Source organism: Helicoverpa armigera, chromosome 13 (genome assembly GCF_030705265.1).
Source record: "Helicoverpa armigera isolate CAAS_96S chromosome 13, ASM3070526v1, whole genome shotgun sequence".
Taxonomy (NCBI): domain Eukaryota; kingdom Metazoa; phylum Arthropoda; class Insecta; order Lepidoptera; family Noctuidae; genus Helicoverpa; species Helicoverpa armigera.
In genome coordinates, this window is record NC_087132.1 from 8,236,906 (window position 1) to 8,381,084 (window position 144,179).

A 144,179-nucleotide genomic window follows, 5' to 3' on the forward strand; every position below is an offset into this window, starting at 1 on the left:
CAACACACCCGGGTGAAGCGGCGGGCGGAAGCTTATGTTATCTATTTATAAGTCATATTTATTATCAACTACTCAGCTATTCCTTGCAATTTCACCCAATTCCTCAACTGAGTAAAAAGTGGCCTATATTTAATTTTAAACATTCATTTTGAAACGGTTTTATTTAGTTCGACCAGTACGGTGTTTATTTGTTATAGGTCTGTAATTGCGAAAAACACGTCCATATAGGTAAGTATATGTGAGAAGTCTTCAAAGATACACACACATATTCCGGTTCAGTTCGTACAAGGATTAACTGTTATGGATGCCTTTTAAGGAAAAGGTTATCAAGGTTATTACGCCTTGGGCTTTATTTCCTCTTAATGATATATAGTGTGACAGTTCACCTATGAGGTTTTTATGGTTAGTATTATTAAACATTGTATCTACACACATAAGTACAAAAAAATCAGCCAAAGACATTTAAGCAGTAAATATTGTAACTGGATAATCTAGCAAGTCTATCATCAGGTCTCAAGACATGATCCCTATTTCAGAAATCCTGATAGTGTTTGAACCAAATTCCCTTCGGGACACTTACCGTTGGCCTAGGCGTTGGTTGCACATTCTCATCAGGTGGTAATGGGCCACAGCAGACCCTGGGCACATAGCCCTCGAAGCCACATTGTGATCTCCTCAGAAAGCTGACGACACTGTTCGGCAGTGGTCGCTGCTCAAAGGCAGTCAGGAGTGCAGAGCAGTCATATAGGGATACGCAATTACTGGTCTTGCCCAGAGGTGTGACGCAGCTGCTTTGGCTGTCTGCAAAAGAAGAGAAATCACGTTAATTATAAAAGCGGAACACCTTGTTTTTAGGAAATTATTAAATGGGTCTCCTAGTTGTAGGTGGCGCGAGAGAATCAAATTCTTGCTGACCAAACCATGTTTCTTCTGGACCCCTTAACAATCTAGAAGCATAGGTATATGTTGGATTACTGCCTAACTGCACTTTAGCGATAACTCTTTCGAACAATCCCGCAACCTCGGAAGAGGCAGATCTTCATTATGCATATTGAAATAACATAAATTTATATAAAAACTTTGAACTTTAATTGTTTTGTTATTCTGAGAAAAAAATCCCACCGTATGTCGTAAGAAGTCATTCACCTTTTTTCCCTAAAACATTTTTGATTAGCGCATCACCAGACACAAAAAGAGTTTCGGCTTTTTCGGTATTTTATGTAAAGAATAAACGCGTGTAGGTATAGATTTAGCATATTGCTACGTTTTTCCATAATGTCTACTTTTTCCAGTGAAATTGCAGAGTTTTATACGTTCTCTTTTATAGAAGGAGCGGTGTACTCTTGTTTGGTGCGCTTTTTTTGAACCGTTTGACGGGACACTGCCGCCGGAAAAATCAAACGCAGGAGCAGTTAGATAGAAAATTGAAGAAAAAATATTGCTGCTTTTGGTACTGCGTGGTATGAAACGTGTATTTTAATTAATTTAGGTGATTCTGCCCAATTTTCCGTTTGTATTATTTTTCAAAATGTCACGAATTAGATCGCAAGAAAGAATGATCCGTAAACATTTAAAAACAACGTGTTTTTAGTAACGTATTTTCCTTAAATCAAAACAATTCAATTAATTTACCATATTTAAGTGGTATACGTTAAATATTATTTTACAAAATAATAAAGACTGCTTTGTATTAATTTCAAATGATCTGTTGACTTGTTTTAACGCGATAACCCCAGTGTAGTATCTAGTATCATAATAAGGAAATGTTAACACTATTATCTAAGCAATACCCACAATACACTAGACGTTTGCTTATTTATGAAATAAATTATACAGCAACTTCTTCAAAAATGGTTTCCAATTTAATTGGGGGTTTCCAAATGACAGTGGCTACTGAAATCATTCGTTTACAATGATTCTGTTATAAAGTCGTAGATAGTAGTATACATATTTACATTATACTGCCCATTCTTAAATTACATACTATTTTCGTTATCATTATATTTTTATTTGTATGACCGATTTGATGTTTTTTTTTTACTTTTATGATACTTATCTCAAAAATATTTACGCGTAGAGATGTATTTTGGATGTCGCAATTTATATATATATTTTTTTTATATTAATTTGCTTCATCATAAGTTATACGCAATATACGAAATAATAAGAAGTAAGTAGCCTATCAGACCAATTAAATTATGTAAACGAATATATAAACAAACATGGATGTCACACATCTATTCATTTCAGTGAACTAAGTGCACTTAGGTCATTATTGATATTACACGTGGTGGATCTTGGAATTTCCAAGTAACCATCATTCTTGGTTATCCTTAGGAATATTTCTTCTTTGTAAAAAAACAGTTATTTATTTAAAAATGCATAATTTATAACCAACTTATCTCGTTTATTGATGTTTACCTAAGAAAACATTTTTTTAAATTAATGAGACCATATTGATTTACATACAAACTAAAGTATACTTAATTCGAATCTAATCTGCAATTCTGTGCGAAAAAACAACTGAAAGTTAATTAAGCATAGGACACAATAAACTTAATAAACTACAGGACCAATTGAAACTAGTAAGCACCAGTTTTGTAATTGCATTACGAACTGAAAACCAGTTCACAGTACAGTAGGTAAATGTAAAAAATAGCAAAAATAACTTGTGTCCAAGTATACACTATTGACGCATTAAATAAACAAGTTTTGAATAGGCGTAAAGACTTGAAACTAAATTTTATTTGTTTATTTCTGACGCACGCTTTATATTGAAAGGTCTATAGACTTCGATCCTTGGAAAGCCTTACCGAGGTATAATTTAGTTTCATGAGCTTATAAAGAGTAGGAATGTTGTCATCTATTTTTATATTTAATAACTAAAACTATAAAGATGTACGTACTTCCCAAAATTGTTTTGATGGAGCACTGAATGACACCTACATATGTACATGGTTCGTCTAATTATGAGTTCGACAAATATGGTGCCTGGGAAACCCCTAGTACACAACTAGTTAGTTCCTTAACCAAACAGACAGTTCTTGTATTTTGTGTCTATCACGAAGAGTGAATAGACTTAAATCTTTGCCTATAAAAATATATTTGCTTCAGTACACTCTGATGGAGTCAACATACCATTACACTTTAAGAATTGCAGTCTATCCAGTAAGTTTTAGATCAGGATTCAGCTTCCCACCAGTATGCAAAATTGCATTGTGGTCGTGAGAAACATTTCCTATAAGTACTTTCATTTGTATTCATAGTATGAACTCAATCAAACCACTATCTTAACATTGCAACAAGGATGTCTGGTATTGACTTTAGTTTCAAACGTTAGACGGGCTAGGGTTTTCAAATACTTAAATAGTAATGATATAATATCATCAGAAGTTGCTTACGTATGTGTTTATTTTTACACATTCATTTATATTTTCATTATATAAACAATCAATTGACAACAACAACCACTAATTAATCAAGAAAAAAACAGAAAACTTAAAACAAAGATTTGATGTGTGAAATTATAGACAGGAACACTAACAAAATACTTAAAGATAAACAACTTTGTTTTGAAGTAAATAAAAATAATATTGAAGTACGCTAATATAACGAGCTGTTTTTTACATTCTCACTATCTATAATTAGTTCCTTGTTACGGCTTTATTAAATGTAATCAATCTATATTATTACCATAGTCTTTCGATCTTAACTATCTTTATCTTCTCTCAAATCACGTTATGTGATTTTATAACAACGTGACTTGATCTGTTCATCTAATTTTTGTTGCATACACTACGTTTGTTCAAAATATTTTGTTCAGAACACCAAAAATTAGTTATTCGAATATAACCTTTAGGTGTGATGACTAAAGTCTAAATTCGTTTGTGATTATGTGTCATTTACGTTCAGATACTTACGAACATTACTCCAAATTAGTGTAGAAACAAAAAACACTGAACTGAACCACATTTTTTTATAACTATTTGGCACTTTTTTGTATCAAAAAAACACTGTCATCACTTGTATATCCTATGTGTAACTAAGTTTCGTTTGACTATAATTGTTTGATAAAATAAATAAATAATAGTGATGCGACCACAGCTGGTTGGTCGACTTCGTATACTGGTTGCTGGAGGTCAAGTCCGTACATTAAATACTAACGAATACGTAGTTTTGTTGTTCCTAGTACCGTCCGCACGGTAAAATATTAATCATTTAATACAATTATACATGTTTACGTCAACAAAATTGTTAATTATGACGCGATTTTTGGCTGGTCCTGACGTGAGTATCAATAAATCTTTCGGGTATTTTTCTATGGCTGGAATTTACTATATGATCTTTGTTGAATTGTGGAAACCCCTAAACAAATTAGATACACCTAATTCCGTTAACAAAAAAAATATTATTAAATGAGAAAAGTCGTTAACACAAAAAGGCATGGATAGATTAACTTTAATTAATGTACTTAATCTTATACACGAGTAACATTTACGACATTTACGACCTTATAACTGAGTCTAATGTCACAGACGATAAGGATATTTAACAAAAAATTCTAAGCTGATATAAAATGACCTTTTTAATTTATACCAAACAATTTTTGACATATCACTGTAAATTATTAGTGTTATTATTTTTCTCAGATTTTAGCACTAACTATAGATAATTTACGATGCTGTCTCTACACACATAACTGGATATACTTGTTCGCGAGCATACACCTCACATAGATATGAACATTTCCCAAGATCCGACCGGCAAAATGACTCACGGATTTACCCGTGTGGCTAAAATAATTGTAGGTACAAAAGCAAGCTTATAAAAATATACACAAAAAATCTGTTGAAGTCAGGTTCTTTTCTGTACAGTTTTTATGTGACTTATCATTAAATATTGTGAACTGTAAGCCGCTGTGTTGATAGGTTTCGATCTTTTTGTTCATACCGTTCATCATTCTTTGCATTGGAATCGTTTGATTCGATACGGTTTAAAACTTGGGAAACGGGTGGGCAATTACAAGCTAAATACTGGGTGTCCCATAAGTCCTTTGAAATCTAAATTTCGAATAAAATTTAAATGGCGCGCGGAAATAGCATGCGGGGTGCGGGGATAGCATCAACGGTCTTTGGGAATTCATTCACCATGGAAAGTTTTACCGGAGCGGACCGTGGTTTTTGTGTGCGGGAGTTTTATCACAACAATGATTCGGCCACCATTGCGCGGCGTATCTTTTAATTCCTGTATTAACTGAATTTTATATGGATGGTAATTTCTTATCTTTCTTTAAAATGAACTGTAACGTCGATCTGGGTGTATTAAATGCATTGGAACGCTTACGAATGGATTGAGTGGGATTTTCACGAACTGACTCTTGCACTACGTCGATGTTGTCTTCCGTCCGTGATGTCCTTAGGCAGCCCGATCGTTGTTTATTCAACAAATTAAAATTGTAGATCCAGTCACCTCGAACTGCTGAACCCAATTTTTATCCGTTTGAACACTGGGACAGTCATTAAACGTGCGCAAATTGCAATACTCTCTAAATTTACGCCGCGCAATGGTGGCCGAATCATTGTTGTGATAAAACTCAAGCACACAAAAACCACGGTCTGCTCCGATAAAACTTTCCATGGTGAATGAATTCCGAAAGACCGTTGATGCTATCCCCGCACCCCGCATGCCATTTCCGCGCGCCATTTAAATTTTATTCGAAATTTAGATTTCAAAGGACTTATGGGACACCCAGTATAAAAAAAATCTTACAATGAAAATAGGAACTAAGTAACAGGTTTACATTTGAGCTGAGTAACTAATTGTCATTGTTAAAAATAAATCGTTTCTTTACAAATTAGGAATTAATCTGAGGAAAAAATATAGGTAGGTAGGTAGGTCTGACATATTTTCTATTCAAAAGCTGTCAAAACGTCAAACATATTCTTCAGACAAGAGTTATCTGGTGATTGATTAATCGTCCCTTAGAATCTGATATTATCAAAAAAGAAATTACAAGCTGACAGTTAGCATATATTTTTATTGATATTTAATCGTTTTAATTCGACTTTTCCTTTTATTTTATCGATAGGTTTATCGTACAGAGTTCCGCTCTAAATATGTCACCGTGATGGAGGTTCGAGGAAATTGGCTGCAATCGATTATGATATCGAATTCATGTGATGTCAAAACATATGCTTGTTATTTTTATTTAATATTTAACATACCTAATACGAAAAGTATTTTTAGGCTGTTTATACCAACGACACCGTTTAAATGAGGCAGGCATACATAACATACGAAATTTTCCTTAATTCTCAAAACTAACATTTATTCTGGACTTTCCATAGCCATATCTTTATCTACCTACACGTATATTCTCAAAAACATCTTACCTTCTCAATTGGGTCATTCATCTCAAAGAAATACATGGTTACGAAAACCTGTAACCCAGTGCCCAATCAACCAAATTTTATCCCAAGTGGAACGCAATTTCCTTCAAGCAATTCGCTTAGGCATTAACGACATTAACTTTCTGGTCTCGTCTGCTAATCTCATCGGGTCCCCAGTTCCGCCTTACAGCATTTGATTATAGTCCCGAAGTCGGCGAAATAGTTCATTATATTTGCTAAATACACGGTGGACGAATGTACTCAATGGGAAAATTAAATAGGATTTTAATGATGATTGCTTATGAAACTGGTAATTTTAGGGGAAATCATTTAAAAACAAAAAAGGTCGTTTTTATATTCAAAACCGTCACTGCTCAAGTGAGCCCAAAGGATATACACCTTGAAGAATCGTCGCACGTAGGGCCCTTAAATATCTACTAGTAAAACCAGTTTTCAGCTGCATCCAGTTGGACTAGACACTGCGCTAAGCAGAAATAAGTCCAGGCAGATAACAATGTACTTAAATACATAACACATGTATATGTACATTATGTATAGTGGACAACAAATCGTAGAATAGTAAGTGAGGCACGTATTCAATCGAACGTTTGAAGTTTCGGACCGAGCGCATTCGACCGGGGTGTATCTTCGAATCACGGACCGCATTTATTTTGCTCTCTCATTTATATTTATAGCTTCATTTATTTATGTATTTCAGGACATTTGTCTTCATCAATTTAAGAAAATTGGTTTAATTTTTGGTAAGTTTAATTCGGAAAATCTGCACGAAAAATATTTTCTTAGACGACAAAACTATTAAGTATGAAATCATCGTATTAAATTATCATTAAGATTTAATTAATATTTTGCAGAATTCAGGAAGATTACACTAAAAGATCCCAAGCACCCAGGCCGTAATACCGCTTAAATGCAGTTCAAAGTGCATTATGCTTGTGCAGGGGAATACCTTTAGGTACATAGTGTTTCCTACCTTTAATTATGGGGAATATGTGTCATAATTCACATGAAGAAAAATATCAATACAGTATCAAAAACAAGAACAAAAACCCCTACACCCGTTTTTTGTTCACATTAAAAGAACACGGAATAACACTCAAAGGTACAAACAAAATTCTCGCTGAATAAGAAATCGCTATATTTTTAAGAATATCCCCTCCAGCTGAGATGCCATGATAAATTGGCGATCGCGGCTCCAGAGATTGTGGCCTGTTCCACTGTCTCAAAAGCTTAGGTAAATAATTCCGAAGACTAGACTGCTAGTCTTAGCGATATCGCGGTTTCTAGTAGTTTCGGTAAGCTGGGATATTTGCTGTTTGTTCAAAAATTGTGCTCGATATTTTTGGATGGTGGTGCAAATAAATATCAGCAGTGTTTTTTATGTGTGAGATTTTAGATTGTAGTTTTGTTGAGTTATGTAAAAGGATTTGACTGTGCGTTTGGAGCATTATAAATAGCATGTTGATGATGCCTCTTGCGACATCGAATATTGTTTTCAAGTAGTCACCACAACCTGAAGTAACAGGCTATTACTTCATTGTATATTATTGTATAACCCTAGCGAGGACGGTCTCTTGATGTACAATATTCAACCAAGTCGAATAAGGCAAGCAGCTAACTTCAATTGCCCCAACAGAAGTAGTCCAAACAGATGTGAACAAAATACATAAAATAAATAATCAGCTAAATACGTTGAAAACGAGTTGATTCACAAGGCATTGCTCTTCTCAGTTTCTCTCACCTTTACTTATCTCATGCGTATCTCCGCATTATGTCAATACAATTAACTTTCAATACAAAGTCATACCTTGTGATGTACCTCTATGTACTTAGTCGATGACATCACAATTCAAGTAATTGACCTCATACACCGCAAAAAGTACGCAAAAATAACCACCTTCTGAAGCGAAGTTGCTGATTCATGATTTCGAAAACATTAAATTACTCCAAACTATTCTTTACGTCATCATGAAAACACGCACACACTGATAATAAGATTGGAACATGAAACATTTTCTATGACGTCACAACTACGTAGGTATGTCCCCTTTAATGAGATTATTATTTTTTGTACTTATTTATTAAAATCAGGAAGCAAATGTACCATTAATGTAATTATTACAGTTATTTCCCGTATTCTGTTAAATACAATTATTCATCCTGTTATAGATTGGGCGTTTAACGATTGGGTGATTTTCCTCCCATTTTATTTCGTGATTAATCAATAAATACGAAACATTGGAATTTTATGACAATTAAATAACTGAAAAAGATTGTTTTATGCTTGGGGAAAGTGTGGTTCTGTGGCTGTACAATACGCTATTACAATATGACGCTCGCAATATGTTTCCATGAACATGATCAACTATTACCGACATAGTCACCATTTGTACTTTATAATGAACATAAGTTGCATCTGCAAGTAGCACTTAACATGCGTAATGTCACGTAGACAATTCATAACTACTTAGGCACAATAAGTAAATCAAAATGATAACAGAAAAAACCAGCTTCACATTAAAATAAACACAGCATTTTCCTCTGTTCTCAATACAAATACTGCACGTCAAAAAACACCAGGAGATAAGGCTCTTTACTGGGATATATTGAAATATCGAAAGAGATAGAGGCATGGAGTACAAAATAACTAGCGGAGGTGCCATAACGAAAAGTCCTCTAAGAAAATATCGCGCCAAAATGCGGGTGTGCGGGGGAAGGGGAACGTTACTGTCTTCGCCCTTATCCACCTGCATTGGAACCGACCATGTCTCAAAAAACCAAAAGCCTCGTTAGTTCATTCGTACCTGATCGTTTTGGTCATGCACACCGTACGAATTTGGCCTAGATGAAGGCCTGACCTACCTGCATTATAGCATCTCCGCTATTTCCTTACTCCGTGGATAGAGGCCATTGCTCAGAATCATCGGCCACTGTCAGACACGTTATCGATGGCTCCTAAATATTATTTATGGCCGTCTCAGCCTCAGCCGGGCAGCACCAGCTCCTTCTATTTGCGCAAACACTTTCGGATACACTTGATTTATGGTGCCTGGTAGTTTTTGCCAGCTTCCTTTGCATTTGTTTCATAAAGTTTATATTTGAGGATTTAACAACACTTTTTAGTTTAAAAATTTTTGAAGATTTTAAGAGATTTTGAATAGCTTAGCTGAAGGAACAATTATTAATTAACAGGATATTGGGTGACTCAAAAACTTTGAATCTGACATTGATAAACGAGATTTCTTTCTCGGAGAAAATCACTTAAACCATACAAACATATCTGGAAAATATTTAAAAATATATATTAACCATTAATACTGAAACGAATATCGAAAGCACTTTCATCGTATTCCAACTAAAAAAGACCACAAAACGAAGCACAACCAACTTTTAAAATCACGACAAACTCACAACTGTCATTAGAACTTTTGCATCGGAACATTAATTATGACTGCGTTTACTTTGAATAACATTTACGTTAAAAGCTTTTTTTCTACACATTGTTATTAATGAGAGTCGTCTGCGCATAGAGAGGTGGATATAAATCAGGGGGCGGGATGGGATGGGATGCATCGTTTGTTCCGTGTCCAGTCTAATAAACGATGGATCGTTGAGTATCGGTCAACTGTATTCGGATATTTTGATCAACTATAGATACAGGTTATTTAGGGGAGCTAATGTTGTTAAAAGAGTTTTATTGACAGTGTGCTATGTAATCTTTAGTTCGTTTTTTTTTAAAGGAAGAAGAAAGCTCCAAATAAATCCTACGTGTATTTGTATGGATGAGTAAGTATATTACCTTATTTGTATAACAAATGTATATTTTATGTGTAAATCAAGCATCAAATATTATAAAAAGTAAAAGGCAAAATTGATGGAACATAATATTTTACGTATTTCTCAGCAAACAACCAAGTTATCCTTAATTAAAGATCTTCAGAACAAGAATGCCGTTATTATCCATGAGACATGCTTAAGGCCAACTGCAGGAAAATACAACAAATTCCATATTAAATCAACGTTCATTGACCGTGATAATAATCATTCACAATAGAATGAAACGGCCATGAATGTTTATTCTCAGAAAATTATCCAAGTACGTAATTCTTGATTACGTTAATTTAATATGAGTTTTTGGATATTCCTGTAACTGACGTCAGATGATTTCGTAAGGGTACGTCAATATCAACATTCACCTCTCGCTGTAGTAGGTAGGTGCACAAGCCAATTGTGTACATATGTCTGCGTAAGACTGCGTAGTTGGAAAAAGTTGTGATATGAATCTTTCCTTATGTATGGCATAATGTTTTCATGACAGGTTGCCGTAAGCATGATCCATATTATTGCAGAGTTTTCAATACATGAAATTCCGCTGTAAAAATTTAAAAAATGCGGTACATTATACCTTGGAATAATTTTATTTATATGTAATGAAATCTTTCATGTATAAAAAAATGAATTGTGTAATAAGTAAGATCAACCGTGGCATAGCAACAGATAAAAATATACAACAAAATAAAAATCCTTGAACAATAAATAAAATATTTACATCTAAAAAGTTTCGTCTCAAATCACTTAGCTTCGCATCTCGAAGCGACGGAACCAACGGAAATAGGAATCATTATTTAACGTCAATGTTTAACTAGATTGCCGGCCGCAAATGGCCCGGTAATGATTCTTGCCGATTGCAACCAGCAATGTAAAGCTAACAACTAAATTAACTTTGAGAGCTATTCGATTTTATCGGCGAAACTTGTTTTATTGCGATTTTTTTATATTTATTAGATTTGTTGGTGAAGAACTCGCAAAGTTTTGCGTTTGGCTAATTTGATTTGCTTTTGCTTTGAAGTTTTTTTTACAGTGATGTAAATAAACATAAATAGCTACGTAATAGTTCAGTGAAGTTGTGCGTCATATGTGTTTACTAGAATTACTAGAAATAGGCTTATTGAAGGGATTTCAGACCAAGACAAAGAACTAATTTATATCTGCATTTCATTAGAATGTTTGGGGAAATTACTTGCATTAGAAATACCCTACGGGGTATATTACATACAATATGGCTGACTTTTTTAAAATCTAAAAGTCACGTCATACTTTCAGTTCATAATCTACATACACAATCCCTTTATGGTCACTCAGTAACCAAAACAAACCGGACTAAACAGATCAAAGCAAATCAAAAGCAGTTACAAATTGGACTGCAATCTCCATCATGAAATTCATACTGAACGGTAATGAACTAGGTGCGTTCCCTTCCCTCCACTGACTGATGACGTCACAAAGCATTCCAGCATATCCCGTGACGTACCGACTGCTGCATTTGCAGAATAACCCTCCCAGTAATCAAAATGTTCGTAATTAATCCGAATAGCATCCCTAAGGGCGGGTAATGAAGTATTGGGTTGCTATCGTTGATCAATTTCAATCGATTTGAATTTGGGTGTAATTTGTTGATGTAAAATCAGTCTGCAGTCTGTAAAAATGCTTTAGGTATATGTCTGAACTTTTATGACCTCACATTACATACCTATATATTATATGATAAGTAAGCTTATGAAGCATATGAAAAATAGTGTCGAATTATAGGGTACGATAAAGTATTTTTGACCCGCAAACGAAAGGTTCTGTATTATCACCATAAAACGTGCCAAAAATACCATGTTTGTTGTATGACAGTTTTCATAAATATTAATTGTATTTAGTAAGTATTTGTTGTTTGATTAATTGATCTGAATAATTATCACGGTCCATGAGATACAGTCTGGTGCTCAATCCAAAGACAGACACCAAAGCTCAACCCGTTTTTCTCTTTGGGTACGAAACCCTAAAAATTACAAAGTTCTTTTGAATCAGATATCTATCGATTCATTTTAACAAGATATTGAAATCGGATCCTTCTAAGTTACCATTATAAATAATACTCTGAATAAATGAGAATCAATTAATCTTTAGCCAGTCCTATGCAAAGCAATCAATACATTGAAATCAAATATCTTCATCCTACGGTTGTCTGCGGTTCAATAACAGTTTCCATTGATTTATCTGAAGTTAATTCAAGAATATTATTCTAATCTATTATCTTGTAATTTATTGGAAGTCGTTTGTCCAGTGTTTGGTAATGAAGTTAGTGCACTTTGGAACAAGTTTTGAAGGAGATGAAGTTGATAATCTCGGGAATTATACTCTATATATTGTTTGCAATATATTGTATGCTCTGTATGCTATATTAATTAAAGCTATATTAAGTTATACTCTGCAGATTCCTAATTGTTACATGACAAGGCTAACTACACTGTAAGTCAATTTTAAGTATCAATCAAGCTAATTATCTGGTAAGTTATGGAATCGGACTTGGCGTTGCTTTGCGGAAATCCCTGACACAAAAATGTTAGGAAAAATATGTAAGTAGCCGGAGCATTCGACGAGTCAATATATTTACCTAATTCCCAGATAAATAAATAAACAGATAATTAAAAATAGCCAAAATCAGAATTTTATTTCAAATAACAAATAAAGTACTCAATAATGTTGTACAATTATAAATTATCACAGTATATTATAAGTAGTTATTATGAAACTGGCTGACAGACTGATACCTACACGCGGATACAACTGATAAACATGAATTTCTCTTTTCGTAGGGCTTAAGGTTATCTGTTAAAGGTCGTTATTGACTAAGATCTCGCTTTATTTAATTATTTATGTACTGATATATGACGCTTATTGCAGTTTACAATTACATGTGTATTATAATAATTAATGTATTTTAAACCTTGATATTATCTACACGATTTTTCTGAAAGAAAACATCGAGCAAAGATCAGCGCTAGCATTTTTCTTTACCAGTATAGTACCTACGCATTGGTAAATGCCCAATAGAGAAATCTGACTAAACAGACTGGCTTCACCATAGAAATCGAATATCATGTCTATGGGTATGGTTAACAGTCACTTCGTAACACGGATGTAATCAAACAAACTCAAATAAAATTAAGTATAAGAAGTTAACTTATTATGCAACTTTAACTAAAACACCCTTTAATTCTTTATTCTAACACATATCGTACCTAATCTCTTCACAAACATACAATTTATATTATACTAAAAAGGTTCCAATTACTGATGGGCACAGGTGGCAAGTTGTGTGCAATTAAAACAAAATATCACATCCAAGGGTTGCTTTTAGCACCTCCATCTTCTTAACTTTATTACTGCATAAAGAAAGCCAGGGCACCTTATACTGCAACGTAAATCGCTTATACGGTCTCATGTGCTTGTAACACGGAGGAAGGAAAGATGGAGATGCTATAAGGCAGGTAGGTCAAGGGCCTTCTTATAGGTCATATACGGTAAGTGTGACCAACAACGATGAGTTACGAGTGAGGCGTTCGGGTGCCTCGAGAGATCTCTCAAAGATTTATGATTCAGGAAATGGGTGGGTTCCAAAGAAGGCGTATATGGGTGGAGACAGTTAGGTTCCTCGTCCTGCGAACACCCGAATGATAGCGACGCTACTTTCTTAGGTTCTGTTATGACATCTCCGCTGGTCATTTTGTTCTCCATGGCTTACACACATAAAAGGGAATTAATAATGCTATTTCGGAGAGCGATTCAGCAGACAGATAACCCTAGTCGCATAAGAATAAAGCTCCCCAGATATATAAGAAGATATTGAAAGTTATCGATTTTAAAACTACCATTTCGATGTAGTTATCCGTTTAAGTTTTATTGAAAATCGTATTGAATAGAGCGTCTATTTTTCTGAGTCGTGTAAATTGGTATTTATTTTGAATTGTTGTGTGATTTTGGTTCTTTTGTTTTACCTAGGATGGCTTCATATCCTCTGCAAGGGCTAGTAAAACCATTATCATTACCTACCGAATAGTTTTTTAACTAACTTTTACTTTAGATACATCTGTTTACTAAAAACAGTAGGCAATGAAAGTTAAAACTAGGTATTTCTTATAAGTCACTTAAGTATATGCTTACATTTTCTTTTAAAATAGACAACAAGAAAGTTTTCCTTTATAGAACTTAGTTCAACATAATCCCCGACTAAAGGTTAATAATCTAAAAGGTTGTCTACACTTGGAAATCTGCTATAACACTTATTAGGATCAAATATTAATAAACGTAGCACTTGCAAAACCAATTTAGTTGCTGTAAACCGAAGTCTGATTGCTCAAGTAATATTGTAAGGCGTTATCTCCGATATAAGGTGAAAATGTTCTTACTAAGGAGAAATTCAAATACGCTGTTTTATTGGTACTAACTATAAAAAGAATGTAAAATCCCACCCTCTTGGATCTGAGTAAATACGGACACTTAGATTTGGCCATCAAAGTTTGGGGTAGGTACTCAAAAATCCATTTGAAAAATACTCGTTTTATAACGCACTACGCAGGGCTTAAGTTTACCTTTGGTCGTAACGCAACCCGTTTGGGTAGTAATTTTCCTTTTAATGGGAAATAAAGTTTAGTTATCGAAGAGACTCCAAGTACCTATGTCTATTATGTAGACAAATGCAAATCTATCAAACACAAGCACATAATAGGTTTCACTCTCCCACACGAATAATAAAATGCTATAGAGTATATAAAACTAGGGAAGCAGATGTAAACATTAGGAGAGAAAATCATGGCCCTAATATTGACTGTAGATCTACAGTCACAGTACAGCGGTAAACGAATGTAATATCTCATTAAGATTACTAATGAAACAATGTTCACAGAGTCACCACAACACAAAGCACTAATCCTATATCAAATATGTGTATGAAATGTACGCAACTTTGCTTGTAACGGACAGACATACACACATACATGCATACATAGGTACCGGCTCAACACAGTAACCAGACGAAATTGCATTACGTGGGACGTGCACTCAACTGCGCTTTGTCGCACAATATGTCCGCATCTATATAGTTAGTAGTAGGTATATAGGAGTATGTTAGAAAATTGGCTATTCAGTTGTTTTTTAATTCCAAAAATTATGAGTGGCTAACATGCCATGTAGTGTGTATAATTTAAAGATAGCATACATGTACGACTATTTATTTACTCACTGCACATTATATGGCCACTGCTTTCAGGTTTTTATTTAGGTTTTTTTTTTTTGCAATAGGTATTATTTACATTTACTAAAAACTAAACTATTAACTTTAATAATAAAAGCACTGGTACTCAACTTCATCCGATTAGTCGGGGGGAAGCCTAGGCAGATGATGGATGATTTACATTGAATTATTTTTTAAGAGAATATGGTCACTTCTGCTAAATGTACTATTAATGTAAATAAAGTGTGTGAACAAATGTTTTTAAGCCACCTATGTATGGCTTTAGCAATTATGAAATAAAACCCAGTGTGCTTTACTAAATGATAATACAAACACATTACAAAGATACCTTTCTACCCCTACCATTTCCCTACAAAGAAGATAACAATTAAAATCTAAGGTAACATTACAATTTACGACAGTGTTCAAAACGATTTAACTCAGAATATTACCAAGACATAAAGCTATATCAGCATTATATAATTCTGTCATATCCCTCATACGACTGTTTTGTGGTTAGTTTATAATGTTAGTCGTAACCGTTTACAGATGCAATAATAATTTCATTTCGGTTATATTCACGATGGGGATCAAAACATCCACTAAGTACCCAAGCACACTGCAAACTTTTAGTCGGCCGATAGTTTGTTTGGGCCTATAAATCGGTGTGAAGATAAATGGTAGCTCGAACACTACAAAGAACTGGTACATAACCAGTATCAGACTGACTAAAAATTTGATTGGAATCAAGATATTCTTAAAAAAAAAATACAACCATCAAAGAAAGAAAGAAAAATTATTTATTGACACAAGCCATACATACATAGAAATAAAAAAATATAAAAGTAACAAAAGGTTGCGCCAAATAGGTCCAGTTCAGCATTATGCCAGACAGCTAGTGTCTGACGCTGGTTTTCAACTGGACCTATGAGGCGTTGCGGGTGTCGTCAACACGTCAACCGTTTGCCGACTGTTTAGTCTTCAGTGTGCTTCTCTTAATGGCTTGTGTAAAATCTTGTTTGCATTTACGTTATACGTTTACTAAGACTATAATGCTGTTCGTCTAACAATCTACTAAATTCTAAGCGATTTTAGTCAAAACATCGAGCAAATTGTTTTGACTGCAGAACTTTGCAGTTTGCAGTAAACTAACTTGTTTTGATTTTTATTCAGATAATATTTACATAATATTTACATTAATTTTTAAAATTAAAAATAAACTTATATTTACAACTTAAAACTAATACATAGCATCAAAAAATTGCTCCTCATCGCTGTCACCGGGTAATGTACCCAGAAGGCTGGCAGCATTGCCACGTTGGATGGCAATGCTCAACCTCTGTGCGAAATAAAAGCCAGCCCTTGGGTCACGAGAAGTGTCAACAAGGCGCTTAGAAATTTCCTTCGCAAGCGCGTGAGCACTCGGACCCCACGGCCCGAGAGTTTCAACCCCAAACGCCTCAAACATGTAATTCCCGATAAGGCTACTATATTTGCGCCGTTTGAGGTCCTCTGCTTGTGAAGCGGCGGAGCCGACACAACACGCAGTTCTAGGAAGATGGGATGGCGCAAGAGTGTCGACGCAGGTCGCGTCCCACACTAAAGTCCTACCCATCTTCCACGGAAATAGCGACATGCCGTCTGGTCTCTTGCCATCGTCGCGTGCCAAACCATTTGGTTCAAGTACGGCTGGCACGCCGACGGCAACAAGAGCCCGACGGATCACGTCGTTGATATTCGCATGTCGTGGTATGCGGCCCGCACTCCGACTGCACGACAGGCCGTGGTGACCGAGGCTGTTGACAGCTTCCCCGCAGTGGCAGCGGTGAGGAGTGCAGCACGAAGCACCCAGACGCAGGCAGACAGCGAGTCTGAAAGTGGTGTCGTCAAACATGGTGCCTATGTTTGCCGACGGAAATGCGTGAAGCCAAAGACCTGACTCCCATTCACCCACAGCCAGTAGGCGTGCTCGCTCCGCAGAAGTAATTGACGTATCAATGAGATTTTTCCGTATTACTCTGCAGAGCGGCTCATCCCACTGTCTCTGGGAGGATGGGTTGGCGGGTAGATCGGTATTCGGGCATGTGACTTTCCAGGCATTAATAGCCTCCGCCAGGCATGGCACCTCAAAATTGATCAGTGTAATAGGTAGGATTTTCCTGATCAATTTGTCAGTGCCATGGACGGAGGAAATAAATGCCGGTAAACTAATACTGGAAATTTTGCGGACGCCAAGCCCTCGGCATACGGATGGGAAGTGTAGCTTGAGACCAAGCTTTGTCATCCAAGGCCACATTTAAAATTGATGAAAGTGTGTGTCGAATTATTTTATCAATTTGATCCAAAAGGTTGTTGTGCTTCCATAAATGAGAAGCACGCAAGATGTAGGTTAATTTGGGGCCAAAGCAGCAGTATCGTAGGATGGTGATGGCTGAATGTATATTAATTTTGAATAACCTTTCCGAAATATCATTGAAATTTTGAATTTTGTTCTCAATAAAATCCGAAAATGACTCTTATAGTACTGGTGACCCCAGGAGGCAAAGAGAACTTTTGTCTATTATTTTTATGCCATCGGCTACTGCGTTAAAATTTTGGAGTGTCGTCTGTCTGTCGGTTGTGTCAGATTTGTTTTGATTTTAAGTTTGTGATGGGAATTGATTGAGTTTGTCGACGTGAATTTTGCAGTCTCCTGCATAAACTGTTAGGAAACAGTCTACACTCTTAATACACCGCATATCAATAGCATATAGGCATATAGGCTATAGGCGATATTTCTTATTCAAATGTGGTAGTGCCTCGGTAAAGGCAATGAATAACAACATTTTATTATTCTGAATAAAATAATTATATCGATGCAAATACCTAAATACCAGTCGCGATGGGTATATCATGCCTACTGAAAGGTATAATGCCTACAGCACATCGAAGATACTTATTCAGAACAATATATTGCTATGACTAATTTGTGGTTTAGGCACAATAAAAAACTTGGTAACACCTACACGGAAAGATACAAAACAAAACTATTTCACGACATCAACCACAAACCTTGAAAACTCAACAATGAATCAAAAGTTATAAACTTATAATACAAACAGTAATTCAATACGGAAAATTGTATTTGTCATACAAAATTGTGAGTAATTCGATTGCGCCTGCCAGTTATTGCGTAGCACGGAGTAGCATTGCGTCGTATGATGTCATACTGCAGGGGCAGTTGTGACGTCATCTTCATCCCCTTTTGAGAGGGTAGTAAGGGTAGTGAGCTACCGGGTCACGCCCTAGTTATAATTAAAAAAATTCGTTGTTATATTGTTATGTAAGTTTGTAATGTTTTATTGGGGTCTGATGAATTTTTAATTTTGTTTTTGTTATTTAATATTTGTAAAATAATTTAAATGCTTGTATAATTGCTTAAACCAGTAACAAGCCAGTTACAAGGATAAAAGAAACATTTAGGCAGAATCCAGCAAAGAAATAATAAAATTAGTTAGCCACCTAATACCTACTAAACCAAAAGGATCAGTTTCGCTTGCACATTGATTAGTCCACACAAAATATTTAAAAACGAAAAAGAATCTATCCACAAGCCAATCAAATATCAAAAGAAAAAAAACCTTTTAAACATCCATTCAATAGATTACAAAAAATAAAAATAAAAGTTGCCAGTTGTAAATATAAGACTGTGCTATGAATAAAACCTCAGGCGTTGGCGACTTGTACAAAAAGTACGTTCTCGCTGTGGGAGCTCAATCAGACAGATTAAAGGGTCTTTGAGACCATCTGATAAGGTCCCCATTACCGTTAGACAACTATTATACTTGTAAATATGTGCACTGATCTGCTCTTTATTTATTAGAAATGTATTGAATGGCTTTGCGACAGAAATGTTTATGGTTAATCTTTTATTTGCAGTTGTTAGTTACCTATCCATATAACGATCCACTTTGTTTTTTTACGTTAAATAGATAAATAAGGTTTAGGTAATACCTTAAGAAAAATAAGTTCATTTTCTTTTACCTATTTTGATATAACACTCAAGTGCAAAGATGGTTGACCCACCAATTTATCGTCCTTTGCGAAACACGAAGTGGTATTTGAAATAAAATGTACAAGTTATAGTCCACCTATAGGTGCATGTAATATTATGTTATGTAACAGACCCTATGGAAATTATTGCAACCATTATAAGAATGGCTGTATGTAGAGAAAATTCCTCCAATCTACGGCGAAGTCACATTTTCAAACAGTTGAGCTGTGTCTGTCCGAATGAGCGCTTGCTTTTATTGCAACAATTGATCATTAACTTAACCACCAGGTCCATTCTGTTATACCTTATACTTTTATATGTATTGCCAAGGTGCCCTTAGCCAGGAAAATATCAAACAATACATCGGGTGTGTCGTTCTTAATCACATTAAATGAAATCGTTAATATACTGGTTAATATATGTCGATTAACACCAAGAAAAAAGAAAAATACGTGAAAATAAAAAAATGCATTTTTCAAACAAAGTAAATAAATAAAATAAATTTAATAAAATAAAAATGTGCGAAAATTAGAACACCATATAGAAGTCAGTCATTACAAACAGCTGAAATTCTCCCTTGAAAACTGACAGCTGTCAACTGATCAAAACATTCGATACTCCTAACTTTATCTCTGCTTTACACATGATGTTGTAAATTATGAAAACGAAAATTGAGTCCTGTGGCTAAACCACTGAATGGATTATGTTATTTTTTTTACAATTCGCTCTAGAATATCATGAAGTACATGTGATAGAATTTAATGTTATTATGAACGACACACCCGATATATTGCAAATAAAATTAAAAAGCTCCGTGCTAAATCAAAGCCGTGAGGATCGAACGATTATAAGGTTAAGCAACGGTTGGCGAGGTCGTTTCGTAGATGGGTTACCATTTTGTCATCACGTGATCTTCCGTTATTCAGAAGGCATGATAAATTGGTGGGTCCCGGCAGTAATTTGAACATCTTTGGCAGTCGTTACGGATAGTCAGTAGACTATCTAGCTTGCCTTTAAATCTGTTTAGTAGTTTTGGCATGAAAGTGCTTACCAATTTACTCTCGCATTTGAAATATTACAAAGGATTCTATGCTACAAATAAGCTATAACAATCCTTTCTGATCGTTGATAAATAGACTTGTCCAGTAATTGAAATAGGCAAAGATCATTGTGACTATTCGTTCACGGACTGTTAAATAAATCTAGTCAAATGGTTTTCATCAGAACTGTGTCCATAGCAATAAAATTGCTAAGAATGAACACTTAAAATCTTCCAGAACATTTTACTATACGTGCGGTAGGTGATGGTCATATCAGCTACAAATACTTAAATTGTCAAGTGTCTACTAAGAATAGATTTTTTATTAACAAAAGAACATCAACTCACGAAACAAATGAACACTTACAATATTCCAGAAAATCCTAAAACCATTGCGGTAGGTTATGGTTTAAAGTACATAAGCATGAAGTAAATAGACCATAAAAAATACTTATTATGTACTAGTGTAAGTACCAATTTTATGAACACCGAGAGAAAAGAGTGTAAAAAATTGATTCGTACTTTGATATTGCGCAGTGGCATTGAAGTTATGTAATACCTAAGTACTTATATCGTCATGCCATCGAGTCTAGGTAAACATGTATACCTAACCGACCATTGTATAGCCAGAGCGATAACACTCACTGGGTTGAGGTAGGTAAGTGATGAACTACGCCGTTACGTAAAAATAGATGGACGTAAACGTAGTAAGTACGACCGTGTCGGTAGGTACTACGCCGTGGGTATAAATAGAATGATGTTGTGCCGATCATGAAATAAAATAACTGCAGTATGGTAAATGTTTATTCTAGAATTTTCTTTGAAAGGTATAATATACAAGTAAGGTATATCTTTCTTCTTCCGAGTCGGTATCGTCCCACTGCTGGGCAAAGGATTCCCCATTTGGCTTCCAAACCTCTCGATCCTTCGAATGATTCTACTAAGCTCTAGTAAGCCTATGCTGTCATGATTGAAAAATGACCCCCTGACAACACCTCAACACAAAATTAATTAGATCATTTTCTTTCGAGTAATGCAGCTTAGTGAGTGTAATACAGTTGCAATTTCAGTGCACTTGCACTACTGGTATGCTAATTACGGAAAATGGTCGCCTGCCAATTGTTGAGGAAGGTCGGGGTTGGGGGGCGATGACTGCACAGCCACAAGCTGTTTAAGGATTGTCGTTGCGGCGACTGTTCCAATCATAGCGTGTATTGTTGGCATAAGTGCGTTTGATAATATTATAGTCATCACGCTTGGTATAGGGTTTGGCGTTTGCAGAGTGCCAGGTTTAACACTATAGAAGTTATTTCTGACAACATTTTGAAGTCCGATGTTTTAGAAAATGGTGTTTTGGATATGGTTAGGTAATGTAGGTATATCAATGATGTATTCTGCTATTCTTGTGATGTAAATTTTGCTCGATAGGTAGGTAGATAGTAAAAATAAATAAATAAGAAATATATTATTCGTACTCAATTCTTTCACGGAGGTAAAATAAATAAAATAATAATACGTCCTTGTCCTGAAAAATCAAAATCAATTTCTTTATGTGCTCAAGCATAAAACCAACCTTTACTTACGCTGATAAAGACTTTTAACCGAATTAAATATGTTAAACGTTACGGTGAAAGAACTTTGTAATATTTTCCTAGCTTTCAGTAAAATCGTAGAATTTCCTGCAAGGTACAGCTGTGTAATTTCAGTAAGATCTCTCTGGAATACTTACCTATTTGCTTTTCAATCTAGTCTTGCTTTTCAAACTGTTATTCCGGCTAATAGGAAAGTTAGTTGGATTTAGACATAAAGTAAATAACCACTAGAGAGCGCACTCGCCAATTTCTTCTAAGAACACGACTCACCGCTGCGGGCGGGGGGACGCGACATAATCCGCGGCTACTATTGGTCAGTTCAAGGTCGCTACTAAAGGATCGTACTGATCGTAGCCTTATAGTACGCGCAAAATCACTAACTTTTGGCGAGCGTCGGGGCACTGTATGCGCAGTCAAGTGGTTTTATAGTCTTTGGATTTAGAGGTAGCTTCGCATTTTCTATACCTTGTAGCTTGCTAGTATATGTATATAAAATGAGGTATTATATAATATATAAAAAAAACTGAAAATAAGTACCAATTTAAATCCTTTCTTTTTCTTTCAACTGGGGGTTGTCATCATAGTTATTCAAATTAAAAAATTAATAATATTTAATTAGAAATAACAACCTAGTCACATGGCATATTGCATTGCACTGCATTGCATTGCACTGGAATAATCAGTACCTACGAAAAATCCAGATCTCTTTCATAAAAATTTCATCAATTCAACATTTTCATGTTATATTCATTGGTTTTTATACAAAAATGTGATTCTAGGTAATTATATTTTTAGAAGTTTATCTACGGGGCGGGGGTGCAACCGTGTTTGTTCTTTTATTACGACTTTTGTGTGCAAATAAAACAAAACTGTAATAAAAGACAAAACAATGTTGCTACTATCAACGGTGGACGTCGACGCCTGTAATTCATCGTAGAAGATAAACTGTTAATACTGTAATTACTTGAATAATTAAATGTATTTATTTGATACTATTTTGTGTATAAAATGTGTAAAAATTAATCTGTAAAATGTCATAAAATCTATTTATTTATTACAGGAGTATTTTTTATTATTCACACTACTTCAATAATAAAATTAATCAGCAATAATGCCGACTCTTTATTACCACTTTTGTCTGTTAAGTTCAACAAAAATGGTAATACAGCTGTCGGCAATATTGCTACGAACAACGCCTCGTCGACAACTGCGCCGAACCATCACTATTCGCCTTATGGAACTATTTGCTACTATATTATATATTTGCTGATAATAACATTTTCATAATATTGTATTGTAGAATAGTGTAATTGTGTTTCAGCAACCACTTTTCTCAGCAAGCACGGCCACTACAGAAAAAAGCATTAATGCCGACTCTTTATTACCACTTTTGTCTGTTAATTTCAACAAAAATGGTAATACAGCTGTCGGCAATATTGCTATAGACAACGTCAATCGTCATTCAACAAAAAAAAACGCTGCATTGACTGTTGGTCGATATCGGAATGTCCTACGTGAGTGCCGAGTATGATGCGACGCGACGCTTTGAATGCAAAAAACATGGTAAGCGACAGGCATTGACGAATAGGCTTGTCGCTTACGATGTTCACGGCGTCCTTGCTGAAAATTCAACAACTCTTCACCATTTAGAAGAAAGACTATGATACTCTACTGTAATGTGTAATGCTACTGAGTTTTGTAATATTGCTTATTTGTCATAAATGGTGAAGCCACTTTATGTAACAGATACGTACTCTTCATCAAAAAGTAACACTGGTGTATCAATTGATATATTATAAACTCTTTGGCGTCCGAACTTTAACAACAATGTTAATCAGCTGATGTCAATAGGTATTCAAAGGAGAACGACTCATTTTCATCAATATAACTGTATAAGTCTCTCATTCCAATAAAAATTGTTATTTTTCCATTTTTAATTATTTATTTTCCATAATTTATTATTTTCAGGTTTATACAGGTATTCCGACCCGCACAGAAAATAATAGCGATAATGTGTAAGTTTTATTACCAATTTTGTTTCGAAATTATAACAAAAATGGTAACAAAAGACAACACCCTATTGCAATCATCAACGATCGTATCTACGAACAAGAGCTAGAACATGATGCCAATGCAGACCATTATTTTTATTGACACTAAAAAATAAACCAATATGATGATGTCCTCCTAGCCGATTATCGGCTAAAGCTGTTCTCATGTAAGGATATTAGCCAACTGCGTAATAGTAAGCATAGATATCTCAATATCGCAATTATCAACGTGGCTCCTCGCTAGACCTTTTCTAATGTTTGTAATAATTTCTTATTCTGTATACCTACAGAACTTGGTACCCCAAGTGCCTATTCAAAACTTAAATCAGAATGTTTCTCTTGTCGTTTGTCTCTAATCATTGTATTAAATATTTATGTTTGTCGCAGGCTTGTTCCGACACGAGCCGGTCAACTGCCAGCGCTTGCCCCGTTGGGACCAATTCCATTTTGTAGATCCACACATTGGGCGAGTACCGTTGAAGTCTATATTGATGGCCCTCAACGCATTGGCCTTAATATAGGCCCCAACGTTGTTCATCCATCGTGTGGGTCTAAAGAATGGCATTGGTCTCAACCATGGAGCCAGCTTTGAAAGTAGGCCGGCTTCTGTCGGTTAAACTTCAACAAAAATGGCAATACACCCATCGACAATGTTGCTGCGAACAAATCTTCATTGATATCAAGAAATGTTGCATGCCTCTGCTACACTGCCAGCCATTGTCTGCGCTTCCAATGATAGCAATACTGTGTATTCTTTACTTACCACTTTTGTGTGCCAACATTCACAAAAATGGGGCAAGAAAAGAATAGATCAATATTGCAAGGATCTACACTACACTCGTCGGCTCGTCAGCTAGACGCATCATTTGTAATTATTTATTCTATGTATTACCTATGCATTAGCAATTCTGATGACTTCAAAAAGTAAACTTTTTATTTATACATAAATGCATCTTATCTTTTATTTTAGCAGTAATAGGTAAAGCTTCATTGCCATGGGCGTAGCCAGCTTTGGGCTCAGGGTGGGGCAGCAGTCAACCTATCCCCCGGGGAAGGGCGATTTTTTTTATCTTGAGCCGTTAATCTCAAACTTGTTAATCTCTTAACTTGAGAGGTTTATATTTTCAGGTACAGAAAATAAACAATCACACACAGGAAAGCCAAAAGCAAGGGCATGTAGTGTCTGAATGCGCGAGCGAAGCGAGCGCGAAATGTTTATCGGACTTAAACCAAATATTACGTAAAATGTAGCCCAAATGTACTAAACTTTTTGTTGGTTGACAAATCCAAAAATAAGGGCATATAGTTTCTGAATATTGTAATAATGTAATAATGTTATTACAGTATAAAAGAGTTTTTCGAGGACAGAACTAAACAGTAAGATAGTGTGCAATATAAAACAATTTAAATATAATATGTTAGAGTAAATAGAGGTAGTATAAATATAATGATAGTATAATAATAAAGGTATATATGAATATAATAATATATATAAGTAAATATATAAGTTGTGCCTAAATATATAAGATTAACTAAATAGTTTGTAAGTAATTGTATATTAAAATTGCTGCGCCCTAACAGGGTATCATGTATGTACCTCTACATTTTATAACACCTTGTAACACTCATGATTGCAATAAATATTTGAAGTTTGAAGTTTGAATACGCGAGCGAAGCGAGCGCGAAATTTTTTTCCGACTTAAACCAAATATTACGTAAAATTTTGCCCAAACGTACTTAACTTTTTGTTTGTTGACAAATGCAAAAATGAGGCCATATAGTTTCTGAATACGCGAGCGAAGCGAGCGCGAAATTTTAATAATTTTTTAAGACTTAAAACCAAAAGACTAGGTACGACACACCCGATTTACGTCCATACGAAAACCCCCTCGCTCGCATATATTCTTAAGTCGATAAAAATAAAGTTAGATACCTAACGTATAGCAACGTCGCGCAGCTAAGCTTCGCGGACAACTGCATTTCCGAAATTTTGATTACATCTACCAGTTCCATCTCCTTCAATGCATTATTTTTTGGATTAGATGGACGGCTCGGCTCGCTACACCACATAGCAACTATTCTTTTAGGGAATACTATTTGTTTTGATCGCGCTCTTTTCAAAGTCGACAATTTTTTTTGTGCAATAACTTACGGATAGTGCATATGATTGTTGATGTTGTTAGTTAGAGTTAGTAAAAAAAACATTGTTTAATTAGACACCTTATAGGTCAGAGCCAGGGCCCAGGGTGGGGCAAGTGCCCCAGCTTGCCCCAGTGTGGCTACGCCCATGTTCATTGCAATGGACGGCAATCGTGCCGACTCTTTATTACCACTTTTGTCTGTTAACTTCAACAAAAATGGTAATACAGCTGTCGGCAATATTGCTGCAGACAACACCACATCAACATCAGTGCTGCTCTCTCATCGCCAACGCCTTCAAAAGAATACTAGATGCAACAACTGCTTCTTGGCTTAGATTGTAATTTTAATCAAGTTATCCCTAAAACTTTAAAAAATAATGTGTTTGGTGTAAATTATTGCATTTATTGTCAATATGTACTTTATTACTCAAGCCAATAGCTGAAATTTCCCTGCAACGGATGGCAGTAATGCCGACTCTTTATTACCACTTTTGTTTGTTAACTTCAACAAAAGTGGTAGTAGAGCCGTCGACATTATTGAACAACGTCTCGACATCTTGCCATCAACAACAACGTTACATTAAAACGGCATTATATTGACATCATACGACTCTTAGATGCTAGTGCGATATTTTGCATTTGCTTCTTTAATTTCAATTATAAATTGATACAATTTAGAACATCACACTTTAAATTGGTTTGTAATTTCAAGTACCTTACACGTGTATCTTTAAGATTAAAAAGAAAATTCTTATGTAGACAGTATATTATACAAATGTACATATATGTTGTTAATATGTATAACCGAGTATTAGCTGAAGCTTTCCTGCAAGGGATGGCAATAGTGCCGACTCTTTATTACCACTTTTGTCTGTTAAGTTCAACAAAAATGGTAATAATGCTGTCGACAATGTTGCTGCAGACAACACCACATCATCATCATCAGCAGCAGCGCTATACAACACAAGACTTAGCTGACTTAGACTTAGAGCTTAGCTTTTATTTTTAATTATTTTATAAAATTTATAACATTATTATTTAGTTTAGGTTGTATTTTCAAGCAATACAAGTATGCTTAAGACTTGTGTAAATGTATTAGTTCTAAATGTACAAGTATTAGCCGAAACTTTACTGCAACGGAAGGCAATAATGCCGACTCTTTATTACCACTTTTTAACCCCCGACGCAAAAACGACGGGGTGTTATAAGTTTGACGTGTCTGTGTGTGTGTGTGTGTGTGTGTGTGTGTGTGTGTGTGTGTGTGTGTATGTGGCATCGTAGCTCCCAAACGGATGATCCGATTGTAATGCGGTTTTTTTTGTTTAAAAGGTATGTCAGTCGGGAGTGTTCTTAGCTATGTTTGGTGGAAATCGGTTCAGGTCTTCAAGGTCATCAGCTCGTTTGCTAGATGTGATAGGAATGTTACACGCTCAGTTTACTTGCAAGTATATGTGGGATCTGAAATTTGAAACACTTATGTCTTTTGGAACCACTGAGCTGGTCTGCTGTTAGTGCACGAAGGTAGGAGACGTAACCCTGAACTGCCTTTTAGTAAACCCATCGAGTTTGGGCTCGTTGAATTTGTCTTGACGAGTTCTCTTCATGTTTCTGATTAACGAGTACCTGATGCTGGAAATGGGATGTGGCGGATGAAACCCTGGAATGCCGGAATGAAACGGATAAACCGATTTACATTTTTGCTGAAAATCTAGAATGTCCAAAGGTTAATCTTTATTGTTTCTCAATCTGTGCAATTCTCTCAGAGCCAGTTTGTCGTGAGGATTGTTACACCAGTGGCGTAGCGTGGGTATCTGCCGCCCGGGGCAGTTGTCGATTTTGCCGCCCCTTCCCGTGTATTTTTTTTTAACAAGTGTTACTGGCCGTTTGTCATTTTTAACCGACTTCAAAAAAAGGTTTTTTTTTTGTATCGACGTTAAAAATCATCAAATGACCCTTCCCGCTGTGGGTTAGCAGCGGTGAGGGAGTGTCAGACTCTTACTGACTAAAAACCGTCGTGTTCCGTCGAAGGCCATGTTCCAGAGCCGCGGTAACTCTTTCGAACAACCCGCAGCCCCGGCAGAAGGGGGAGGTTCTCAAGTAGACTTTTCTATTTCAACATTTTTATCGGACTTAAACCAAATATTACGTAAAAATTTGCCCAAACATACTTAACTTTTTGTTTGTTGACAGATTCAAAAAGAAGGGCAAATCGTTTTTGAATACGCGAGCGAAGCGAGCGCGAAATTTTTATCGGACTTAAACGTATTTAACGTTTTGTTTGTTGACAAATGCAAAAATAAGGGCCATAATAAGTTTCTGGAAACGCGAGCGAAGCGAGCGCGAAATTTTTATCGGACTTAAACCAAATATTACGTAAAATTTAGGCCAAACGTACATAAGTTTTTGTTTGTTGACAAATGCAAAATTAAGCGCATATAGTTTCTGAACACGCGGGCGAAGCGAGCGCGAAATTTTAATTATTTTTTATTTAAGACTCAAAACCAAAATTACGTAAAATGTAGTGTCACGTGTGTTTAGGGTACCAAATTTTAACAATAATTAATTTTAAGTTAAAAAAGTTTCAACTTTCTTGTTTAATGTTTTGTTATTGTTCGACAGTTTTATGTAGCGGCGCACATACTAGTTGCGAACATTTTTTTTTTTAATTGGGTAAATTTTGCCGCCCCCTCAAAGCTGCCGCCCGGGGAATTTGCCCCCCCTGCCCCCCCCACGCTACGCCACTGTGTTAAACAGCTTCCTTTGGCCGAGATCGCATATAGCGACCCCATCTTAAGATAAAATAAATTAAATTAAAGAAGGAAAAATTAAGGAGCTCCTTTAAAAAGCATGAAATAAAATTAAATTATAAATTTAAAAAAACCCCCGACTCAAAAAAAGTACGCAATAATTATGACAAAAGGTTAAAAACGCTAAACCCTATAAAAAGCAAAAAATAACTTTTAACACTACGTAAACTAAATTTTGACGTGTCGGGGGACCGCTTTTTACCTTCATAAATACTTACATAAATCAAATGATACCTACCTAATTACAACATTCGTTTTAAAAAAATCACGTATCTAAAGTAATGAATTAGAGCGGTCCCCCGACACGACAAAATTTAGTTTACGTAGTGTTAAAAGATATTTTTTGCTTTTTATAGGGTTTAGCGTTTTTAACCTTTTGTCATAATTATTGCGTACTTTTTTTGAGTCGGGGGTTTTTTTAAATTTATAATTTATGTCTGTTAAGTTCAACAAAAATGGTACTAGAGCAGTTGGCAAAATTGCTGCTGACAACATCATCTTCAACAGCGGCGCTACACAGCACATGACCTCTAGCTCAACAAAGAAGCTTTGCTTTTAATTTTAATTATTTTATATGAATCATAATATCATTCTTTAGTGTAGGTTGTAATTTTAAATGACACAAATATCCAAAAGACTTATGTAAATGTATTCGTTCTAAATGTATAAGTATTAGCCGAAACTTCACTGCAACGGATGGCAATAATGCCGACTCTTTATTACCACTTTTGTCTGTTAAGTTCAACAAAAATGGTAATCAAGTAGTGGGGCAAAATTGCTGCAGACAACACCACATCATCATCATCAACAGCAGTGCTAGACCTCATCGGCGTCACTTTCACAGCACAAGACTTTTAGCTCATCTAAATAACTTGGTTCTAAATGTTAATTATGGAATGTGTGATTTGTAATATCATACTTTAGTTTGGATTGCAATTTTAAGTAACTAACACGTGTAGGTATTCTTAAGATTAAAAAAATACTTATGAAGTCAATATATTACGAAAATGTATGTGTGTTAGTTAGTAGTATACATATCCTTAATAGGATACATATCCTTAATACGTTAAAAAAAGCTTATGTAGAGGGTGTTATTACGCAAATATTATGTGTATGTACCTAAATGTAAAAAAGTTTTAGCTGAAACTTTTCTGCAACGGAAGGCAATAATGCCGACTCTTTATTACCACTTTTGTCTGTTAATTTCAACAAAAATGGTAATACAGCTGTCGACAACATTGCTACAATCAACAGGTCGTCGACATCAACATCAACGCAGCAGACACTCCGAAGAGTTGAGAAGACAGCAATAGAATATTTTCTTTCCTTACCAATTTTGTCTCCTAATTGTAACAAAAAGGTAAGCTAAGACAATACAATATTGCATCATTCTACAGTCAACAACTCATCGAGAAGAAGGCAGAAGACATGTCGTGTGGAATTATTTTTGTATTACTGTAATAATATGGTTCATAGCTATAGGTGTAATTGATAGTTTAAAAATGGTATTTGAATTCCTGAGGTAACTTAGGTACCTATCATCTTATAAAGAGTGATCTTTATACTGTGAATCTATTTCATACTTCATACGTTTGCCGTAACGATAACAAAACTGTCATTTCTTTGTACAAGAATTTTCACTTCGAGGAATGTGTAGGCTTCTGATCTTCAACTGTTTATAGTGAAGCCAGAATTCCTTGAAGTAAAAATTAAACGTCATTTCATATTTACTAAAACTACCTTCAAATGAGTCAATCATGATTTAATAGGTTTCTGAACCATCTAACAAGGATTGGTTCATAGATCGTTGTTTCTAAAGCTCGATCAATAATTCAATTTAATTAGCTTATCGAGCTTACAATTAAGTTTCTCCTGTAAGATTAGCATTAGCTCATTATTATGCTGATTATGACCTATTAGCTATAATCGCTTCATAAAACAATGTAATTAATTTAAATATGTTTGGTTTCCTGTATGCATTTAGACTTGTATATGTTTGTATTTGATTAGTGTAAGTAATGGGTACTAATCTTAATGTGGCATGTGGTACGGGTTATGTGCAATGCACTTGCAGTATCTAAAGTTAATATAATAAATTGTAAGGACTTAAGGAGTCTCGAACACTAACTATCTTTGTCAAGCAATCGTCAATTACCGACATTAATTTCACCTTTTTTTTTTAATGTCATCTTCATCTGATTGATTAATTTTATTATCATCAGCCCCGTCTTTACTTTACTATTTTCAGGTTGGTTTCCAGACTAAAGGGATACAAGACCAGTATTTTACATGGAGCGACTGTCTAAGTATCTAACCTCCTCAACCCGATCAACTGAGCAACGCGATACCCATTGGTAAGACTTGTTGTAAGAATTTCTAGCTTCTAACTTCACGTAACGACTGCCAAAGATATACAAATGACATTCCACCAATTCAAATTGTCTTCTGAAACAGGGGCACCTAGCAGTGTTTGTTTAATTATAGTAGTACCTATTGCTAGAACAATACCCAAAATGTTTCTAACACTACATTAAAAAAACGCAGTGCAAATAACTAGCATTCCCGCTCAATATGTGAACACGTATCTAAAAGTTGGTAACTGGAGATTTCCACGTCCACTCCAAGTGACAAACGTTTGAAACTGCGAGAAACTTGTTAGAAAACTAAAAAGAACTCGTTGAGAAGATGTTAAGAGAGTACTGAGGACGGGAAAGTGGTCGCTAGTAAACCAAATCAGTTCTGCCTGTGGAAATGTATAAAAAAGTACTTAGTAAAAACTGTGACAAAATGATATTAGTAGAAGGATATCTGATATTGGGTTCTTTCGACCAGCTAAAGACAACAAAACTTTAAAATATTAATATTACCAGTTTTAATATACGGATATATAATGTAGATAAAAAAACAATAACAAAATATGTAGTTCCAAAATATTCAAGTGCAACACAAAACGTGCTGCTGATTTAAAAAGAAAACAAAAATGTAGGTAGATATGTTCAAATCTTGTTTCGTTCCCTGTGCAATTTCAATCACAATAACCCAAAAGGATGCGCAACACAAAAGACCCTTATAACAAGATCTTCCATTCTATCAAAGAATGTCTTCTAAAACATTCGTCTAACGACAGACTTACACGACTCGATAATTTTAGCACCTGTACTTCTGCGAGTCGATGCCCTATAGGGCCCAGGCTTGCGACAGACCAGCCACTCGATTTAATTTACATCTCGGCTCCGATTGTTCCCAACTCGAGAGTTCGACGAACGACCAGGCGCCGCCTCTGATTTATTTTCCCTCAACATCCCTTAAACGGATTTTAGTTCCTTAATATCAGAACTTTACAGAGTAGTTAGCGTTCAGAGGTAAAAGGAGTTATTAATTTATTATGCTGTTGGTAGTAAGTTTGACAAGTCTGATAGTATATTAAGGTAAAACCACTTAGAGGTGTTTTATAGGTAGCTTTTATGTAGCCTTTGTTATTTTATTAGTTCGTAGACGGGGACCGGTTTTAAGGAATCTTTGGCTTAGGAAATAAACAACACGTGTAAGAATAGCTTATGTATGGCTGCTTAGTATTGTACATATGTACAATACATATACTACGTATCTAAAAACTTGACTTTGACTCTTTTGGGAATGGAAAATCAAGAGTTCTAGATTTTATCAGATTTTTGCCACTACTTACCTAAATAATTTGTGTACGTCGCGGTAACTGGTCTAAAATAAAACATTCGAATAAAATCTGATAAATCCAGAATTTACTTGATATCAACTTGTCAATTACCGTCTAGACGTCACAAGTATTGAACGGTATTCATTCATTAGAAGGTATTTGTATCGGTAAGGAACAGAAAACTTCCCGCTGTGGGAAAACAAAATTAAGTAACATTGCGATTGACGTGAAAGATTTTATTTAATTCGCTAATGGTGAAATTGGTCGCAGTTTCTAAACGCCGAGTTTTTTACAAATGTTTTCATTAAATGACTTGAATAGGGTAGTTTCCTAAAAAATAATAATTAGTCCGTCTTGTAGATTGTCCAAAATTAAGCGATACGTATTTTTTCTTTTTTAAATTGGATCAGAACTTGTTAAGATATAGCGTGTTAAAGTTGAGTGTGACGTCACAAGTTGCTACAATTTTCAGGAGACTGTGACGTAAAAGGCCCCCACTCCTAATTTTTGAAGCGTATTATCTTTGTCATTTTATGTTTAATTAAAAAAAGAAAAAATACGTGTCCAATATTTTTTGATTATCTAAAAGGCGGACTAAATATTATTTCATTATTTCGACCCTGGAAACTACCCTATTGCATTGGGATCATATGCAAACGTTTTACTTACTTTGAAATCAGCAGCTAATTTTGTTGAAAACTAACAAACTGCTAAGCTTGTGATAATAAATATTCGTAAAAATTTAAGGTAGCTTTTAAAACATGATCCTTATTATTTACCCTACCTGAAACTTGTTTAATTCAATTCATCTGAATGTAGATGCGGTGTACACAAATCCCACCACTTTTCATTCTTATTCCAACCAGTCCCATACTTACAAGATCTAAAGCGACAGTAAATACCTATACTACGTATGTACTATCTCCTCTTGCAATATTTTCTTTAAGGTAAGTCTTACTTACATGAAAATATTGCGCTTTGGTTTCACGCAGAAGCTGTGTTGTTTGTTTCCTGAGTTTCCTTCTTTACCTTCCATGTTTTATTTTGTTTGGCACGAACTTAGAAAACCGCAGCTTTTAGGTATCACGAATTCCTTGCTTTAGCTTTTAAATAACCTATTAGAATATAGCTTGGTCTAGGTATCTTGTTTATCAGTAGCCCTAATTCTCAAATTAATATCGCCTCTAATACATCTCTATTTGTAATGAACTAATAACATTTTGTAAGACACTCAATCCTTCGCGCAGATAACCTCGTCATTTCCTGTCGCTGTCACACTTAAAGCGTATCATATTATTAGATCCATGAATCCATCTACGAACAATCAAGCCTATTAACACTCAACTGCATATATAAATAAACAACATACCTTGTCACTAACAGTTCAGTTTAACTTAGTCGAAAACACCCGTCACATTATGAATTATATATACATAATTTTTTAATACCCAACACACGATTTCAAAGGCTTAAAAATCATGACAAACCGTGGGACTGAGCATTTTCCTGCACGATTTTAAGATGTTCAAGATAAAGCTTGTTGCTTTTTGTCATACAATTTTGTCACAAGTTAGTTCTAAGAAAAATGTACGTTGATCAAGCCTGTTTTATTGCAAATATTGTCTAGACTTTAAACCACTGCGATAAGGCAATGTTAATTTGCGTTTTAGATTTTGCAAGTACGATTTATAAATGTTTGCAGCGATGTTCGATGATTATAGCGTGGGTGTCCTGAATGCTTTTACTTGAGAGTTTATACAAAATAACGATTTTAAAATGAACTTTAGTACAAGTGATTCCAGTTTATCAAATTTGTTGCAAATATTTAAAAACGATTTTATCATAATAGTACAGGTCCAGAAATAGTTAAGTATCAAATCTTGAGCTAGATAGTAGAATAAGATACAAAGTAGAAATAGAAAGGTGTGCTCTCTTAACGAGCCATTCCTTTGAATTGATTTCACGAACTTTACCTACTCGCAATAAATTCCCAGCAAAACAAAGAATCGGTTCTGACTTCGACTTTGGTTTGGAGCGTTCACAATAAACAACAGCCCATAAACTACGCTGGCTGACACGCATATTTCTTATTTTTCTTTGAAACATCTCGGAACGATATTACCCTAGCGGGCCGTAAAAGCCGCTCTATTAATTAGGGGCCACGGCTTAGGCGGTTCCTGAACGTATGATGTCATGCTCCCGCGATTTTCAACAAGACTTCTTTGTCTCCAAACTCGACAGATTCGGCGTAAATCACGACCGGTGACAGCCGCGACAGCACAAATTTAAGAAAATAATATTTTTTCAAGATGGTGTTACTCTTTGTCCTCAAGGAGCGGTCGTGTGCGGTTGCGTCAGAGCCCATCTCGCATGCCGCTGACGACAATGTGCTGAATGATGAAATGGTTTCACGGCTACATTTGTTTGTACAGACTAAAGATAAATATCCACTCGTGAGAGCCGCACGAAAGGCGGTTCGATTAAAAGGAACATAAATGTTGATGGCTTACATGTAATGATATTTACAGCTATTGAAATTTCGTCGTCAATCGACATAATTACAGTGAAATATGAGATTATTGTTACAACCGTGTATGGGGATCATATTTCAAACCCAGACATGAGGAGAGAAATCAAAACTGGATTGTAACAAAAAACAACACAGCAACGTACTTTGTTGGTGTCGTGTTTATATTATAAAATCCAAGCCCAAATTGTAACGCTCTAACTAATCGAGACGATGACTTTAAAGTACAAGTGGAAATAATTAGAACGCGTTGCGTTGTCTGTAACAAAGACGCGTCGTGTCCTGGGGCGGTTGTGTCAGGAACAGGAATAGAACGAGTGGAGCCCCCGACTGAGCGTGAAGCCGAGGTGTTTCCAATTTACAGACGACGACGTCTCTAATGCGCGACAAGATTTACAATCAGTATTAATTTAAAAACATCTCCGGTGACGTAAGAAGCTAAATTTGAATATCTCATTTGATCCCCTCGATACTACCACGTGAATGCAATATGTTATATGTCATGCACTTTTTGCTTGCTGAAGTGGCGAAACTTTAGCTCGGTAAGGCTCTATAAAAACGTCGTAAGAAATACATTATTCACTGCAGCCAGACGAATCACGTATCCGAACTACCATGAAGACGTTTAATTAGTACAAAACACGCGATCTTTGAGGTCTCAGAATACTGTTACTTGGTTATAAAAGAAGAGTGGCTCCCATCACCGATGCTCGTAAAGCGGTTGCAATGAAAAAACCGTAAAACAAGGGAGAGTGCTGAGGCGAAAATATGATTTTTGTGGCTTGGTTCCTCAAAAATAATGACTGTATGTAAAAAATACACCTCTGGCTTTGTGCAGCTTGGTGCTTAAAGAAAGAATGAAATCCATTAAATCTACAGTGAATAACGTCTGGCGAAAATGAAGGATCAAGATGCGAACAAAGGTGATATCGAATACTTCTAGTTGGAAATCACCGAACGACATTTCAAAGATCAAAAGCTTGTGTAAATATAATATACCTAAGTGTTAACCTAATTTCTGAGAGTTCAGAAAGTTCACTAAGTCCGATATTGGCTTCTCCTTTTAAGGACCTTTTTGAAGTGACATCAAAAGGAAAACTGATCCCTTTTCCAGTTCAATACCTGCCGTCATTGTCATCGCTTCAGATCATCGTACACTTCGACTTCCTCATTGTGATCAACCCTCATAACTTTTATGAATGAACAGATTTCTTTATTACACACGAATTATTTTTCTAATTCAATCTCGTGATCCTTCAGTCCATTTATTTATTCGTTTCAAAGTAATTCGCTTGGGAGGCAATGGGATTTTTTTCTTATTAAGATAGTCGAAGAGGGAAGCCTCAAGGGACGCTATCGTATTGTTAGTCCACCTGTATTTCCTTTAGACGAGTTCAAAATAAGTAAATCTTATTATGTTTCTCAATGGGCATCTGGTTACTTGAGGGACCGAGTTCATTTTATATTTATGACTGTTTTACAATGGTTTTTTGAGTTTCTGTTCGCTTAATTCTAGTAGCTAGTTACTTACTGTAAATCGTGCTTATAATTCTCATAACATAATTATACATTTACGAAGTAATACATTTAAACGATACTTATTATCGATATTCATAGATATATAACGACTAAGCGATCGATAAGTTTTAATAGCTCAACAATTTTATTTGATTTATAGTGCAATAGTGGTCCAACGGAAGTTACGCACAAATCCATCATTTTCTTACACATTGCACACAACGAAACCGACCGGTTTTTTGAAACGATTCAAGTTATTTTTATGGGTGCTTTTGAAAGGCCTGGTTAAATCCATAACGTATTATGTTGATATTAAAATGTGGAAACATCGTAAACGTTTGCTGTTCGCGAACTGATTACGGGTTCGAGTCCCCTCGTATACTCACATAGATTTTTAAACACAGCCGTATTGAAGGGGCCCTTTTATTCTTCCCGTTAAGTACACGTTTACGACAAACTCGTAAAACACGGATCACTGAAAATTTTTGATATGTAACTTTCCTATTCAAATGTGCGCTTTACGAGCCGGCCCATTATAATTTTACTGATGTCATATTTTTTCCTGTCGCAGTGATTATGAACGGTGGATCAAAGGGATTTTTAATAAAAAAATGTTATATCTTTTTAATCACTTCCTATTTTTATTGCTCTACTTGAGGTACCTTTAATGTTATTCACCGTGCCGCTATAAAATTCTCATTTACATTGTGTAACTGCCTATGATTTTGGCAAAGATATTTAGTAGACATTTTTATGGGAATAAGTAGCCTGAATTATTTTTACCGTTGAACATATCGTGTGACATTTTGAAGCGTTGACATTTCTGTTCTTATTTAATCAGAAAAAAACGAACATCGTAAAGTGCACTCGTTACAACAGATGACTATAATGAGTTTAAAAACAAAATAAACAAATCCAATTTTATTGCCAACAGGAGTTGATTCAAAAATTGCTCCAATTTATAGTCACATGATGTCATAAGGAGGACTGTCCAATAAGAACAAAAATATACGCGATGAAAAACATGTGGCTGTGTACCGTGAGAATATTAACTCAATCCTATAAATGAGACAAAGGAGCTTTATTTCTTTGATATTTTGTACCAATTATGATACTGCGTTGATAAACCCGTCCAATAACATGCTGGTCTAATCGTGTACGACATAAATAACAATTTGGAATATTCCGTATCTAATACTGTTTTAAGTTGTGCACTTCAAAAAATGCCTAACTACCTCTCTTGGATCTAAAAAAGGCTAGTTTCTTATATACAACAGGTTAGTTTAGTACATAGAACTTTCCTTTTTTGAAGACGGTTAATGAGATATTATGCTCGTGCGCAAAATTCCTTATTATGACTACATTGGAAAACTTTCGGCCTTCAGCTCAGAGTGTAAACATCGAGTCACTTCCAGCCCCTCTTGGCCTTCGAAATGTAATTGGGAATCATTAAGCACTGGCCAAGTGTGATTCGGACTTTTTTATCAAGGGTTCCAGATGATGGTTAATACCTATGTCTTCTATGAAAATATGAGTATTGTACGCAAAATATAAGAAACTGTGTTTCAAACTTTTATTTTTTTATTTTTCTTTACTTTCAAAAAATTTTTTGGTCCTTTTAAACTGGTCTTTTTGAACACGTAATATTTGTTCTGTATTGCTGATGCACGTGTACATTAGCAATTACGAAACATTCAATATTGGTTCGGTCCAGTTTTGGTCAAAAGACGGCCTTTACAAATATTAGCAGACTCGCATTCGTTACCAGTAACATTTAAATTCCCCTGTTTTTATTACAATTGCGTATTTATATCAAACAACTATCTCGCTTATTTCAACGATATGCCAACATAAATTTTATGAAACTTTAGTTATAAAATCAGCAACTTTAATTAAATGAAACAAATTGGCATTTCGATGCAATCGATAACGTGTTTCTGCTAACCGCTACAACAAGTGGCCCTTTATTGTCAATATAACTGGACATACGTTTGTTGTTCTCTTTTTTAAATAAAGAACATGGCGCGGACACTTGATCAGGCGCATAAACAATGCCGATTCAGTATCGATGGCTCTCGGCACGCCACTCACGTCTCACATATGGCACCTAATTTGCTCCACATATTGTCCCAAGACGCGACGCTGTTTTTACTTTTCTACTCAAGTATCCTTGGTTGATAACGTAAATATTATTAAAAATAATGACTAATAAACAGATAACCAAATAGTTCCAGCGCTACGACGAATTTTATAAAGGTCAGGTCAATATTCCTTTACAATGTGTGGCGTTGTTAGAGCCACGGTTATGCAACCACGTCGAAACTTTACCAGCGAGATTGTTCCGAGAAACGTGCTTTGTAGAAAAACATTGGAGGTTTTATTGATTCGAACACGATATGGGAACATAGCCGGGATTCGGAGCATAGCTTCTAACGTTTAGAGGATTTATTTCGCTGATTAATCTCGCTCATAATTTAGTTTTGCATTCCGAGGCACGGAGTTTATTGACATTAGTAGGGCTCGCTTTCTATTAGTTTAGCTACAATAGATGATTCATACGCATGATTAACATTTAACTTATTGTGTTAGCCGAGTTCAAGTGCTTTCGATAGTTCTATTATTTATAGACGACGAATTAATTAGGCAGGTATGTTATTGACAATGACATGACTAAAGTTTTAAATTTGCTTTGTTCAATTGATAAATAGGAACCATGTCGTAACCTACATCTATGCGATAATTTACATCGTGACACAAATGCAAAATTATTAATTTTTATTTGGTTTTAATATGAGTACTGTGCAGTTGTTCCACCAGATGCAACTATACAATTCGCAATCATTTATAAGTAATATAATAAAACAATCATACTTGAGAGTCGTATCTCCAGTTTCCTCGCAAAATGACCAACAAGAATGAAACGACGAATGTATTAAGCGAAACAAGTTATACAGGTTCAGGTATTACCGAAGTATCTTTTTTATAAGGTAGATATCCAATTTCTTTCAGTGAACAAACAACACAATAAAATAGGGGGACGGGGATGCGAGCCACCGTGATAATGGCGCGGAGCAAACGCATCGCGAACACAAAGGCAACAATAACACATCTCACCTCTGTAGGTGCATACATAGGTACATAATGCTTGCACGAGTACTGAACTGTAACAACTTTCTGGGTGACCGAAAACGCACGATTACATATTTTCGAAAACACCGCAGCTGTAGCCAATATTTCGCGGCGAACTCGAACGCCCATTATTCCGCACCATAAATAATCCACTACACAAAAACGCTAACCCTTCATTGCCTCTTCCTTTTACGATTCAAAGAAAAGAAATAAAATATGTAAGAGCCAAAACAAAGGGTATAAAACCGAAATGACAGGGCCACACGCTTTTCAAGGAGACGCTATACAAAAAGAAAAAACTATAATTTCGCATTATGTAATACTCGGAAGGAGTAGTCGGACGGGATTCGTATGCAGCCAGCGTGGTTTAAAAATAACTCAAGGTTAGCTCGCAGATCGAGGGGTCCCTTTGTAATATCAAGGTCCACCGGTTCTGCAGGATGCCTATAAGCTACACATATTTGTGTATGGATCGATGCGTCTCGCTTGTGGTCATCCGAAACATTTTCTCGCACGCATAATGTTGTAAAATAAAAATCGATACGAATGAAGGTTCGAATTTTAAAAACAATTTTTTAATTTCGATTTTGTAATTGGCCAGCTATGAATGGAATTAATAAGGTCTGTTGAAAAATAAATCGTGTTGTGGGTAGGTAATTGATTTCGAATGTCGGTTACGGTCTTTTGTTTGTGGTGTTATGCAAGTGGTAGGCTACGGTTATTAAAATACGCATGTATTTTGGTAACTTCAAGGAGAATGTTATTAATAGAATTTAAAAAGTACCCGAAAATTGTTAATTGTAGGCAATTGAGAGTGCGTATTACACTTGCTAGTACAGTAACATGTCACTTTGAAAATAAATATACTAAAAAATAAACTTAATCAGCCTAGTACCTATCTATCAATTGATACTTTCCAGCTACTGCAAGCAGAATAGGTACCTAGTTCGTTTTAGGTAGGCGAAACTATCGTGGTACCTAATGAAGGTAAAACTCAATCATCATCATCATCATCCTCCGAGCCTTTTTTCCAACTATGTTGGGGTCGGCTTCCAGTCTAACCGGAATTAGCTGAGTACCAGTGCTTTACAAGAAGCGACTGCCTATCTGACCTTCTCCACCCATTTAAAACTCAATGTCATCAAATCGTATAGTGTATATACTTTTTCTAATTTAAAGATTTCAGTGCAACTTGAGGTTAAAATTGTAAGCTTTCTTCAAACGAAGCACCAACTTACCTTTTTTATAGGTACCTACTAACTTTTATACCTATGTACGTTGGCTTTGGCATCTCTCTCAGCCCTTTGAGTCTTTTTCCTTTGTTTAGGCACGGAAATGAAACTTGCGTAAGTTGCATAAGTACACCTTTGAACACCTGAGTTTACAGTAAACAACTTGTATAACTATACAATATTTGACTTGAAGAAAACTGTTTGTTTAACTGCTGAAGTGTTATTGCCTCGTTGGTCTAGCTGTCGCAAGTGCGGCTGCTGAGCACGACGTCTCGGGTTCGATTCCCGAGTCGGGCCGAAATCGCTTTGTGGGTTTTAGAAGACTTTCACAAAGCAGCCCGGAGCCTGGAAGTTGGTGATTGATACACCCGTGCATCGGAGAGCACGTAAATGTCGGTCCTGCGCCTGATCTCTCTCCGGTCGTGTCGGATTGCCGTCCCATCGGGTTATGAGAGTGAAGGAATAGGGAGTGCACCTGCGTCTGCGCAAATGCTTGTGCACTATAATATGTCCTGCGCAATTGGCTGATCTCCTTAAATGAGAACAGCCGCCGTAGCCGAGAATCGGCTAGGAGGACATCATCATCATATCATCATTATTATCAAAATTGAAAAGTATTTTAACCGACTTCTCAAAAAGGAGGAGGTCACCCAAACACCACATACTGGGTCTAAACTAATCGTGGTTTAAAAACTGGTTTTCGTCGGTTCACTAATTAGCCTGTGCTGTCCCACTGCTGGGCAAAGGCCTCCCCCAAAGCCTTCCACTTTTCTCTATCCATTCTGCTTGAGGCTTGTCGGTTCACTTACTAAAGGAAATAACTATCAAAACTGTGGATTCTTTTCCTACAATCTAACAGGGATTGGCTAGTGGACACGCGCGTTTTTCTATGCAGTCAGTACTTAAAAAGCAACTAGGCAAAGCCTGGACAAAACCCGTTTGGTAATTTTCATGATGGCCCAGCAGGTTTCAAGGACCAGCACTGGGCTTCATTCAACATCTGAATAAACATAGCAGTCCTTTGAAAGCTTGATAGATAGACTGAGTGCTATATTAATAAATAAAGTGTACCTATACGTTTATAGATAAGGGGAGTAAGCATTTACTCGAGTGAAATTTTGCGACGCAAAAGACGAGCCTTGAAAATCCCCTTCCCATCGTGGAAGCCAAACAGTCTGCCTGTAGTATAGGTACCAACATAATAAACTAACTACAGGCATAGTACCAACTGAACTGCGTATTAACCACTGCAACAACAACACGTTTATTTAAGGAACTAAATTAATATATAAAATGTGTGTATGTGTTCGTTGAGTACTCGAGTGTCTTTAGTAAACAGGAATGTACAGTTAACATTAAAGGTCGTGGGCATGAAATAATTATTATAAGGGAATCGTAGACCGACGGTAATTTTTTTTTAGCTTCTGTTTTCCGTCACATAAGTGACCTAAGCCTAATCAGATCATGTCATCCATCCATCAAACAGGATTGTAGATTACCGAACATACGTCCCTTTTTAATTAATTTAGGCAATATTTTTTTTTTGTTTAACCCAAAGTGACATAGTGTAGAGCCAAGGTACTTACAGAAAATATAGTTATCTTTCTATTCGAGATATTTTCTTTTCTTTTAATTATATTTGAGCTTTTCTTTCATAAGTGCTCTCATAGTGCAAGAGAAATGCCTAAGCACATTATTATTGGCACGAAATAATGCGGCAGTTGCATAGTTTATCATACAAACCCTGTAACTACTGACCCTACTTTCGCGAAGTAGGTATGTAGTGCATAAGTACATATTTAAGACGCATTTTGCCAAGACCTTGAACAGCCCCTACAAAGTGCAGGTGCATCCAAGCGTGCACCTGCTAGCGTTATGCAGTGACCTATAAAAGCAATAATTAAATAATTTATTCCCTGACAATTATCCCTTAGATGTGGGTCAAATAAAAAACTCGTTTTAAGGGTCAGTGAAATAAAAAGCGTGGGTTTTCATTATCTGTCTATCCTACAAGGTAAGAAAGTACCTAGTCAAGTAAATTCGTAACAAGTTAAAGCTTCAAAAACTTGGTTTGAATGCTTCGATCATTTAAATGACAGAAAGATTAAAACATGAAAAAATATAACTATCTTCATCAAAACACGTTTGTTGCAATCTCTTTATTCATCTTAGTTACTCTTTCTAGTCATTTTAGTACTGTGATAGATTTTTATTAAATCAAAATTCGTTCAACTTTCTTTTACAATCAGTCTGTATTGAATAAGGCCGACAAAGACATCTCATATTGGGAATAAAGAATGGGAAACAAACTATTATGTGTCTGAATTTCCATATAAATATGATACATTCAATTGAAGTTCTCTTGTGAATCAAGCTTTTAAAGACTTGCTGGGCTCTGGACCTGTCGTAAAAATCCCTCATTTATTCATTGAAAACCTGCAAAGAAAGCTGCTTGAGGTGTTATATTGCCAAGGTCAGGAGTCACCCACAGTTCCGAATTTAAAACAAGTTCTAACATTAGAAAGGGGTGAGCCACCAGCTTTTGCATAAGCCAGCATCTCTGCACATTAGGGTAGGCCCAAAAAAAACCTTATTTATATAAAAGACTGTGTAAGAAAGGACTAAAATAAAGGTGTTAATACTGGTCAAGTTTCAAGTGGTTCACAGTAATAATTGTACGGAACCCTTTGCCGTCCATAGGTACTGCGTAGCAACACACTTGACCAACCTACCCACGTATTTTTTTTATGTTTCGCTGCACGTCCGCTCGGCTGCACGAAAGGAAATGGGGGCTCTATGTAAAAATTTACAACTCCTGTCGTTTTTACCTATCTACCTACCTATTAGAATATATTAAAGTATGCATCCATAACATAAACACTGTAAAATGTAAAGGTCAATATTTATTGCAACAACATTAATAATATTTATGAGTTTAATCATTTTGTACATATATAATTTGATCCAGTTTTGCTACAGGAATACATAAAGTTAATATCAAGAAATTATAATATTGCAATTACAAAATTCATTGACGATAATAATTTACCTACGCAAACTCCAATATGATTGCTTTTTGAATTTTATGACGCACGCGGCGAGACATAAAATTTTAAAATGAATACGCTGAAATGCTGCATTCAGACGTAAAAGAATTTCGTTATTGGCTTTTATTTGGCATTTTTCTGGTAAAATATGAGGTCCATAATTAGAAATGAATACGTGCATTTAGATAGCGTCCATTCAGAATATAAAGAGCCAGATGCACAGTACTTATCCTTATTTACGTATTTATTTATGAATAAATAATATTGAATGGCTATTCAGAGGTCACACAGATGGCGGTCCTTACAGACAAAAGCTTCGTAATAATATTGCCGAAACTCGTTTGTTTGCGACGCAGTTCCTTTGCAAACATATTGATTCTTATAAGACAAATTATTGCGATGACCTCTGCTCCTTATTTTGGTGAGCATAAGGTTCAATTTCCCATTGCAACATGATATTTACACGTAATTTTACCTTTGTATGAGCATAATTCGGCTGGTGTTTCGATACACGTGTTCTTGCGAGTTCCCCTCCCGATAAAATGCACCTATCACCTGGCTTGAGGAACGTCAGTTGGAATAAAATTGGGTCACACGTTACGCCACTAGTTTCTTTATTCCCTCTGAGTGAAACACTCGAGCCCTCAGCCTTGGACCGGTTCAGAACAAGACGATTTTGTTCCTTTGCTCCTTTTATATGCGACCCTTTTTAAACACGTGCGCGCTTAGAATCGTCACACCGATTCACTTGAATGACGAATTCTAATTCAATAAGAGCTTAGTTTTTTTGAATATAATAACCTGTGAATTGGGGTGATAACAATGAGTTGTTCTGCTGATCACTTCTTCAGTTCAAGGTACATGTAAATTAAGTTTTCCGAAAGTAAGTAGGTATAAGTGACTATTTAAGTTTGTTATTTGTTAAAAAATGTAAACCTGAAAACTTTTAATAATCAATACAAAATCAATAAGTACCCAGTGATATTAATTAATCAAGAAATATTCCTAAAGAACGAAAAATCGTAAAACCGATAGTCTCCTATTACTATTCGTGTAAGATTATTTTCTGTTTTATTTCGAGCCCATTTTTAGACAAAACCAATTAATTTATTCTTCAGCTTAATATTTTTCACCTGGGTTTTTCCCTTACTCAGAAGGCGTCCAGCATTCTCTCTAATCCTTTTCGTGGAACGCCTTTCATTCAAACTAGGACAAATGGTGGGGATAACCAGCCAGATGCCGGGAGAGCCGGGAACATAGCATGTGTGTCTTGCACAAATTAAAATAGTTCCAGTAAATTAGTGATAATAGGAATTACATAGGTACGAATAAAATATTTATTTTATTGTAAGTAGGTATAGACGTCTGTACACATACGAAAAACTAGGTACTTACCTATGCGATTGTCATAACCACGAGCTTTGCCCTAAAGTACATTATTACTAAAAAAATTACTAAACTACCTACCTAGGTATTTACATTGCTGCATAAGTTTCTCTTACTGAAGCCTTCAATCAAGCAATGTTTATTATTCTGTCAAAATGTGTACATGCTATAATTGCCTACCTTAATTCTAACCTTATTAATTTATCTTTCTATTTTTCCATTTCATCATTTGTTTATCTCGAGTGTTTAATTTCTACCTACACAGAAGATAAGAGCTTACAATGTTGAATTTACTAATTAAGTACCTAGGTACCTATATCCATAAAATAAAATGCGAATACCTTTAGTTTGCAAAATCACTATGAATATTCTTTAAAATAATGAACAAGAATTAAAAACTGCTGCATTTGTGGGATACTTAGGTACATCAAAATCAACAAACGCAGGTGTTGGACGTGCACATAACATTGCAACGCTATTGGCTCCCCGACTCGCTATCCTGCTGGATGGAGAGGAAGACGCGGTACCCGCTCCCGCGCCCGCTTCCCGCTTCCGCGCGAAAGTGAAAATTCGCTCGGCACTTTCTCCCCACCGCCGGCGTGTCGGCCGCATCGGCCCGCCCCTCGCTGCACTGCCGCGCGCCCCTCCGCGCGCCGCAAGGTCAGCCCCGCGTGCAGGCGGGTGGCGCGGCGGCGCGGCGACGCGCTGCGCTCTTGAAATTTCGCTTTCGTTCACTCCGCAGTTATTAGTCGGCCGCGCGCGCTCCGACAAGCATGTGTTTCGCGTGACGCGCTCCACTACTTCCGCGCGGCACGTTCGTTTTCGTTGGCAAGTCGATCGTGGCATGGCTCCGCGACGGCAAGGCGCCACCGGCGAGCATGAGGCGGAGGAGGCTCGCGGGTGCTGCGTCCCCGGCGAGTGCCTTCGCCCCCGGGAACCGGTGCGTATCGAAGATGCCGTGCGCGTGCTATGCAACAACGACACGTGCGCCGCCGGCCGGTACATGCACCGCGAATGCTTCGAGCAATGGGAAGGTGGAGTTCTCGCTTATCTCAAATCCTGCGGCCGAGCGCGCTCGTGGTCTGAACGCCAGAGGCATCAGAATTTATGGACCAAGAAAGGGTACGATCTGGCTTTTAAGGCTTGCGGCTGCCGGTGCGGCAGAGGGCACTTGAAGAAAGATCTGGACTGGGCACCTCCGGGAGCTGCGATTCGCGCTGAGGAGGAGAAGAAGCGTCGCCGGCGCACGCGGTCGGGCCGCACACCGGCCGCGGCTGACGGCCGCTCGCGCACCTTCAGCCTGTCCAGCTCAGGCTCGTGCTCGCCGCCATCAGCGCTCTCCGAACCCTCGGCCAGCCCCACTCACGCCCCGACGCACGCCGTCACTCCGGCCAAGAAGATATCCAAACCAGAAATTGTTTCCGACCGGATCAGGTAAGAAACCTTCAAAACTTTTGTCTTATTATTTTCTTATTGGATTTGTAACTTCAAGCCAATTCGATTCAAAGACCGATTAAGTACCTAACAGTGTTTGTGTACAAACATTACCGGTATTCAAAGCCGGCAAAAACAATACCTACGTACGGTACCTAGGTACCTAATTTATCACAAAACATTTTTTGCTGCTTTATTAAAATGCCAAATGTATGTGTGTAGGTACATACTCATGTTATGCATTGAGTTTAATATTATTACAACACATTAAGCTGACAGATCGCCGAGTGCATTGAATTTTATTTGTGTAGGTTGGTACTCCTACAGCGTCGTATCTGAGTGTGTTGTGTGTGTATTGAATGCATTTCTTGTCGGTTGTTTATATCGTATCGAATAGCAGCCCCACATAATTGGCGTAGAACTGGTTGGAGCAGTGTTGGAGGCGGCTGAACGCGAGGAAACCGGCCGGCGCGGCCCTACACCCCGCTATAGAATTTAGATAACATGCAAGTTGCACCGCATACACCTACCTATGTTTGGTTAACCCTAAAGCGATAAAAACTGGCTTACAAGCTAAATTCTCTATGGCACTTTAGTGCAGCTTTATAAAAACATGGAGCTATAAATTGTTTCTGCATCAGAAAATAGGTTCGAATACCTACGGCTACATATCTTAAATTTAGCTATGTTCAAAATTAAATTGACAAACTGTCTTGTGTTTAATCAAAAAGTTTGAAGTGGGTGTGTTACGAAAAATATTTATGTAATAACCTAATAGGCACTATGAATCATTTATAAAAACTCTATTAGTAAACAAACCATTAGAGTATTTTGTTAGCTTAAAACGTATAAAACAACCATTCACTTCCTGAACCAAATGATTGATATTTGTGAGCTATTGTTACCGTAAAACCTTGCGCAGTTTTTTACGCGTAGGGTAATGTACAAAAAATCTGATACCTTGTAACATTACAATAGGTGTTTAACAGTTGAAAAAAACCTGTAACAGTTAATCCCATTTAAATTAAGGCCACATGTAAATAAAACGTGTTTGAAATTAGAATGTATCAAATAAAATCCTAATCACTTGTTTATGATGTTATCTGGTACAAGTTGCCAAATAATTGATTTGTTATTGTCAAATAAAAAGGAAACTATTAAAAAAAACATGCGAGGACATGTAAAACATTTGACAGCACGCAATGCAATTAGTAATTACTTGTCACAGAAGTTTTTATGAGTAATGTCGAGTTTAATTCGCGCCCAAATTGGTGGAGCCTTAAAAATGCAATTTCGTCGGCTTAATACATTAACAGCGGTTCGCTGCACAGCTGGTTTCCGTTTCCTGGCAAAAGTGCGTTTTTCCCGAAATTACGGCAGCTGTCCTTTAGCCAAATTGTTGTTGCCATGTTGTCTTTCACCAAAAAGACTGCACCTGACGTTATTCGCCATTAAACAGCTCACCGCAGCGCATTTGAAAACGAACACTAATTTGTTATTAAAATTCGTGAGTCACATGATTTGAAATTCTTAAACTTCGGTATTTTGTTGATAATTTATTCGTCAATAATTATGTAAGCGATTAACTGATTAAAATATTATTCTGTTTGTCAAATGTCAACGGAAGTCATCTAGCATATTTAAATATTGCATTTATGGATATCTATGTCTTGCACAAAGAATATTACGATATTCGATAAAAATAAGTACAGTCGATAACAAAATTATTCCTCGAGTATTTTATACTTACATTATACAAACAAACACGATATGGAACAGACTTTATTATCCTTATTCGTTGTAAACATTGTTCTATTAATAGAAAAACATATGAATGAATAAATTAACAACTTAGCACTGACTCCATATTTTATTGATGAATGTAATTTACCTCTATTAGAACATGAAGGTAAAAAAAAAAAATGTAAAACGCTTTGATAAATAATTATGAAATACCTAATAAAAAAATATACCCAAAATTGCTGTTTTCGACGTTGACAGATTATGCATTGATAATATTTTTATATCTTAGTGTCATGGTGGTAATCTTATCTTGTTCGTATAAGTTTTATATCACTGATATGCACTCAAAATATAACGTTTCATATCACAAGATTCTTTTCTGTTTGTTTTTTTTTTAGTGAAATTGGCGCGACATTTTTAAATAACTCTGGGTTTTGCAACTGTTCTTTATTGTAGAGGATGTAAACATTTATTTTTTTCATGAAATGTGAAATAATGAAGATCTAGAAGGACTGTTGCTAAGAATTGCAATTTTTGTCATGCAAAACACAAAGAAGATTATTTTTAAGGTTTTTTCATAATGTATGTAGGTTTCACAAAAGTGTAGCGTTTTAGTTTGATCAAAAATTTAGGTAGGGTAATACAAACAGGCAGTAATTATATTAATCCGTACATTTGACGAGTCACGTCCACAACTTCTGACATTTCCAGTAGGTGACCAGTGACCTAGGGCATTCGATTCATTTAATAGAATCGTGGGCGATCTCCGGTACATCAACTCTTTATTCTCTTTTTATTTGACGTGATAAAGAATTTACGTACGTGTACGTAGTACGTACTTACTTATACGATCAATTCTTAGACCATTTTATTTAGACCTTGTATAGTTTTTTTATTGCTAAACAAACAAAAAAATTTATCACTGTCTGAATTTTGATTAAATATAAAATTAAAAAAAATTAAGTCCAATTTTAAAAATCTGATCAAAAACAAGCAAACTACCTATTTACATAAAAATTCTATCAAACGCACAAATCCTTCGTAATAAATCTTACGTCATTAGGCGAGGCACCAACTACTAATAAGTTGTTTGAAATCGATTCCAAACAGAACAAATGAAGCGGTTAGTATGCGCGGGCGCATCGTTTTGTTTTCAATTATGTTACTAACGCATAAATACCGGCTATTATGTCTAGAGTCTTTATATCAGACGTAAATTTTATAATTTTATTGATACGTTTTTTGGAACTGCCATATAATTTTATCCTCCGAACTGCCATATAGTTTTGAAGATTTAATGAGTTTTTGTAAAGAATTGAATGCTAGATCTTCGAACTTTAAAACTATTAATTCCCAAAAATAATCCTTGCAATTTTCTTTCTCAGTCTGTTTGTGACGATAAAGAAAATATGACGACTTATGACTAATTCCTGTTGCAATATACATAAAAGTAGAGGAAATTACCTGTTTACAATAAAGCCATTTGCATTCCTTGTCCGTCTGAGGTGCGTCGCATATTGTGTTATGTACACATACTTAGGACATCTTGTGTGAACTTATTGAGTAACAGCGACGACTGTTAGGGCTGATTTACATTGAGTCAGTAACTGACGTCAGTCCACTGACAAGTCAGTGCTGACCCGGCACTGCCTTCGTGTAAATTGATTTGAAGTCAGTACAGTACTACTGACGAGACACTGACACTACACTGACTTCGTGTAAATAGCACGCGTCAGTTTTCGGCGTCTACACTGACGTCAGTTACTGACTCAATGTAAATCAGCCTTTAGGCTCCATTCAAACTGACTAGCAGAAAGCGAAGTGAATACACACCTATTATTTACACTCATAAAATAACAGACTAAGGAATTGTAAGCTTTATCTCGATTATTTGTTAGCAAAAAGACGCAATTGAAGCCGTTCAATACCAGTTAGCAGTCGTGTGTCTAGTCAATACAATATGCACCGTATCAAATCGAGAACTTTAATACATGTCGAAACTTCTAAATAGAGAACTTATTGAAAGCTTTTTACTTACATAAAAGTCCAGTAGATTTATTTGAATGAACTAATCTGCACATTTTTTTTGTTTCGTTCATTTTAAGGCTGTATAACTAACTTCCTTTACGTTGCCCTTTCCTTACCCAGGTCAATGACCAGCTGGTTATGCATAATGCAACTATGATTCAATATTTTGCATTCACCGTTTGAGCCTACCTTCGTGCAATCGGCTTACGCAAGATTTATAACCAAAAAATCTGAACAAATTACTTCCTGAGCAAAAAAAGATTCTTAGGCAATAGTAATCATTTCAGAACTATTATTATAGACAGATTTTTTTTCTATCATTCAGGTGGATAAGGCTTATTAACTTAAAGGCCGTCTATATACTTAGCAAATGAGAACACATTAAAATGAGTCATAACATAAGAAATAGTGCAAAAAATTATGAAGGATAATCTTTTACAGTATTTATTCATACACTACTATTAGTGCGTTTAGCAGACACTATAATTTTAATATTAATTACCTACCACGTTAAAAAGTTTAATTAATACCTGGTAGCATTGACGGCTTGACATGTAGACAAAAAATACGCATATGTATTAAAACACCGCATTTTCAAAATAATATTATTTATGGTAATGTTTTTTTGAAAGGACAAATTGCCTATCTTTTAATGTTACAAACAAACCAACCAACCATCTTCTAGTATATCTTCTAAAATGCAATCAAAATTAATCAAGATTATTTTTATAACAAAACAGATCATAATAAACTGGTTTCTATAAATTTTAATGAGTGGGCGTGTGATGTGGTATAAAAACGGTCGCTTGTTTAGATTTTTGGCAGCGTAGCATTAAATTTTTAAATTATAATGTAGTTATTATCTCAGGATCACGTGTCACGTTATATTAAGCGTGAAATAACATTTAATAAATGTATAATTATGGAGTTATGAATGAAGGTGTAGTATTTTTTATGCTGTCAGAATATTTTTTGCGTTAACATTATACGTACTTAGCTCGCACAAACAGTTTCACAAATCATTCTGTTTTACCAAAAAAAAAACAATAAACTAAAAATAAAGTAAAGTAAAATTATATAAAAAAATATTTGGAGTAAAAAATTAGAAATAAAGTTATCAATAATATCTTAGATAGACATTAATTTTGAAAAACATCAGGATACAAATATATTACGTTTTTACGTCGGTACATAAAGGCATTAAATAGTATCACGTCGTGGCCTTGAGCCAAGCTCGACGTAAACACGACTTTAGGACCTTGTTAGTATTGCGAATCGTAAATTTTCATTCATATTTATAAATATTATTGGTATTTTACATTTCCTGACTGACAAAATAACAAAGTTAAATATTGGTTTTATGGTAGAGACTTTGGCTTAGAATTTCATTATTTTATTGATCAACAAAAAATAATAAAATAATTTTGTACATGACTGTACTTACGAAGTATTTATTCTGAAACAATTATAAAAATTAATGCTCGCGCAATGGATTTATTTATTTATTTATTACCTTTATAATTCATTGGTTAATTTAGAAGGCTGTATCGTTAATATTGCCAAAGCCGTTATTTTTTTCCTTATTTGAAATTTAAAAAATCCAGTTGCGATAACATTCCTTTTTCGGCCACTTGATTAAATTAAGCATGTATATTTAAGTAGCTGGTTAATGTTTGTCAAACTGCTTCGAAAGACTTCGTGTACGTTTTAAATAACATTTAAGTGCAATCCTTAGTAAGTCGGAGGCGCGACCAGTGACTCAGTCGTCAGTCGGGCGTGAAGCAGACTTGAGGGGGAGGCCTGCTAAGGATATCACTGCACCATATTCAATACATGCTTCTTAGTGTGCCAGCTTTTTTTTGTTTTCGGTCAAATATTTTGAATGATTTTGTCAGGGATACTGTTAGAAATGGCTATGGTATCCATTGTCTGATTTGTGCAAAATCTGAGTACCTACCTATATGTTTATTGGTAAATTAAACGGTGTCCTATTTAAGAGTTTAAATTCAACTGAAATCAAGTCAGCTTGTAGTGACTTATTTAGGTACCTACTGGAGTCTAGTATCTGGACGGTCGGCTCATTACGTTTTCATTACTTACACACACTAACCTTACTTTACATTTTATGATTTGCAGTTTTAAAATGCATTTATCTAATGAGTCAATACATTCTTAACACTTGCGGTAATTTCAATCAGTGTTCTTACATAAACGCGCATGATTACCTACGCCGACATGAATAATTAATAACTTTATTTTTATGAATTGTGAAAGCCGTTATTGTTTTATAGAGGCGACAAGAACATTATTTTCTAATGCATTACTATTCGTTAGTCACGATATGTCCATTGTGAATCTCCGCGATGTGCGAAAATATAAACACCCAAACACCACTGGACTTTCTGCGCTCCATTTTCATTTGCAATATTGTTCATTGTTCATTCCCTTTGTACGTGGTCCAATTTGTTGCCATGACAACGGTAGGTAACAACCGCGCGTTTGCCGTAATTTCCCCAGATCAAACAATGTTTTTCTGTTGGTCGTCGTCGTGGTCAATTGTCTGAAGTGTGTCTGGATTTCCCGCCAGTAAGAGGCGGCGATTTCCGTTCCCATGCCGGCGGCGCGGTGCGCCGGTAGCCGGCACGGCTCGTTAGCGCCGTTTTTAGGGCGTGATCGACGCAACGGCGCATGCCTGCATAAATTGCATCTTGCACCCAGCCAAATACACAACCCGCCCGAACCCCTTTCCCTGCATCTCTAATACTCAACTCTGTCACGCATTCATTGCGGTCGACCTTGTACCAAGTTTTTGGAACACGATACTCACCTTTGTCGACCGAAACTCGGTTTAGCCGAGACAATGCTGTGTTCTTACATTTGCAAAGCTTAAAAAGTGCCGTGTCTCGTCATTTTACTTGCAAATTTACGTGATTATGCATAGTAGAGTCGGGCGAAGATGTATTTACGTGTGCATTGTATGCATTGTGTGGTGTACGCGTGTGGGCACGCACCAACATGCCCCACTCGCTACAAGGCATTTAGTACCGCACGCCAGCAAGTTCCCCCTAGCATTCTGTTTCATGCGACTACGTCTGTCTGAGCAAATGATCGATGCAACCCTAGGATGCACTTTACCGCTCGAAAATTATTAATGGCTAAGAGTGGCGTGTTCGCCGTTTATTCCCATCCTGTTTTCTATTTCATCCCATTTAACTATGTATTTATATTGAACCGAGGCGCGACGCTTTCGTCTCCGCGTTCATTATCAATTTGTACTCTACGACTGGTTTCTGCTTCGATTTCATTGGAAAATGTTTATGAAATGTGGTATTTTATCGTCGCCCCACGTACATGGTCAGCACTGCAGTTAAGTTCATTACGCAGTCGAGCGTCGCACTCGCGACAATTCAGAGCGAACTATGCATAATTTTGCCATTAATTCTCAAAATGACTCTTGGAAGTTCTGCTCTCGCCAGACCACGATGACCATCCTCGACATAATGTAAGCGACAGTTTTGCATGAAACTTTGAAAGTTTCTTGTACCGATTCGGATTGTGACTGCAATAAAAATAATTCAAGAACAAAATGTAGCTTGGCGAAGGAAGAAGACGAGAGTAAGCTTGTCCCTTTCTCGTATTGCATCGGTGCACTTAGTGGGATAGTTGCAGGCAGTCTGAGCGTTCAAAAACAAACTAGCAAATATATTTTCACAGCGTTCGCTGTGCAGCGAGCTGGAGAAAGTTCGGGTAGGTTCAGGGACGAGTTGTAGCTATTTGCGTCTCGTGGCGGGCGATCGTCGATGCAATTAAATTTGTAAACGAAGCTTTATGTTCCCCACGCTAAATATAAGACGATCGCGCGACGTTGCCGTGCCGACCGACTGCGCAGGCGACCACTTTCGATGCATTCCCACTTCTCAGACCCTGCATCCAATTGTTCCTCCGCTTCGCAACAAGCTTTGTAAGCAGTTTCCGGCTGCAGTTTGGCTGAACACACAAAACTGCATAAATACATTTAAACGTGTATTGTTTTCTACATTTTCATTCAAATTAACGTAAAATTGTATTGAAAACCGAATGTCACAGTTTCCAATGAATTGCTGTTTTGGGAAGTCAATTTATATTTCGATGATGAATGTAAGTTGATTATGTATTATTTTGGTTAAAATTAAATGTTTTTGTTCCAATACTGCAGTACCTACATTGTAGCTACTGTTATTATACTTAGGTACTGTACCCAGATTATGAGAATGTCATTAAAGAAGGGAGCGTGAGTTGGATGGAGCAATCGGCTGTAGTAAGCAAAGTTCAGTAGTTCAATGCGCTCGAACACCTATCGCGTTCATTGTCCCTTCGCAAAGGTCAAATCTACTGTTGCAGTCGCCGCGCTTTACAAATATAACAATACGCGAGCTAGGCTTCAAACCTTTTTACAAATAAAAACAAAAGAACGAACAATCGGTCCTAGGTTTGAAGCACTGCTGAAAAGGCCATAAAAATACTGGCCGTAATGCCAATTTAGTATTGCTAAAAAAAAACTGAATAAAAAATACTAAGTTTTTAGGCCCAGAGAAGCATAAATATTTAAATGTGTAATAAGTTATTATACCTACCTAATTAATTCATAAAACCGGCATCACTTTCCTTAACACAATTATTTTCTTTATTTAATTACCAAGACCCATACTTACTGGCTACTTGGCAAATAAATACATAACATAGTTAATAAAACGCTGCCTCATTAAAATGCTAATTTTATTATTTATGATTTTCACATGTAAATCATTTAAAAATAGAATACAATTTTCTTTTTAATTTATGGAAATTAACGCTTTAATTTGAAACTCGAATTTGGAACACAAATCAGTTCCATTCTATTTGTTTTCAAACTTGTTTTGCTTTAGTACCTAGTACAGGTATTTAAATATTGTAATTAAAATGCATGAAACTGCAAAAAATAAGGTAATGTTAATACGAAATTACGGATGTTTTGTTTAATTAACATAATTTAATTGTTTTTCTTAATTACTTCCCATGTTAACTAAATAAAGTTGTGTTTTGTTCCCCTCAGACGTGATTGTAGTAATATTTTAAACTTTTGACTTTGAAACTAGCTTTGTTATACGTAATTATGATCATAGTAGATAAAATTAATTTACAATGTCTAGTTAAATTTCCCCTTGTACCTAATTGGGATATTTTTTTATTATTTTTTCTTATAACACGCTATCACTTACAATATCATAACTTATACCTTTAGTACAAAAGAAAACTGATGCTAAACATATCAGTATCGTGTAATTGCAGCAGCGTCCATTACCACAGTGCACAGAACTTTCAGTAAGCCAATGGGCGTGACAACATACATGTAATACTGAATGACAAACGCAACGTGCAATAAATTCTAAGTTTGTCCCCTGTCTCATTGCCTAGTCAGTTGGTCGTGCCATGATTGTTTGCAATATATTCGCTGCAAATTGCTCACTGCACTACGAGAATGACGTCCGCAGCAGATTTATAGTCGCGTCGACTCGTTAACTTGATATCGTATCAAAGTATTACACAGCTATTATTAACAGCCATGTCCACTGTTTGTATTAAGTGCAATCGAATAGTCTGGGTATTTGTTTCACCAGACATTTTAATATTATTATCATTGTATTCAATTCATTTGATATCAGACGAAAAATGCGCTGTGTGTTGCCAAGTCTGTGTGCATAAATTTTTGTTAGAGTATCGTGTTGAGCGAAAATCATGAAATTATTCTAGAATGAAGTCCAGACGATATACTGCAACATAAATGCATTTTAATTTTCATAAGGGGTCTGGTCAGTTTATAATTATTGCGATGTTATGTGGCACTAAGTATTAACGTGTAGCGTTTTCAAGAATATTTTTGAATACATTTCCACGCGAACCGCTAGTTGCAGTATGCAGTGCCAAGGGTACTAATTATCATAAAATATATAAAATTCCTTCAGACATCACGGACGTAAATATGCCAATAGTTGGAATAAACCACAGAGTTGTTTACAGCATGCCTGAAGTGCAATAAAATGGTATTTTATGTGTGTCAACACTAACCATACTCAACAAATACATAGTAGCGAAGGTCAATGTGTTACACATAAAAGCATTTGTTCATGCAATTGTCGCTACATTGAAGTAACAGTACACTTTTATTTCCTGCCGTAAACATGATTGTGTAGGACAGAAACATAATATGTAGTTACCGCTGACTATGAGTAATGTGAACTGAAGTATTTTTCTAGTTATTTAATACAAACATAATAAACCAGCCGTGAGTTATAAGCCGCCGATTGCTTCTAATTGTATTTTGACACCTATCACCAATACTCGACCAGTTTACATAATATACTTCATATAATTAGTTTTGACTTATAGTTATGTAATGTATATGTAAACAAAGATCGTTCGATCTTCTATAATTGTATGGATCCACGGTCAGACTTTATCTAGATTTAAATCTGCACTATCTTGATCTGGACATCTTTAAATGGCTCGTGACCATAACATTTACATATTATTTGCTCCATTTTCCGTCCCTCGTTCACTAACTGATATTCGTAAGACATTCACTAAAGTTCATCTAGATAACAAAATAAATAAAAAACATTGTAAGTAATAAAGATACGAACTTTATCATCTTGCCCAGTTATTAAATTATACCTGGGCAAATTAGTTAAGACAAAAAAGTTAATGTTCCTACCAAGACCGTGGCGCAAAAAGGACCATTTTTTGTTTGTCACAAAATTAAGTCATTTAAACCCTCTTTGCACACCCTCGTTAAACTTATCATACTTGACACATCCATATTTCAGGCGGTCTTATTTTTGTTCATATACATTCATGATTAAATTAAAACTGACAAAGTTATGTAATTCTTTACGTAGGTATACACGGACCGGTTAACTCGAAAACTAGTTAGTTCTTTTATACAATACTATTAAAGTTAACGCCGATTGCCGTTGCATGTAATCAACTGTAATTACCCGCTAATCATTTACAATTGCTAGTAAACTTAATAATATGACCATCTTTAACGACTAGCTGGGGCTACAAAGTATACAGTAAAATATTTTTGCATGAGACCTAATATACACTGATTTTAATTTGTTTTGAACGGTTAAATGTCAAATAGAAAATACTTTAACCAATTTATAGTTCCCTGCAGTTACATGAGACGTAAGATTCACATTGACGACTAACAATTGCTTCCAATTTATCATTTTCACATTCGACTGAACATTCTGAATATGGCTAATCGGACTTGATGGATACAACTTTGTAGATTCCTTCCAAGTTTCGCTACGTTGCTTCGAAATCTATTGATGTTTAGTCGAACTTCGAATACCTGAATCCGTGGAAGCATCATTGCACACCACTGACTATCAAACGCTCTATTTTTAGTGACAGAAACTCTTATAAAGCAGACACAAAATGAAGACTAAAATCCTGCATCGAAAAAGGAAAAAGTACACTGTGCAGTAAAAGGACATTTTCATCTAAAAATAACTTTTTTTACGGGTTTTACTCGCAACGAAGGGTGAAAAGTATCTTCCTGATCGTGATTAATCTCTGTGACAAATTTTACAATCATCGGACCCTTTATTAATTCTATAAATATCAAAAACGTTCACATACTGCTACCTTTTTTGTTTCTTATACTATAGTATTTTTGATACTACCAAACAATAATAGGTATCCGATGTCCAAGTCTGTGAGAAAAAGAAATGCAATGAACCTACTGCAACATTTGTGCTGTGTCGTGATAATTACGTAATGTTTCCCACAGTGCAACAGGTTTTGTGATTTAAGCGTTTACGTTCGCGCAGTCGTAATATGAAAATTATTGTTGTTGATTTGTGTTTTGCTCGCTAATAGAATAACTTAAGTGATTATTTATTTATATTATCATACCTAATAGAAATAGTTTTGAATTTCGATATATTTGAATAATCCATGTTCATTGTGAAATAAATGTTTGCTCGCAACTTTAAGGCACGGTTTCACTGGCTACCGATTAAGTGTCGGTTAGCTATGCTACAGGTAATGCTATCTTCCAGATAAAGATTTTTTCCAGATATTGCTATTCGAAACCTGCGAAACCAAAAGTTATACCTAGTTCATCTGTCAGAAACCTAAGTGCCCGAAATCAGAGAGTTTACCTATAACGTGTGAAACTGGCCATAAATAGATATGTATTCCAAACTGTCGAAGCCGAAAATCGATCTCAGTGGCGTGCACTTGGAGAGGCCTATGTTCAGCAATGGACTGCGATAGGCTGATGATGATGATGATTCCAAACTGTCACATGAATTTGACAGATACACTTCAAGAATATGGCGACCTGTCATCGTGGAATTTAAAAAAAGAAGGATAGTTCGCAACTTTTTGGTACAATCTCCAACCTTGCACGGTTTTCTTACACGAATAACTTTTATCGGATAGTGTCGGCACTGAACCTTTGGCATTTTAGGATCTACTCCGCTAACGAGCTACCCAATACCCATTTAGCGTAGGTACCTATAAACCGTTGTTGTCATGAACATTCCACATCCTTATTAATATGACATTTAAGTCGCAAACAATTATTATTTAAATAAAATAAAAGACAAAGACACCTGTATCAAATCTATATATCGAATATATAGGAGTTTATCAAAGATTTGCAATAAATATTAATATTGTTGCTTGTAATACTTACTTTTTAATAACAAAACAGTTGTTAACACAATTGTTGAATATAAATAACTTCATTTTTGTGCAAAAAGTTAATTGTATTCCTTTGTTAGCTGAGAATCGCTGTGATAAAAATGGCAATGTTTCTGGCGATTAAAATAGTAGTACTAAAAACTGTAGGATTCAAATTTTACTATCAATGTAAATAAAACATATTATTGTGTGCTTTTCTTTATCGGATGTAATGACATTTAGTATTTTTATTTAAGTACTATAGGAAATTAATTATCGAATATCAGTCCATGGCACTTAATTCTAATACATAATAAAATCACTATGAGATAATACAAAACAAATTGATACTTGTCAAAATTATTCTCTTAAATAAAATATAGTCATCCATTCATGAAGATACGACAGTTCTTAAAAGCATAACGACACTGACTAATGTACCGAGCATAATCTCCAAGTGGATATAAATAATATAATTTTGTACAGAGCAACAATAACAAAATTGATCTAAAATAATATCTTTATAAATTCGTTGCTAAATATAAAACGCGTTTGAGGCCCGAGCGGGTTAAAATTAGGAGTTGTAATGATAACTATACTACCTATAAGTTTAAAAGTTTTATATCTGTGTTATAAATTCACTAAACTACTATACATTTCTGTGTAATCGTTTGATCGTTTTGAAATAACAATATAACGATTAATCACGAGTAACCGGTTTGGCAGTATAAAACTAAATAGCAAGCGCTGTGAATAAAAAAAAAAACTAGTTCGATAAGAAAACGGGAATTCTGTAATCTGTCTTCCCGCCAAAATTTGCATTAAAATGGAAGAATTATGATTTCAAAGGAGATTGCCCGTTTTGTAAGGGAAGTTGGGTCCCAGTGAAAAATGTTTGTGCCCTGAAGATTTTTATTTTAACTAATAGGAAAAACATTGCATTTTCATAATCAGAAACCTTTTTTCATTTATTCACCCTGGTTCAAGAGATATCATTATTTTTCTGTTTTAAGAATATAGGTTATAATTAGAAATTGACATGGACTATAGATCACTATGAGCATAGAAATATGTACTGTAAATAGCAGTACCATGGAATTATGTCTCTATTTATGCATAAAGTAATGGAATTGTTATTATGTGTTTCCCGCGGTTACACCCGCGTCCCCGGGAACACCTTTCCATACCCGGATAAATTATAGCCTACCTAATCAAATCTTTCCTCTTTATAATATTAGTATAGACTCATAATTACCGTTATTGATAGTTATTATTATTTTAGTAATAGCAAGGGAAATAAAAAAAAAACAAAACATGAATAAACTATTTATTCTTCATAAAATATTTCGTCCAAAGATTGAGCTGGAGCACTCACATTGTTGAAGCGGCCCCAGCTTAAATACCACAATACTGTCATAGTATGAGCACAACACCCTACCGTACGGTTACCCACTAGATAGTTACGAATTGTGATCCACATGCAACTATCATCAGTGGAATGAAGGCAAAAATAACATTATTTATGTTCTTAATTTAACCCCTCTGCTCGACAAGATTTTGACATATGACTATACCGTTGATTCGGCGGGATATTTTGAATCGCGACATGGAAGTCAAAAATTTGTACTAACTTTCAACACATGAATTCTAAGTCCGTAATGCCTGATTAGAAGTATTTTACCTATAACTTTAGAGCTCACTTATTTGACAACAACGTGCAAAGGTCAAATGGGGTCAGTTAATTCAGAAAAATATAATAATTACGGTGTTTTTAAGTCTATCGAAAAGTTAGGCATTTCAAATTTGGTGAAAACTTACCAATAAATAATCGCATCACTTTCTCAAACACAACACAAACGTCATATTTATAACATTTTCAATCCATTGCAATACATTTCGTGCACTTATTTATGTTCAATAACTAAAAAATCAGCACATAAAATACACAATAAAAATGAACAATATTTACAAGATCAAAGTCACAGACAAGTAGAGTTTGGAATAGAGTTTTATTTTTTTTTTCAATCATCGGTGTGCATTCGATACCTAAATCGGATATTTATTATAAATAATCGAATACCAATTTTATATATATTTTTTTAATAGCAACTTATTTCAATTTTATTTATTAATTTTAAATTATAGGTTCAATTTGTTTTTGTTGTTAAGAAAAAAGATATTTAAGTTTTATGAAAGTTTTTAGCATTAAATTTTTATATGTATTATTTATTTTGGTGTTGCGTCATTCCTAATAATTTTTAACTTTAATTGAATTTTTATTACCTATTACGGAATTTTAATTTATTCTTATATTATTTCTGAACAATTCTAAGATTTTTGTTTCGGCGGAGGGTAAGCCTGCTCATAGAGGTATTTAGCCTACTTCAATCGATCTCAGTGGCATGCACTTGGAGAGGCCTATGTCCAGCAGTGGACTGCGATAGGCTGATGATGATGATGATGATGAGGGTAAGCCTGGTGTTCTGAAATATAATGCAATTTGTAACTACCAAAGTAATGTACTTATTTGATGATGATAAACAATAATAATAATTGATTGATTTGTGAAAGCTGAGAAAGAGAAACAAATAAAGTATCTCGACTTAGCGCACGAGGTTGTCGCCATGTGGAGTGTCGACACGGCTGTTGTTGTGCCGATCGTCGTTACGGCCAATGGTTTAATAGCCAAGAGCCTCGACGAACACCTCAGGAGGCTCTCGTTGGGCGGCTGGATCAAGGGACTGATTCAGAAGGCAGTACTCCTTGATACGGCACGTATTGTGAGGAGGTTTCTGTCTCTGGGACCCTAACCACCGATACCTTGGACCCTGTGCCCGATATCGGTGGCAACCTATTTTTTATATTTTTAAATGTTTTTTATTTTTATATTTAATATTTAAAAATGTAAATTGTATGTTCTAAATAAATAATTGATTGATTTGAAGACGCTCCACAACCGTGAGGTGTGCAGTCTCAGAGAATATCTTCTCAAAAGCGACGTGGGTATGCATGGTGACATGGAAGCAGTGGACAGAGGACTCACCCTGCTGTCGTTGGCAAATGAGAACTGGCGCAAACCTGTGGTACTAACTACCCATGATCGCAAGGAAGTATGGCAGAGCAAACAGCTACACGGACGCTTCTTCGGGGCTCTTCATGGCCCCGATGTAGACTTCAATGCGTCCGTATCTTGGCTACGCTTCGGTGACTTGTTTGGAGAAACCGAAGGGTTTGTATGTGCAATTATGGACGAAGTTATCCTTACGAATAACTACCGGAGATATATCGTGAAAGACGGGACGGTTGACATATGTCGGGCATGTCACCATCCGGGTGAGTCTATCAGACATATTATATCTGGTTGTTCTCGTTTGGCTAATGGTGAATATTTGCACAGACATAACCAAGTGGCCAAGATTATCCACCAGCAGCTTGCTCTGCAATACAACCTTGTAGACCTTGAGGTAACGTACTACAGGTATGCGCCCGACCCAGTTCTCGAAAAGGACCATATCACGTTGTACTGGGATCGATCTATCATCACTGACAGGACTATTGTAGCCAATAAGCCTGATATTGTGGTGATAGATCGATTAGCGCGCCGCGCGATGATAGTCGATGTCGCCGTTCCGCATGACGAGAACCTTGTGAAAGCTGAGAAAGAGAAACAAATAAAGTATCTCGACTTAGCGCACGAGGTTGTCGCCATGTGGAGTGTCGACACGGCTGTTGTTGTGCCGATCGTCGTTACGGCCAATGGTTTAATAGCCAAGAGCCTCGACGAACACCTCAGGAGGCTCTCGTTGGGCGGCTGGATCAAGGGACTGATTCAGAAGGCAGTACTCCTTGATACGGCACGTATTGTGAGGAGGTTTCTGTCTCTGGGACCCTAACCACCGGTACCTTGGACCCTGTGCCCGATATCGGTGGCAACCTATTTTTTATATTTTTAAATGTTTTTTATTTTTATATTTAATATTTAAAAATGTAAATTATATGTTAGAAAATAAATAAATGATGAAAAAAAAATTGATTGATTTTAAAGTCACCAAATATTTTTAACCGAATCCCAAAAAGGAGGTGGTTCTCAATTTGGATGTTTGTTTTTGGTCGAAAGGGTATATTCCCCATATTTGTTATTAGGTCCAGGATCTGATGATGGAAACCTTGAGAAATCGAGGGCAACTCTCGAAAATTGTAAGCATAGATAAGGTTATAACTTGACACTCAGATGTATGTCTGATAACACTATGAAACAGTAAAGGTTTGGAGCTGACCTGATGATGGAGACCAGAGAAGGTCGAGGGATCTCGACAACCGAACTTCTCTCGTCTCCATCTCCTTCACTGTTGCAGAGGCCTCGTAAATACGAATAATATAAGCACAAACACGAGAAAGTTTAAATATTCAGTTGTCGAGTTCCCTCGACCTTCTCTGGTCTCCATCATCAGGTCAGCTCAAAACCTTCACTGTTGAATAGTGCTACCAGGCAAACACCTGAGTGATAAGATTTCAACCTATGTATTTCTGCAACTTTCGAAAGTCGCCCTCGATTTCTCAAGGTTCCATCATCAGATCCTGACCTGATGATAACGGGACCACCTCGGAAGTATACGCTATCAAACAAAAAAAGAATCATTGAAATCGATAAATAAATGGCTGAGTAATCGCGTAACAAACATACAAAAAAAAACGGTCGAATTGAGAACCTCCGCTTTTTGGGAAGTCGGTTAAAAATAAGTCGGCAGCGGCCATCTTTCCATCTTGGACCAGCTTTCGATGAACAGCGAACTATTTGCCCTTTCAAACAATGAAATCGTCATAAAATTTTGCGATAACTACACCTAACTACGGCTCTCGTCAAATAGCTTTGCCGCTCAGTTAAAAAGTTGGAAGTAACGAATCGCCATTAAGTTTGGCAGGTCTACAGGAATCCTGCACATAAAACACCCGAAGAAATAAATAAGTCTTCATTTGCCCTAAAAACCGAAGATTTTTTTTATTCCGGCTACAACGTATTTTCTACCACTGATTTTCTAGCATTTTTTTCAAAATAAATTAAGTCATTTTACTTTTCCTAATTTATTTTCAGATTATGGTAAGTACCTATACAAAAGTGCAATTTAGTAATATTATAATATAAAATTATTAAATCGATTCTTTATTTTAACGAATCGGATCATTCGATGCAAAACTTCTATCACCGTAGCCATCTTGTCTATGCGTCTTCAAATTTAAAAAAACAACTAATGTAAACAAACATGGCGAGTTCGATCAGAATTCCTGGTAATTACGATTGGATTTTAAAAAGGTATATTTCTAACGGGATGCTAAATATGAAAGGTTTGAATGCGTAAAAATAATTTAAATTTATTTAGTTATTTTATTTAGTACTCACAAATGTGGTTTGATTGGAAAGAAAATAAATATGAGCGTAAATAATTAGGAAAGTGTATGACTGATTCGCAGACCCCAATTGGGGTCTAAACCGAGCTTACGGTGACATTGATGTTCAGACCCCGATTGGGGTCCGCTACGGATTTGACGGTTAAACCAGTTTATTGTATAAATTAATTCTTTAAATAACACTTCTCTGTAGAATAAAGTCTTCTAATAAAAAGTTTGTAATAGTTATCCTTCTTTGTAAAACAAACGCGTAATTACTGGCTGCCTGATAACATGGCGGACAGAAATAAGTAAACAGTTCCAATACATTTTGTTGCATGCTATCGTGTTTATTTATATTTACAATGAATCAAACCGGCCAGGAATAAAACTGTTGTTCATCGTTACAGCCGATTGAATGAGTCAGCTAACTTTTTTCCATGATGCCAGGGCTGTGTATACCACCACTTCACTGGAAATTATTTCACGTTACAGCGTACTCCGTTTACAATTGAATGAAATTGGAACGAACGTTGTTTTTATTACAGACACACAATTTGTGTGATTGCAAGTAAGATGTGAGGTGTTTATTTTTGTGATGAACTTTATGACGAGTTTTATTGAAATAATAATTTGTAGAAAAGTAGCTCGAAATTACGATTATTTTACTGTTACAGCCTTTTTTTATCGTCCCACTGCTGGGCACAGGCCTCCTCTCACATGGAAAAGGATTGAGCATTAATAAGTTAAATTTAATGTGAAAATAACTATCGACAATATAATTTAGGCAGCCCTATGCGTAATGAAGATAGTCGTAGATCGATGGCCACGCCCCCGCCTGCAATTGAGCTAATAGCCTAATTATTTTTATTACCCGTTTGTTTGGCCCAACTCTCATCCAATTTTTCAATTAAACTCTTCAACGTACGAGAAATTTATAAATGGAAAAATTATTCCTAACACAAGCTATTGACCGTTAAAACATTCTATTCGATTGTCAATTAGGGCGCGATTCTTTAGAAATACTTTGGCCACGGTATTCTTACCTTTGTTGGAGATATTTTGATTTAATTGGAATCTCTTGATTTAGTTCGAACTGTTGTGAAATTGTAGGAATCTTTGTTTGTTAACGGAATTTCTTTTGGAATTTTAATGGATTAAAAATCTACCCGGTTGAAAAGATGGTATAAATTATACCTTCTCGTACTCGTAGGTACCTACCTATTTCTCGAATAACTTACAGAACAAACAATACGTCGATCATCCGTAAAAACCGTCCATAATCATTATCTATCGACCATTTCTCATGGGTTATTTTCGCAGCCTTGATTTCAATTACATAAATCATGCTCAAATTACATAAAATTTAAAGTTGTATTTTTTGTAAACATAATCCACTTACAAGAATCGATGTACCTATATGAGTAAAATCGCGTTCGTATAATAATTATGGCGGCAAATCGCGGCGTAGTTTGCGTTTATGGCAAAAATCGTGAGCGAAATAGCCGAGACTGTTAGGTAATCGAATTTAGTGGGGCCGACGGGTCCTATTGTTCAGTCGAGGCCAAGGTCCGCGTTGTTTACATCGCACGATTCGATGATGATGCATCATTACGACCGCTAAAACTCGCACCTTAATGGTAGGTTGCGTTCAAAAAAACGAGACGTGTCAATATCCAGTGGGTGTGGCTTTTCAGCTTAGATTACTGTGTAAGCAACGCTTTAAATTGAATTGTCTATAGTCTAGTCTAGCATTTATGACGGCAAATATTTATTTAGAAAATCGAATTGCACTTAAGGGTAGGACTACACTACGTTTTGAATTATTATTTTACAATTTAATTGTAGATGATAAAAACTTTTTCAAACACTCAAAACATAAACAAGTATAAATCTAGATCTGTGTTAGGTATCGCCATTGACCTTGGCTGGCGAATTCATAATAACAATTGTTTCGGAACAGCCGTAAAACTCATTATGTTACTGTATACAGCTGTAAAGTGTGATTACGATCTCTTATTTACAACGATTTACATTTTAACACAATGTTATTGTTATGGAACTTGTTAATAAATGTTACTATAAACTAAAATTTACATGTTGTTAATTTAATTAAAGCGTTTCGGCAAATGATGTAACGTATTATGGACATAACTCCCACGTTCTATGGGCCCGAGATTAATATAGTTGTTGTTACGTAGACTCGTAAGTGATGTATTACGTTGGAGCCGCGGGGGCGAAGGCCCGCTGATATACACATAAAGCATTGTAATGTCCAATGTTCCACTACGAGATACAACCGCGATTTGGTCGGACAGTTTGTCAGTTCGTCCGCGTCTGACCGGCGTCTCGACTGGTTCCAGTAGCCGGCCCACGCTTGCGAAGATTAGAATAGTCGCAAGCGGCCATTGGTCGCTGGCGCGTAAACAGGCACTTATTGCAACTCAGTGAATCGTTAAAGCCTACCTAGAAACCGTGTAAGCGGTACGTCGCCGTGCCAGAGATGCGTTCTTAATATTTCTTTGACGTTCAATACTGGCATCTTGAGTGAGCATCTCTGCTCGCTGAGCAACACGCCGATAAATCAATAAACGTATTTGCTTGCACATTGCATGTAAACGTTGTATGGGTACCAACCAATAATTACGTAAGCGACGGCAATCGTAAGAAATTTCGAAGCACGTTCGCTTCACGCATGTTTAAATGGCGCCCAATGGCACCTTGAAATGTCTTTGTTTTTAAGCGTCAGTTTCCTTTGTCATACTATGCGTTAATTGTTCCGTCTCAAGGTCTGCTAACTGTGGGAGTCCGTTTAGGGTGAAAATATCTGGACCGTGACCAAAATAAACGTGTTTAAATGGATCGCTGGCATACACGCATGGTATAAATTGATGTTAGTAAATATTTTGTACGGTGTGAGAACACTAACATATTAAAGAATGCCACGCCATTGTTGGTGGACAGAATTAGCATATCAACATTCGGAGCCAGTACTTATAGAGGTCATCTCATGTAAATTGTAGCGTTCTACCATATAAACTATTTGATTGTATCAGATAGAGCACAATGCTCAATTTATGTCACAATTTAAAGCCCAATATGCGTTGGTATGTACTATTTATTTAATGTAGGATTTATTTAAATTAGGATCTTTGTTTATGTGTGACCAAATAAGCTAATAGCCACGGGAAGTATTTTGTGTTTAGAAAATGTTAAAAATAAACGGATTTTTTACAATGCTTGGTAGATTACCCGCTCGCTGAATTAATTGTTATGATTAAAAAAACATTCAAAGGCTCACTTGTTTCTTTTTATGATATTCAGCCAGTAGACGTTCTTTGTTACATTTTTTATGGGCCGGAATTGGCAGGGTTAATTCATTGTGTTACTTCATGCAACGTAAAAACCTCATGGTGAAGCACATCAATTTGCACCAGACAATGCTAGCTATACTTACGTGATTCTAATCTAATAATAAGGTGGGTAGGTACAAGAAAATGTTTCATTACATTTTGGTTCGTGTCAGTAAATCCGGTCGGAGTACGTGGGCCGCATGAATGAGAAAGTCTTGAACCGGTTCACAGACAGCTTCCACTGAGGTGTCTACTTTCAAATCACAATAGACATTCGACTTATCTCAGTACTAAACCCAACAAACAGCTTCTGTACCATAAAACTGGTGTTCGTGCCTCAAAATACCACCAGTTTAAATTGACTCCAATTAAATAAATGGAGTGAGGTTATGAAAACCATTTTTAATTAATTTTATCGCCGTAATCGTGACCGCACAATAAACAATTGATCATCCATCATTTATCAAACAGCTGGGGATGAGTCTGATTTTTCGCAAGTTACATGAAATACCGAATGTCTGTGTACTGGCTAGCCTTGCGATGTTTGTCAAGCACAAATGTTAATTCAAGACGTCTTAATAAATAAGCCAACGTCAACAACACTGCTCGCGCTAAAAGCGCTTGGGTAATAGTCTGAGCAGGCTAAAATTGTCTAATATCGTCAAAGCATTGCCTTTTAAGACTGGATCTTAGTCCTAAGTAAACATTGTGTAGAGGTGCGCTGGCGCAGGCAGGCGTGCCGAGTATTTTGGTCGAATGCACACACACGACTCGCTCGCCGCGTCCGCCCGCACTTCTGATATAAAATCAACTCGACAAAAACATCGTTATTTTTATTCAACAGCCAAGGCCAAACCGCCATATTGCATTCGCTGTATATCAGCACGACAGTGTTGGTCCTGTAAACAAGGTCTTTTATATGAATAACATTCGAATACCAAGATGGTGCACTTACAAACCACACTGTAGGTACTATTGTTTCTCTCTATCTAGTAAGCACTATCTTTAACATACTTGTTATAAAGAATTTTTATAAATAAACTAGCTTTCTTTTTACAACCAGATAATGCCAGTTTACACTAGTTGGATAATAGTGCTTCTTTAGTACGAATCACTGTGCAGCCGAGTTTTTGTTTTTGTCTTCCAAAACATCATTATGCGAGGCACCAAATCTAATCTGACTCACGTTCGCTTACACGTGTAAAAGAAGTAAATAGGTATACCTATACATTTCGGCTACAATAATGCAGATTTAAATTCGTTTCGTCTCCATCTGCCGAGACGTGGTCGACTTGATTTCAAGTTTGTTGATGCTTTCCGTGGGAACAGTTTTCGCAAAATAAATGTTTCCGAAAAGCATTACTGAAAGCTGATAAGTATTTCTGCAGTTTTTAAAAGTGTTTTACAATCATTATTATTAGAGGATGACGAGTATTCGCCTTAAGTTGGCTTCGTGCACTTTGATTGTTATAAAAGAAGTTGAAGACTAAATCTCAACTGATGGCAATCTAAATCCTATATCGTCAATAAGCGATAGAAAAATAAAAAGTTTTTGAGCGCATTTGGAGACTTGTTTATATTGCGCTTGCAAATATTGCAAAAATCATGTCAATAATCTGTAGGCAGATTACATTTTATTTCACCGATATCAGTTCAAATACCTTCATTTCTCCGTAGCTGTTTACAATTTTCGGAACGTTATCATTTTATGCGCTAATTTATGTTACACGTGTAAGTACTAAGGCGATCACGTTACGTAACTGGGCCAGCGTCTGTCGGCTTTTTTGTTCATGAAATTAAAGTATTAAACTAACCTATTGTACGACCAAGGTCACCCATATTAAGTCAAGCGCACTTCCGTTCAGACGCGAGTCGACGCGACTGTGAATCGAAATGACTGGCCACCAGTTCTTACAATAAAGGGCCATTTTAAATGCATCACGCATGCTCTTCGCTCTGTACCTACCTACTTACGAAAATAAAAATAAAAACTTTGAAGGCTTCAGTTAAAGGAGATTGATTACATTAGTATTCCGCTCGTCAGTCACTCAGAATAATCAATTAATCATCAGGATTTCATGAAACATGCTCTGTTAAACTGAGTATCGTTTAAATAGTCCCGTCAAAAGAATTACAAAACAACCGCGTCAACATTGTAATCGCCGGTTTTTATCTATACCCGAATGTAAACATACTTTGTATTGACACGCCCCGCCGAGATACGAAAGCCGGTATCTAAATCTGTTGGCCTTGACAATGAAAAAACAAGTTTTTTGCGCAACCTTGAGACCGCTTTTTGCTTCGCGTGGATGGCAAAAAAACTATGCATGCATATTGTGCTAGTTTACAGTTTATTAACTCAGACGCAAAATATTTTTTTCATTCTTTTTTTGCAATTATTTTATTACGTATTACGGGCCTTATCTGAAGGTGTTTATGTACTTTAAATACCGTGGTAGTGTAAAAATGTTAAGAGGCTTTTAAGCGCCAAACGAGTTTATAATTTTTTGTTTAGTTTTGTTGCTTGCGATTTCCTTTAGCGATGTTCATTTATATTATAATGATTTGCTTCAAGGACTTGCAACCTATTTAAAACACTGTCGGTAGAATGTAGCTTTATACATAATTTTGCACTTCTCGCATAAAAAGAATAAAACGTCATTTGATTAAAAATGGCGCTGCATTCCCGTCTGTATTAAATCCGCAAGTCTGCGTGTTCGCTGTAAATCCGTGTAACGCGATTAGGCATAAACCATTTCAATACTGACGGCACGAAATGTGCTCGTCGCAAAGGGCAGTACACAGAAAATTGGATTTCGATTCATCACTGCGGTGAAAGGGTTAAAAGTTGGAAGACTTCGAGATTGGAGGAACGGAAAAGATATTAGTTGCTCATACAGCAAATCGGAATGGACTAAACGTGATGTCTGGCGTTGTAATAACCGAGATTATTGTTAACCTAATGGTTTACCTCAGGCAACGGTGAAATGTTTTACAAAAAGATTCCCAGGTGCAAGTCTTTTGTATTATTTTTAATTTTATTTGTCTTTCTTGCAGAGCCGGCGCTGGCGCCAACGGAATATTTTCCCGAAGACTGGACTTTTCTACTTTCAATCTGCTACCGAAGCACAAAGTCAACTCATATCAAATCAAGGTATGTACTTCTACTTAAGGAATAAGGTAACAGAAAAAGGAAAATAACAATTTAACGACTCAGGATCGATTCCCCCGGGAGCTTTAAAGTCTAGCGTAAACACTCAAACAGTCCTCCCAAATAGGATTTTTATGTATTTTCCAACGTATAAAACCGAACATGAAAGTACTGTTAACACTGAAATGCAATTATCTAGTGTAAAAATAGCGCGATAGATTTCATTCATGACCGTGTTTTTTTTAGGAAAAGCTCTCGTAAGCCAACAATTGACGTCAAACGCAAATGAAATAAGCGATTGTTCTAATTTAAATAATAACATATAACTTTAGAGCGTAATTAATCTTTCTCGAACGAGATAGTCGTGAATTCTGGACGCAGGTCGTAGAGGTGGCCAATAAAATATTTTTATTGCACAAAAGCTTCGCGGAGGTGAAAGTTTGCTTTTGTTGTCGCCGCCATAAAAACACAGGGTGACACTTTTCGCGATAAAATGCTGTCACGGGTGGCGCCGGGGGTGGCCGGTACATTTTCTACCGAATAAACGTAACTTTTCTGTAATTTAATCGTACCACTGGGTGGTTTATGCGACGCTCCTCCAACCGCCAGACGAAAGTAAAACGATGTTTTTTAGTGTTTTAAATAAACGTTATTACAGTTTGATGTGGCTTTATTACAGGTCAGGTAATATATTCTTTACGTGCACTCAAATTAGGTAGCTCGAACAATTTCTTTTAAAAAGGAAAAGATTTTTTAATTCAAGCTGTTTTATGTTATGTCGCACGAGATTTTGGTAACAAAACTGCACACTGGTCACAAAAGTGCTGATTTTGCTATGTAATAGATAGTAATATTATAATAATCCAGGAATATTTTGTATTTGCCATTATTTTTTATAATGGAAATGGCCAACAAAAACATAAACAATCAAAAAAAAGTATTTACTTTATGGCCTTGTTCCAAACAAAGTAAACAAAACAAATGCAAGCCAGTACTTCGCTACCATATTTCGAGTTCGCATAACTTTGCACCTACTCAAGCGTCTGTTTAAAATTAATGAAATTGTTATTAGTGCTTGTGTGCTAATTCATTGCATAAACCGATATCATAACAACGTAATGTTGTTAAAATTTGTTGCTAGCTTTTAGTGCAGTATTCATAAGCACATTACAGAAACAGAACTGAATCGATTAGTAGTTGAGTTGCAAACAAAAAAAAATATAATTGATGGCTTTTCAGTTAGGTAGATAATGCGAAAAGTAGATAAGTAGCGTCGATAAAAACACCAGTAGGAATGCTGTTGATTTTGCAAACATTCCACTGAGTTTGGATTTGGACGTTGGCTGAATCACTAAGTTCGGACGGAAATATTTTTCGGATTTTGTTCAATGTTCTTTTTTTTGTCTTGTCTATGTAAATGTTTGTGCATAGTGGTATATTTAGTTATTAGTTTGATACCTAGTTGTATTCGAGTAAATTGACTCTTTGACAAGATGGTAGGATGGGTTTTGTGCTCTAGGTCACATGTCGCAGAGTTGCCTTGAGAAAAAGTAATCTATAAAAACAAAAGAAAAATTAAATTCCCTAGCCTATCTAAATTAAACAAGTCCATTATTAATTAAAATACACATGTTATCGGCCTAACAGGCTAAACAAATGAATGCATCTCATTTCTTCTCGCTATCATCATATCATCTTATTGTATGGAACGCCGTATACATTTCTAATTACCATTAACTGATGGCAATTTCTCACAATATATCTGCAACTATCAGGAGTTTTTATTTCAGAAAATTCTGATTGTAAGAAATAGATAAAAAATGCGAAGTTCCAATTGGATGTCGTGTAGCAGTTTGTAAAAGTCAAGTCAGAGAAATTGATGTTCATGTTATGCGGTATTACTACCTGAGTTGTCACTTTATACGCCGATAAATCTTGTTAGTAAGCCTAGGAAATGCACGTGGATTCACTCGTAATTAACGTAAAGTATTTATTAACCATGGGTTTTTATAATCCTCATACATCACGCGTGTGTTAACGGAAACCTATCCTGTGGATATTGTTGTGGTGTTGTCAAAAATGTTAAATTATCTGTGAAAATATACCAGACAGGCTAACTTTCATGCATAAATATTGATATTAAAATCTATGTTTATTGCTTTGGCAATTATGCTAGCTAGAGAATATATACAGCGAAAGATCTATGCTAAGTATGTAAGTATGGGCATTAGAATTATTAGAAATCTTATGCTAATTAATTCATACATTGGTAGGTCATATAGGTAGTTTCATAGCTCCATATGAATGTGTATTTTCTTTTATCATTATGACTCTCTATTTCTTTAACAGGCCTTTTACAAGTAAGAGGATTTTTCGAGGATTCATCTAGAATCTAGATGCATTTCTCTGATCAAAGTTATATAGCTACCATATAAAACATTTTGGAGCGTTAACAATATTATTGTATGTGCAGTACTGAAGTTAATTAAAATAAAATTAAGTAAACAGTTTTCAGTTTCAGTGGCACAGAACAATTGTTTATATTATTCGTAACGAGGACTTTGTGCCGTAATATTATGTAATGTAATTATGCTTCACTGCAAGCTAACCCTATTGATCTCATTACCCTTAAAGGGTAAGAACATTTCTTACATAACAATTGATTTATACGCCATTTTGTTTTATGCATTTTCATAGTTGTATACTTTAATGTGCTCAAGTTGCGAGATACAACTTCTGTTGATTATTATCATTTATTTCTTGAATATTTGCTAGTTAATACATAGGTACATATCTTATGTGGTAAAAATATTCGGTAATAATTACATTAAGATAACATCTTTTATTTTACGTACGATGTGGCTAAAATTAACTGTAAACCTTCATTTAGCAACCTGATGTCACAGTTTATAATATATTTCCTAATTGTTGGCAGCTTCATACTGCAAAAGCACCAATTTGTTAAAATCTCGAAAACGATACCCCAAAAAAAAAACTTGAAAATAAATGTTTAACACCCAAAACCTAATTTCGCCTAAACCGCGCAAATCGCAAAACTTTTGCAAAAGCAATCACAGAATTGTTCTCGCCACGGATTATTTTGCAATTGTCAGTCGTTATGTGTATTTGTTATGCGGCTCTGGTATCTAATCTCTACAGGCCTTGAGCCAGTTGTGTGTCAACCGACGGTCATTCCCCTGCCCGTCGTGCTCCAAGCTATTTTTGCTCGACGTTTGTTTGTTATTTATTACAACACTCAACACATACGCTTGACTGTTCGCAGTTACTGAGTTCAGTTTGTGAATGTATGGTTTCTGAACTAGAGTCGACGCCGTTTTCTGGCTGAGGGCGTGGTTGATCTGAAGTTTTTAAGGCATTTGATCTTCAGAATAAATAATTTTATGTCATTCACCTCATTCAGTCTGTACAATAAGGCAGGAAAATCTTAGATGCTGCTAAACAGGGACTAAGTATATAAGCAGTACTTAACTAAAAGGTTATCCATGTATGTCTCGAATTTGATAGTTCTGCAGATTAATTCAAAGATCGTCTAATTGAGCAATTGACTTGTCTAATGGAAATATACTTAAGCGCACAAATGAACATGAAATTGGTATTCAAGCAAAGAATAAATTAACTCTTAATAATAAGAACCTTGTTAGTTATCAATTAAGTTTCCATCTACGAACCGTTTTTGTTTCTAAAAAAGTCTTTGTCTTCAGTCACGATTTGCGTATCCAGTCAGACAGATATTCAACGTAATTTAGATAGTATTTTAACATAGATAATCAGTGACGGTAATTTAAATGCTATTTCGTGCTATTCTGACGCGCGAAGTGCTACTATTGTGGCTGGTAACGTCCGCTCGTGCACCGACTGAAGCACGCGAGATAATTTAAAACATTTTCTTCACTTATCTATCGCGTAAATAACGCGACCGGTATTGTCTTGTAGCCGACTCGTTTCGCGTGAGAACACCCCGTTTACCAGACAAGGGAAACTTCATAATTCTCCACACCCCCCATATTACCCCCGGTCTACCTAAAGCAACAGCGCCGTTTACATGATCATTCGCTTTATCACGGACTGGTTTACTTCGATCTGTAAAAAATAAATCCACGTCCGTTCGAGTCCGGCAATAAAATTCAATAGGCATGCTATAAAATAAATATCGGTTTCTTCCTACTGGAATCTAATAACCAAGTGAAACGATACGGAGATACTGGGACTGAGCTGTAAGCATGATTGATAACAGCGACAAGCGAGGCACGTTTTCGCGGAGCGGCATCATTAAATCCCAGTCCACTTCTTCTATTTATGGTGGCCCGCTGTCTACCAGCATATTGATTGCGGCGACCGGTTGCACTGCTCGTAAGACCCAAAGCCGGGTTTATGAATTTATCGCAGCGGTAATTTTCACGTCCACCGTGCATATACGTACTTATATCGCCACTCGTGATCAAACGTGGCCTAACGAGCTGAACGACTTCATAAAATATTTGCAGGTTTTCATTCGCCTGTGACGCCTTAAGTGGTTGACCGTTATCGCTTAGATCAAAGGGGAGCTAGTGAATTTTGGACGTATTCATAAGAAGTAATGTGTGTTATTCAAGAGCACGTAGGAAGATGTGGCGGGCGCGCGGTCGTCCATGTAACTAAAGCCGACGGAGCCGCGACCGCAACCCGACACCGCGCTCAAGGCTTCCCATGTGGATTAACACCGCGTTTTTCTTTAAATCGTCTTGTTCAGCGAGCGCAACAGTCGCTTAACCTTTTTTGCCTCTCGGTTATATGCTTTTTGCCTAAGTATTGTGAGACAAAATGCTTCATAGCCTTTTGAAAAATAAATTATACGCTAAACGATAAATGACTCAGCCCGACCGTGAGTGGGCCTAAGTTATGCTGTCATTCTGTCTCTTCATCATGCGCTGATATACTGCAAAATGCACCTCGATTTTCTCAACGGACCGTAAATGGCAAGAAATGAGAAAGTAGCCGGTTAATAGATACAATAGGGCTGGATAGGTCTCGCAGTGCAACTTTCCTTCGTTGCAAAAAGTTGTAGAATGAAGCACGACGTGCAATAAGTTCTTACTAGTTCAGATCAGATCGTTTGGTCGTTTCGTAAGAACTCGATAAACGTAATTACTCCATTACACAGATGCTAGATAAATTATTACTATTTAAGTATGACGAACGAATCTCTTTAAATCAGGAGGAATTTACGAACACGCAGTGATGGTGTGGTGCAACAGATAGTGTATCTTGCATTTTCTTCGTGTTTGGCTTTCGACACAGCTGGAATAGGCTAGCAGACCTATAAAAGGCAGCAACCGTGCGAACTTTAGCCAACCCGCGGCTTGCAAGACCGTTTCGTGTAGTTGTGATCAAGTTTTTATAAAGTTATCGCAAGTATCCACTTGCAGGACACTTGCCATATATGGAAGGGCTTTGGAGCCGGTTTTTGTTGGCATCGTACTGTTGAATTCAATCTTGATAAACATGCGCCTTGTTTGCGTACATTTAGGAGTCGGTCGGTTTAATATTTCGCACAAGCGCCCATAATTTGTGTTTTTCAGCGTTATATGAACAGGCAACTAATGGTTCAGTGTCGGTAATTGATTTATTTAGCGGTAAAGGAGTGGAAGAATTGGATGCGTGAGTAATCGGTTTCGTAGTAAATAGAATGCGTATTGCCGAGAGCTGAATACCCATGAATAATGCACCGCACGTAGCCCACGCTTGTTGCCCGCGCGCAGCTTCGCGTCGACGCTGTCGTCTCGCCGCGCCCACGCCGCGCTCGGTGCTTATTCGGCGCGTGCGCACCTACATATAATTATGACAGATGACTGATGAACTATGCGCCTCCTATAAACAAACCATCCTAATTAATTACAGCGTCTACGTATTACATATTTTTTAAGTTTGCCACGATTCCGCCTAGTTTTATTTCAAACAAATCTATATTTAAATGTATAACAAGTTCTAGCGCTACTATTAAAATAAATATTCGCGTGTTTTGTTCAGATCACCTACTTATTTTTACTAGTAAACCTAGTTTACGTAAACTGACGATAATTATGAGATCATCCAAGTTTACGTTAACATCAATCTCTTCGTAAATCAAAACACATTTAACATTTTCTCGGTATGTAATTCTACAACACATTCTTCTGAAATCCGAATTATTCTTAATTTTTCACTGAGATTTGTTTTTGAAACAAAAGGCTAGACGGTTTTAGCCGAAGAAAATTCATCAGAAAATTGACAATAATGAAATAAATAAATATCCTGACATTGTAGTTCAAAATGTGGAGGACGCCTGTGTGTCCGGAGGAAACAGCCGTAATACAACAAATGTATTATTTATTTCAAATGTACTTAGTGATATCCGCCGCATGCAATTGCTCTAAATGTGTAATATTTTTCTGCCCTGATGCGTAAAATTTCAAACATTTCAGCGCACGAAATTCATAGAAACAAAGTTGTAACACTAGTTTAACGTAACTAGAATAGAACTAGAGCGGTCAATGAACCCGTGCTGCTATTATTATCGCGATAACTACGGCAATAATGTTTGGAAAACACGAGCATGATTTCAGGCCAAAACTGCTGGTTTATTAGCGAATTAATAATATCGGAACGTATTAAGATTTTCGAAGCGCATTGATAAGTAACAAGCGTGCGGTACTAGGCGCACAGATATCGGTGACAAGTCGTTTAAGATCGCGCGGTGAGTAGGTTGACTGTGTCAGCGCTACGACCAGGACTTAATTAATTTCTGACAGTAATATTTGTACCGCCCGCTGTTCTTAACAATTTAATGTTGCTGGAGAGACATGTTAAACACATTCGAGTAAATCTTAGGTACTCAATTGACTTTCCAATCGATACAACTGCAATTATAATGTACGGTTGTTGCTGTCTCAAAAGTTATAATGAGATAAAGTATTGAAATAAAACATCATCCTAATGCGTTTTCATGTCAGTGATTCAGCTTCAGCTGCATCAGTATTCTGCCAAAATTAATGGTTATAGATTAACAATAAATTATTCTTAATCGACAACATTCATCTTCAGAAAATACCCAAATATCGCGCTGGTGATTTCTTTACAAAAGTATCTTGCAAGTAAAACCGATTTTAGACAAAGGAATTTTTATTTATCGTTTCTTTCACCTTAGTGGTTTTTATTAGCTAGCGCGGTCCAAGAGATTTATGTTTCTACGAAAATGGAAATCCGCTGTTGCCATGCAAAAATTCTTGTAATTTCTGCTGCATAATAATATAGAATTTTCACTAGTAACTGCATACTTTCTAGAGTTGTATGAACATTGACATCGGCAGGCATTAAAAAATTGGCATTAAACCTTTTAACACCTCTTTTCTTCTGTTATACATCGTGGTACGTTCTCAACCTGTCTATAAACTGCAAGATTTTCATCTCCCGCGCAGCTGGTAACAGTGGCAACCCTACTCACAAGCACTTGGCGTTAACCCTGAAGTCGGGCGTGGGGTCGACGCACGCGCACGACCTACTTACAGTGCACGTCGCTGCGCGCCGCTTGCAAATCTCTAGCGCATAGAATCGCAACGACTAATGCCGCCATATTGTGTGATTTGATTTGTTACGTATGTACGCGTACCTGTTGGCTCTGGCTCAAATGCTTTTGTTTTTGCCAACCTCCATTCGAATTATGAGGTCCTGGTAATGCGTTGATAAATTGGACGTCAATTTTCATTATGACTGACACATCATTACTTATTTGTTTAATTAACAATGACTGGCAGCGATGCCGCATCGCTGATTCATAAACCAATCTAGATTCTATAACGATAATTAGAACTTTATAAACATGAAACGGCTACTATTCACAAGTCTTCATAAACATTAGGGTACTATTCCACTACGTTAATCCTGCAGCCGGTTTCCCTGTACATTACATCTACAGAATGATTTTATCCGTTCATGACCTCTTAAGGAGATGTCTACTCGTCCATGAGACGGCAAAATACTAATAATAGAGCCACATTAAGATTCAAGATTTGTTACATAACGTGAGCTCCTAACATCAACAACGTATTTATCTCGGAGTTTCCTTATAAAGAATGTTTTATGTGTAGCTTTAATAACTCCGCTGCATAAACTATTCATATAATCAAGACCTAATTGCGAGGTGTGGTCTGGATACGTTATTGCTCTAACTAATTATTATAACTCTACGAGATAAACTTGCGTGATCGCGCCTACTGCGAACGGTCACGCTCGACCAACTACAATCTTACGATACAAGTTTTATGGATAAAGTGATTGCTAGACATACGAACTAGCGATTTATCGTGCGATAATGTTCTTAGTTTCACGAAGCTCGTGTAGAAAACTGGAGCAAGCGGCCCTTACCCGTTGGCCTTTTGAAAGTACATTTTCCGAATATTTTCGTGCTAATCCGCGCTTGACTTTATATGGAACGATTTGCGCAACAAATGCTTTTGGGATACTGTATACCAGTTTTCTTGTTACTAAATGTTCCTTTAAATTGCACGGCTATGTTGAATAATTGTGTCTATCTATCTTCGATCAACGTCTACTAAATGTTCCATAATTATAGTCGTATTTAAATTGAGAGGCGCTTGATTTAATCGTGCTGTTATTTGATTATAGCTGTCCCCGCCCACGGTAATGTAATGCTAACCTAATATAAACGTTATGCTTATTGACGCTCTAAAAAACAACATGATAATTAAAATAATAATCAATATTTTAATGTTGAACGTAGACGTCATAACTCATGATTTTATTACTACATTGTATCCTTGCGTTAACCTTAATAAACATAATAATATAGTAGTGCGTGAAGTTGTTAAATGTGGTATAGAAAACTGCTATAAAAATATATGCATAGAAACACATTGTTATCAACGACTTTGTGGCTATCTATTGCAACGGGCTGTTTATGAGTAAAACAGTATAAAATGTGTGTAAAAAAACAAGTGAACAGTGGCTTACGTGACCTAGGAACACGTCGCTCGAGTTATGACAGCTCTCCATACTTAAGTCACGATTCACTTCTACGAACTTAAGACGTAGTAGCTATCTATAATACCTAAAACAATAATTATGCACGATAATTACTATGAATAACTGCGATTACGATGATACGTTGTAACCTAACAATGCGACATAATTGATCCTGCCCCATTAAATAGCATATCAGATATAATTTATGTAAAGAATATGAAGCTATTTATACAGAACAGGACAATCGTACTATCAAAATAAGTAAGTTGCAATTGCCGGGGATTTGTTGCGAGGGAGATATTCGAGCAGAAGCGGGAATTGAGAGGATCGCGCCAGGACCATTAGCCGTATTGTTATTGCCAACATTCCCAGTAATGAACCGCTCGTTTTCGTCCTTTAATATCACCGCTTTTACTCCCCTTACTCACTGTTATAGTCCTCCAGCTTGATTTCACTTCATCTCATCGGTTTTGTATCCCTCTAATTAATACCTTTATTTTTCGAGCGCACCGTTTTTTTGCCAGATTTCAATTTACAATCCCTAATATTGAGGTTTCAGTAGTGTCTGTATGCATGCTGATGAGGTATAAAGCTCGGCGATATTGGCTTTTCGAGTGCCTTTACAGTCTAGGTAGAGAAATTCACCGCAGTTGTTTTTCCAATTCGAGCTCCCTCTGACATTTTTCCAGCGGTTTCCTCGCGCCATCGACGCCAGTAGGTACTCGGCGAAGGGCGATTTACATGGAAACTTAGTAAAATATTCACATCAGTTGCCGATTGTCACGTTATATTGAGATATTCAAACTTTCTCCGTCGGGGATTGTGCATCTCATCTGCATAATGAGATGCCCGGCATTGTGTTACAGCTGCAGCGGCTTATCAGCACCGGTATTGAGATTATTCATTTCAGACAAGGGAAGAGTGCAATTTTTGATCTAGAGGTAGGTATACAAAACAGGGCCGCCCTCGTGACGTAACGAAAGATATTTCCACACTTTCGCCCACGAATCTCGACGGCGCGGCCGAGGTGAAGTTCAAGACTATTTATAAAACGGGCCGAGCCTTACTTGGCGCCTATTGATCGTGCAGAGAGCACGCACCCCGTATTACGGTAGGTTAGTAAGCTCGCGGCTAGCGACGCTCGTAGCGCCCGGAACGCGCCGAGACCAGCCGAATTTTACATCCCCGGCTGTATTGATCGGACTTGACATTGAAATTGTAATAGACGCAAACAGCTGGGAAGTGAGGGTGCGTGCCGGGACCCCGGGCCCTCCTCACGCAAGCCCGTCTTGCCTCCCGCTTTCCGCCCAGCCGACCTTTTCCGATATAGATTTTCATCTTTTCTCAGTAAACAAAAAAACAAAGGTCCCTTGATAGAAATTCTTCGTTTACTATATTGAGTTGTCCATTAAAGTTATTCATTGGCGTTCAGATGTAGTTGAACGTTTGTCATGTCTAGTAATTATGCACGAGTGCCCTAAGACGGGCGCTGTGGCGTTCTAAAATCTCATTTATATTCAGTGCGGTCGGAGTTTGAATGTTATCTAAAATCCGTGTTTAGGTGTTGGTCGGGATTGCTCTAATCTGGAAACTAAACACATTGTTGAGTTAGCTGGAGCTTTGTTCTCGGCGACGGCTCAGCGATCCTGTAGTTATTCTTACGCAAAACAGATCCTCGAACTTGGTCGACAGTAAAGTTTTGCGAAGTTTGCTCTCGCTCAAATAAAATATTTCATATTGTTTGCGTCTCTGCAGAGGAGGAAAAATAAACAGTGCATGTTTTATTGTGACTTTATTAAATGCACGGCCATGTTTGTTCACAATTGGCTGGATAAGATTAAAAGGTACCTTTGGCGTTATCGGTAGGTATTTTGTCACGTAAGTCGTAGTTTTCCATTACAATGTATCTAAACAGCTTTATCGTTTCAAATACATCAGAATGTGTCAGACTGTCAGGTATAGCCTAGCGTGCTATGCTCGGATGTAGTCTTATCACTCACATAATATGTTGAGGCATTTCCTGGGCGACAGGCGACAAGTTCCACTTGCCTTCGCTTCCTGCAACAAGGTGCCTTGCTAAGCAACACTTAGTCAGTCGTTGACAGCGACATTAAACTTTCTTTTCTGATAACAAGCTAATTGCGAGTTTTTTTCCTAGTTTCTACACCATGACTATCGTGAACAGCCGTTTTCACTGATAGCAGTTTTTATGTAGACAATTTAACTTAAGTGTCTGTAGGAATGTTAGCTTTTTAGCAAAGAATCAGACACCATTGTTCCTCATATTCAATGGACCGTTACAAATCACTGAATCCTGTAAGTCACAGCCAATTTCTTTTATATCTATCTAAGAGCTTTCCCAAAAATGACGAACTAAAACTAGCTGATCTCGCTGTTGAAAGGAGGATGAATTTAGAAAATTAAACGAAGGATGCTTCAATGAAAGAGTTCATAGCTTTCATTCTAGTTCCTCCAATTTGTTCTAAGGGAGCGGTAATTTCAAATTCAATCTAGCTCTAATCTGTGGGACGGTCTGTAAAGCCGATCGGATGGGGGAAAGTTGTAGACACACCGAGATGTTTTTTCTGAATACCGATCAGTTTCATCGAAATTATTCCATTACCGCAGCTGTTCCACTAGAAAATTTCATAAATAAAAATGCGCGTGGTGTCTGCTCCGGTGCGATTCTATGGAATCACGGCACCTCCAAGTTAAATAAGTGATCACCGGTCGCCGACGACGTGAGCTGAACCTCGATAGCTTTGTACCTAAGTTTAGATTATATTAGTAATAGATTTGCATGAACTTTGTTATTTTTTGCTTTTTTATTTCCAGCGAAACGTACAGAATTTTTATTCTTTGTAGAAGACTTACATTATTGTTATTATTTACAGTGCAGTGCGTAAGCATAACAAATGTTGCATTGTATTTAGCTTTCAGTAAATTCCACCCACAGCCAGCCAGTATTTACAAACCAAACACATTTGGGACGGAAACAAGAGCGGCGGCAGAATAATTAATACTTATTTGATTAGCAATTATGATCGATACATTTTGGCAGTTCACAAATTTAAAAGTGAACATAAAGGTCGATAGATTGGCTGTGGCGGCGGGCGGGCGGCTCGGCCACTAATCGATCGATGTCTGTGTGCACTGCTTCTGGCTGCTGCACCCGCGGCCGATCATTTGTCTCGCTCCATTCCGCGACCACTCCCGATACACCATCCTTGTCGCTTCGTTATTCATCGTCCCTAACCACCCGGTAGTCGGCTGCCTCCCGGTGTTCTCCCGTATTTAGACACTGCACTATCTAATTTATGTTTTAAATTGTCCGCTTTTAAGTCCTTCGGGCATACTACGGTAACGACTATATCTATGGTTATCGTTATGACTTTGCGAGAGGTAATGGGCTATATCATTATAAATTTGTCTGGCTTCTAAGTTTCGTTCAGTTCAGACGGCACCTGTTATGAATGTGGCGCAATTTCGCCCTTTAACGGTTCGACCTTTAATCTTGTGTTTGTTTTGGATCGATTATTTTGTTTCTATTACTCCAATATTGTTTCGAAAGGTTAAGTATTGGACATCTACTTTCAATTGTTGCGGGGCCTTGGCACGAGCTCGCCGCTAGCCGGCCAGCATAGGAATAGCGCAGTGGCATTTGGTATCACTAGCGTGCGCCTGCGGTGCAGGCCGCTTACATAACGCACCTGCCATATCGGGCCGAGCACCGCACCTCACGTTCACTCGCTCATTCTATGAATTACTTATAGGTCATAGACCTCATCCATTATTTAATTCTGCCCTGCACACTATCGTATCGATCAATGATTTGTATTTCTGCCACCGAGTGCAACGCTTGTAATTTGTAAAGCACTCTACATTACTTGTAAATCCTTTGAACCACTCGCTCCATTCGAGAGTTTGTAAGACAAAATAAATAGTGTATGAGAGGATGTTATCTGCGTTGAAATCGTTCGGCGGAAATCTTAGCCTTTCTTTCGTAGTCTCTACTTTTAGTTCCGAGCTTTTTTGTTCGTCTGTAAATCCTTCACCATCCCCGAGGAGTTGCCGGCTGCGGATAAAACGGGAATCGACTGCTTAAACACTGCGAGAGCTCTCGTGAAAGACTATGCCAGCACCCTCTGGCGAAACTTTAAACTGGGTTAACTTAAAAACTGCTTCTATTCTTATATCTTCCTCAGTAACATTGTATTGGCTGACTATTGGAGGATTAGCTGTGTATTGATGTGTGGGGTGTTGCATGTCGACATTTACAAGCAGAGGATAATTCATGTGTTCGCGTCACATAAATTCAAGAACGTGACTGGTTTCTTACAAAGTATTACAGTAATACATCATGAGTGGTAGAAAAATACAAAACGAGGTATCAAGTTGCGAGGTACAACAGTGTTAGTTGTTAGTTGGCCCCGCCTAGTCGTGGCTGCGGACGATAAATCGTGGCGGGTCGGTGCCTCCGGTTAATACTTGGGATTAAGAGCGTCGAGCATCGCCGTAAACTGTGATATACATCATCCCGGTACACGCTTCGCCTCTCCACCGCACCTATATTATATTAATAGCATGAATTAATAACTGCGAATCCAATTCTAAAGTTAATGACAGCTTTATAGTTTTATTGCAACCGATACGCCCAGTTCAACATTTCTCTATTTCCTTTTCACTGTATAATAAAGTTATTTCCAATTGATTTGTTACAGACTGGAGTAATACGCGTACCCACGATAACTATGATCTACAGAACTTTCCACGGTCTCTAGTTTAGTAATTTATACTGTGTGTAATAGGCACTGATCATTAATTTGAAGTAACGTCAATGTTATGAATGAAGTCTCTGTTTATATGAGTTAGTCATCTGACAATTTCTGCGTTTATAATAATTGTAATATTATTAGTGGCACTGTGTTGGTGGATGCCAAATGCGGTCGCATCGTGAAATATTATATGATAAACAACGTGTGACCTTCCACTTGTTATTGCAAGTTAATATATTTTTTATTGCATTGTGTACGATAAAAGCATTGTTTGTTTATAATAACAAAAAAAACTTGCGTAGGAGTGTGAATCTATTCATATTCCATTTACGTACGTGATTCACGGTTTCATTTGAAGGTTAAACCACAGTGTATCTTGCATTTAATAAAACATATTATAAGTTTGTATGTTACCTCTTTTAAAAATTAACAATATCAAGCCTTCGGTGAACTGGATCAACTCCAGATATCTTTCTTTAACAAATGATACTTTTGATGCTTTTTTGTTGTTCAGACAACACTTACAAATCCGGGGATAGAAGCTACCGGAAAAAAATAAAGAACTAGGTACATGTCATTATTACTATTCAAGCTTATACGACGATAACTCGATTAAACTATATCCTAAATCCTTTAGGAGCACAATTTGTTGCATGTATTTGCATATCAATGTAATAATGGATTCATTATGGGAACGGAATGCTAATATTCTCTCTAATTCGAAGGCTAACTACTTGAGGATAAATGTGACTAGAATTCCTATAAATACCATCGTTTTGGCTTTTAATTATTAAGCTTGTAATATTTTTTTGTTGTTTTTAAAGATTAATTTAAGAACACACATTTGAAAATTAAGATATCCTGCAAAGCAATGCATGCTTAAAATGGTTTTTTTTTGTCCTTTACATGTATATAGGCACTAAATATACCTTTGCCGTAAAATATGTGTAATATCCCTTTAGGAAATAAAGGGTAGATGCTATCAAATATTTACAATACGACGTATCAAACAACATACGTTTTTACTGATACAATATTTACAAAAACGTTTTTGTTGGCAGATACACACAGTTATGCGGTTAATTAGTTGCTAAGTATACAACGCAGATATGTTTGGCGCCAATGTTGTTAATGAAGAAATATGTGGAATCTTTGCTAAGAGACGGGACGCGATCCTTTTCCATTTATGTCTTTCTGCTAAGCTATAATACAACAAAAAATATGTGATTTATAATTCTTGTAAATCCTAACCCGAATTCATTGCTTTTAAATATAATAACGTAGGAAGTGCAACAATGCACCAAAGACGTGCGTGGAAGCAAGATAGATTAAACTATCAGCGCGTGGGCAACGACTGATATCATTGTTCACGATTGTTCCACCTTTAAAATGTTATAGTAAATGATAAGCTCGACACTAATACTCAAATGAATAGCCATTGATGCTTTGATAACATGTAATACACTTTTTGACGAGTACTTCAACAGTTACATAAGGACCGCGGTACAATGACCGATAGACAACTTGTCTATGTATCATAGCCTTGTATTAACTAGTCTTGTAGTACTGAATTATATTATTTAGCTATTAAGGTCGCCGGATGCATGTATGCTAAGTGCAACTCGTTTGAATAGTCGGATTGAGGTGTCGGACCTTTAAATGGGTCCGCATGCTCGTTTTAGTCTTAATGTTACACATTTAAACGAAATTGGACCGTGTAGTTGACCAAATAAGGGTGCTAATTAAAGCTTAAATTGCAAAAGAGGCGTGCCAAATAAGACAATATGCGACATTTTGGTCGGCGGGTTTGTAAATGACGGTAAATATTCTTAAAATTAAGCGGTAATTGCTTAATTTCTTAATCATTATGTTGTTGGTGTAATGTGTTTGGCTTTTTACTTAGAGGTGCATAAAATGTTGCAATATTGCATTTCGAGTTAGCAATCTCATGAATAAATTCCGTACGGTGGTGGTAGATCACCTTAAAACTGCATTCCGCCATGTTGTATTCGCGTCCAATAGAAGAAGCGTAACACAAAATCGCAGTTGCCATCACTCAATCCTCAATGGTTTCGCCGTAACAATGTAGACAATTTGTAGTTGGCTAGCGTAGTACAACATTCAGTATGCTATGTAAGGGTCGGACATGTTTATTGTTGGTATACGTTCGCCTTGGCGCGGCCGTTATACTCTGCGACCGCGATAGTGGGACGCGGCTTATCGATGCAAAGAGTATGTTACACGCATCGATTAGAGCGAGCTTTGCAAATACGCGACTGAGCGGATTTGAAATTCGAATGACGTTTTTAGGGTTCCGTAGCCAAAATGGCAAAAACGGAACCCTTATAGTTTCGTCATGTCCGTCTGTCCGTCTGTCCGTCTGTCCGTCTGTCACAGCCGATTTACTCGGAAACTATAAGTACTACAGTGATGAAATTTGATGGGAATATGTGTTGTATGAACCGCTACAAAAATATGACACTAAATAGTAAAAAAAAGAATTGGGGTGGGGCCCCCATACATGTAACTGAGGGATGAAATTTTTTTTCGATGTACATACCCGTGTGGGTATCAATGGAAAGGTCTTTTAAAATGATATAAAGTTTTTTAAAAAACATTTTTCTTAAAGTGAACGGTTTTTGAGATATCAGCTCTCAAAGTCGTAAAAAGTATGTCCCCCCCCCTCTATTTTTATAACTACGGGGTATAAAATTCTAAAAAAAATAGAGGTGATGCATGCTAATTAACTCTTTCAACGATTTTTGGTTTGATCAAAGTATCTCTTATAGTTTTTGAGATAGATTGATTTAACTGTAATTTACGGAACCCTTCGTGCACGAGTCCGACTCGCACTTGGCCGGTTTTTTTAAAATAGATTTGTGATTATTAACCGCTTTTATACAAGAAAAAAAAATCTTTAGGAATGAATTAACAAAATGGCGAGAATTAATTATCTAAAGTTAGCTATCTCTGTGTATGTAAATAAATACACATAGCGTAAATATCAAAACATACTTAAATAATGAACATTTTTTTTAGGATTTCGATAAAGTTTATCTTGACACCTTTATTTATAAACATTTAATTTTTTTAATATGATTATAGGCTATCGTAAGCACACAGCCGGACGAACGCTTATCTGCCTCTATGTGCGTGCCTTTACTTCTGTTTACATAAGTGCATTTGTGTGCATTCAATAACTCGCGATAAAAAGCCTATTTCAAACGCTTGACAAGACTGTTTTATTTTTATCGCAGCTAAAAAGGGTTTCTAGAATTTTTCTAAGTAGGTAACTGTAACTATGAGAGATAAGGACAGTTTTATTTATATTTTATGTGATAGTAAGTTTGTTATAAATAGCTAATGTTTATTTAATACGTAAGAGTTTATCCTTTCTGATATGTATTTTTAATTTCGAATGGAACCGTCTGTCACGTTTCGCATTCATGGTAAAAAACCGCTGAACCATAGCGCGTTAACTGATTTCAGGTACCTATCTAGGTATGTAATTCAGTTTTAAACTGTACCTATAAAAAGGTCATTTTTGAGTGTCTGTTCTCTTCTGATATCAGTTTCTCCAGGATACCAGTATAACTGGCGTGAATTTATGCGAACATAAAATCAAAATTAATGGCCGAACAAACACAAGTGCATTATTATTGATTTGAATAACAATAATAATGTTATTATTGTACTAAATCACTACTATTATTACATAATTATTATAAACAATACCAGCTTGTACTTAATGGAAGTTAATTACACAATATAAAGGGAATCGTTAATATATTTATTAAAAGACTTTAGTGTTAATATTGAAGGCAACTATTAAACTTTTATTACTTTGTAACTATCAGATTACATTTTCCTGGTATGTGTGTATTTATAGAGAAATAATAAAGACACTGTTTTATTTTTATAATAAAAACAACTATGTTTTTACAGAGTGCTATCGCAGTGCATCCAAACATTACACTTAAAATTGCAAAATATGAGCTACCTATCTTTATCGTTTAAAAGAATTAAGAGACACAATATTTCTAAGTTGTGTAGGTACCTATAGCCATAGAATTTTATTATGATGACTTAATAAGACAATCCTCACTAACAAAACCCCTTACATAACTATATAAAATTATAAAAACATTTCCATCAGTTTTTCTTCATACAAACAAATGCAATTATTACTTTATTAACGAGCACGCCACATTTGTTCCGGTTAATTATTGTTTTTATTGAATTAATAGCAATTACCGTAACGTACATAATTAAACTTAAACGCAATTGTTCTGTAATATTTGTATGATATTAATTTTTTGAATGCGTGAGTTGGATAGTAATATTATTAAGCTTTGTTTCAAGAAGGGACAAGAGACTATTTAAATATTGCACTAAAATTGAAAATAGTGAAAGGAGAAAAAAACTATTATTTTGTATGTACTAGACTATAGAGTCCCGGAATTTCGGGAGGCGAACGTGGGGCCGAAACCAACACGCTGAAGCCTTCTTGAGACAACTAAACCGAATATTATTATTATGTGTTCCTATGCTATTATAAAATAATGGTTGTAATCCACGGTTTCACTCGCATTCCGGGAGTTTTACTTTCCATATCCCGACGATACTCTGGGATAGTCTAGCTTCCTAACAACTGAAATAAAGATAGGGTCTCAATAAACCAGCAAAGGATGTAAAGTATTAAATGTAAGTACCTACCCTGTTTATAAACAGCTTATAATAAAATGGAACCAATAATTTTCTTGTTTATCAATCTCACGGCGGAGAAATTTAATTTATCATGTGGCTGTTTTATCGAGTCGATAAAGGTTGGCGCTGACGGTTCTACTAATGCTATAAATGGATGAATATAGTTCATACGATGCGTGATATGACGGCAGTTGAATGAGTTGTATGAATGTTTGTTCTTTCTTTCTTTCAATCTACTTCGACTTTAACATACGAGTAAAGTTAGATAGGCGTAAGGCCTGATGTTTGTTTGTCATGAGTTTTTATTTTGCTGTTTTTTTTTTCTTTTTTTTTCTGGAAAGTATCGGAGATGATTTTTGAAGCTTTTTGAAGCGAAGAATGTAGGCCAATGTAAATTTTTTGTTGAGATAATTTATATGTTGTCTTTAGTTTGAAATTGGTAAAGTTCTAATTAAATTATACCACCCACCATATGTCATTAACGATGATACCAAATAACAAGACAGTAGGTCACATTAAAATATTTTATGAATGGCATCATGTATTCAATAAAAATACAAGGATAGCAGCTTTGAATACAATTATAATCGATATGTAGGTAATTTAATTCAATCTAAGGTTATCATAAATTCCATAATAAGTTACCATGACGCAGTCATGGGAATGACTAATGTCATCAGATATATTTATCTCAATTACCATAAAGATAAAGCGATTATAGTAAACTTACCATCTATAAATAATTATTTAATTGCCTATCATAATCACACCACTTAACAAATCGGAAAATAACGCAAGTAAATTCATTATTCGAGTTGAAATAATGATAATACTGTTTATTTTGAATGATAAAGTTAAATACGCATTTTCCTGTTTAAATACCAATGTCAATATTTACTATAGGACCCAAGTACTCAACATCAATCGGAAACTTGTAGACGATACAAATTATTATATCAAGCGAACCGTGTACGCGACACTAACATATCATATTTACAGCTTTCTCAGTTTCATATCAGCAGAACGGTAATTTGGTTGAGTTATTTATTAATTTTCACTTTATCTATATAATTGTCACTCTTATTCTCGTTTTGAGATAAGGTACAAGGCTGTTGTTGGCAACTTTGCAAAACAGATAACGTGCTCCGAGGTGACATAGCGCTAAGTGCAGGGTTATCAGTGCAAGCCAAATGGCTGGTTATACTCGTATCATACACTTGATAGTGTAATCGTAGTTTGTTTTTGTTCGTGCGTACATAGTACCTATATAAATATATCGGTCTCAAGAAGTATGCAAGTTGCGATCGTCGTTTGTCATAGAACAATATGCAGTGCTTGTCGTATCTGGTTTTGCAGACTGATTTCTTAGCTGATAACGGAATGTCTACTGCACAGAGAGATAAGACAGAATAAGTTTCTACGGCTTATGATCAGTAAGCCTGGATTATGCTTATAAGAGAGTCCTTTATTTTCTAGAATATTCAGAAAATGTGAAGCGACATTATGAGTGCAATTAAATAGGTGACGAAGATAAGGCAAAAAGAAATGACTTGTTTCTTACTAATTGCGACTATTAACGACCCTATATTGTTTTGACCTTCGCCTTCCTTAAGCATTTAAAGGGTTTAAGTCTGCAAATTATCTCTGTTGTTTGCATTAACAAATCCTTTGTTGTTAGCTTATCAAGCCTAGCCATAGCAAGTTTCACTTGATTCTTGTGATAATAATAGAGTAGACGTTAGTTAGACTGTGTCACTTTCAGACTGCTTTGTTCATTGTTTACTTCATTAAAACCAGTTACTTAACTTCGATTTTCAAAAACATGACCATTAAATAGGTTTTGTGACATCTAAAAGTAAGATCTATGGCTTAAGCGTAGCCATTAAAGGTCCTGAAAGAAACAGTCTATTTTGAAACGTTACCTGGTGAAAATCAAAACATTTTCCTTATAAACTAGGCAAGTAAAATTTATACCTAGGGACTGCATAACATGTATTGTGCGTCATCATTATGTCTTTCGAAGTATGTTGAGGCAGGCTTTCCACTTGTCATGCGAATCAATATCTACTACATTAATTATGTATCTAATTATAAAGTAAAACTGCGGTTTGAATTTACTGCATTTGTATAGTAGATAGTTTATTATTGAACAGTCCCACAGCTATGGCCCATAGAGAAGTTTACTTCCGAAAACCAATCGTCATATTTGGATGTCAATACCCATGTTGTTTAAGCGCACAGAGTTCAGTTTCTGCTTGAAAATAATGCAATGCACAACACTAACCAATAATATTTTACAAAAATAACGTAAAAAATTTAAGAGCCTGGTCTGAAAAACCGTTAGCCAAAGCCCCATTCAGTGGCGCTAGAGCCAGCCTATAGGAATGCCGTGTCTATTTACGACTATTTATTCATACAACAAATAGGAATACTTATCTAGATGGATTTATGTTGCTATAAACAACAGCTTCTGACAATCAATGCGAATTATTTACAAGTTTAGTTACGTGCTTATTATTTATAGCAGGGTTCATGTAATGGGTGATACAAATATTTTGAGGCCGTTTACTTGTCACTTGTCGCTGTTCTAGGAATATGGTATTACTTGGAATACACATTCGCTTAAGAATGCAAATACACATCATGACTGAAAGTGACAGTAAACATTTGAAACTTGTAAGCTGATTTAATACTTAAAAAATAAAAATCTGGAAACCATATTCCGAATAGAGACCTATCGAAATTCCGAATAATCACAAAGATAAAAAGTTGCATACATTTTACCTGTTATCACAAAACGAAATGCTGATGACTCAGCCTTTGCTCCATATATTCCTGAAGAAAAGATGAACTCCATACGCATTTCTGTAAAATTAAAGTATTAATCAGGTACTATTGTTCTCGTGTGGTCCCAACATTGCTATGAACTTGTGAGTATCTAAGCTATTGACGCGTTTGTATCCTGCATGTTATTGCAGCTAAACGCTTTGCATCCCTTTGAGAGTCGCCGTTCCTTTGAGGCTTTTCTCGTAAAAATTACCATGAATATTCCACAATTGATGATAATTAATCCTACACAGATAATATCATTCTAAAACTGCGCTTCACTGCATATCTTAATACAATTAAGTAAAAATAGAACTGCAAAATAAATCTTTTCTGTCTATTTGAACACAAAACGATTTACAAAGACATAATTACGTCTATGTATATTTAGCCTTTTGAAGCACTACTTGTTTGTATGGGTACTAAATGACTGCAGTATTTCTAGTGCACATAAAATCAAGTTTAAACGACGCAGTCAGCGCAAAACGGAGCTAGCGAAAACTAATAAATGCATCATATAAATCTCTTTATTCCCTTGGACACTTACCAAAATCTCGAACTAAGATCCTTTTTCTAAACATTAGCATGAAAATTGTTCCACAAGCGTTTATCCAGATGATTTTAATGTCTGTTATGATTTTTGATATGTAAAGTAATAACTTTGGATACTTTTAGCTGTCATTCCTCATAATATTTCATCGTAAACGTGGGATATAAAATATGTTTTTATAATATAATTAAATATGTTTTGCTGAGCTACAATTTTGTCGAATGAATAAAATTTTTGCAAATGTTTAAAGTTACACAACATTGGTCTATTTTTCTTCGTCTGATTGCTCGTACGACCGTCAAAACATGACTCAGACCCTAAAACAAGTCGTAAAAATACAATTTACGGGTAATACGATTGCAGTTGGAAATAATAAAGATGTTTACTAGTTGTACTTACGATTCATACCACAGATCGGTCGTACATCTGCACAGATAAAATTAGACAATTATCTTAGTATTTAATAGCTCAATTAATTGTTTAATGGGTTAATAAACAAATATGTCTCTTGAATATTTTATATACTGGGCGAGACAGACAGCAGTACTTACCTAGTTCCCTTTGACGGTTCCACAAATACATTTTACTGTATAAAAAAATAGTATCAACAAAGACTGTTGTGTCCATTTCAAGATAAGTGTAGATCCCACTAGACATATCAGATAGACAGACAGACATTTCTACATACACATGTATTGACTCAGCTGGGTGCGCGAGCGCACGTGGCTCACCACGTTGAGAACTATCGCGACAGCACTCATAACTAGTCTCAGAATAAATATTACCTTATGGCGAAACGATTGCGATTATCGATTTTACTTAATCGATTTGTTGTTGATGTTTGTTGTTTTATCGATAGTCAATATTTGGCAGCTGACGATATCCTTATGGAGGATTGATAGCTCTCCAATACTGAATGAGAATTCGGAATTCGAAGAGACGGAATAATCTTTTGGTTAGGGTGTCATTCGAATAGAACCTCTAATTATTTTGTATACACCCTGTAAAATAAAATATTTTCGGTTACAAAAAAAAAATCATTTTTGATGCACCACATGACGGCTTTATTTTAGTTTTTAATTCATTTCACATAGATAAATGCATATTCATGGACTATTCATGAACATTGCATGCTTATGTAGGCGTATGTACGAACAAACTAACAGAGCAAACGCTCAACTGATGTTTGCTAAGTGAATGAGTTTGGCGCTACTCGAAATAACTAATATGATGGATAGAACCGTACCAGTACTGGTGGAAATTGAAAACGTATTTTTTTCATGTTTGTATTCAAACGATTTTGGTGAATGCATGACAGATGAGGTACTTTCGCACGGCTAGTTATTTTTTTTTTTGCTGTAGGTACAGCAATATTAAATGAAATAACAGATCGTTAATTAACGTATAGCTTAGCCTCCAAACAAATATTATACCTATAGGATGCAAGAATTATGGACGGCCTTAAATTTCGTGCATTAGGCGGCAATTAGGTGCACATATCTCGGACTCTAATAACAGCTATACAATGGAAAAAGAGGTCGCGAATGACAACAGCAAACATGTTATTTTATATATTAAATAGCCGAGTATAAAACCAAGGGCACACTATCTACGTGGCACTAATGACGCGTTCTCTGAATGGCCAGTACTGACATAACAATCCTGCTAACGATAAAACCAAGTTAGGATAAGTAGTTTTCCATGTAGCGAGAACGAAACGTCTCGTCTGCGGCTCAACACAACAACGCAACATTCACTACGTTCCCATTCTTTTAGCAATATCAGTTTTTTTCACTCCAATTGCAGCATTCAAACAAGCCGGTGAATTCGGACAGGGACGCAATCAATTACCTCCAAAGAATTTACGACATCTCGTTCATCGAACATCGTTTTATTGTCAGACAACATTTTAATAAAAATGTCACCGTTCAGTCTCGGGCAGCATTCGACGGGAACCTCATCAAAATCGCATCAAAACACCCCGAACACCCACTCGGTTCGTTCGAACATTTTTAACACCCATTTGAATCTAAATTTTACTTAACTTGAGACTCGGTTCTTCAGACACTTCATATCCCCCGGAGACGGAGCAATAAAATAATAACGACTTTGTTGCATAGTTCAATTTTAAGATCTCTTAAGATATATGGACTGCACGTCAGTTTTCTCGACGCCAGTTAGCGTCGAATTAAGATGCCTTTTGTCAGTCGACAATATCTCGACATTCACATCGCGAGCATCACCGCGTAATGTGGAATGTCGGGACGCGACTAATTCACGCGAGAAAATGTCTCGCAAGACATTTGAATTTTTGCAAAATATTCACACTTAATACGCACGTGTAGACAACATTTCACAAATATCCGTACACGAGATGCCTTCAATACCGGTCCTCACGTTCCTCTTTGAGGTATTTCTCTTTGCGAAGATTAACAAATTGTTCGCTTCATGAATTCCCCGCTCGCCTCGAGTATCGACGTTTACAGAGTTGCAAGCGTAATAAATGCTCAAGATTTACATAAACCGCTGCGTCCTTTGACAGTCGAATACTGATGAGCAGACAAGTTACGCTTGAAAATAACCAGCGTGATGGAATAAAACCATAATTTCCTTTAGAAAGTTGGTAATCTGCGTTGCCCTGTGCTCCGGGCTAGGTAACTGTGATTCAGATAGCATTCACTGTGTTATTCTCATTTATCTTGCGAGATAAAACTTTCTGTACTAACTCCAACATAAATACACCTTGTTAGTGATTTGAGTGTTTATATTCTAAACAAAACTTCAACCTAAACATGCTTGAGAGAGCACGAATGTTCAAGAAAGTTGTGCAAAATCCTGCAATTGCATTACTATAGAATACGCTGATACAAAGAGCAAAGTATTAACGTGAAGCTCTCAGACAATGGCAAACACGAGGCGAACGCAACGCAGCCGTCACGATAAATGTATCGAGCACCACAAATACCATCCGCCATCCGCTCCCAGACTTATTGTTTGAGATGGCACTGCTGAAAAATTGCTTCCCCCTTTTACCATCACTCCAAATATTTTAACGTCTGAATAGCTTCTTCATTCGACATCGTAATCGCCATCTACAATGCTTAGTCAGCAATCGATCCGTTTAAAAATTCAATTAAATAATTTTGCTGCTATCAGATCCATAGTATTGGATATCTTGTTGCGGCTAGTTGGATTGCGGCGAGGTTTCACATTTTTCCTCAGCCTTTCAGCACTCTCTCGCTTCACATTGTATTTAATTTTTATCTTTACTATATTTAAGTGTTCACTGCCGACGACGGCGAAATATAATAGGAAAAGTTTCATTTGGCTAATTAAAAATAAGCCACCCCTGGGTACAATCCAGATTTATCGTCGTTATTCAACCTAAGGTCGGCTATGTCTGCTGTTTTATAATAAAAAGCTCGTTTGCGAACGTTTTACTCAGTACATAGATACTAAGAACAATGGGAAACGATGTTGACAGTGTAGCGTGAATACCTTTACAACTGTTTATTAAGAGAAAATACAAATGAAAAGCGAATCCACTTTGCTTACTACTTTTATTTTACTTTTCAGCAAATATGGAAAGCTTTTGTTGATATTTGATGGCTACAGTTAAAATTGTTCTGTTGAATTATTCGTTATAGTACAGGGGACTGTAATTTAAGTAATGTTGATCTGATACTGTTGTTTTCCATTTCCCGGGCGCAGTAAAAGCTCTGCGTGTAGGGTGGCACCCCGTGCGGCTCTTTAATTATTGCGTCACCTTCAATTCGGAAAGTTTTAATGTGTGTACATTCGTTCTGCGGGACGTGAAGTACTAACGACGCTTCGAGCACTCTCCATAGCTCTCGTCTCCTCGTCGAAACGAGCTCTTCTCGCTCTTGTTGTTTGAACATCGAAACAAACGAACAGAACCACGATTAAATTTGTGCGACAACGAATCACATCTTTGTGCGTTATTCCGGTAATGCATAATTCTTTGTTAAAGTTTAATTTTATTTTAAAACTGTTCTGTTACGGAAGTCGTTTCGAGGATACGGCGGTTGGGATCGGAACGTTTCGACACCATTGAAACCGCAAAGTTTACTGGCTGCCAAGTTTCCCCGCACTATGTAAATTCAGTAGACGTAATTAGAGGAAGCTACGATCGTCTACGCCAGTCGAATGGCTCGGGCGCTCTTGTTAACTGACTCCATGCTAGACCAAATCGCTTTCTGCTCTATTCCTATATCTGGTTTTACCTACGTAAAGGACATGCACTTTACTAAACTCGGCTGAAAGTTTTATGTGCCGGTTTAGTGCCTCGCCGAGTCATCGTAGACAACTATAAAAGGCGACGATTGCGAGACAAAGCGTGATCGGATTGAGTAAATAAATAGTCTGCGTCGGAGTGCTCATCAATCTTGCAGAACAAAAGTAAATTGTGCAAGTTTGCAGCACTCACCGCGGGTTCGACGGCCGGGACCTGCAACCTCACTAAACTGTCGTGTGCGCGACACTTAACAATTTAATTGTCACTCATTAGTCCTAAGGCGTTGAGTCTAGCGCCGTTTTAATTAACACGGTAATTCATAGACGTTTCATTAGCCAGTGGGTGCAGCGTCGCGTTTCTCTCACCCAACAAAGTGGTCTCGCGATTCAATGTTATCAATCATAAAGTAGCTACGTGTCGTGTGAGCAGCTGCTCGGTTGAATCAATCACGCGAGTCCCGCACAGGCGGCACTCGCGGCCAGTTATTTATCACGTTCAAACGACAACACCAGTCTGACGATTGCAATTTACAAATGGAGAGGAGCATTAACATTCGGTGGCGAATGTTATGATCATCGGTTAAATAACAAAATGTTCGACACGACCGGAATAGACGGCGCTCGTGTTGGAGTTGGGTAGCAAGATATCGCGGCGGTGTTTGCTATGCCGGATGGCCCGCCCCCGCCCGCTCGTCTCTTGGCAAACTGCACTGCACTATACTGCAAATCATACTGAGTTTGTTTGCGTAGGTCAACGCTCTCGCCGGGTACGTTTATGTGTTCCTGGTGTCACGACGTCACTCTAATAATAGATAGGAATGCCTAGCATCAATAAATGCATACTGGAATGTAAGAAGAGTTCCTTACTTATGCATCTCGCATTCTGTTTCATGTGTAGTCAGCGTGTAGACAATTAACTGGCCGATAATATTAATTTCAGTTGTAAATGAGTTTGGCCGACTTGCCAGACATGATCATGCCCCCAAAGGAGGAACAATGCTTGGTTAATCAATACGTCGATGGCTAGAAAATGGGTTTGGACGTATTACGCTTTGACAGCTCATAATATTATGTTTAATTAGGGCGTGCCGCTGTGCCTACGCTGCAACAGTAACTCGTTAAACTTTCATTATTATTCGCTCTCACAAATTGCTCGTACGTGAACGAATTGTGCTTCACAATCGATCTCCGTGGCTCGTGAGCCTTTGTTTGACTTCGACTCCGAATTCAGCGTAATTGCCTTTCAGCCTTTCATTATTCAACTTTATGCAGTCATTTACTTGTGTTATTACGAAGGGAGAGTTGCTGCGGTAAGTGTCGTGGGTAGATGCATTAATCGTAATATGTAAATTTGGGGATATGAAATATTGAAATTGCGGGCGTGGATTTACAATAACGTCTGCGCCCTTTGCGAATAGGGGCGTGCTTCTCTATTGTTTTTGGTAGAAAATTACTGTTATTAGCTGTATTATCACTTTGAGGGCATTATTATGCTTACAAGAAAAGCTTCTTGTCATGATTTCAATTTCTGAGGCGGATTTTGCAGATTCGGCAAACTCGAGATGTTCACTCGATGTTGGTTTATCCAAATTATTTCTTACCATGTCGCTTCTTTTGTTATAGATTGAGGACGAGGGTAACCATGGCAACGACGACACGCGGCTATTCATCCTGTCGACGCTGGCTGGACAGCACAAGCCCAGGGTGACTTGCGCGCTCTGCAAGGAGACCCTGCATGTCTTCGACCGGTATCCACTGGTCGATGGGACCTTCTTCTTGAGCCCGCGCCAACATAATAGCGGCGCTGTTGAGGTATGTACTTACATTTATAAATTATTTCTTACATATATCAATGACAAGAAGACCGAAGGACCATTTCTCCTAAAGGTCCTGAGCATTGCAGTTTTGTGAGAATTTGCACGAAGAGTCCAAGGCAATTTTTAGCTCCACCGTTTTCACCTATCTCGTCCAACAGAAAATCTAAATACAGCCCTAAGGCAACTCATTTCTGCATAATATTAACTCCATACTGAATCCGACGCCAAAACTTCTCACATTCAAATTTTAAATTGCTGACACGTAATAAAAACAGCAATAAGCCAGCCGTTTTAAGTACGAAAACTTAAATAAGATGTTGCAGTTTGTTTACGAGACAAACGTAGTCATACAGGTCTTGTGAAGTTGTTTGTTCGTCGGATTAGAGACGAGTCGCCTCTCGCTTTTGTTTGCCCTCAGAATTAGCATGGAGCCCCCGATAGTCGTGTGTTTCTACACAATTCATATTAAAGCTTTAAACTTTAACATTTTAGGTCCATATTTGAACTGTAGTGTATGATAAAGCCTGACAGAAGACCTCGTAAATATTAAACCATCCAATGCCTGTCAGATTGGTTGATTTACCTCGGGATATCCATTCCAACTCAGTTCATGTGATTGACTTATACAAGAATGTACAAAATTATTTTTATTTTTTTAATTCTCACATGCTTGATACATGTTTTTGTTTAATCAAAGAAAGTTACATAATTCGCTCATTAATGTATTTGATAACTAGCTTACGTATTCTTAACGCGAATATGAAAACAAATGATAAAGCATTTCACCTCACACCATGAGTTCACCTGTTATCATTAGGTAAATAGGAAGGTTCTAGAAAGTACTGCTATGCACGTTTCTCAGCACTGACAGATGACTGACTGACTGACATTTCCTTGATCATAGTTCGTTGGTATCGGTATTCAGTTCACCGTGACGAAGGTCCGGGCACAGGCCCAAATCCCGGACTCAGCCCAGCTGATGTTACCTAAGAACTAAAAAAGAAAAAGTTTTGTAACTTTCTTGTTTCACATGCTGCAAAAGTTTTCTTATGAGACTAAAAAAAAAATTAAGTGGCATCTTGAGGCCAGATTAGTGATTTGGTTGCTGCAAATATTTTCACCCCTCATTACCCAGACATTTAATCACAACTTTTAATTTATTAACGCTGTTGTACATACTCTTAGAAGGTTAGTCCTTTGCAGGACCAAGGTGATGTGTATACTAAATACCTCTATTGTCGTACAGGTGAAAGTGGAAGGTCGCACGCAATACCTGACGTGCGTGTGCATGGGCTGCCTGGAGCGGTGCGACCCTGAGCGCACCATCCGCTGCCGGTTCTGCGGACAGAAGTGGGACGGCTCCTCGCTGGTGCTCGGCACCATGTACTCTTATGATATCTTCATGGCTACGCCGTGCTGCGCTGAAAGATTGAAGGTGAGACTGAGAGTCACTTAATAAAGACGTAGAAAAAAGGCGTCGTACATTGGAAGCTTTTTAAGAAATTTGCATTTTTTGTTAAGATTATGTACTAAAGCTATATGTATTTCTTTTGTCTACAGTGCAACAACTGCTTCAAAGCCCTGCTCCACCCACAGCAGCGGCTAAACTATTCCGACTACTCGCACCCAGTGACGTGCCCGCACTGCCGCGTGCTCGACACCCACTTCGTCAAGCCGCTCAGCTACTGCTTCACAAAGAGGGCCTTCCCGCTGTTCCAGCAGTGGCCATAACAGTCGGCGGTGCCAGGAGGCTCTCCTGGCACCCCCCCTGCTTCCGACACGTGGGGCCTGGCGCCGTCGCCTCCGCGCCGCGCCTCCCCGCCCGCGCTGCGTCCCGTCATCAACACCAGCATGGCCTCCCGCTCACAAGACCCGCCCGCTGAAGAACCCGCTACCAAGTACCTTGCGCCTACCCTCGCGAGCCTCACCGAGTCGTTGTCCCTGCTAGGAGTCAGCCCCGAAACGCTGGCCATGAGCCTGGGCGAATCGCTGGCCGAGCGCTATTTGGCCACGCTGCGCCCCAAGCCCGTGGAGCGCACGGTGGAGCGGCCCATGGAGCGGCTGGGCGGCGGCTGCGGCATCCCGCGCCGCACGCCGCTGGCCGAGCCCTCGCTGCAGCTGTTCTCCAACGACTTCATCGACTACTTGAACCAGATTGCTTAATCCTGTGCTGTGCTGAATCTGACGCGCCGATAGACTTTTCTGTGTTGCGATGTTTGTTTCTTGAACTTTAACTGCGTCCGATGACGCTAGACATAATTTCTGTTAAATTAAGTTGGTATTATTGATAATAATTTTATGTGTCAGTTTAGATTGTACTATTGATTTTATTTTAATTTTATTTTGCACTTTGTTGATTAGGAGTTGATTTTTAACGAAAATAATAATTAGCGGTTTAGTGATGCCAGAAATTGCATTTTTTGTTTCGGATCAATCTTAAATTGGGAAGTATATTTCCATTTGAAGAAGTAAAAGGCGTGAGTTTTAAATTATTGATTACCTTGTATTTCAGTGATACTGATGACCCTATCTGATAGGGGCGTTCGCGTGGAGTGTTGTTTAGTTCAATTTAGTTTATTAGTTATGTTTTATTTTAGCAAAATTTTAAACCTAACTTAAGTGTTATACAATATTTTCGTAGGTTTATTGTGAACTTTTATTTCCTCCCACCAAATGGCACTTTGCTAGTGTAAGGGAAGTCTACTTCTACTGAAGATGCCATGTTAGGTTATCGTCTTTAATATCAGTTTCATTTACTTATTGTATTTTCACATACATACCTTATTTAAACAGTAATGGTAGAGGATTTTAAATGTAAGTACCTAATTGCTGTGTCACCAATAATATGATTAGCCTGTCTATATCTATGACTTACATTTATTGTAGGCTTATGTAATGTCGAATTGTTGTTTTACATAGGTTTCTAAATATTTATATCTCAGTGATTAACGGACTGCATGAAGAATTAAAAAAAAAAATATTCAAATATAAACTTTTTGGAATAGTGCCATATCAGTTGAAAGAAGGTGAAATACTCCTTTGGAATAAAATTAAAAAAAAAGTGAATACCGTTAATCATTGAGAGAAGTTTAATTCTTAACAAAGAATAAAAGTTTTTTTTTTAATACTATCGTCTATACGTTTGGCTATCTGAATAGTTTAGGTTTAAGGGTTTTTCTTATTATCATGAATGTCTATTTATTTGTAAGTGAATAGCGCTTCGACATTTACTAAGCGTTTAAGTGATGAACGGACTTACTCAGTAACTGTTTAATGTTAATGTTTTAGGTAAGGTTTTTATACATTTGATACTTATTACTCGCAAAGTGATTACAAGTGATAATTCTTAGTAATAGTGCGTGTTTAGCGATTAATGAAATATAATAACAACTAAAAAGTGGTGCGGATAGTTAGGCGATAGGGGAGTATACAGATAAAGTGATAAAATGAGCGGATGTCCGCAAAGTTAGGCAATAATTCTAATGAAGACTTGACACTTTTTATAGGTAAAAATTTTTCGCATTATCCTTCTTAAATCGATACTGCCATTTACATTTTACTAATCTAATCGATACATTGCCTAGTTCTGTCTAAATTCTTTGGTCTGACTGTTGGTAGTTTTTGATATATTTTTTAAACAATAGATCAACAAAAATATTTTGATAAAACATTCTTTAAAAAAACATGCCAAAAAAATAACGTACTAAATAAATAATGCTGCTCTATAATGTCGATATTTCCAACTCAGACCACAAAATCAAAACTAACTAGGTACTGTATTTGTTTTTTTTTTGGACTGACTACGACTAGTTAGTGCTGTTGTGTAGTTATAGGCTCACCTTCATAACACATCACGCCATCATCCGCATCACTGCACCTCATTACGTCATCGTCATCACGGCACGGTTTGAGTGGACGGCAGACTGGCTTCTATGTCCACACCTTAAGACTCAAAATTGAACAGCACGGGCACGCTTGTTAAGTATTTATTGAAAGCTTTAGATTTCCATTTTTTTAATTTATAATCACTGTCTAGCATTTATACAGTAGTTTTTTTAAGACTGGAAAAGTTTCAAAGATAGCTAAAATATATTGAGCTCCCGTTTAAGGAAATTTAGTAGAATCAACCTCTCATAATAAAATGAACTCGCTAATACAGTTTGGCAGTTGCTTTTACGCTTTAAATTATTCAATTATTAGTAATTAACGCAGACATTACTTTCATAAAAATTTGAGCTTTCATAAAATATTTAACGATGCAATGTTGATCGTCGCTTGCGCACATCCGTCGGACTATAGTCGCCGGTCGCCTTGTGTGGTTGTAATACCTCTTACATATTTTTATATTAGTATCCTCTGCTTAAAAGTTATTCTAAGATTTAAAATATATCTGAGACAAGACATTTATCATAGCATGGCGTAATATTTGTAAATATGCCGTTTATTCTACTACACGCAGATGCTTAACAAAAAGTATTTAATGAGATATTATTGCATATTTCTAGTTTAGCAGTAAATCGATAGTACATAATTTCAATAATATCAAAGATCCCTACTTATTTTAAAGCGTTCCGGCCGCGGCACGAACACACAACATATGTTAATCAATTTTAATTTTATCGAAGTTTGCTCGTTCGAATATAGAATTATATTTAAAAGTTTAAATATACATTTAAATAAATGTATGTATCCAATAAAGTATTTGAAAAAAAAAAAAAGATTAAGACGAGCTGTTGTTGGTATATTTAGAAAAATATTAAAAATGAACCAGATCATCTGATGGTGGCCATGTACAAAAGTAAGTGTAGTGCGTTCGTGCCGCGAGCTCGCATAGTCGACACAAATTATAAAATCATATTGTTTAATAGTCAAATACAGAGCCATCTATGTAGATGTATAATCATAGTAGGTACTACGTTTACGGTGACTCATCGAAAGTATCAAGTCATTGACTCCCCCCTCTATCCGGTACAAAAACAAAGTATTTTCAAACGCCATATTGAAAACAAATTCCAATAAGACGTTTATATCAAAGTTCTCTGAATCAATAATAAGGCTGTTTGTTTCATATTTTATAGATATTTCAATATTGATGAATCTTTGACAAACATTACCTCTTTAGATACAAAAAAAAATAGTAAATTATAGTGTCAAGCAGAGAGGTTCCAGAAATTGTGTTTAGAGAATATTTACAGTTATGAGTCGCAGTACACACAGTGACAAAGTTGTGTACTCGACTGCGAAAATATACAATCCAGAGTAAATGTTTATCGTAGCCACTGAAAAATAATATCCTGGGATTCAGCTCTGTCGGACCTCATATCGTGGAGCAGTTGAACATTTTACAGTATTTGTCCCGTTTTATTTGAAATTATATGAGTATATCTTCATTTATAGCTCCCCTACAAATTGAGCTCTTTTAGAGTATGTTTATTATTTTGAAGATTTTATTGACACTTCAAAGGTTGTATAGATAATTGAATAGTACACAGATGTACGTTCATCTGGACAATAGTTCGGTCTTTCCTAACTTTCGTACACAAACGATACATAATCTGAATATGTGTTTGATTATTCATATTTTAGACACTTAGTTACTTGTTCAGTTTTAATAATAAATGTAATTAACACAAACGTTGCCAACTTTCTTAGTTTATTTGCACATATTTGTTAAATTTTGTAATTAATGACAATTTATTTAGAAACCGACATTCGAATTTCTTCATGTTGAATTTTAATGTGGTGTAATTTAGTGAATTGCTTAAAAGTACAAAGAAACAATTTGTTACTTTTGCAAATTTTATAAAGTAAATCAAATACATACCTATTAAAAGTAACCCTCATCTTAGGTAATCTTTATGAAATAGTTGCTGTAATCCTAATATAACCGCAATTGTTTTTGTTTGACAGAATTATGTAATATTAACAGTTTTATTGGTTTTTATAATATAAAGGAATTTTGTTTTATGTTCGTTAAAATTTAGGAGCAAAATTGTTACTTATTATAAATATTATTTTATTATATTTATAATTATATTATATTATTTTGATCTTCATTACTTTATGACACGTATTTTATCGAATGCTATACTTATTAGAAATCGTACATTGTACCTCTAGCACTCAATAAGTAGGACTACATCGTCGGCATAATACGTCTCGCTTTTGAATATAGGTTTAATCAAATCTTATTTCCACTGTAGTTCTTATTTATAGTCGTAGGGTTTTCTTTCATTAATAATAATTGGTATGAATGTGGATGAATGTCTGTGGTCACACTTATAATTAAGTTTAGTCATTGTCTTGTTCTCTTCATTGTAATGATTATCGGTAATGGTAATCTCGTGCCAAGCGAGTATTGTTATTATGAATGGTGTACATTCTGGTCATAGGTGGTGCACTCGCGCCCAAGTATGTGAAATTAAATTAGAAATTTTCCCGTGATATGTAACGTATATTAAACGCACTCGGTGTTATGCCTGCCTTCGTCACTGCCGCTTTTGACATTAAATGTTTAACGGTAGACGTCGCGTGTCCAATGCATAACGTTCTGTTGTACCGACCGAATAAAATCACAATTAAATCGCAAATCTAGAGATGGCATGTTTATGTCTCTATAATTCCAATAATAAATGCTACCAGAGCATTTGTTGCTACTAAACACAAAGAATTATGACTTAAACAGTAAAATCTCTTTGCAATAAATTCAACAGAACTTTATGAGAAGGGCCGTGCAGCATTTCATTGATATTTTTATAGGATGTCGCTTTTATCTCGCGTAAGGTAAAACTGAAGGCAGACCCAGGTCCGAGGCAGGTTATCAATGTGACATTCAGCATCCAATGATACCCGGCGTCCATAAGCTCAAAATTTTCCAAAACGCATGGCTGATTCTAGTATACGGCTGTTATTGGTTAGTGAAAAAGATGCAAATCAAAAACATGTTAATTATATTTTGATACTCGATGTTTTCTACACTAATGTAGTAAGTTCGTATTAATCTTTTGTATTAACTTGTATAGGTAGGGTTAACGTCGCGCTCGTTCGCATTTAGTAGTTGAGACGGACCAGTAGGTAAGTCTGATCAATTGTAGTTCGGTCGGTTTATTTTTATATTGAAGCGGGCCAGTTCAAGTAAATTGCTCTCCAAACTATCAAATGCGATACGATTGTGAAAGGTGATATTACATTACAGTCATTAGGCTGTAGGCGGACGAGGCTGCCTCGGCGACCCCGGCGTACGCGCGTACGGTGTAAGTCAATACAAGTTAGTTAGCCGACAGAACTCTCGCGAAATCGGACTCCGACGTCCAATCCGGAGCATTTTGTACGCACATTTAAAATTGGTGATAAAGTGACGAATTGGTTAATGATAATAACTAAGTTATTGCGTAGCAATTAGACTAAACGATTATACTACGTAATGCGCGGGGTACATCAGGGTATGAGTGTCATAATTTGTAATAACTAAAACTTTTGTACTTTCGTATCGGTAACGAGTAATTTAGTAATAAACTTTTTCTATTAATATGTATAATGCATAAATTAAACATCAAGTAATATACTTTTTTTACTGGAAACGTAGATGTAGTATTTTTGTAAGACAAACGAGACTCGATCTCGTACGTGTATCACAGCGATAATAGGTATTGTGTAAGACCGATTGTCCGTCCAACGCTGAGAGGCAATCTTGTCGGAACATCTCCCATCTGTTTCATATGGATTTCACGAGAACTGTCTTCAAGATTGTATCTTAACATTTGACGAACAACTCTAAGGTCATCGTGTAATTAGGCTAGTAAGTCTTTAAATATTTGTGCATTTTCTATTTGATTGGATGCTTTGTAAAAGTCACTCTAATTGGATACATTTTCGTTTATCGGAATGCAAAAAACAGCATGATATCGATGCATTTTAATGTAACCGCAGCGTGTTCGCTTCGGTGATCCTGGTTACGGAGAAATGTAAGTGAAATATTTCAGCCGTATTGCCGTACCAGAGTAATTGCCGCAGCGATGATTCATCGCTTGTCTATCGGGTAAAAAATATAATAGCGATACTCCGCGGCCAGACTAAATGACAAATGTACTGAACATGGATGTCTTTTAAAAGCATCTCAACACTAATGAAGCATTTTTTCATAACTGTGTATATCTATAAATGTATGTTTGAATGAATGAATAACTTCGATATATTTTATAATATTTCCGTTGTCCTGTGTAGGTACAATGGATATCTTCGTAATATTTACTAATAATGAGTGTGGTCATGTGTTATGTAAGTGTTCTTTTCTATAATGATCTCTTGTTTACTTACAATTTAACTGAAATAAGGTAAGAGTCGTGGAACGATGCTGAGATGCTCAGATGGAAACGCCAATTGATTAATTTTAAGTAAAGTATAAGTGCTTGATTTATCGGTAAGGATCGTTTTAAAAAATATGCTATTAAATACGTCTATACCATTGAAAATTGATATTATTAAAACTTGGATACGTCTCAACGTATATTTTTGTATATTCGGAGTCGATGCGTAAGGAATTGGCACAAATAAAATTTTAAGAGTAAATAAGATAATTCTGACTAAAGTTAAGATGAAAAAGTTCCATTTTGTAACGATTTTAAAATATTGAGGAAAAGCTATTAATTTTTGTAACGATAGTGAGCGTTGTATTGTCTTTATTGTAAAGTTGAGGAAAGCGAGAAGTTAGCTGTAAGGTTGTTTCAGAAAATTGTAATAAAACTGGAGAGGCGAAAAAATAAAACATGTTATATTTTATACGGATCCTGATATTGTACGCCACTTGGGCGGACTTTGTGTTACTTTACGAAAATAGGTGTAAGTTTGCTCTTTAAAAGAGTTTTTGAGGTAGTAGGTTTAGTAGGCTTAGTGTTTTTTATACTGGCTTGATGTTGTGACATTTATTATTAATATATGATATCGATAAAACGCAGTACTACCGAACAAGCAGCCAACACTGATCAATAGCAGAATGTGTAGTGGGTACTGACTTGGGATGCATTATGTTGTTTTCGTTTACGTGGGCGACGAGCGGGCAGCATCCCTGCAGTTGTGATCATTACCAAAGTGTTGCTGTTCGCAAGCATATCATTTTAATACGACGCTAGATACATTTTTCGGTACAAAAATCTTAGCAAAGTTTTAATTCTATTCGATTTATGATATATTGTTAGACAATTCTGTGTTGTCGGTTCTGTAGTGGAGGGCTCGTGGATCGCGCGATCTCCTCGAAAGCCGATTCTAGTCGGTACCGTCGGCTTCACCATCCAACCCGCCCGCGGTTCATACTGTCGCGAGTCCCCGCCCAGACCGGCGATCATCCTGAATTATTTCAGTTATTTAGCAGAATTATATTATTGTCTAGTATTCCGATTATGTTACGTTTTATATTGCTTATATTATATATTATTGATACAATGTTTATTAAGTATTTAATATTCATTTTGATGAGGACCTAGTCGATTCTCTATATATCACATCTCCCAAAGTACAAATTCCTTGTTGTTTAGTCCAATTTTGTTTGACTGTTATTGAATGGAAATTATTTTAGCGAGCGTTCGTTGGCAGTGCGTTGTCGACACTCGACAGTGTCGGCACGCGGGGCGCGGCCGGCGTCTCCTCATTTTCTATTGAACCCTGCCTGCATCTTGTTCGTTCGTACCAATACTGTATTGGCAACTCAACGGCTTGTCAGACATTTAAATATAGCCGGCGGAGGGCGTAAATGTTGAGTAAACATTGAAAAAAAAAAACTAGTTGAAATAAATCCATATTACATAAAATCGTTTATTTACCTTGCCGATTTAGGCACGTTATTACAATTTATGTTTAGCAGCTTTTAACTTAAGTTAGAATAATTTTAATAATTTACCTTTTTTAGTTATTTAATGCACAATGAATAACCCAATAAGTTACTTTTTCATTTTTACTAATTGTACTGTAGACCAGTTTTCATAGACTGTTCGATTGTCAACTTCTTTTTTTATTACCATTGTTTTTAATTATACGTAATCGCCTACTACACATTATCGATTGGAAAGCTGATTTAGCTATGAAATATTCAAATGACACTATACCTACGATAAATACAATGAAACCTTTATAAAAATAAAATCTATAAAAAATATAATCGTGTGTTTTATTTGGACTGTTTTTACTATTATTTGTACCTGACCTATCAACCTAACACTACAAAACTCTTTTGATGAAAGTAAATGAGAATAACAAAATGCAAGCAAATACCTAGATTTCAAGCTAACAAATTCAAAAGGCCAAATTTGGCCTTGACCGAAAAGACCTTTGAAAATGAACAAAATCCGAGGTAGGCTAGAAACTGCTTATAGCCAAGACTCGATAAACTACTAAACTTGATCACTACGACAAAAAACAAACGACTAAACAATGTCACTTTGCACACAGTGCAAGCCATTTTGTGACGAGATATAAACAGGTAAGGCACTACATAAAACTATATTTATATCAATACATAAAAAAACAAAAACTAGTAAAAAAGCAGGATCTATTCTTTACAGTAAGATTGCAAAAAGACAATGACAGGTTACCGGATTTCCCATTTTCGAGCCTGAATCTGGAAAACACCATAACAATTTCAAGCGTCACTTCTCTAATCTCACACCGTATTAGCTCCATCTAGTTTATGTGCCCCTGGTAACTTCCAACTAAACTCGCCTTTCACCAGAGTAAATAATGTCTCGAAAACACCATAGCAATGTCTCACACACCCTCGTAAAGGATTAAAATCCGTCGTTTGGAGACTCAACGTTTCTGTAGTCCTAATCCTGAGCTCCTAATTCCGAGATAACGTTACTGAATTACTTGCGAACATGCGTCACGATACAGTTTAAAGGGTAATTTAATTTGCATCACAGTGCAAAATGTGAGGATTTTGGGTAAGCAGTAATCAAGTGATTAGGCTTAAAAGGTGTAGCTGGAGTTTGCATAAACAATGATTTTATCTATGGAGCTGGATTAGTATCGAATCCAGAAATACACAGTAATTAGGGTGTCTGTAATTCTGTAATAGGTAATAAAATAGGCTTACATATCGCAATATCAATTCTATCTTACATTTTTGTAGAACATTAGACACCCTACCTTCTGTCTCAGCTGGACAACTCATTATGTTGCCCTTCTACAATCTAACATCTTTATAATGTCCGAGTTTAAGTTATAATATAATCTTAAACAGACCCTTACTTAGGCTTGTTTTCTATCTCACTGACCCGTGCTCGAATCGAACGTGATAAATGTTATCCTACATAATCTGTTTATGGCTACTTACCATTAACAAGAAGCTTAGTTCCAACTACAGGGTTCTTCACTTTATCCCTACTAATATTTTGAATTTGCATGTACTTACGTCTATATATCTACTTATTTATTACCTAAATACTCTTTGAAATTTTGGCGAATGAAATGAACACTTTCAAAGGATGATTTTATAAGAGTGGGTACGTCAAGAGTTTTCCTCGGATCGCAAGTGAAACTACAGGATAAAGCTATATTTACCTGAACTTATTAGGTAAGTAATTGTTTCATTTAAATAGAGGCTTTTTATCTAGGCACATAATAATTCTTTCTTCACGCGGACGAAACCGTATGGAACGACTAGTGCTAAATCAAAGGGTGGTTATCTATGATTACAATTAGCAAATGGAGCTGTGCATTTGCGAATCTCGTTTGAAGCTAAAAGGAGGCAAAGGTCTTTCGTATAATGATAATTTAGTTAGATAAACTTAAATGGTGGAGATTAACAGTCTTACTTATAAACGTGAATTAAATAATAAGTTATACTTAAGGGGTGTTTAAGAAAAAATCTTACAAATAAACGTGGCTTAACTAAATCATTTTCTTAGCAATGTCTTAAATGAGCTGTCAAATTAAATAGCCTCACACCCTTGTTTAACCCGCTAATTAGCAAAATGGCTGGATTCGTACCAGCTGATTTTTCATTTCCGGTTTATTGACAGCTCAACTTTTTAATTTTATATTTTACGGATGCCATTGGTGCCATTACACAACGTTTTGATGACAAATATTTTTTTAAGCTACCAACATTCCGGTAGTGTTGAGAAATTAGTTTGTTTTTATGTCATTATCTGTTCATTATTTAAGACATGTTTAAGCAACGTTTATAGGTCAAAATAATTTAATCTCTTCTTAAGACTTTAAGTAGTAATCAGTTAAAACAATACTTAGAAGGTGGTTTGTTGATTTTTATAAGTAAGGCTGTTAAATGTTAGTAATTCGTGCAGGCTTGAAAGAGTTGGTTATACGAGCTAGGTAACTTTTGGGAGGTGGGCCGCAAAAACCACAAATTAATTAGTGGAATTACGCCACAAGCCACAGTCGTTGTTGATAAGCTTAAAATGAACTAAGTAGGCAAGTATTAAAGCGAACAGTTTTATCTCTGTGATGCTCAATTAATCAATTAAGTACCTATATCGTATTTCAGGAATATTTCAGTTTACATTTTTCGAAATCGGCCTGAATGCAATGTAGGTAAGTATTCAATTACGTCAATATATCTTCAACCATCTGTTTCCTAACCTATGTTCTTTCTTAGGCTCTGGACTATTTGTGTAGATATCAATTAAAAATAATAACAATCAGTTTAGTTGTTTTGGCAGACAGACCGACCGAGTAACTTCTACATTAATCATATCAATAGGTACGGATATAATTTTATACGCATGATTCTTTGGTAAGCAGTAGTGTAGTAGGTTTACCTATCATGACTAACTTCAAGGCACCTAATAGGTAATACCTACTTTACAATTACTCATAGTTCCTAGTTTACATTATACTGATACATATTCATAATAAGAACGACATTAACACTCATGGTTATCAACCCTTCTTGATAAAAATCTTGATACTCGCCTTCACTTAGAAGCAAGGGGGTAAACAATTTCCCCTTAAAATTTTCATGGTTGTATGACCATAGTGTGGTGGTCATTCCTTGGAGGTAAAGATATATGTTTACCATGAGTTTACAGAAATTTGATAGTCATAAAGTGGTGGGCAATAAACCGGGCAATGGGCAAGACCTCAGGGTATTTTCCGGGCTTACGTGAAACATAAAAACTTTATCGCATTCTGCGTGTTGCGTCTATGTAATACATTTTTATGTTCACTATAATCTAGTTGCATTTACTCTATGGTTTATTTATTTAGCAGTACCTGTTGGCTCTAAAGAGGTTCGTATACATTTAATATGGATTAAAAATAGGGATGTTCGCTGTCGATTAGGTATTCTTCGTATGAAGTATCGATAGACCCTATTTGTTTTTTGATAATGGTTTCCAGTTGACTGTACCTGTTTATTAATTAAATTTTCTTATCATCGCTTATCTTAGTAGTGTAAGAAAGTAGATGGATGTACCTAACGTAATTATCTAAATTACACCTACCTACATTTATTATATTTCGTATACGTCAACGATAACGCTATTTACAATTCATAAACATTAACTGTCATTGCAATAAGCATAAACAAATGATATATTACTAACCTAACTTTCAGTTTTTCCTTCAAACGTTACTCAATCAGCTTCCCGACAGAAATAAATCTAATCCTTTGTACATACAGTAACATGAACCTTCTAAAAGTTCCATCGCATATCACATAAACATTTTATATAGTTGTCCACTCTGCTCTGTTTACAAACTTGATTGGATTCGTGCCTTTTTTATTTACTTAAAGCATAGTTGTTTTAACTTAATAGAAAAGTGCAGTTCGTTCGTGCGTCGGCTATTAGCAATCTATCGTATGAAACAAAAAGTACGTATTAGTGCGATCGTGCGTGATTTCAATTGTTCTTAGCTTTTTAAAGCACGTTTAGTTTTTAAGGTGGTTTACGTCGTTTGAAACGGTTTGGTTCTAAAACGGTGTGGTGATGTTATGGTGATTGTTTTTTTTTGTGATCTGTTTAAGACTATGCTTAAAAAAGTTTCTGTGAAAAAGTTTCTTTATTTATTTCTTTCAATTTAAAATCAATCAGCTTGGCTATACATATTACCAATGCGGTTTGTCTAATCAAAATGAAACATTTTTGCATGTCACATTCAGAGACTTTCAGCACAAAATAAATAGGTACAGAAGTCAATCTACATACAAAGCGCGTTCGAGTCACGCAGACATAGGTGTCTATGTGTGCGTGTACACAGACGCGCTGTCTCAAAACAACTCAAAACAGTGCGAGCGCGGCTGCCGCTTTCTTGAGATACGCGCAAGGTACACACAAGGTAGATATGTGCACGCGTTGTGATACCTAACTGTAATTTGACTGTAATATTTTTAATTTTAATAACAAAAGAAAAAGTAATAATAGAGCAACAAAAAAAAGTCGTATTATGATTGTTCAGTGGACGGTTGTTTTAAATTTTTAATACAACAATAAACAGTGAACTGTCGTTTTTTAGCCTGCCGGTTGAATCAGAGAGGTAAGTACCTATAGTATGTAATGTACCTATAGTACCTATAGTATGTTATTTTCTCATATTTCGATGATTCGTTTAATAAACGTAGTAGGTACAATTAGGTGGGTAGGTAAGCGCCCCGATAGGCTGATGATGATGATGATGAGTGTCGACCCAGGCGAGCCTGCCTACCCTCAAAGATTATTACTAGGTAGTAGGAGTTGATAAATTTTTGTGATCATCGATCGAGAGTAGGTAGACGAAATAAAACCGGTCAAGTGCGAGTCGGACTCGCACATCAAGGTTTCTGTAGGTAGAAGCAAGCTTAGATCAGGAATTGTACCAACCCATTACATACAATTGTTTTTTTTCGCAAGTAAAGAGGTACTTTGTTTTACATAGTGTTTTATGGTATATACGTCTGAATAACAAAATTATAAATTTGTTTCTGAAAAAGTTTGGCATCTTGTTCAAACTAATTTCCGTTGAAAGTGTTTATTAACCTCATGTATGCCACATTAAATATTTTATTATTATTGGTTTATATTTCATTTTTCCTGTTTTATTTTCAACAATAAATAAATAATTAGATACGAGTACCACTACCACGTTAGTTTTATGCGCATAAAAAATTGACAACCCTAGCGCGACCGCCGAGTTTAGGCATGAAAAGTGAAGTACCTACATACATGAGATTGACTTCTGTACCTATGTATTTTGTGCTTTCAGACTATTGTTATTTGAGTGTTAATCTCAAAAAACTCATCCTCTTTACAACTTAACAGCATGTTACATTTTACATTTCAATACCATATGATACTACTATGTACTGAGCTAAAAATAAAGCTGCATACATAACATGTACTTTACATAACTTAGTGGCAACACTGCACTAAATAACACGTTAAGTTAACGACTTGTTACAACTTTACGATTTGTCTGCATAAGTCTACGAGTTACTAGCCGTCATGCGAACCGCTTACTGCTCGTAAAATGGTTTACTTTAAAAGTAAATTGCGATGTTCAGCTATGTGGGAAAGAGTAAATTGTAGTGTTTAAATTGTAGGGAAAATGCGTGTGTCTGAGCTGTCTGTTTTGTACGAAGTATGCATAGATTTAGGGTGTAGCTAGTTAGGTTTATTACTTTCCGTAACGTTAACTATCTAATAATAGGTACATAGTAGGTACTTCCTTATTATTTTTTTTAACCTATGTCGAATTGAACTATAGGTAGAGTAGTTATGCGTGCAAGAATAAATACTGAGATATCTCAGCAACAAATACTTGTATCACTTTATTGCCGACTACCGCTGAACCATGCTGATCAATTACTTCGGTTTACGTTCGTACACCGAATTCCCGACCCTTACACGAGACAAAGTAATAACGTCACCCACTATCCTATTAAACGACTTTTATGTTCAAAAGAAAAAAAACATTCAGCCTACATTATCTGTAACCGCCACCTCATGTTTATGGGCCGTAACAAGCAATAAAAATTGGGTCTTTGGGACCCTATCGTTTTGCAATCTCCCTGACGGCTGGGGCCTTGATGAACTCCCTAAGACTTTATACTTGTCTATAAAATGTTTTTATGTTGCACGCGCGTGAGGTGTTTGAGACGAAAGCGAGAGTGGCGCTATAAAGTATAGCTTGTTGTACCTAGGTGAGACGGATCCTCGCAAATTGGTGTATATTTTTTTTATACCTACTTATTTCATCATCGTTACTTAATAGACAATATTTTTGGGTTTCAGGCGTCCAGTAACGTACTTGTTTGTACACTCTTGTACTTGTAGACACTGGTTCACAAAATGTTACCTACGTAGGGATGACCATGGTGCATGATCTTATGCTGCAACGTCGTCCAAATAATAATAGATGTCATGAAAGAAGTCTTCTTATAAATCACTCATTTTTAACAACAGCCCCTTTTCGAAAAATCTTGGACACCATTTCACCTTATCACCTGACATATTATAGCATCGCCTCGCCTCGCCTCAGACAGTGTGCAGACAACAACTTTGATGTACACGTCCGCTCGGTCAGCGAAAGTAATGACTCGTAAAGCTACTGAGCGGTGTAAAATAGACGGTCACAGGTAAAGGACCTTTGTAAGCTATATAATGACGCTTGGACGCAGTATAGCTTGCGTGGGGCAGTCGGCTGTAAATACTACCCTGAGTAAATTATCGGAAAATTCGATAGTTATGTTTTTAACTTTTAAAGGCTTATATTTTTGGCCATTATATTCATTGGCATCCTTATTTGCTGTTGGACCAATTATTGTTCTATTGCTAAAAAGTATACTAAGAATTCATTGATGCAAAGGCGGATTGGTGTTTTTAGTATAATTTCCTATGTAATCAAATTGGTAATTTATTTTTAAAATCTTATGCCTGGCTCGTGTTTAATTGTCTGATTTGTCTCCAGGCTACTAAGTAATTTTAAAGCAGCTATATCTTACAAAAATCTACCCTACACTTTACCCCATTCATCTAAATAATTTATTAACTCCAACTTAAATTTACAATTTACCTTTATCAAAACAAAATTAGCCAAATGAATGAGGGATGAAATTCTTTTCTTTACGAATCTTTAAAAAATACTTTTTTCTATGACAAAGGGTCAGGCTTAGATTAGGGGGTGTGTCAAACCCCCGTTGCGCGCCAAAATTAGGCAAGTCAGGGGCAAATTAAAAAAGAAATCAGGCGAAAGTTAATTCTAAAAGTTTTAATTACGTTTATTTTAGTCATCAGGCAATTCCACGTTAATTAATTTGGGAAGGAAGTGATGTTTTTTTGCGCAGTAAGAAGTATTGTGTCTTTAACAATTATTGTTTGAATGGACAATAACGTTGAGAGTAATTTGTTCGTTGAATTATCTTTTAGAAAATAACAATGGATTTGGGTAGTATGAACAATGTACTTAGGTATCTTTTACCTACGTAAATCCTATTTATAACGACAGCTTTAGATTCTCGATATCTCTAAGTACCTAGTACCTATTCGTTATACTCTTGCGTTGTTTTTTCTTTGTAAAACCATTCAGCCTCGGCAATGTTAAAATTGTATCCCTTACATTTTGAACCTCAAGAAAAAAACTATTTCATAATAAAAAACAACTTGTACAGCAACCAATGTGTTTACTCAGAGATCTTAATTAAGGAAGCTTCAAAAACGAGGCGAGGCGCAAACAGGAGATGAGAGCCAAGATAACTCGAGTCTCTAAGTGTGGAGAGTCCTTAATTGCGCCTTTTACACCTTGTTCGCTTGTTCAAGCCTTGAGAGGTTCCGCTTTCCCGCGTGCTAGTTGAAAACGCCTTAACTTTCGCGATTATTTCGTATTTTTACGTGTTTTACTCGTAGTTAATTGTTATAAGTGGTTATGGTTTTCACGTTAAACATTTTGAGCGTAAAATTTGATAATTTACCATTATGGAGGTACATATTTAACATACATAGGTAACTCTTCAGCTTTGCATTACCAGTTCAAAATTTTGGTGAATCACAGTTTCGTAGCACCGTAGCGTAGCAGTTTTAAATACTCGTAGCACATTTAGACTTTCTTCAAATTGAAAATTGAACTGACTGTATTCTCCCAAATGTTTTGTGGTCAGGAAGCTTTTTTTTAATATCGTTGTCAAGATAAGGAAGATTGGGCGAAGATCGAGTTTTGTACAGCAAAAAGTAAAATCCGTTCGTTGGTAGGTAATTAAAGACACCTAAAATGTTTAATAAAATATAACTAAATCACTATCGCATCACATACCAATCAATAAAAATATTAGAACATTATGTGCAGTGGGCGTGTCCCCGCCATTTTAAATAAAAGACAATCATTTCCTATATGATTTAGAGCCTCATATTCTGTAGTTTGAAGCAAAGACGATTTTTTAAATTCAGTGAACGCTGTAATAATATTTCATTTTTACGAGCGAACGCGTCTGGAGATGCGTTTGCGCTCGGGAACGTTTGTAATGGTCACATTATCAGAAGCCATCTTTCCTTGTAATAGTTCTCATGCAGTCGCACACATTGTATGTCTTGGTGCTTATTAGAGATGACTTGAAAAGTGTGAAAGTAGAATCTTAAAAAAACGTAATGCCGCAAATTCAAAACAACATTAAAAGATAAAAGTGACATAAAACTAAAAATAAAAGCTGAATCTGTTTAAAAAGCTACATCATCCCGAAAATGAAAGCTTAACAGAACCATTAAAATGTCAAAAGTCTCTGCAATTAAACGCATAATTAGAATACTACCTAATAATTAAATTCATAGAACGCAATTACGGGCGAACATTTCATACTTTCTATGAATGTTGCCACTTGGGGCAGAGTCTCGGCTACATCAATTAAACTCGGCATTCCGTTCAGAGATGTTAAAAAAAGGTCGTCACATAAACTTTTTCAATTTTCACGTGGAATATGGCCGCGTAAAGTTGAAAAGAGGGCTTTTACAAGTAAATATTTCTAGAAGGTTGACGACGCCAGGCGCGCGAACGTAGCGACTTGATAACAGGCTCCGCGGTATAAAATACATGTAAACACCTCTTTTGCCGAGTGCTTGGGGACCTAACGCTCTCCTCACAAATTTAGACGTACCTACGTACCTATTGCATCGCGTTATGACGTCCCTGAATTGAAAATTGTAATTTTATTTACGTTGTGTATAAAAATGTGCTTGAAACGTTTGCTTCTCGTTTGTAGATGGAATTGCTGGCGTTTATGCAAGTCTAGTGCGATGCTACTGGTTTAGAATGTTTAAATGTCGCATTACTTTATCGTGAAATGGAATTAAACTGCTAGTGAGCTCTATCCGAATTTTAATTGAAAGTAGTGCTACTTTTACCTATTTGATTACACAAAAAATTCAAGGAAAATCGTTTGGAAACGAAAATCTGCCGTTATTAATACAAACGTTAAATCAAAAAGTAGGGAGTTAAAATTACTTTTGATCACGAAACAAAAAAAAATAGTATGAAATATTCCGACTTTGTTTTCAATTGTGCAAAAACATAGTATGACATCATAAAATTATATTATCCAGAAAAAATAATGGCGCACATATTTTCGTCAACAAGGCGTTATGATTTCAGCGGCTATAAAATTGAGCCAATAGTTCTAGACAGTCGATGGTTTGCCAAATACCTAAATACACATCATGGTTATTCCTAAACGTAAACAGAGTAATTTTAATAAAACTACTTTTACCGATTTTATCGCAAGTGAGTACATAAATTAGATAGACCCTGAGAGATACCATAAGCATCATCATCCTCCTGCCCTTGTCCCAATTTTATTTGGGGTCGGCGCAGCATGTTTTCTCCTTCCATACTCTTCTATCTGCCGTCATCTCATAAGTAACATTCTTTCTTACCATATCTACTTTCACACAATCCATCCATCGTTATATACATTTTATCTAGATGCGTGAAGAATCTCCCTCAGCATGCGGATGTAAGCTTTTCAAACAGCTAATGTTTTTATAAATCAATACAAAAAAATCACCACAGAACAATCAAATTTCCCTACACCATCCCACCACACTAATTCACAAATCACTACCCTATCATATAAACACGAACCAACTTAGTTACAACCCTGTCTATGGCTCGTATATAAAATTCAATCTGTTAAGAGCGCCTGTTATACTTCAGTTTGCATCAGTGTCCGTCTAGCTGTCCAGCAATCATTCTAATGGCTCCTGGATCAACTTGCAGTCCGAATTAGTTTCTTTTCAAACCTCCATCATTGAATTGAAAATGTCCAGACGGTTCTATATTAGTTCTATGTATCTATTAGTTGGATGTGTAGTTTTTTAGCTGTTACTGAAAAGGGTCTATGTATTGCTATTGCTAATAATATTTTTGGTTAATAAAATGCCTGTCATTTTGTGAATTGAAATCAGGCTCTTCATAAAGATTGATAAGCCATTCTACAAAGCTGTACACTCATATCTTGTTGAAATTCTTACCAATAATATTAACGCTATAAATACTAATACTACCTATAAAGATGATTTGTAGAAAACGACCAATTTGAATGATATAGGTGAGAAAGGACATACGCTACATTTTATCAGAGAGAGAGAGAGAGAGAGTGATTTTGAGGAAGGTAGTCTCCACAAATGCGAATAAAATTTTCCGCCATGCTAAAAGCAAAAAGTTCCTTAGCCGGACCTCTTCGTCTTGCCCTGGACATTTTTATAATCTCCTTTTTTTGTAACACTACCTAACACAAAAAATAAAGCATATTTAATTTTATTAATTAAAATTTCATCATAAAATACACTTTAATTCACATAAGCGACGATTAACACTAAAAACGGTATAATCAAGCCAATGAAGCGAGTGATTTGATTTCCCTAATGGTACTTTTAACTTAATATAACTTGCCTTAATCATAAGGCACACTCCTTACGTGTGGATGAACCGATAAAAACTTGCTAGACGCTCGGGGTATTCATTAAAAGGTAATAATTTACTATCAGAGCGATATATCTAATGTATGAATAGATAATAAGTAAGTTGGTTTAAATTGCGAGTAGGTCTATGAGCGGTGAGGCGTGAAATTTTGACATAACCAGGTGTGTAATATGAGAGGTACAGATAGTTTTAGTAATCGGTAGCTCATAGATATTCTTATAACGAGGTTAAGCACATAATAAGTTATGTTAGATCAATGTTATCTAGAATATCGAAATATTTAATTAATTTAGTTAGTTTACTGCTATCTAATTTAGTTCTTGAAAGTCGAGATTTCAAGATTCTGAACCGTCAAGTTGTTGGGACTGATTCTTACACGAACTAGGCATAAGTGTTAAATTAATTTTAGATAAGTGTTTATAGCTGTCATTAACACGAGTAGCGACCCTTAACTTACTAGATAAAGTTGTATATTTATCAGATTCAGAGCCTACCTACACAATAAGTAGATACTATCTCTGATTAAAAAAGTCGTGGTGGCCTAGTGGGCAAAGAACCAACCTCTCGAGTATGAGGGCGCGGATTCGAATCCAGGTCAGGCAAGTACCAATGCAACTTTTCTAAGTTTGTATGTACTTTCTAAGTATATCTTAGACACCAATGGCTGATAAAAAGGTGAAGGAAAACATCTTGAGGAAACCTGGACTATATAGTCTGAAATCACCAACCCGCATTGAGCAAGCGTGGTGATTAATGCTCAATCCTTCTCCGTGTGAGAGGAGGCCTGTGCCCAGCAGTGGGACGATAAATAGGCTGTAACTAATTCGAACTAACTAAAGAAATCAACTAATGATTCATTTTGGTTTATAGACTAAACCCAAATGAATCATTCGTTGATTTCTTTATTTTCCCCTAAAAATTAATTCGGCAATTCTTAATCTATCAAATAAATTGATTAGTACTGAATTGATTAGTAGTTTGCCAACTATTAACACTGTAACAAGAAGTTTTAAGAATACATCTTATTATTCATCGTTTTAGCTGAAACAGATATACCTACTGAAGTAATTTTCCCCATATTTTCACAGACCTTAGTTGATTTCCCACACCTTATTTTTTTTAATACATTAAACCCATTCATATTTAATAATTGAACCACTAACCTAACCTTCATTTTAGCAGGTCGATGTTAGCAATAATTGCCCTGTCGTAAACCAGTTATAGTTAATGATAGGTTCACTGCAGACTGACTAACTGACTGACTGACGGGTTCAAGGGTATAGTATTCATAGTTAATTTGTTTTTGTTACGTAATGCGATTAGTAAAGGAATGTTTTTTTTGGTGTTAATTTTAGACTAATTATGGGATGGGTAAAACAATTGTTTGTTGATTGATTGGGTAGTTTTAAAGTGTAGCAAACAAAGGATTCGTTCCTTTTATGTATACCGGCGGTATGACGTGTTTAGGCATATGGTCAGAATTGTTTAATGAGCTTTAAGATTTTTTTGTATTATACTAGAGGTATTAAACCAAAAAAAACTAAGCAGAAAGTTAATTATAATTATAGTTTAGTTTCGTTCATTATTATTTACATAAAGAGCTTTAAACTGCGTGCTTCCTAAACCGTGAAATTTTTTTAACAAGCTTTTCAGAACCTAAAACTAAAATAACATTCCGTTTTCCGCGCTAAACGTATTCAAAAACCAAATTGAATATTAAAAAAACGCTATGTTCGTGCAGTTCCGAAACTGAACATGCTATTTGGCTAAACGATGTTTAATACTACTGTATGGTGCTCGGAATTCGGATTCACTGTAATTAGATCTCAAGAATTGTTGTTATTGCAGCGATTATCTCGAAACTGCACTTTTGTAACGGAGGAGAGTGGAAATGGAGGATTGACTTTTAATTTGGTGGTTGCATCGTTTGGTTGTAGTTTGAATTTTATCAGAAAAATCCATTTTTGGACGACTGCATAGACTGGAGTGGCAAGAAGAGGAAATTTAATTAATAGGTACTTTTCGTTGATCACGCAAGCCATTTTGATCACGAGGAAGTTTGGGCTAGAGGTTGGTAAGTTCGGATAATTTTAAGTAGGTATAGAGGTTTTAATTTACAAAAGCTTTTTAGCCGCCCTTGTGTATATGTAGGTAGGTACTTATACATAAATAGCGTGTGTTAAGCTAGTAACTCGTCTAGGTATTACTAAGAGCTTCCGAACTTGCGCATACTAAGACAAAGTGCATGAACATGTCTTTACGTTCTTGTTCCAATGGATATTTTTTCAAAATCCGCTTTCTTGAGACAAAATATGAAACATCAATATGAGGTACCTAAGTCCTCCATGGTACAATCTACTCCTTGACATCCTACGTCTCGCTGCAACGGCTCCTACATGAACCGTCGTACGGCTGAGGCGACGGCGACACGATATTATTCCTTTAATTACAATTTCATTGCGACACTAAGCCAGACTGCCGAATTAGATACGAACAAAGGCTACTGATTTTACTTGAACTTACCGCGTTTATTGAGGTAGTTTTGTGTCTTTGTTTAAGCTAAAACATCTGCCTGGTTGTCGATCGGAACAAGCAATTTTTGGCTTTAAAAAGAACAAGGGAATATTTTTTGTATGGATGATCAAGTATAGGGTTATTAACTCTGATACAATGATTGACTGAACTCATAACAACAACATTACAGATATTTTTAAGCTATTCAAGGCATCATCATCCTCCGAGCCTTTTCCCAATCATGTTGGGGTCGGCTTCCAGTCTAACCGGATTCAGCTGAGTACCAGTGCTTTACAAGAAGCGACTGCCTATCTGACCTCCTCAACCCAGTTACCCGGGCAACCCAATACCCCTTGGTTAGACTGGTGTCAGACTTACTGGCTTCTGACTACCCGTAACGACTGCCAAGGATGTTCAATGACAGTCGGGACCTACAGTTTAACGTGCCATCCGAAACACAGTCAATGGTGTCTAAGCTATTCAAGGCTCTTGCAGGAATCTTCTTATTGATAGGAGTTTCATTTCCATAAGTAATACAAGAACCTAACTAATGTTTTGAAAAATATTTCTAATGTAGAGCAGTTGGAAACTTTTTAATCGTAAGGTTTTATTCATTGTATTTTTATTCCTAGCTGGTCTACTCCAATATGTTCTATGAATATGAAAAAGAATAGAATAGGTTTTGATACTGAAGTTGTCACTTCCGAATCCGAAATAAAATAAAGTTAAAGTTATTTTCAATATTTTATTTAAATATAAATATAAAAGATCCCGGTATCTAGCTGGCCACGCTCTACAGTACATAAGATTTTACAACACAATGAAGTAAAATAAACATTAACCCTCTTACTTAACAATAAAATAAAACCCAATCACTCACAAAACGTCTTTCGCCCATTTAATAACAAAAACGTGTGACAATCAGTTAGATAGTTTAACTGTCGGTTTGCGTAGTGACGGCTATTCTAATTATCGTTAAAGTTTATGTTCTACGGTGCTACGCGGCTACGACGTGACGAACTGGCGTGCTACGAGATAATGGTCAAATGATCTATACCTAACTATACATACCCCATTCAGCGACAACATTAAGCGTCAGCTTACTTAAAACAACTGTTTACTTTGAAAACTGTTTCTTAGGGACTTAGTTAAGTATCTAAACAAACCATAAAAATTCTGATAATTTTTAAAAATTGTTACGTCTTGCCCAACTCAATTTTATGAGAGGCTACCCCCTCATTAAAAATAAATAGAATAGGTAGAGGAAAATAAATGTTGCATAAGTGCAACTACTCTAACAACTAACTTATATACTCTAATATCTGGCGTCATCTATCAAGTAACACACATAAATAAAAAAATTGGTACTGCTCAGCGTTAAGATTTTATACTTCTTCATCTGTTCTCGAGCAGGTACCCGATTAACCCTAGTGTCAACGGGCGGATTTGAGAAAACTCGAATCCGTTCGGCCTTAGACTTGGACGTTTTGTAAAGTCATGGGTAACTGTATCAGTAAAGTAAACATATTACTATTCTTACATTACAATAGTTCACGGGTCCTAGTTGTTTTAAAGTTATTAGCACAGTTTACGAGTATGTTGTGTCAGTACCTAACTGTTAGTTAGCTCGCCCTTACTTAACACTTTCATTACACCTGGGATAAGGGACGATTAAAATATTTTCATATTATGCTGTAAACTTTGTGATGCTTGTTTTGCAACTTTGTAGCTCTATTTGCAGAAGATACACAAAATATATTCAGGTATAGTATGGACTTTGAAATGTGGTGAAACTGATGATAAACCAGTTTAACCTGTGACTTAAAAGTGTACGAAATAGAACAAGTATTTACAGTATTACCTTCAAAGATAACCTTTATTTAACAGACGTTTTTGTAAGAAGACATCCTACTTTAAGTGATTGTTAAAAGAAGGCAACCATTACCCAGAAATATACCACTAATAGAAATTAAATATAAGAAATATCATCCTTATTTAGTAATTCGAACTTAGCCGCCCCAATTAATGAACTGCAGTTGTATTTAACACATTAGGGATCTTATCAAAATCTTAACATGCTGTGGCAATGTTAGCTTTTTTGTTTCACGCTCCATAAACTCATTATGTATGATTCATAACTCATAACAAACCAACCACATAAAACGCGCAATGATTCAAACTTATCTCAAAGTCAGTCCAGCGAATATTGTTTATTTTTAAACACACAAGTACGACCAATATTAATAAATAAAATCAAGTGTCTGTTGCATTCTGTCCGCATTAAAAACATTATAAATAGTGCGGAGAATCTGCGCTTAGTGGTATATATCGCGTCTCGCGGGTAGTCGTAAAAATAATTTAGTGCGAGCGATGTCATTAGCGACGTGAACGCCATCTGCCGGCGACTGCGACCGTCTCTAATGCACTGCAAACATACGCCAAGTTATAACGCAGGTTTGTGATTATTAAGAGAAAATTATGTTTCATGTTTGTGCCACGGTGAACGAAATGACTAGGGATGTAAATATATTTTGAAAATCAGATGATAATAATATGGAAGTACATTTCTTTATTTGGGATGAAAGATAACAGAAGCGTTGTAATATTTTTTTTATATTTCGTGAAATCGACACTATCACGACAAAAAAGGTTTTAGGCTTTGCGGTCTTATTGAATCAATTGGTCCAGACTATCTGATTTATATCAAAGGGAGAAAGAGGCAGCAACAGTTAACGGCAAGGAGTAGTATTATTGTTAGGACCATAAGGGAACTGACCATATGAACTTTATTGCACTATGAAGTTACCAACCATAGATTTTTTAATTCAAAAAGCCAATACAAACAAGTAGGTACCCACGTGGTACCCATACACAATGGAAACTCTAAAAATAACTTTTTTACCTCCATATTCAGGTAGGGATAACAAAAAGATGTGTCTAAACCAACAATGTTTCGCGCAGTCAGAAAAAACAACATAGACTAACTGAAAATACATGTACAGTCGACTCGTATTTCTATTCAGGACATTTTTATTCTGTGGCTGTAAACGACGGATTTTGTTAGGTATCGTATTTTATGTGTTCAATTGAAGATTCCAAACTTGATTTTGAACGTAACGTACTAGTAAATACAGCAGCTCAGAGGTAAAGAAAATGTTATTTTCCTTTATTGAAATAAGCTGCTCATAGAAAGTCTTTACATTATATTACTCACTCAAATATTAATCTTAAACACAACTAACGTAGTAGAAACATTTATTTAGTTATTAGTTATTAATTTTTACTAAAATTACACTAATTAATCGAATAAAATCTTATTCCAGTCGACTACATTGCAACAAAACAAAAATTGTCTATATCTACAAAATCATAAAAAATATTTTTATTATTTTATAGATATTTTGTTTGGCTCCAAAACTCCTGAACTGATTTGAAAAAATCTTTCACTGTTGTCAAGCAACGCGCTTCGTGAGTAACATTAGTATTTTATCCAAGTAGTTTTTTTTATCCCGATACGGGCAGTTGTGCCCACGTCACGTGGGTGAAACCGCGGGAGAACTGCTGGTCAAGTATAAAAAAATAGGTGGGGCCTGAAGTTCTGAGAAACTATCTATTAACTGTCATACATTGCATAACTCAATTGTACCTATAACATCTTTTCCTCACTAACTTATACCCCTAATTGTAGGCCTTCGATTTAGATCACTGCAATATATCAACTGTCACTTGTTTTCATGTGTTCACGTCTATTCGCTGGTCACGGACGACTCATTAATATCTCCCTAAGTTGACCATTACACAACTTATGTTAGCTTACTCTTATAGTCCGGATTGAGAGTTGTATCGCATCGTCCCCCTTGGAGCCATAGTCATTGTAACCTGTTCTGAAAGTGTTATTGAGAAAGTAATGTATGTTTAGTGGATGTTATGTTCAAGATTTTAGTGACCGTTTTGTTGCTATATTTTAGGATGGTTTCATTTTATTTGATTTTAACAATGTCATTATAGAATGATAGGTATTTATTTGTTCAGTCTAAATATATAAAACTCAAAGGTGACTGACTGACATAGTGATCTATCAACGCACAGCTGAAACCACTGGACGGATCGGGCTGAAATTTGGCATGCAGGTAGATGTTATGACGTAGGCATCCGCTAAGAAAGGATTTTGATCAATTCTACCCCCAAGGGGATAAAATAGGGGATGAAAGTTTGTATGAAACTTTGTCAATTTTAAACCGATCGGACTGAGACTTTGCATGCATAAAGCTACTATGGCGTAGGCAACCCTTAAGAAAGGATTTTGATAATTTCTATCCCTAAGGGGATAAAATAGGGGATGAAAGTTTGTATACATCTTCTTAGATTTGTACACGCTAATCTTCCGAACTACTGAACGGATTTCAATGATTTTTTCTTTGTTGTATCAGTATTAAGCCTGGTCAACATATAGGCTATAATTTATCTTCGAAACTTGAAGACCTGATGCAGAACTCCTACAGACCAACAAAACTATTAGAGATACAACAATGGTGCCATGGCAAAATTGTTTCATGTGATGAGCATTTTCAGATGAGATAATAAATTTTAAGATCTGGAACACCTGATGTGGAACCCCAAGAGCCCAGCTTCTCTATACCATATACAGGTATGACGTTTTAGCAACAGTTGTTCAATTTGATAAGCACTTTCTATTGACTTACACAAATTGAAGATCTAAAACACCTGATGTGGAACTCCAGGGGCCCAGCTAGACTATAGCATATAGAGGTATGACGTTTTAGCAAAAGTTGTTCAATCTGATAAGCACTCTCTGTTGACTTATAAAAATTGAACCACACCTACACCTGATGTGGAACTCCAGGAGCCCAGCTAGACTATAGCATATGAAGATATGACGTTTTAGCAAAAGTGGTTCAATCTGATGTACTCTCTATTGACGTATAAACATCGAAAATCTGGAACACCTGATGTGGAACTTCAGGAGCAATACTACACTTGAAATGAATAGAAATGAACATTATGAAATAGGTATGGTGAATCAAAAAAGTAATTAGTCCGTCTTTTAGACACGTATTTTTCTTTTCTCTCTCACAAACAAATAATAACGAAGATACAACAACGCTTGAATTCACTGCTTAGTAAAATTTTACATACCTAGACGTGGCGTCACGAGCCCCCACTCCGACTTTGTTGCGTTATATCTCATTATTATATTGTATGTCTCTTCCAGACCTCGGGACTATAGAATGCCAAGAATGTTCAATGACAGCCGGAACCTACAGTTTAACATCCCCTCCAAATGACGGTCATTGGTATCCAAAATATACGTAGAAAGTACATATGAACTTAGAAAAGTTGCATTGGCAGGCACTTGCCAGACCTGGAATCAAAGACGTACGCTCATACTTGAGAGATTGGTTCTCTACCCACTAAACCACCATGACTTCCACTAAGTCACCACGACTTTGTCATCTATTTAATGTTTTTTTACGTAATAATACTTGTGTAATATTTTTGCCACACACAAATGCGGACTAATTAGAATCACTACTTTTATCCCTATGGTCACGTCTATTGCGGTTCAGTTCTCAGCATTTTGTTTAGTCTGCTGTGCTTTTGCTGTTAAAGTACAAAAATGAAGTATATAGAACGTTTCTCTTCGGTCCCTTAAAATTCAATATCAGACTATTTAGATCTTTGATTTTGCTGACCCCGTAGTCGCTGGCATAAGGGACAGGATCCGCGTACGAAGTCGCGGGCAGAAGCTAGTCTATAATATAAAAATGAAACCCAAAATGTGTTGGTAAGCGCATAACTCAACAACGCCTGGACCAATTTGGCTAATTCTTTTTTTGTTGTGTTTGTTATTGTCAGGAGAAGGTTCTTATGAAAAAAAAGAGAAAAAATAGGGTAAAGTAGAGAAGTCAGTTGACGGGAGCGAAGCCGCGGGCAAAAGCTAGTTTCCAATAAAACTCGTGCCAAACAATCCTGGAAACGCACCCAAAGGTTCTTATTCGCTAATAACACGCTTTACGACAGAGTGACGTACACTATTAGTTTTATGTTCCACGTTTAACGTTTATTAGTATGTGTGCTATTCACCAGGTTATTTCACACATGGCTAGTCTAGACGCCAATGTCTTTGTATTAAGAAACCTCATGTTTACTTCGTGTATTAATGTCATGTTGGCTCTGTGGTTGTAAGACGTCAATAAGAGGTATGGCTCTAGTGAAAGAATTTCTATAGTTTTCTTCTGGTATTGGGTTAAATGGGTAAGGCCCACAAAATATAACTAGCTAAAAAACGTCATTACAAATCCAATATGGCGGCCTACCCAAAATGGCGGACTGGCTATTTAACCACCCCCATGCTATGGGTATCAAATGAAAGGGTTTTGCTTTCAGGAATACAAAAAATATATAAAATTAAAATGACAGTTTAAAAATCTAAAAAAACACGCTTTTAAAAAATTACAAAATATGAAAGAAAGCGTGGAGCATTTTGCCCAAAAAGAGTAAAGATTATGTAAACGCTTTACGTTGCTATAGCTATAATTTTTAAACTCTAGTTTTTTGTATAAGAAGTCGTTTTCGACTCTTTGTATGACGTGGGTGATCATCATTAAATAGCTCAGTCAGGATCCTCAGGGTTCTCGTTGAGCCTCCGCCGATGTTGGACAGCAAAGACTGACTGCGAAGCTCATTTCGCTGTCAACTATTTTTTCCTCCAAAATATTGGTCTGGTCACCGATTATCGGAGGTGGGCGGGAAGCCTAATCACAAAAGAATCGCTTTTGTGATTATCACATCGGTCGGATCGGTATTTATCACATCAAGATTTAAGTAAAGAAGGCAAAGTAAATAAAAACAAAACAAACACGATATACGATCTACCGTACGCCATTTTGACAAGAAATTGTTTTCATAAAAACATCCTTATTACACTGTAAAGTTCCCTACCTGCTCCTTTTGCTAACAAACCATAATAAAAGAACTTTATACCGAACAATAACCAATTTGGGAAAGAAAACACCGTTCTTCGACGTTCCAAGAAACGGCCCATTGACATAAATAAATCATTATTTTACTCCCGCGCTTTCTAACGTCATATTCGAATTTCAAAACGAATTTTCATTGTAATGTGCCGCAAAAGAAAAATGCTCTATGCTTTGTTAAAAATTAATTTGATACCTTTATCTCGAATTTCTTGAGGATGTTTTTTTTAGGGATGTCGATGTTGAAGCTACTTAAGGTTTTATCCCTGCTTATTAATTAGCAATTTACTTGTTCCTTGTTATCGTTTGGGGAGAATGTAGACAATATTAACAATGGCTTGTGTTTTTTTTGGGTTGCCAGATAAGAATATCATATAATGGTATTGATGAACAAAATTGAATGACGAGGCTAACAGTGGCGTTTGAAAAGGAGTCCTTTATGTCTTTTTAAAATAAGTTCATATTTCAATCAATTCAAACAGGCATAAAATGAACCATCAAAAACTGAATCATCCACAAATAAAGTTTAAACCTTTGTCTATTACCATCAAAATTTTAATCACGAAAATAAACAAACCAATTTGGGAGTGACTAAAACAACGATCAACCAATTTCCGTTATCTTCAAAATCATGATTGCAATTACTTTCAAGCCACCATCATCCCATCACTGGTTTACCAAGGAGTTCTAAATTCCCTATCGATAGAGCGTCGCGATAAAGTCAAAACTCCCAGCTAATAATTTCTGCTCATACGGTGCAATATAATGAATTCTACGTGACTCGGAATTACGGCGAAAACTTTTGTTTTAATGTTGTTAAGTTGGCGGTTTTATCTTCCTTCGGTTGGTATGATGTAGCGTGAATTTTCGTACGTGTGTTCGATTTTTGTTGGATGAAAGTGTAACTCGATTAATCCCCTATATGGAATCAAATTGTAAGAGATACTGCTGTTTAGATATCTGAAAGAATATATTTTGAAAATCTTAGTTGCGGATGGCTTTTCGGTACAAAGTTTTCCGAGTTACTAATTAAAACCCAAAAAAAAAAAAAACGAAAAACGTGGACAGCATTTTGACTGAAACATTTCATAATAAATCTACGTATTTCATAAAAATGTTACTAGGTACGTAAATTATCTTGACCATTTTTCATGGGGCATCGCCTTTTGCCGCAGGTGCGACTGTCAGCTGTCCGGAAACCCGATGTGTTGCTAATTATTTTTTTACTACGCTTTGATAAAGGGTTCGTGTATTAAAATGGCGCGCAAAATTGGGAAAGATTTAATAGGGTAGTTTCCTAAAAAATAATAATTAGTCCGTCTTGTAGATTGTCCAAAATTAAGCGATACGTATTTTTTCTTTTTTAAATTGGATCAGAACTTGTTAAGATATAGCGTGCTAAAGTTGAGTGTGACGTCACAAGTTGCTACAATTTTCAGGAGACTGTGACGTAAAAGGCCCCCACTCCTAATTTTTAAAGCGTATTATCTTTGTCATTTTATGTTTAATTAAAAAAAGAAAAAATACGTATCCAATATTTTTTGATTATCTAAAAAGCGGACTAAATATTATTTCATTATTTCGACCCTGGAAACTACCCTATTATGCTGTCTGGAAGTTTTTTTTATCAGAAGCAGCAGGTATAGATTTACAAAATGGTGATGAGTTTTATCTAGAGTTCTTTGTCGATAGTAACTTAATGAAATAAATAATTAGGTAGGTACTCACTTTAAAGAATTTCCGATCCAAAAGGCACGTTACACTTTCGAACGAATATCCTCATTTCGCGGCACAAAAAAACGAATTTAAAACGAGCTTCAAAAGCAGACACTGTTTTTACATTTAAAATTAAATGCAAATAAAGCGTTATTCCGTTGTTTTCCATATAAACACTATCTTCACGGTTCAGCGGTACCTCGGTGCCCGCAGCCGATAAACTACAACTGTGTACGTAGGTACGTACCTACCCTCACATCGGAAAAGCTTTCCGCTCCCGGCGCGATAAGAAATTTACTTAAATTACCTACTTAGCATCCACAATGATCGCTTATTTCATACTGTAATGGGAACCTACTTACGTAAGTATTATAGTATGTTTTATCGTGGTCCATAACAGTAAAAAGAGCTGATTTATGTAATGTAAATTGATGATCGATACACATTAGAGAGCGCGTACAATATCGTTGTTTTCTTGTTGATTGAAGGAAAAACTTTCAATAAGAAACGTAATGCATTCTTCCAACGCTATCTTATGACATTTTCAATATGTAGATAATTTAAATTAAGTGCGAAGGTAGTATACGACTCTTAGAATCATTAATAAACATTTAATAAATAACTTTTAAAAATCACACAAATACCTAGGCATATAAAGCCTCTATCAACAAAAAAAAAACATTTTCCCATAAAAATATAGTTGCTGCTGTAGCCAGAAGTTTTATAAAGGGATTTCGTCAGACAATGTGGAGCGTAGTACATCGCTGGCCGTGGCTCGGTGGCGCTTAAGTGATATTAGCAGATAGTCGGCCGGCCGGACAATGGTCTGCTACCAGAGCAAACACAATATGCGATGTTTGACGACGGACATTGAGTAGGAGGAAATGGAGTATTAGGTTGAGGGTTGAAGTCGTCAATTCAGCTGAAAGACGTGTACTGCTGGACTAAGGCCTCCACTAGATGGACTTACGATTTGGATCTAGAGTAGTGAATGTGGGTTGCTGAAAGTCGAGCAAGAAAGGGCGATTCAATATGATACGATGTTTTTGAAAGCTAATAGATTTTCAGTAAATTAATTAGTCAAATGACATGTGTGTTTTACCATACCTAAACTGACAACTGACAAATGCTTAGTTTTAGTCTTTTGGATTGCAAGTAAGTAGGTAAAGTTTAATATCTATATTGGAAATGATTCATCTCCAATATACATAGATATTACACTTCATGCTTAAAAAAAAAGGGTTACGCTATAACAATATACACCAGAACACAACATCCTTAATGCACTTATTTTCTTGTGTAGCTCAATTTACTATCGAATTATGACAATGTCTTTATAATGATGATTTTACACTCATGTTACTCCATGTCCTACATGCTCCATGACAACCGATGTATGACGCCAGATTACAGCTGCTAGTTTGAAGCGATGTAATGCAATGATATTGCAACGTGGTACTGTGGATACCTACTATGGATACATTATATTTTCCGAACAATGGACGCGTCATGTAAATGTTATGATTTTATCGCGTTCGTTGATTTTATGGTTTTAATTTGGACGAGGGCAAGGGTTTAGTAATATAGTACCTAATAATAATGCGAAATTGTGGTGGTTACCTTGGATTAAACTTGAATTTTCAGTTTGTCAATATTTAAATAGCTAGAGAGAAGTAATCGTTACATTAAAATATATTGCCATTTATACTTTGAATTAATTTGGTCTTCATTTTTTGTGAATTATATTCATTTCTTTTGTCTGCGTGGAATCTCTTCTTGCGTGGATTTTTAGGAAACATACCTACCATTTACGAAGTTCACTAAATATTTTCACCGTGCTTTCAATAACATTGGGCAGCCCTATGATACGTCTAATGCTATATTTGGGCGTGAAATATCCTAACATTGGTATATCAGGCGTCATTGTTGGTGGTTCCGTGGCAGTCCAAACGTATCTGACACGTTCGGCGCCGGAGCTCGGGGCCTATTACTAAAGCGCTCGACATTCGTATAAAATAATTTTGTCCACTAGCAGTTAATAATAAATAATAAATTCTTTATTGACATAATATGAGGTTACAAGAACACATGAAGCCTCTGAAACCCAAACTTGGAAATAACCTGTATGTCAGGAATCAGCGCCTTCTTTATGTCAGGAATCAGTTAATGGTAAGTCTAGCAGAACTTAGAAAACGCATTTGTTCGGGGTATGTATGGTATCCCGAGTTTAATTCAGATTTTGTTTAGGTACTCGTGCAAATAAGAATCCGATCTAATGTATTTTGTGTAAGCTCACATGGCAGAGGTTGTACCTACCATTAGAGCATGAAATTCTTTGGAGATTCTATACTTATGAAAATCAAGAGTAATTTTTTATATGGTATCTATTGTAACGCAATATTTACTTTTAAGGCAGTGAATGAAAGTGATTAAATGCATGTATAAAGTCAATACTTTCATCAAAGTTGCAAGCAATAATTCTCAACATAAAACAAAATAAGAAATGGCTTTACTAATTTGTCCCATTCAGCTGCGTGGAGCATAAAATATTAATATCCACCTTTAAAGATAATAATTCAGTTCCTGAAACTACGGAAGATGGCGACTAATGCGCCAACTTTTAATCGTGATTAATACCGGCAAAGTTTATAGTTTTATGACATGAACACAGTCAGTTAAGGCAATTAGGTAGGAAACTAAGTTGCACATAAACTCAAATCACAATAGACTAAAAGATAGAATTATTGTATTATTAAATGGGAATCTTCTTTATAAGTAAGCGTATTATCAAGAAACGTAATTTACGGAATATCTGAAGTTTAAGCTGCGTTTATGGAGGTTAAATTATGTTAAGAACATGTTATTGATAGATGACATGTCAATTCATTTTCTTTGGTAGTTTAAGTCAGCCAATCAGATAGTCTAAAATTGAAACGAAACTAATAGTAGATTTCCTGTCAACATGACCTTATTTGTATGTATGTATTTATTTATTTATTATATTTTATGTTTTATTTATAGGTATATATTTTATGTTATGTAGTTTTATCTTTGTTTTGTTTAATGTTGTGCACTTTTAATTTTCTCTTCCCTATCGCATCTCTCTATCGCTCTAAGGTTTGCTGTTAGAGAACCCAGTTCTGGGTTAAGCTCGCCTTTGTACATATCTTCTCTGTGTTGTGTGTGTTTTTATATGTTTTTGTGTACAATAAAGAATAATAGCTATGACAAACCTAAGTACATTTCTATCCTTGTCAGTACAATCACCTCTTCAACTAAAAGCCGTTGTACTTACACTTCTAGAATTACACGCCATCTTGTCGCGACATTTTTCGCGCCATATTCTGTCACTCGAAATTTAAATTTCGAATAAACATGATACTTAATTCGAATACTAAAATAGGCACTCATGTTTCGTTTTCGACGCGGAAATTGAGCGGTGGCGGTCGAGAATTGGCTAGCCGACTCGATGCTGCTATCGAGCGACAGAATCGATACGTAATCATATCGATTCATATTGATATTCGAAGCGCTTTTAAATATTGCTGAGTGATGTGTCAATGGGATGCGATACCAAGTTGTGGTTTCAAAGTTTCTGTTTTAAATGTCGTGTTGCTGGTTATTATGTTATAACTTTTGATATTAATACCTACATATTTCAGTTTTTTTATAGATCAATACAATTAATAAAGAATCGATTTATTGCGACAATATTTTCCTTTTATTGCAATCGGTATACGTGGTAGAGCTTTTGGCATTTTTGGTATTTGATATGATCATTTACTGTCAAACGGATCGCCAGGTTATCTGTCATTCCTAAAACTATTCAAAATAAATAAATTCGAGTGTCTATTTTTCAGTACCAACAAAAATTAAACCCCACAAGTTGAGGTCGGCAACCGCTCATATAATTTTTTCTCGTCTCAAGAAAGAATTCATTTCGTATCCAACTATAAAAGTCTAATTTCGATGTCATGGTATAATGGATAGTCAGGGAGCTCGAAGTAAAATTTAATATTATGTTCGACGATATCTAAGGTAGGTAGGTACCAAAGAGGCTTCACTACAGGTACGGTTGTCGTGGGATTGCGAATTGTGAAAAAGTCACGAATCTTTGTCTAGACTTGGATGACGAGATCCGAGTAGGGTTACCAGGTTTGAAGAGGATGTGTCCCGACAGGCTTTGAGAGAAATGCTTTTGTAGCAGCTAGCGTGCCTTCGCTTGTTTTGTTTTTTTTTTTAATATCTAGTTCTTAATTGCAATTTTTGAGGATCATAATTATAATGTTATTCCTAACAATTTTGTCATATAAAGAAAATACAGAATTTTACAGCCGAAGCTGTTTTTTTTTTTGTAATAACTTGAATAATTACTTTAATGAACATATTTACCGTATGCACTTTTTACCTACATTTTTTTCGTGAACATAAAAATTACAGGAGACACTGTCGTCGCCTACAGCACACACTATAGGTAAAAAAAGGTATAGGTAGCTATAGGTAGAAATAAATATGCAAGCAATATAATTCAGGACTTTTTTGGAAAATGCTTGGTATCTGGTAACCCTACCGTGGAGTCCCATCCTCGGAGACACTAAGCCCGTGTTATTAGATTTTGATGAGTTGTTGACGACCATTTTAGAAGTTTCTATGTACGTTTTTTATTCAGGACCGCCACTTCCAAGTTTTACAATCAGTTTTACATTTTATTTGCTGGATGAGTACGTGGTAATGGCATTACTGTGTTATGTATGGTAATATTGCCTTTAGGTATAGGTTATTGCTTTTTCTCATCTGAAACTTCTACAAAAAAAATAAGTTGCCAGATTGCAGGTGGATGTTATGGAAAAGAATCTGGATATTTCCAGATTCTTTAGATGAAATGTTTATCCGTATTAGCTATAGGCACCGAAACAGAATATTTCATAAGGACGTCCCATTTAAAAACTACGATATACTTAATTACTTAAAAATGGTTTGCAAAGGAGCGCCACATCAATCAATTAATAAAAATAATTTCAGCCACTCCGCCATAACGTTCCCATTACCAAATCAACGGAAAACAACATAGCTAAACAAAACCTCGCAGGTGATTGCCCACATAATCAAAAATCGATTTTACAATAAACCCCGTTTAGAGGAGCATCTGTGCGCGGCAGACGTAAAGCTAATCCATCAGTTTCAATCAATCGCTCGTACAATATCACACACATACACGGACAAATCACATCAAAGTAAAAGCGCTTCAGCAGATTAGTAGACTTATGACAAGGATACGGGACCGCGAAACCATAAAACTTTCCTTCGTCCATGAAAAGTGAGCCCAGTCACGCAGGGGTCATTAATTCTTTGTAAACCTGGCTATTGCTGAACCAAGCTTACTTTACCTCGTTGTAATCGGACGGACGCGACTCAACTTGATCGAAAGCCACTGAAAACCAATTTCGGTGTCGTGCAACAAACCATTTTGAGTATTACGTCTTTATTGAAATCTGAAACTTAAAATTAAACCTAAGAGCACGAGTGAGCACGGAATGAGTTTCACAAGTTTTTTAGCGCTAAACGTCTACTTTGACAAGTTACACGATAAGTTGGCTTCTTCAAAAGAATGAAATACAGTTGTTTCAGATTTTCTTTTACGGACCATTGCGCTATCTCTACGACTTTGTCAAAGAATATTATCGTAACTGTACCTTTGGAAATACGAAATGGAACGGAATGTACTTTGTTTCAAGAAAGTATTTTTCAGAGTGAAAATACATTGGGATCTTTTCTTTTTTTTGTGTCGACGGTTACGTTAACTCACAGAAAAAACTCGTATGTCACCTATTTATAATAGACATGCGTTATAATATATTTTAGAATTACTTATACATTAAAGTTTTAGTTTATTCAATAAAAGCTTGATGCTCGTTCACTTTAATGAAGGTGAACGGGCACAGACTACGCTTTATAGGCTTTAAACATCACGAGTGAATGTATTAAAACTTCAAAATAACTAATACTGCTTTAAAATAACTCTGAAAACTAATAAACGAAAGCTTGCGTTAGCCTAGCTGAGCGTAAAAATAACCCTTGCAAACATATCAAACAGTTTACAAACGAAAACAAACTACTCTTGTTTCCGGAGCGGGGAAACTATTGAAATTACTAAGTATTACTACTAAGGAATTTCGGGAGACAAATTAAAAGCGTGTTACCGATTCTGAGGTACTTTTAATTGTAAAAAAACTAATCTACTGTCTGACCCATCTCGGCGCGACATCTCCGGTGGGGCGACTTATCTACCTAAGTTCTTAAAATTATAGTCAGCACATTATACATGTGTGCGTACAGACTTAATCTAGGGCCGAAGGCTGGGTGGTCACCATAGCTCCTCCGACCTTAAGAGGAAAATTATCGGGAGAATCGATTTTAGATTGGTTCCGATAATTTTTCTTGAAACACGTGTATTTCAGCAATTTGAGCCGAACAACATAAACGGAAAATACAAAAATACTTAAAATAACTAAACCTAAGGTCACGTACACCAAGGACGCACTGAAGCTACTGTCCCTTTTATCAAAAACACTTTCGATCACTTCACTATGTTTTAACGAATACGCCATATATTTCACTTCGTCTAGATTTATGCCCTTCATATCAAGTGCACGTGTACTGGATAGCTGTGCGTTAGTGCGTAACTGAGGTAAGGCGATGATTGGTACTCTTTTCACCACATCGGACTCTATGAAGATACGATGATTAATGTGTATGCCATGAATCTCCACCTCACAGGGTTCTTCGATGGTCATCAGGTAAGTACCAAATACCAATTGTCTACTGGTCTCATCCTTGCATCGTTCTGTTAGTGTGGTCTTCTCTTCACTATACAGGATCCAGTTGTTGTTAGCGACTTGTTGGACTCTGACCTGTTCGATTTCTATTGGATGTTGTTTGCAAAGGGTAAGGTCGTTTTCGAAATTCATAAGCTGTTCGACACAGGTAAGTTCATAGAAGGGGATCCTGTTGTCTGCAGTGCAGAGGAAGCGAGCACCGGCAGAGAATGGTCTACACGGTATTGCGATTGGTGAGTATCTATTTTCTTTCGCCAATAGGTAAGGGTATTTGGGGAAAATAGCTAGGGTCTTATTTTCGGTGTCATGGAAAATTGGTAGGGAGTAAATCTTATAATAGTTATAAGTAACATTATCGGTAAGTGGTATCTCCATTATAAACGTTATTTGATTACTTTTAATAAATGATTTAACACATATAATCTCTTCTATTCTTAACAAGTTCGCTTCGGCGGGAGGATATATTAAGCTTTCATATTCGGATATTAATTTAAGATGATATAAAAGTTCTGAAGAATTAACAATTGATTGATGTAAAATAGAGACTCTGCTTAATGCAAGTGCAGTTTCGATTTCACTTAATCTAATAAATATAGTACGAAAGTTACTCATGAAAACATTGAACAACCCAGTTAAGTACGTCAGAAAAATCCAACTATTTTGCTGAGCAGTTAAATCTTTAATTAATGTTTCAATTTTAGTTAACCTGTTATGGAAGTTAATTGTATTCTGTTCAATAGTTTCAGTGGCATTAATAAAACTGTCAAACATTTTAGAGACCAATGTTAACCTTTTAGATATAGTGATTTGACCTTGATTCAATTTAGAAATGAGATTATCATACTTCAACGCATCATCATGATCCAAATTACCGGTAACAATTTTTATAATAGAGCCCAGTGGATTAATGAGTCCTCGTTTAGATCGTTTGGATGGTATAAGCTGTTGGTATTTTTCTACAGTTAAATCACGTATGGAATCTGTATGCATTTTAATAGTCATAATTTCTTGTGAGTATGATGCATTCCAATCAATTAAATTACAAAGCGCTTGATAGTTGGTAGAGATGTAGTTAAGGTCAGTATAAATTTGATCTAGGCTGATGATCTTTACAATAGTCCACTGATCAGTTTGGAAATATGCATGACCTTGTTTCACCGGTAAAACTCCTGGATTACCTTCAAGATTTTGCAGATGAAGGGCCAGCGACAGCATCGTGACTGTCATCAATAATATGCCGCACCTGTGGAGGACGTTTTATATTTTAATAGGAATTTTGGTATCCCTTTCTCCTATTTTTATAGGTAAAATATTTTTATCTGCTTTGCCTGTTACTACAGCTTTTATATATCGGGGCTTATCCTTACTTTTACGCTTATTTATGTCTTTACCGAAAACAATTTCTCCTTTTTTAAACTTTATTTCACCTTCACCACCCTTACTCTCTCTATTCTTTTCTTTAATATTAACCATTTTGTCTGCTAAGTGTTCGTATAATGTTTTTATTCTTTTGCATGATCTTTTACTAATTTTGGAAATAACGTTTTCTAATTCTATGCTAAACGGACTGCTTGAGTCGGTATGTCCGAAGACAACTTCAAATGGTGCAAGTTCAGTGACTGAGTGAATAGTGTGATTGTATGCCAGAACAGAATAAGTCATAACCGAAGCCGCATCAGTACATTGTTTTTCGTATTTGGCCAGTCTGTAAATTTCTATTATAGTGGAGTGGAACCTCTCAATAAGACCCATTGAATTGGGGTTATTAGGGGTTCCAATGTGAAATCAATTTTATGTAAATTCAAAAATTCCTTAATTAGTTCATTATTAAATTCGGTTCCGGGGTCTGAGCTTATTCTTCTGGGTGTACCGTAATACGAAAAATATTTCATCAGTGCTCTAGTTACTTCGGGAGTTGATTTTCCCTGAGTTTCGATTGCCTGACCTAATTTGCTAAATGCGTCAATTATAGTTAAATAAGTTTTACCTTCTATACTAAAAAGATCTATAAATAGCTCTTGAAAAGGCGCGTCTTGGGTTTGTGTTAGTTGTAATATAGGTTTGATGGGTTTCCTATCATATTTCATTCTACGGCACCCATCGCAACTGTTTATGACGGCTGTTACAGTTTCCTGCATTCTATTCCAATAATAATTTCTACGGAGCCTAACTAGCGTTTCTTTTATGCCTCTATGACAGGTCTTTCCTTCATGGTGTTTAAGTATAAGTGCCTTTTGCTCTCCTTCATCTTCTACAAAAATAACTCTTTCTGTACATTCAAATAGGTTAATAGTTCCCTTTCTGAATAGTTCAATTATTATATTGCTAAATAGTTTCCGATGTTCATTCTCCTCAAAATAAATGAAATATTTTAATTTTGGCTGTATGTATTCCTTTAAAAAGTCCTTTACTAATTGCGGATTATCTTTTGGCAGGAAAACTTCTAATATCTTTTGTTTGTCACGTGACAGGTTCTTAACATGCATTTGATTTTTAAACCATGAAAATATTAAGATTTGATTCGGCTTGGTGTCGATCGCCTCATGTAAAATAGGTATACCGGTTGATTCTAATTCTACAGCGGAATGAACGGTTTCGTTCGACTTACTGGACACTGATCGTATTGGATACTCATTTGTATCGTAGTGAACTTCTCTAATATTGTCGGAAAAATCTATAGGACTACAGGTCATAGTTCGACTAGAATCAGATATCGTTACTGTTGATGAACTTTTACTATCTGCACATTCATTTAGATTTTTATCTTCCTTCTCATCAATATTAACTGCTAGAGACTGATTTTCGTCGTCTGTGAGTAAGGCATTGATTTTATTCTGGACAGAGCGTCTGCATTTGTATTTTGTTTGCCGTTTTGTGAATTAAATCAAAGTCGTAATCTTGCAAACGTAACCGCCAACGTGTGAGTTTGCTACTAGGGTCTTTAAGAGATTGGAGCCAAGTTAAGGGACGGTGGTCAGTATATATATAGAATTTTCTACCGTACAGATAGGGCCTAAAATGCTTTACTGCCCACACTATAGCGAGCAGTTCACGTTCGATGGTACTATAACGTGATTCTGTATCACTGAGGGTACGACTAGCATACGCAATGGGCTTGTCACTGCCAATCTGTCCTTGTGACAGCACAGCGCCTAGAGCGACATTGGATGCGTCGGTCGTCAGTATAAATGTTTTGTCATAGTCAGGGTATTGTAACAGTGGGGCATGTGTCAGGAGTTCCTTGCATTTGTTAAATGCGTCTATGTATTTCTGGTCAATAACAATTTTGTTGCGCTTTTTAAGCAGGCTGTCAATGGTTGAGTAATTTTGCAAAATCTTTTATAAAACGTCTGTAGTAACCTACAAGTCCAAGAAAGCTCTTAATCTCTGTCGTTGTCTTTGGTAACGGGTAATTCAATACAGCGTTTATTTTGTCGTCATTAGGCTTTAGCCCGTCTTTAGTTATAGTGTGTCCAAGGTAGAGCACTTCTTTGCGTAAAATTCAGATTTGTCTAATTGAATTTTCATGTTAGTTGTTCTAAGTCGGTCAAATACAATTCTTAATTTATTTATCATTTCGTCAAGGCTATTTCCGTAAATTATTATGTCATCCAAGTATACCATGCAGTGGAGTCCTTGCAGACCACGCAAAATATTATCCATGGTCCGTTGGAAGGTAGCAGGAGCGGTTTTAAGTCCAAACGGCATTCTGAGAAACTCAAAATGGCCATTTTGCGTCGAAAAAGCTGTCTTCTGTCTATCCTTCTCTTCTACTTCTATTTGGTGGTAGCCGCTTGCTAGATCCAATGTGGTGAAGTACACACTCTTTCCTAGTTTGTCGAAAAGGTCATTAATATTAGGTAGGGGGTATTTGTCGTCTATGGTTATGTCATTCAGTCGTCTGTAGTCTATTACCATCCTGTATTTAATTTCACCAGACGCATCCTTCTTTTTAGGGACAAGGTGAACTGGAGCACTCAAGGGGAATGAGATTCTTGTATAACATTTTCATGAAGTAATTTTTCTACCTGATTATTTATTTCGTTTTGGATGAAAGGTGCCTGTCTATAGGGTTTAATGTATATAGGATCTTCATTTTGGTACGTATGTGATGTTTAACCTGATTAGTAAACGTAAGGGGGATTTGGTCACAGTAGAATATGTCCTTATATTCCCTACAAAGTGCATAAATTTTCTCACGTTCTTCGCCATTGGTATGATCGAGTCTTAATTTATCTAAATTTTCTTCAAGTAATTTGTCAATTTCTAGAGGAGTATTGGTCGTAGTAAAATTAATGTTGTATTCTGTATTTTCATATGGCGTTACTGTGAAAGGTTGGCAAATAGTCAGTTGTTTTGGGCAATCTGAAGTGTTTTGAATTACTGTAAATGCGTATCCACTATCACAGTTTACTAAAGCACTAGGCATTCGTAGTCCATTTCGAAATTCTTGGTAGTCAAGAATAGCGTCACCTGAATATTGATCTACTGGCAATTTAAATCGTTGTTCTGAACGTGGCTGTACAGTAATTTTATAATTTAAATTATTATTGATTATTGGAATACAAGTGGAATTCGTTTTAAGATTCGTTCTTTTAGATCAATAATTGCACCTAATTGCTGTAAAGGTCGTTACCTATAAGCCCGTCATACCGTGGATCTACTTCGTATACATAGAACTTATGCCAATCGTCACTAACAAAGGTAGGTAGAAGAGGAATTTCTATTACTTCATTATGTCTACTAGTAGCATGAGTACTAACCACCTGAAAATTTTCATTACGTATATAGTCGTAAAATACTCATATGCTTTTGTAGGACCAATGAACGATCTCATACTACCAGTATCTATCATCATTTTGCGTCTATCTCTTCTACATAAATATACGGTAGCTCTAAATTAGAGTCAAAATTTAATTCTAAGATTTCTTGTCCGTCGAGGCACTCTCCTGAAAATCCAGTGCCTGAATTTCATTTTCTGATTGTAATTCATAGTCAACATGAGTCTCGTCATGATAATTAATTTCATTTGAGTCACCATAATAGTCATCGTCATAGTTAGAGTAATAGTTATTGTAATAAGGCTCATAGTCGTCAGCAGACAATTCATTTAAATTGAAACCTTGTGGTACATTCGATTTAGGTTGGGCTGTTCGCATAGACACATCAGTAGTTTGCGTTTGAGGTTTTAGTATTTGTGGGGTATTAGAATTATTGGGGGATTTGTAACCAAACTGCTGAGGTTGCAACGGTTTATAGCCAAACTGTGGCGGTGGCCTGTATCCTAATTGTTGGGGTGGCCTGTACCCAAATGGTTGAGGTGGCCTATACCCGAATTGTTGAGGTGGCCTGTACCCGAATTGTTGGGGTGGCCTGTACCCAAATTGTTGAGATTGGGGTAAGTACCCAGGCTTGGGGCGTGATGTTAATGCATTTGGTAATTGACCTTGGGGCTGATTGAATTTATTCTGTGGAATACCGAAATTAAATTTAGGTGTGGTAATATTATTTGGCAATAAAGGTTTGTATCCCGCTGGCGTCATTACCAATTTTGATCCGAAACTGCTAGATTGACCGTAAATGCGATTCCTAGTATTATACTGCTCTAAGAAATTAACTTCCTCAAGTACTATACTCAAGGCCGCTTCTAAACTAGAGGGTGCCTTAAGCCTTACAATACGAACCATATTCTCTGGGAGATTGTATAAGAACACATTCAAGGCCGTATTGTTATAAATAATTGTCTTTGCACTCTTCAAATCAGTATCCTCAATCATGTTGACCTTGGACATCAATAATGATCGAACACTTTGGATTCTATTAC

The 144,179-nt window shown here is 36.1% G+C and overlaps 3 protein-coding genes across 4 annotated transcripts in view; 1 reads left to right on the top strand and 2 right to left on the bottom strand.

The window, feature by feature from the left end:
- LOC110370733 (phenoloxidase-activating enzyme 1) overlaps positions 1-4,127 on the bottom strand; it is a 7,946-nt gene extending 3,819 nt beyond the window's left edge. Inside the window, exons 1-2 of one of the 2 annotated variants that reach the window (XM_021326649.3) lie at positions 3,921-4,127; positions 581-801 (exon numbers count right to left, since the gene is read on the bottom strand). In XM_021326649.3, coding sequence (XP_021182324.3) covers positions 581-801; positions 3,921-3,972 — 273 coding nt within the window. In that variant the 5' untranslated portion in view covers positions 3,973-4,127. The remainder of the gene's footprint in view (positions 1-580; positions 802-3,920) is intronic. The other variant, XM_021326648.3, reaches the window with a different exon arrangement.
- A 42,194-nt stretch (positions 4,128-46,321) lies between these two features.
- Positions 46,322-103,615, top strand: LOC110370703 (headcase protein). Its single transcript, XM_021326612.3, has 5 exons — positions 46,322-47,077; positions 71,359-71,455; positions 99,206-99,394; positions 100,646-100,834; positions 100,960-103,615. The coding sequence occupies exons 1-5, from the start codon at positions 46,488-46,490 to the stop codon at positions 101,128-101,130; spliced, it is 1,236 nt and encodes a 411-aa protein (XP_021182287.1). The 5' UTR covers positions 46,322-46,487; the 3' UTR covers positions 101,131-103,615.
- A 34,100-nt stretch (positions 103,616-137,715) lies between these two features.
- LOC135117715 (uncharacterized) overlaps positions 137,716-144,179 on the bottom strand; it is a 7,468-nt gene continuing 1,004 nt past the window's right edge. Inside the window, exon 2 of the mRNA XM_064037573.1 lies at positions 137,716-139,598. Coding sequence (XP_063893643.1) covers positions 137,858-139,598 — 1,741 coding nt within the window. The 3' untranslated portion in view covers positions 137,716-137,857. The remainder of the gene's footprint in view (positions 139,599-144,179) is intronic.

Coding starts and splice junctions, on each gene's coding strand:
- LOC110370703 (XM_021326612.3), top strand. CDS start 46,488: ATGGCTCCGCGACGGCAAGGCGCCACCGGCGAGCATGAGGCGGAGGAG. Junction 47,078..71,358: donor ATTGTTTCCGACCGGATCAG/GTAAGAAACCTT, acceptor TCTTTCTTGCAG/AGCCGGCGCTGGCGCCAACG. Junction 99,395..100,645: donor ATAATAGCGGCGCTGTTGAG/GTATGTACTTAC, acceptor ATTGTCGTACAG/GTGAAAGTGGAAGGTCGCAC.